Source organism: Quercus lobata, chromosome 4, assembly GCF_001633185.2.
Source record: "Quercus lobata isolate SW786 chromosome 4, ValleyOak3.0 Primary Assembly, whole genome shotgun sequence".
Taxonomy (NCBI): domain Eukaryota; kingdom Viridiplantae; phylum Streptophyta; class Magnoliopsida; order Fagales; family Fagaceae; genus Quercus; species Quercus lobata.
Window position 1 is genome coordinate 43,488,650 of NC_044907.1, and position 144,179 is coordinate 43,632,828.

General features: G+C 35.5%; 6 protein-coding genes, 2 long non-coding RNA genes and 1 pseudogene across 8 annotated transcripts; 5 read left to right on the forward strand and 4 right to left on the reverse strand.

Moving 5' to 3' along the window:
* The first annotated feature begins 18,332 nt into the window (after positions 1-18,332).
* LOC115985255 lies at positions 18,333-19,539 on the forward strand. The gene is made up of 2 exons (XM_031108219.1): positions 18,333-18,681; positions 18,782-19,539. Exons 1-2 carry the CDS (start codon positions 18,333-18,335, stop codon positions 19,537-19,539), a joined length of 1,107 nt encoding a protein of 368 aa, XP_030964079.1.
* A 7,518-nt stretch (positions 19,540-27,057) lies between these two features.
* On the forward strand, positions 27,058-31,663 carry LOC115985256. Its single transcript, XM_031108221.1, has 2 exons — positions 27,058-27,426; positions 31,055-31,663. The coding sequence occupies exons 1-2, from the start codon at positions 27,058-27,060 to the stop codon at positions 31,661-31,663; spliced, it is 978 nt and encodes a 325-aa protein (XP_030964081.1).
* Positions 31,664-32,835: 1,172 nt separating this feature from the next.
* On the forward strand, positions 32,836-45,223 carry LOC115985257 (annotated as a pseudogene).
* A 12,806-nt stretch (positions 45,224-58,029) lies between these two features.
* LOC115983826 (organelle RRM domain-containing protein 1, chloroplastic-like) lies at positions 58,030-64,740 on the reverse strand. The gene is made up of 10 exons (XM_031106651.1): positions 64,559-64,740; positions 63,803-64,042; positions 63,599-63,696; positions 63,210-63,450; positions 62,972-63,069; positions 62,822-62,887; positions 59,192-59,281; positions 58,802-58,870; positions 58,613-58,719; positions 58,030-58,447 (listed from the first exon to the last, which is right to left on the reverse strand). Exons 1-10 carry the CDS (start codon positions 64,666-64,668, stop codon positions 58,370-58,372), a joined length of 1,197 nt encoding a protein of 398 aa, XP_030962511.1. The 5' UTR covers positions 64,669-64,740; the 3' UTR covers positions 58,030-58,369.
* A 5,330-nt stretch (positions 64,741-70,070) lies between these two features.
* On the reverse strand, positions 70,071-70,645 carry LOC115987505. The gene is made up of 3 exons (XR_004091108.1): positions 70,595-70,645; positions 70,265-70,318; positions 70,071-70,155 (listed from the first exon to the last, which is right to left on the reverse strand). It is a non-coding gene; the product is annotated as an uncharacterized LOC115987505 (long non-coding RNA).
* A 2-nt stretch (positions 70,646-70,647) lies between these two features.
* Positions 70,648-82,272, reverse strand: LOC115985258 (hippocampus abundant transcript-like protein 1). The gene is made up of 7 exons (XM_031108222.1): positions 82,104-82,272; positions 80,683-80,795; positions 80,486-80,608; positions 80,214-80,386; positions 79,970-80,045; positions 78,984-79,070; positions 70,648-70,797 (listed from the first exon to the last, which is right to left on the reverse strand). The coding sequence occupies exons 1-7, from the start codon at positions 82,270-82,272 to the stop codon at positions 70,648-70,650; spliced, it is 891 nt and encodes a 296-aa protein (XP_030964082.1).
* A 20,745-nt stretch (positions 82,273-103,017) lies between these two features.
* On the forward strand, positions 103,018-104,693 carry LOC115983753. Its single transcript, XR_004090188.1, has 4 exons — positions 103,018-103,121; positions 103,228-104,029; positions 104,434-104,556; positions 104,675-104,693. It is a non-coding gene; the product is annotated as an uncharacterized LOC115983753 (long non-coding RNA).
* Positions 104,694-105,857: 1,164 nt separating this feature from the next.
* Positions 105,858-106,696, forward strand: LOC115983752 (protein transport protein SEC31 homolog B-like). Its single transcript, XM_031106514.1, has 2 exons — positions 105,858-106,241; positions 106,334-106,696. Exons 1-2 carry the CDS (start codon positions 105,969-105,971, stop codon positions 106,427-106,429), a joined length of 369 nt encoding a protein of 122 aa, XP_030962374.1. The 5' UTR covers positions 105,858-105,968; the 3' UTR covers positions 106,430-106,696.
* A 1,456-nt stretch (positions 106,697-108,152) lies between these two features.
* On the reverse strand, positions 108,153-110,660 carry LOC115985259. The gene is made up of 3 exons (XM_031108223.1): positions 109,326-110,660; positions 109,179-109,231; positions 108,153-109,131 (listed from the first exon to the last, which is right to left on the reverse strand). The coding sequence occupies exons 1-3, from the start codon at positions 110,658-110,660 to the stop codon at positions 108,153-108,155; spliced, it is 2,367 nt and encodes a 788-aa protein (XP_030964083.1).
* Positions 110,661-144,179: the final 33,519 nt, after the last annotated feature.

Below are 144,179 nucleotides of genomic sequence, written 5' to 3' on the forward strand. Positions count from 1 at the left end.
AAGGATTAGTCAATTACATAGAAAATATGACTCTAACAGCTTTCTTCTTCAAGAGAGCTACTGTAGCAACTCTAAAAAAAATTAGAGTTTAGAGAGGCTATTGGAGGGTGTTTTTTGTGTGTTTCCTCTCCAAAGATAGTTTCTAAGAGCCTATTGGAGATGCTCTAAGATCTAAAAATAAATTCCCACTATAGCTGATTTAGTTATTTTCTTCACTTATTTTATTCACCCCTCTCTCTCTCTCTCTCTCCTTTGAAAAACTCAAACTTCCTTCACACTCTCTCTCCTATCACCAACTTAGTGGGTCGTCTTTGTAGATGAGACGACATTGAAGTTAGGCGATCAACTGTGGGTTGCATGGTGGTTGATTTGAGAGTTTTGGATTTGGTTGTGGTGGCCATTATGATTGTACCAGGTAGTTGATGTTGCTACTGGTAGGTTTGGCATTGGGTTTTCATAGCTAGGTTTGGCCATAATCGATGGTGGTTGTCACTGGGTGTAATGTTGGCTGGGTTTGGGTCGTTTGGCCACTTGTGGTGTTGACCATTAGTGTTGTATGGGTTTAATATTATTTTAATGGATGAGAGGTAAAGTAAAAAATGGAAGGAAGGGTTTATTGTCAAGTAAGAATATAAAAATAAAGTAAAATGCTAAAGTTACAAACTATTTTAGCTTTTTTTTTTTTTTTTTTTTTGTATAAACTGTTGATGTGATGGGCAATTATTAGAAAGTAAAAATATGATGTTAAAGTTGGTCTCGTGAATTTGTAATTTTTTAGCAATGAAACTTGATGGGCCTCATATATACCAATGCTTTGAGCTAATCTAGTTGGAAAGAACTAGTTGATTTTGTATTAAATATAATTGTTTTACGTTCTCTGGGGAAATCTAGTGATCATGTTTGTTTGTATTTTTGGTTTTTAGTAATTCTTTATTGATTAAAATAAAATTTAATGATTTTAATATAAAAAAATATTTAAAAAAAAGTTTTTAACATTGTGGAGAACAAAGAGAAGTGAAATAGGAGATCCTCGCACTCTTAGTCTCACTGTTTTAATCACTAAAAAAGGGAAAAAAAAAGGAAAAAAAAAAGAAAAAGAAAAAGATGCAATAGCATGACACACCATCACAGAGGAGAATTTTGTGCTTATAGTTTTAAATAAATTAAGGTTAAAACAATGGATACCCTGAGAGCATTAGTTTAGAAAATACTTTTAATAACTTATTATGAAAAAAGAATCATTAACAAATGTTTTAAGGGCATCTGTTAATTATACCCATAAATTAAATCCGAGAAAGATAGTATTATAAACATTAATGCAATTCATGGATATGCGCTACAAATTTTTTGTTCTATTGTTTGTGTTTTACTTTATACTCTACCAATCATAATATATATATATATATATATATATATATATATATATATATATATAAAGTGATAAATTCCTGTCTCACTTTTTGTGTTCTAATTGATACTATATCTTCTCTAATCGCGCTGTATATATATTCTGGTTGAATTCAGGCACAACCCCTGTGCAAATAATATTATTCGTTTAGTCAATGCTGAAATCTAAATGAAAAGAATAATCATCTAGGAACTGCAATTAGATGTTCCAAATATTTTGACTTCTATAGTAAAAGTACTAAAAACTTGGCAGGGATGGAGAACGATGAGAACGGTCGTTTCAGTCAGTATGTATCCCTCGAAAAACATATCCGCGAAGGTGAATGGGATGCTGCTAATCAGTTCATTATCTCCAATCCGAGGGTAGTGATAGCAAAAATTTCAATTACTGGAAGCACGGCTCTACACATTGCTATCTTTGAAGGACATATGAATATTGTGGAGGAGTTGGTAAAGATAATGTCGGAAGAAAACTTAAAATTTAAAAATAGAGGTGGTTATACTGTTCTAGGTTATTGTGCTATTGCTGGAAACATCCAGATGGCAAAATGTATAATTGGGAAGAGCCGGACCTTACTTAGCATTGGAAATGGAAGAGATGACCTCATTCCAGTCGTGCTAGCTCTTACGTATAACCCCCATGGAACAGAAATGGCGCGCTATCTCTATTCTCAAACTCTAGAAGATCTAATGCCTAGAAATGGCTTCAACGGTGCTATGTTTATTACCCGGGCTATTTATTCCAAAGCTATTGGTAAGAAGTTCAGATTCAAATATATTTTCGTATTCATTTCTATGCTTTGAAACTCTAGGCATGATTCCCTTTCAATTAATTGCTTATGTTTGCAACTCAATAGATATGGCTTTGGATTTACTTGAACGTCACCCTGAGTTGGCTATCGCTCCGGATTGCAACGGGCGGTCTCCAGTGAAAGTATTGGCTGGCATGTCTTTTGCATATCGGAGTGGAAATCGGCTCGTATATTGGAAAGAGTGGATCTACAACAGTGAGTATCACTCTCTTTTCTCGATCAGTCTATTAAATTATATGCTATTTTGCTCACACCTTGGAGAGTTAATTTATGAATGTTGGTTTTATATATAGTTATTTTAAAACCTCGTTTATTTATTTATTTATTATTTTATATATATATATTTATATATATATAAATACAATTATACTTTCACCGAACTGTTTTTTTTAGGCAAAAGATAGAAATTATATTGATAACTGAAAGTATACAAAGTAAAAACTCTGAGCATAAAGCCAAAGAGGGGAAAGACAACGGCTGTAGCAGTAGGAAGAAACTGCAAAAAAACAAAATGGGGGAAACATAGTACAATTAAAACCTGAGCAGATGAAAGTCACAAACAAAATCAAGAGCTTGGGTGTGCAGCCACAAGCCTGTGATGACTGATACTCATCCAAGAAACCAAGGGCTCCATTTAAAATGGATTTGGGGTGGGCTTGAAATTTTCGAAATAAAGATTATTCCGAGCATTCCAAATTGCCCAAGACATCACCGCCCAACATTCCACATCAAATTGAGGAAGTCTGTCCACCATCAACCTAAATAAGTGAAGAAATCTTGGATAGCATTGAAACATTTTTGAATCTGCCCCTTACACAAAGCCAAACGTTCCTTGCAAATGGACATTCCCATAGTAGGTGGCCTACAATTCAGGTTGCTGGAAGCATAGATCACACCGTATGTAGATACCATATTTTTTCCATCTTTGATTTGCGTTTTAGATCTGGAAAATTCTAAAAATATTCACTTTTCTCCATGGGGCCGTGGAAACACCTAGATTGACATGGCGCAATCCATTTGGGCACCGGAGCACTCAAAGTGCCATTTTAAGTCCAATTGACCAAAATGCCCCTAGTCAAACCTTGGGTTGACCGAAAGTCAAAGTTGGTCAAAATAATCCCAAAACAACATTTTTCATATTTCTATATCAAACCTGAGTTACTTAGATATTTTTGTTAACTTTGACAAAGTTTGACCAAGTTTGACCTGATGTTGACTCTCGAAGGCACCAAAAACTCTAATTTTGATCCATCCATTAGAACGGGTTGGGGCCAGTGCCATTGTAAAAATTATTGAATTCTATTTCCAACTATTATTCATGGATCAAAATCGGAGTTAAAACGGTTGAGATATCTCGAAAACCGGGCGGAGAGCGTCAACACACTTCTTGAGGTCAAAACTTTTGATCCGACCGTTGGAATTTCAACTTCTTTAATGTTTTAGAAACTAGACATCCAAATCTTTCTAGGGACACCAAGATCAACTTAATTGGAGTTTGGAAACCCTTCAAATATTCATCAAAAGTTGAATCAATTGACCCTAGATAATTAATTCAATTATTCAAATTGATTACTTAGATCAAATTACATGCAATATTATGGAGGCACAAACAAATCGCCAATCTAAACTAGAGTGCAGCTGAAATAAAATTTGACACGATGATTTGATTACGAATGAAGAAAATCTTCACAAGGAAAAAACCCCACCGAGTGAATTTCAGGTTACCGCTCCCGAAGAATTCACTAATAAAAAACAAGTGGTTACAAGTATATAATTTAAACTATATACTAGTGGAATCTTACAACTATATATTGACATACAGTTGAACCTTTACTTTAATCCCCAATTGGACTTGATCTTGTAGAAGCCTTCTCCTTTGCATGAATCTTAATATGTGACTGACTTCTTTGCAGAAATCTCACTACATGATTGACTTTTTTGCACGAATCCCACTACATGACTGACTTCTTTGAATGAATCCCAATACGTGACTGACTCCACAGCAACTCTTTTGATTGTTGTAGTCAATTTGTAGCAACTTCACATAAAAACACTAATATGATCTTCAATTGTTAGTGCCAAAGACCTTGCTTGGCACAAAACCCAAAGACAAACATGTGTCGCAACAAGATCTCTTTCTTCTGTTTTCTGAACTCACAGGTTCAAAAGGCGAAGGCTAGAGCTAAGAAAACTTTATGAATCATTAGGGCTAGGGTTTTATTTCTCTACCACCTTATATAAATAGGAGCTTAATGGGTCTTTTAAATGGGCTCTCTTATTCCTATTAGGTTTACACATTCCTATAAACAAATAGCTAATTAGAATAAAATGTTGCAGGATGAATTCTGAAATCCTGTATCTTAATATATCAAGAGGTATCGAGCTTCATTAAATCTTGATAGATCGAAGGTGTTGAGCTAGGTATTGGTACCTACAAATTAAGCTTTTCTTGAGCAGTTTCTTAAGTATTTTTCATATCTTCAATATTACCACTTGTTATACTTCTTCAAAGTACTTCATGATAATCTTGAAACCACTTAGAACTACCCAATTACAACTAAAGTGCATTTTGTCGTAGGATATTCCAATTAAATAAAGATATCCCTAATGATCTCCCCCTTTAGCAATCCATGATAAAACCCCTAAGAATAAAATGAATGTTCTAGAATACATTATACTAATGATCACACAGAAAATAAGTCTACTCTAATACTTGAACTCTTGAAAAACTTTGCAAGAAGAGAGATCAATATATGAATATGACTTTGCAACCTGTCATTAACTGAAACACTAAACAAGATACATCAAGGCATCATGTGTGAAATATAAGACAAGTTATATAAATGCAATCCACGTGCAAGAGATAAGAAAAGAAAAGCACATGTGATACAATAAGAGAACATAAATTAAAGTATATGTCAAATCAGCTCAAATGTATATGAAAGGTTTACAAAAACTAAAAGTACATGAGGTAATTCCTCACTACCTCCCTCAAAGCACTCTTCCCTTAACAACTAACCTATCCACTCTCAAAACTACTCCCCCATTTTGTCATGATAGACAAAGGTGGATCACTGTGAGGTAGTCATCTCATCATTAGAGGAAGTGGAAGAAGCTTTATCATCATCTCCACTAGCAGAAGAGGCAACCCGATATACATTCTCTGGAGCAGGAACAAAACCACCTAGTCTAGACTGGAGGCATGCAATGCGTCCTATGCGAGGGTTCATCTGAGATATCTTATCAGTAAGATGTGTCAAACAATCATCATGAGAGGTCTGAAGTTTTCGAATTGCACCAATGTCACCTTTAACTAGCTGTAACTGATCAAGAATGGTAGCAAGAGTCCCCTCCGAAAGAAGAAGATGGAGCACATGAAGATGATGGTCGGGATGTGAAGGCAGTATCCTTAGCAGTTCTAAACTCAATCTCTTCCTAGTAAGCAGGAGTCAGATTATCTCTAGACCTTTTGGCCTAGGCCGACAGATGTGAAGAGTTTCTAGATAAAGTCACCTTCCTTAAAGCACCCATGACATAGAAAGGAGAAGAAGAAGGGAAAGAAACACAAAAATGAGTGAGGAGCCAAGTGATAGCAAAGGGGAAAATGAGCTTTCCATGGTTTGTAGTATCAAGATACGTATCCGTAATGGATAATATCATTTGCAAAGGAAAGTCTATGGATAGACCTTTAGTAGTGAATAAAGAAAGCGAGCACGAGTTTCGATGATTGTGTTATAATGAGATTGAAGAGTGCATATGAATGTCATGATCATGTTTAAAATCCTAGGGTTTTGAGCAAAATCACGTGTCGCCATACTGAGGGTTCCACCCCAAGTAGATGGACATTCACAAAAACTAGAGGCCAGTGCATCTCGAGAGATAGAAGAGAGCACCAGTGACCTAGGGTAGTCAAGTTTTTCTACCCAGGAACTTAGAGTACATCAACGATAAGCTTTAGTGTAATAGTGATACCTATACCTTAAACATAAGTAACGAACATGGGTACAGAGGTATTGGTGATGTATATGTTGGAGTAAACTCGTGTATAAATATACTGGGATAGGTAACTAGTCGTTCACATAGGAACTCCCATCTATAAGACTTAAACATATTGGGTACCATTGTTTGTAAGCTCAGACAAGAGTATTTATCATTCTAAAAGAATAGAACGTAGAGAAAATTCCTCCTTAAAAGCCACACGGTTTTTGGTATCATAGAACCGATCTTAAGGAGGAATAGAAGAAGAAGGAGTAGAACATTTAGAATGGGAAAAAGGATTACATTTGGGAACGTGCTTTTTGGGTGCCATGGGAAGATAAACTTTTGAGGGAGAGATAGAATCAAGAGATTTAGACACATGTAGGTGTAAGAATTGAAGAACAATGCATGAATGTGCATGAGCATGTGACATGAACAAATATCTTCCACAAATAGGGCATAAACTCATTTCAAACTACAACACTTAAACATAATCAAATACACAATTCTAGAAAATGTATGAGCATACTCCAAAATGCTAATGGACTACAATGCATGACAATACTATAGTTAATCAACTAACTCCAAGGCCCAAACATGCGAAAATTTTCAAAATCCCCAAAATTTCAAAAACCTAGTCAAAGATGCATGAAATGTATGAAAAATAAGAAAAGAGATAGATTTAGACCACATACCAGCAAATTGATGAAGTTGAAAGGCCAAAAATGAAATTGGAGACTTGATTTTGGTGGTTTGGGTCAAAAGGAATCGAGAGTGGTCAAAGAGAAATCTAAGAGAGAGTGCTTAAAATGAACCAAGTTGTCCCACAAATATATATAGAAATCACAGTCTCGATAGATCAAGGAGGTATCGAGTTTTAAAATTCAATGGGTCGAGAGGTATCGACAGCTAAATGTCTCGATGGATCAACCAGGTGTCGAGGAGGTATTGGCCAGACAGAATGTTGAGAATTTGGTCTCGATGGATTGAAGAGGTGTCGAAGAGGTATCTAGAAAAGTCTAGAAATTGTCTTTGAAGTTCGATGGATCGATTAGGTATTAAGGATGAACTCGATGTACCGAGGAGGTATCGAAATGCATAAAAATGTGAATTTTCAAGGTGAAAAAGCATGAAGTGTATGCAATCAAGACATGATCAAAACCATGCACCTACCCTAAGCAATCAATACTAAAGAAAAATTTCAAACATCACTCTCAAACAGGCATTGGACTCTTAATCATAAAGCACTAAACAGTTTATCCAATTTTAATTCTAAAATCAAGTTAAAACAGTTTAGTAAGCTTTTAATAACACTTGCATCACTTGTTATGGCCAAATCACACAACTCATGTACAATGTAACAAGAATAGAAGAGGTTTGCGTGAAGTGTGTGAAAACATTTGCATACAAGCATATGTTGCACAAATATGTTTGAAATTTTTATGAGAGAATCATAAATACTCACATCACAATCATATCCTTTTGATGGGAACCATCACCTTTGAGGTACATCCTATAACTCCCACATCTCCTAGAAACATGTTTGCAATCATATTTTAAAGCTTTTTGATTCCTTTTGCTTTAGTTTTTCTTTTGGCATATTTTTCTCTTTGCATAGGTTTCTTTTATGCATATTATACATGGGTATATATAAGAGAGAATAGAAAATACCCATTAATTTTATTTGAACACCCTTTTTCTTACTGTGCAAGTGCTACACCTTGTCATAGCACGACTTTTATAAGTTGCCCACAAGTGTTCATAATTGACAAGTTTTAGTGGTGAGATAGTTATTTATGCATTTCTCTTAGGATTTTTTAGTACTACTAGTCAAAATGAGTGATATAGTTATGAATTTTCTTATACCACTTGTTGGATTATAGATTGACCCCGGTTAATTAATTCAATTACCCATATTGATTAATTAGATCAAATTACATGCAATATTATGGAGGCACAAACAAATCATCAATCTAAACTAGTGCTCAGCTGAAATTAAATTTGACAAGGTGATTTGTTTAGGAATTAAGAAAATCTTCATAAGGAAAAAATCCTACCAGGTGAATTTCAAATCACCACTCTCGAAAAATCCACTAATCAAGATCAAGCAGTTACAAGTATAAGGAATTTTACAACTACTTGGCCTATTCCAAAATACCAACCTACGGTTGAACCATTATTCCAATTCCCAATTGGACTTGATCTTGTAGAAGTCTTCTTCTTTGCACGAATCCTAGTATGTGACTAACTTCTTTACACGAATCCCTCTACGTGACTAACTCTACAGCAACCCTTTTGATTGTTGTAGTTGATTTGCAGCAGCTTCACATAAAAACACCAATAAGATCTTTAATTGTTGGTGCCAAAGACTTTGCTTGATATAGAATCCAAAGGCACACAAGAGTCACAATAAGATCTCTTTCTTCTATTTTCTAAAACTCACATGTTCATGACATGAAGGCTAAGGTTTAAATAAATTTAAAAATAATAATAAAAAAAACCTTATGAAGCATTAGGGTTAGGGTTTTCTTTCTCTACCACCTTAGTTAAATATGAGCTTAATGTTCCTTTTAAATGGGCTCTCCTATTCCTATTAGGTTTACATAAACCCATAAACAAATAGCCAATTAGAATAAAACGTTACAAGCTAGATTATGAAGTCTAGTATCTCGATAGATCGAGAGGTATCGAGACAGGTATCGAGCTTCATTAAGTCTCGATAGATCAAAGGTGTCAAGCTAGGTATCGGGACTTTTAGATTTAGATTTTCTTGAGTAGTTTCTTGAGTATTCTTCATGTCTTCAATACTACCACTTGTTATACTTCTTCAAAGTGCTTTATGATGATCTTGAAACCACTTAGAACTACCCAATTATAAGTAAAGTGCATTTTGTCATAGGATATGTCAATTACATAAAAACATTACCCCAACATACTTGTTAACATTCAGACTTGCAAGTATCACATTCTTATAGATTTGCATACCTAATGGATTGCTTGGATGGAGAGGGGGGAGAGGAGAGTAAATGGGAGGGGTATGATTTAATGAACCTTGCTTAAATGTTTTTTAAGAGGGGAAGGGGAGGGATTTTAAGGGATTTGGAGGGGTATCTTATCCCTCCTAACCCCTCTTTTTTAATTCCTCCAAATTGGAGAGATTTGGAGGGGGAGTGGAGTGGAGGGGATTAAAAAACTTCCTCTAATATGTCAATTTATATTTATTTCTTTAAAAATTGATAAAATAAGGTCATTATTGTCAATTTATATGAAATTCTCCTCCCTTATCACTCCCTACTTAATTTTTAAAACATCCAAATAAGGTGAAGAGGTAATCATTCTCCTTTACTCTCATTTACTCCTCCCACTCCTTACTCTCTACTCCCCTTTCCCTCCAAACTTCCAAACAAAGTGTAAGAGTAATATGATTCGTAGAATGAAAAGCCATATTAGAGTTATTAAAAGTACTTTAATGAATCAATTTGACCTTTATACTGTGTTTGGAAGTTTGGAGGAAGATGAGAGTAGTGGGTAAGGAAGGGAAGGAGAGGAGACTAAATGAAAGTAGAAGGGAATGGTTACCCTTTCACATTGTTTGGATGTTTTAAATCCCTCCCCTTTATGTGAATGTTTAAAAATGAAATAGTAAGAGGAGAGTGGAGGAGAACTTAAAGGAAAAATTGGCATTTCAATTTTTTTTAATCCCTTATGTACTCCCTTCCCTTGCCAAATCTCTCTAATTTGGGAGAAATAAAAGAAAAATAATTTGTCCGCAACATTTTTACAACAAATTTTAAGTAACAGGCTATTACTGGTTGTTAAAATTGGGGCAAAAAAGTAATGTTAGTGTTAGGTTCAAATTTGAATCAATAATAACTAACTACCTATGATTTGTTGTGAAAATATTGTAAAAATGTTATGGACGTAGCACCTATCGAAATAAAATGTGAGGTTACAAGGGGTAAGATACCCCTCCAAATCCCTTCAAACGTCTCGCCCCCTCCCCCTCTTAAAACATCCAAGTAAGGTTCATTATACTATATCACTCTCATTTACTCTACTCTTCTCTCCTCTCTCTCCATTCAAACAAATTGTTAAGGAGCTCGTTCTTTTATATATAAGCATAAACAAAATATATCACAAATATGTTGTTTGTAGCCTTAAAAAATATAATTGAGATAAACATGCTATTAGTAACTAATTTGTAATCTAAAAATAATACTAATAATAATAATAATAATTTGTAATCTCATGCATAAATTGCTCCATTTTTAAAGAAATACGAAGGTGATTTGTTTACCTATTTACATACTTTTTAATTTCTGACAATTTTTTTTTAAATTGTGATATAATCAATTTTTTAAAAATTCAATATTTATAAATAAACTTAAAATTTAGTTAGTATGAACATATATTGAAAATCATAGTTATAGTACTTTAGAATATGGTAAACTTCTCATTGATGTTTATACTTGAGTTAGTAGTAAGTTTTGGTAAGAGATTTTGTATTAGTTTCAAATTAATTTGAAGTAATTATATTAGTTTCAAATTAATTTGTAGTTTTGAACGGGCTTGAACTAGATTCAAATTAATTGGAAGTAGTTTTGAATGGGAGGAAATTATTTTTAAATATATACTAGAAATTGCAAAAAGTTAGAGAGGATTGTAAATTAAATTTGGTGTATCTAACATGAAAGAGTGGATTAACATTTTTTTTTTTTTTTCGCTTCTACTTTAATTGAATATCAAGCTTGTAAAAATTGCATTCACATAAACACATTTAAGAATAATCACAATTAGATACATATGAAACTTTCTATCTAAATCTAACACTACCAATATTTGTTTTTAAATTTTTTGCTGATCCTTAAAAAATCATGTAAGGATATTATACGATAGAGTATGTTAGTTGGTAATTCTTGATTACCCTATTATGGTAAGAAATAATAAGGTAGTTTACTTTCTACTTCTTAATTTAATTCATATTAGTGTGCTATACAATTTTGTTCAATCACAAAAATATTTATTAAAAAAAAAAACAATTAGTTTTTTTTTTCTAAACATTATATATATATATATATATATATATTAGAATCAATAGTTCATAGTGGAAGGATTTAAACCCTAAATGTCTTCATTGAAAATACAAAGAAGTGTCAACTAGTTGAGTTATAAGGTTCTTGAAGGTTTGAAATAAACTGTGTGCTTGAGCTAGTACAAAACAACTAGTTGTAAAGTTTATATTTTTAGGTTGGCAACCATGAACAAATGTAACACTTTAGAACTTAGTTTGTCTAGTTGATTAGTGTTGAAATTATCTTTCGAAGAAGACAAATGAAGTTTAGAACAAATGAAGACTCAAGTAATCAGAAAAGTGGACTATTGAAGACTGCTTTTCAATTGCAGGCTTGACTAATCAAGACCCACTTATCTCGACTAACTGAGATTTGTGCAGATTGTGGATCTGGTTTTCTACTCAGCTATTTAATCTAGGGTTTTGATGGATCTTAATCATATATAAATACAAACCCTAGAGCACATTTTTGCACATTCAAGAATGCAGTGTTCTCTACACAAATTTGGAGATTTTCCATACCCTTTTGGAGCTATAGCTAAAGACCTTGTGCAAACAATAAATCCAATGATAAAGCAAGGTTGTTGCATCCAATCAGCCACAGTTGCTGATCTAAATCTTTGAGTGAAGATCTCAAAGTCACAAACTGAAGAGTTTGTGTGCAACAATTTCACAGTAGAACAGTCTATGGATTCAAAGTTACATTTGGTCACAATTGATAAGTAATATTAGAGGTCGCAGTAGATTTAGGGTTAAGTCTATCGTACAAACATCAATTCTATTAGTGAAATGTTGCCTTGAGGATTGTTTAGGTTTAATCCTCCTCATATGTTTTTTACTATGAAACCACAATTTCATAATCTTCCCTGGGTCATTGTTCTTTATGTTCATGTGATCTATGTTTGTTTGATGTTTTAATCATTTTAATCAATAACATAATTAATTAATTGGTTAAAAGTTGATTAATTTGGTGATAACTGGGGTCTAAAACCCTAACACTAGTGTTAAATTGGATGGACACTTAATACTACAAAATTCAGGTGAATTTGATATCTAATTTGGGAAATTTTGCAATAATTGGCTTAATTAAAAATTTTAATTTATTAATACTTAGTGTTTTTTTTTTTTTTTTTTAAAGAAGAAAATTAGCATACATTATTGAAAAACAGAAACAAGACTAGCCAAAGACGGCTAAGAGAATAGAATTGATGTGTGGTGGAACATCCTCTATCCACACCATTAGACCACTAACATGTCTAGCATGTCTAGCAAGGTTACGAGCAACTGAATTACTTTGTCTGTGAATATGAGAAACACAAAAAGAATAAAAGGAAACTGTAGAAAGTTTTGCCTCCGCGATAAGGTGACCATTGGAAGAGAATGATTCATCTTCGCTACAAAGAGTTTTGATGTTAATCTTTGAATCAACTTCTATAATAATCAAAGGAAGGCTGAGGTCTTGAGCAAAATTGACAAATCTCACAGCAACCATGGCTTCTACATCAGTAACGGACTGTGGAAGTAGGATCTTTTATGACATTGACGCTAAAACCAGTCTTTGAGAGTCACGAACCACAGCCCCAATACCTACCTCTCTTAAATCTTTAAAAACAGCACCATCAAAATTGACTTTAACCATAGGAGAAACTGGAGGGTACCAACGAACACAATCTCTTTGAACAACTAAGTAAGTGATGTCCCTGGGTTGACTTACAACAAATCAGTATGGATCTATCCGGCCATCATGATAATATCCATGAGAGGGAAGGGTTTATCTTCAACCTAAAGTCCATTTCTGCGAAACCACAGTGTCCAGATAAACATAGCAAATTGATCTAAATCTTTATCCTCATCAATAATTTATTGGACCAGATCCAAAAACATAGGAAAGTGTTTTGTCCGGTGAAAATTCCAAGTCGGGTCGAACTCCTACACACCAAAAATTTCAGAACAAAGCCAAATTGCATGAATCATGTCCCCAGGTAATTGTTTACATTGCTCACATGTGTCTTCAGCTAGAACATTCCGATGAACCAGGTTGAGTTTCACAGGAAGAACATTTTTATAGGCCATCTAGAGAGAACTCTTAACCTTATTCAGAACTTTGCAACTCTAGACATGTTTCCAAACCTCCTGATATTGGCTCGGATTGGAAGAAGTTTGTGACTCAGATGCTCTATGTTTTGAAAGAAAGTTGTATCCTGACTTTACTATATAAACACCCGAAGAAACATGGGGCCAGACAAGCTTGTCCTCTGAAAGTCCTTGCCCGAGTGGGATTTTCTTTGTCAATTCAACCTCCCGATTTGAAAACAGTTGATGCAATAGGTCCACATTCCAAGTATTATGAATAGGTGAAAATAGAGAGTTTACTGAAGCTTTATAAAATAAATCCACTACAAGAGATTGGATCTTAGGATGCTCCAAAGATGGGAGCCATGCATCCTTCCATATACTAACCTTGGCCCCATTCCCTATCCTCCACCGTGCCCCCCTCAGTAGAACATCCCTACCCTTTAAATTGCTTTTCCATGCATAGGATCCGAAATTTGACTCAGCCGCTTCCATAATAGAACAATTTGGAAAAAAATCTAGCTTTGAAGATGCGATAACAAAGAGACTGTTTATTGTGGAGGAGTCCCCAAACTTGTTTAGCTGGGAGGGCATTATTAAATAGGCTAAGGTCTTTAAATCCCATACCTCCATCTAATTTCGGTTTTCAAAGAGTATCCTATTTCATCCAATGAATCTTGCGACGATCTCCTCGCTATCCCCACCAAAACTTTCTGATTAAACATTCAATTTCATTACAGAGATCCAATGGTAATTTAAAGCAGCTCATAGTGTAAGTTAGAATAGCTTGGAATGCGGCTTTAATTAAAACTCTCTTCCTTTGATATGAGAGCTTTTCTTCCCAGCCTTGAAGTTTATGCCAGACTCGCTCTTTTATGAATTCAAAACTAGCTTTTTTCTTTCTCCTTATCAAGGATGGCAAGCCTGATACTTCTCATACTGTCTAATCTCTAGGACTCCCAGTGCTGTCTTGATAAGTCGTTTGATACTATCTAAAGTAGATTTACTAAAGAAGATAGCCGTCTTGCTTTTGTTTATCTGTTGCGTAGAACAATTACCATAGGTCTCCAGAACTTCAAGAACTTTTTGACACTCTTGCTAATTAACATTGCAAAAAAGAAGACTATTGTCTACAAATAAAAGATGAGTTAATCTAGGGCCATTCTACAAAGAGAAAAACCCCTCAAGTTACCCAAAGTAGCCTCTTGGGATGTCAAACCATGTAGCCCTTTTGTGCACAGTAAAAAAAGAAAGGGAGAGAAGGGATCTCCCAAACGAATACCTCGAGTTGGATTGATCAAGCCTTTTGGCTCCCCATTAACCAGGATGGAATAGGTTAGAGTCTTGACACAAACCATCATCAACTTAATCCACTACTCCCCAAAACCCATTTTTTTCATCATAGCTTCAAGATAAGACCACTCCACCCTATCATAGGCCTTACTCATATGCAGTTTAATAGCCATATAATCATCCTTCCCTTTATGTTTCCGCATGCTATGTAAGTCTCAAAAGCAACCAAAATATTATCATAAATAAGTTTACTTTTAGTAAAAGCACTCTGATGTTTTGTTATAATATTTGGTAGAACATTTTTTTAGCCTATTAGCTAAAACCTTAGAAAAGATTTTATACAAAACATTGCAAAGACTAATAGGTATATATTTAGAGATACGTTCGAGGCCTTTTACTTTTGGGATAAGGGCCACATATGTATAATTCAAATGAGATGGAAGTGTTGCAGTATTTAAAAAAAATTGAGAATGGATTGAGTTACATCATTACCAACTAGCTGCCAATAATTTTGGTAGAAAAGAGGAGGCATACCGTCAAGACTTGGGGCCTTCAGGGAAGCCATTTGCTTGATCGCTGCCCCTACCTCCCAATTCATGTAATCAGCAAATAATTGAGCGTTCATGTCATCACTTATTATGCTTGGAATGGAATCAATAGTGCTCCCTGCTTGAACCGGGCTTGATGATGAAAAGAGAGCCTAGTAATAATCAACTATAGAAGCTGCCACCTCCTCTTGAGACAAGCACCAAACACCATCACAGTTTCGTATCGAGGTAATGAAAGTCTTTCAACTTTGTTAAGTTGCTCTACTATGGAAATATTTAGAATTTTTATCCCTCTATGTTGTCCAATGAGCTTTTGATCTTTGAAACCACATGCATGTCTCTTTATCTATAAGGTCTTTAATTTTGTATTTTATTGATAAAACCCAAAAGTTCAAACCAGTAATCATAGCCTCCCATTAGGCTTCTTTGAGCAAATCTCTCTTCACTCTCATTTCACACTTGACATTGCAAAAAAATTTCTGACTCCATCACTTCAATTTTTTTCCACACTTGTCTACCTTATGCATTGTTAGAATAAATGGGTCTAAAGATACTTGTGAAGACCAAACTACTTCCACAGTGTCTGTACACCTTGTGTCAGAGAGCCACATCTCCTTGAAATGAAATGATTTTTGGAATCTGGGAGGTTCCATACTAGCTGGCACTATCCAAATAGGGCTATGATCCGAAGAGTCAGAGTGCAAGTGATGTGCCCTAGTCCCACCGAAATTCATAAGCCAATCATTATTGGCAAGCCCTTGGTCTAGCCGTTCCCAAATTGAGTGTCCATCAGCAAAGTGCTTTTGCCAAGTGAATTTCAACCCAACAAACCCAAGATGTAAGAAACCACATTCATCAATTGTATCCCGAAAGAGCTGCATTTGGTTTTGGTTTTTGTTTGCCCCACCAAGTTTCTCTGAATGACCAACCAACTCAATGTAATCATTGGAGCACAGCTAAAGGAGAGACATATGATTATTTAAATCACATAATAAACTCCAAGATTCATGCCTCAATTGTGTAATTGGTTCCCCATAAAAACAAATAAAACACCATGCATCATCGCTCCCTTTATTCACTACAGCCCACCACTCCTGTTATTTCCTGGAACAAAAAACATATTATCAAAATCCAAAATTTTCTTTATTTTTTTAGCCTTGTTTCATCTGCCCATATCTTGGCAATGAACACGATAGAAGGATCTTTTGTCTAGACTAATTCACCAAGCTCTTTTCTCTGTTCGTAGGTTCCCAAGCCCACGACAATTCCAAACTAGGCAATTCATTGTATTTGAAGGGGTTGATTGTCAGCTTCCACCAATTCAAAAAAGGCCCTGCCATCCTCCTTAGAAACCTGTAATTTTTTACTACGCAACTTTGGTTGATCTTCATCCATTTTGTCTCCCACACGTTTCCCTAACACAGTAGCATGCATAGTAAAATCATTTGAGTTATTTTTTCGAGCCATTTTTTTCCATTTGTGTGGAACTTAATTCCCATCCAAGAGAGTATGTATGCTGGACTCAGAAGGAATACTACAATCAGGATTCTCTGGTTTAACCTCATTAATGCTACCTGAATTTTCACCGTCAAAAGAATTAGCCAAATGGGGAATAGATCCCGAAAATAACTCACCAGGGAAGGAAAGCAGTGGGGAGTCAAATTTTTGTAAGCCCGAATCAATCTCCTCTATTTGAATTTCGAAAGTGTCCTTCATGGGGGGGGGGGGGGGGGGGGGGGGAGGAAACCGTAGACTTAGGGATATTTGAAATATCTTTAGGTTAGCAAATATTCTCTGTATGGGAAATATGCAGGATATTGCCCTTTTCCACCACTATAACCATATTTGTAACCTGGGAAAAGTCAGAGCTTAATGCACCACCGTGAGCACTGGAAGTGCCACCATCGGGAGGTGGGCAACTTGTACCACCCCAAGACCTAGCACTCGACTTCCCTTTCTTCTCCTTCTTCCTAGCTTCGTAGTAACCAAGTACTATGACCACATTTTTGCTGAACATGGGGTTTGAAGGTGCACAAATTCATGGCCCATACTCCTTGTTCTCTGAGGAAAGAGTTCCATTGCTCTCTATCCAAAGATCACAATCTTTATCGATGTGGTTTAAGCACCCATACCAGTAGCAGATATTAGGCAGGCGTTTGTATTTAAAAGAGACTCAATGCTTGGACCCTTCCTCTTGAGAGATCACCTGACCCCAGCACTAAGGGAGATTAAGTTAATTAAATTTTTATTCTAGGTTGCACGGACACGCCATTTTTGGTATCGTGTCCGTGTTCGACACATGTCGGACACCGGAACGGGGACAACGCGCTAGATTCCAGTGTCCGGCGGTGTCCCTTTTTTTTTTTTTTGCTTCTCCGACACGGCACTGACGCGGTTCCGACGCGTCCGACACGCCAGTAGTAAAAAAAAAAAAAATAAATAAAGCATAGATTTTGACAAGTGGACTTACCATTACCGTTGATCTTGTGATAACCCTAAAACAATAAAGCTTTTTTAGAGTCTGAAAATTGAAAGTTCAAACCACATATCTCAAAACTCTCAAGTTCTTCTCTATCGCTGAAACCCACCCTCCCTCTGTCGCTGCCGCTGCCCTCTGTCCCTCACCAGAGTTAGATCGGGCCAGTCGGCCTGAAAGTTGAAACCACATATCTCAAAACTCTCAAGGTCTTCTCTGTCTCTGAAACCCACCCTCCCTTTGTCACTGTCGCTGCCCTCTGTTCCTTGCCGGAGTTAGATTGGGCCGATCGGCAAGCTCTGATGTCGATGTCGTTCCCTCTATCCCTTCTGATCTCTATCTCTCTCGGTGTGGACAACAGGTCCGATTCTCTTCTCTGTTCTCTCTCTGTTTTTTTTCTTTCTTTCTTTCTTTCAGATGTTAATTTTGGTGTGGGTGGGTGTACTGTTAACTGTTAAGCACTTATTTATAACACGTTTTGTTTTTTTTGTTTTTTTTTTTTAACTGCTACTGTGGTCTCACTGGCTTGTGCGTGCCCCGTGTCCTCTATCGTATTTATTTATTTTTTTTTATATATATCAGTTATAACTTATAATTTATAAATTTGTTTTTGTGTGTCCTGCTATAGTTTTATTTATTTATTGAAGTTAAATACTGTAGGTGATTTTACTAAAATGAATACTGAAAATGAAAGTGAGAAATCATCAGCTGAGACAGCTACTGCTCCTCTATGGAAATATGTTACTAGGTTAGAAAAAGCAAGTGGTGGTGGTGGGAATGTTTCTTTCAAATGTAACTATTGTGAAAAAACTTTCAAGGGGTCTTATTCAAGGGTGAAGGCACACTTGTTAAAACTGCCTAAGTTTGGAATACAAGCATGTGCCAAGGTTGGAGATGAGTATCAGAATGAAATGCAGAAATTAGAAGATGCGTTTGAGGAATCTTCGCATAGATCGAAGAAGCCTAAGCTAGTGTCTTTACCAACTGATTCTCCTACTAGTCCTAATTTGGATAGTAGGGAGAGTAGTACAACTACAAGTCATCCATTTTTCCAAAAAAAAAAAAAGGGTTGGGAATTCTCCTTTGGAGAGGGCTTTTAACAATCAATGTCGAGAGCAATTAGATTCTCTTATTGCTAGGACATTTTATTCTGCTGGTTTACCCTTTCACTTTGCTAAGAACCCGTATTGGATTGAGATGATCAAGTTTGCAGCTAATAATAATTTAGTGGGCTATATTCCTCTGGGTTACAATAAATTGAGAACAACTTTGTTGCAAAAAGAGAGGGCACATATTGAGAAGTTGTTGAGGGCAATTAAAGACACTTGGAAAGAAAAGGGTTTAAGCATTGTAAGTGATGGGTGGACAGATGTACAAAAAAGGCCACTTATCAATTTTATGGCTACATCACAGAAAGGGCCAATTTTTATCAAATCCATTGATGGTACCAAAGAGTACAAAGACAAGCACTTCATTGCTGACTTGTTTCTAAAGGTCATTGGTGAGGTTGGGCATCAACATGTTGTCCAAATTATTACTGATAATGCGTCTGTTATGAAGGCTGCAGGATCTATTGTTGAAGCTGAATATCCTCATATATTTTGGTCACCTTGTGTTGTGCATACTCTCAATTTGGCTTTGAAGAATATATGTGCACCTAAGTACTCTTTGCAGAATGAGGTTGCATATAATGAATGTAACTGGATTGCACAAGTTTCAGATGAGGCAACTTTCATTCGTATTTTCATCACAAATCATTCTATAAGATTAGCAATTTTTAATTCATATTCCCCTTTGAAGTTACTTGCTGTTACTGAAACACGATTTGCTTCAATAATTATCATGCTTAAAAGATTGTTTCAAGTAAAACAAAATCTTTGAAATATGGTCATTAGTGAGGAATGGATGTCATATAGAGAAGATGATGTAGGAAAAGCTCAAACTGTGAGGGATTATGTTTTGAATGATTTGTGGTGGGACAAGGTTGCATATATTCTGAGATTCACAGAACCTATTCTCCATAAGGTGTATGAAATGTGGGATTCCATGATAGAAAATGTGAAGAAAGAAATATACCAGCATGAAGGCAAGGAAGACTATGAGGAGTCTCATTCTATGATGTGGTAAACAATATACTCATTGAACGGTGGACTAAAAATTGCACACCACTTCATTGCCTAGCCCACTCCTTGAATCCGAAGTAATTTTTCTATCTCTTTAATCTTTTTGTTTATATTCTTTAGGCATTTCCAAAAAAAATAAACAAAACTCATTAGTTGTACTTATTTATTTGCTTTTAACTAGGTATTATACTAGTAAATGGATTGAGGAAGTCAGTGGTCGTGTTGCGCCACATAAGGATGCTAAAATTTCAGTGGAGAGAAACAAGTGCCTCAAAAGGATCTTTCCTGATCCTGATGATAGGCAGAAAGTTAATGCGGAGTTTGGTTTGTTTAACGCATTTAAGACTTATTATGAGGATAACATGGAGGATAGGTGGAACTACGATCCAACGCTTTGGTGGTCAACTTATGGGTCTACTTTACCACTGCTTCAAACTTTAGCTCTAAAGCTTCTTGAACAGCCTTGCTCATCATAATGTGCTGAGAGGAATTGGAGTACATATGGCTTCATCCATAGTATGAGGAGGAATAGAATTACTCCTAAACATGCTGAAGATTTAGTGTTTGTTCATTCTAATCTTCGACTTCTTTCAAGGAGGAGGCCCGAGTACACTACTGGAGAATCTAAGAAGTGGGACATTGGTGGAGATAATTAGGATGAACCATTTGGAGGACCTGGGTTGCTTGAGATTGCTTATCTCACACTAGATGAGCCAGAGATGGAGACAAGTATTGTTGAGAATAATAACTATGTTGATGATAATGATGTTGTTGTTCTGTGATAATCTTGAAAGTTTAAAACTTGTTATCCTTTTGTGCTTTTAATTTGATGTTGAACTTGTTATCTTTTTATGGTTTGTACTCTAAACATTTTATGTGTATTATTGTACTACTTTGGGTGTTAGTTTACTTATTTGTAGTTCTTACATAATTTGAATTCTAGACATAAATGTATTTTATGTCTAAAAATATTAAAAAATGTGCCTAAATATAAAATTTAATTAATTATTTAACCGCCGTGTCTTCGCCGTGTCGTGTCTTTATTTTTCAAAAATTGCCATATCCCCGTGTCCGTGTCCGTGTCCGTACAACTTAGTTTTTATTTATGAATACTTAGAGTGGAAAACTTAATCCTCTATTGAACTTCTAGTTTTTTTTTTTTTTTCCTCCAAAAAAAAAGTTTTATTATATTTTTATAAATAATATAAACTAGTTGTTAACTTGTGCATTGCATGAAAAAACTAAGAAACATAAATATTATATATGATAAATAATAAGCATTAACAAATGAAATTTCAAAGAAAATGTGTATAAAAAAACCATATGAAATTTAATTAGTTTGTTTAAAGTTTGATTAGCACAATTTATTCAAAATTTATTTAATATTCATTTGTCTAAATCTAGTGAAACAATGAGTTTTGGTTGTTTTCAACTTTAATATAAAAATTTAGCACTTGTTATAACTCTAAAATTTAAAATCTAATAAAAATAAATATTATATTTTTAACATAAATGAATGTGAGCTTCTAAAAACTTATTTAATAACTAACCTTGTCACACGTGCTTCGCGAGTGCGTCGAGGCTTTTTTTTTTTCTTTTTTTAGTGTCATAATTTTTCATTCATTTTAATTTGAGGTTTACTTATGCATTTAGAACTATGAATACAACCAGGAATGTCACGAGGCTAGATTCAAAAAATGAACAAATATTAAATGTTTATTTTGTAGCAAAAAAAAAAAAAAAAAAAAAATTTGTTTGTATTTAGATATATAATTTTTATTTTGTTAATCTAATCGATAAGTGGATAAATCAATTTGAAAATCAACAGAAGAGTGACCCTATTTTTTAGGCAATGTTTTAATGGGAGTCAGAGTTGTATTTTTACTAAATTGTCCTTTAGTTTTGTCTCTACTTAATCATAGGGAAATATGGGCATTTTTGAACCAAAAAAATGAGGATACCAAACAGAGAAAGTCCCTTAAATAGTACCCCCTCCGTCCCAAATTGTTTGGCCTATATTCCATTTTGTAATGTCCCAAAATTATGTCCTATTTGAAAAGTCAAACATCATTAATTTATTAACATTCCCTTTATGCCTTAGTTGATTTGTGGGAGCATTTTTTTAATAAAAAAAAATTAAAAACCAAAATTTTGAAATCCACTATATGTACCATCTCTTATTCAAATTAAAAAAAAAAAAAAAAAAAAAAAAAAAAAAAAAACCTTCAAAGATAAGGTAGTTAATGATAAATTTGTTTAAGGGTAATTTTGGAAATTTTAACTTTTTTTTTTTTTTTAAAAAAGAGATAAGACAATTAATAATGTTTCCCTAAATAATTGGGTTTTTCTAACTAGGCCAAACAATTTGGGACGAAGGGAGCAATATAGATATTAGAAAATTATAAAAAAAAAAAAAAAAATGAAGTCTTACAATTTTATTTTTCTTCATCATCATTTTTTCTTTTTGCATTTTACATGAGATTAATTGGCCACTTCTGCTACAAGGTATATGCAATCCACTAGCTGATGTCACCAACCAAATCCCTATAAGCATCCAAAATTCAGAGATGGAAATATATGGTCAAGCAAGAAATATCAAATCAGGTAAATTGTTGTCAATATATATATATATATATATATATATATTTGTTCAATAGGAATTTTGGTCTGTCACAGTAAAAAAATATTTTGGAAAACTTTAATTTTTCTCACCTAATAAATAGTAATAGCATTATTTTATATTAAAAATATCGATACAACAACAAAGCATTAATCTTAAAATTTGAGGGTCAACTATAGATTCTCAACAGATTAAATTGGGTCAGCCACATTAATTCTATTCCTCCAGTCTATTCTATCTAAAATCATGCTCTCCATTACTTTCTTAATTGACATATCCATTTTTGTTACTTCTTACCATCCCTTCGTCTTTGTTCCTACTTTTACTAAAGTTATATTTCATGTACTTTGTTTTAGTTCTACTTAAACAATATGTAGATCAAAATTATTTTCAGCTTGTAACTATCCCACAAAGTAAGGGAGGGGGTGGTTATGTGTAGGATTTAACTTCTCCATCTTCCATACAATGTGGCAAAGGTCTTCTTGTTTATTATCTTCTTGACAAGTGTCTTACACATGACATTTGTTCCCAAGACATATGCCATGGTTATGAAACCTCCACATGTTATGCCTACCAAGTCACATATGTCATTCTTTCCACTAATATATGTGGCTTTATGCCAACTAATAATTATAGATTAAATTAACAACCATATCTTGGTCTTAAATTTTTTTTTTTTTTTTTTTTTATGGTATAAACACTATCATCGTTCAAGAACCTTCCAACTCCATGCGTAATGTCTTGTTCCACTCATTGTTTTTAAACCTAGATTGGACCGACCGATCCAACCAGGTTAACCAAGAATCGGTCCTTAGACTGGTTCTATAAGAACCCAGTGGTAAAAATTGATGAAAATATGCTACTAGCAGGACTTGAACCTGCTCTCAGTAAGTGAAATAACATGTTCAGCATGCAAACCATTGGGTCATGCACATCTTGTTGGTCAGGAATGAAAAATTAATAAATATAAACCAATTTAAGTATGAAATATATTTAAAAATTGGGTAATTTCATTAACTACTCCTGAGGTTTGGGGAAATACCAAGAACATTAACCATTCTTGACTCTCTCTCCTTTGTCACTTCTCTTGCTCCTCTCTCATTTTATCTCAGACAAAAAAACAAAATCCACCATAGCCCACAGATCTACTAGTTGAGACCACAACCACCACCTCACTACCATCGTTCAGAACCAAACCCACACTCACAGCCACCCAAATCAAACCAATCCAATCACCCACAACTAAACCAAACCACACTAAATCAATTCCAACCCCCCAAACCACCTATCCATGCAGATCTAAAAGGACACCCAACATAAACAACATCCAAGTTGAAGAGAGATTAGGTTTGAATTCATATCTACAAACAATTGTTCACATAAACAGGAAATACACAGCACCCAAACAACACACACCATTCAAAAACCCACACCTAGAAACACTAGATATTTCATCAAAATGTAACTCTTCTCAAATCTAAACCCATCATCAGTGAGACCCCCAAACAGAAAACCACCAAATCAAACCAACCTATAGAGAAATAACAAATCAAACCCAGCAAACCTAACAAATACCCATGCTGATCCTCAACCATAGAGTAGAGAAACCAAGATTCAACAAAGATCGTGGTGGCCATGGGGTCACGCCGACTGGTGGCTATGGGTCACACCGACTGAGTTTCGTGGTCATGGTGATTTGAGAGGAGAAGTCTGAGAAGGGAGAGGGACACAAGATAAAAATAAAAAAAAAAATAAAAAAATAAAAAGAGAGAGAGAGAGAGAGAGAGAGAGAGAGAGAGAGAGAGAGAACATGCCAAATTAATTATTTTGGCACCAAGAATATGACAACAACAAGAAGATCTGTGGGTATCTATGGGTTGTGGAGGGTATTTTTTGGTCTAAGATCCATGAGAGAGGGACAGTAGATAAGAAAGGAGAGGGAAAAGAGAGTTAGAGAGTGTGAGTAAAGTCTTTGACACTGTTTAATGACTAAATTGTGCCTAGGGACTAAATTGGTTTGTTTTAAAAGGTTTGGATTTTCTTGGTATTTGCCTAAACCTCAGGGTAGTTAATGAAATATACCCTAAAAAATTAAATGATACATCACGGTTTGACCTTGGTTGAACCTTGGCCCGATCTTAAAAACCTTGAACCTCTCCCTTTCCCGGTTCATTAAACGGTCAGGGTTTCAAAACCATGGTTCCACTACCAGAGACAATGCTAAGGGTGAAAGAGTAACATTGATTAGAGTTTGAAGTGCTTTATCTCTTGCCTTCCTTTTTTGATAGAGTGGATTCTTGCCTTTTAGAGTTGTACCACTCTTATCTAGGAGATAATTTTCAGGATTTAGCTGTGTACCATCAATAAAATCGAGCAAGGAGTATGATCAAAGAATGGAAGGTATTATTTGATACTTCCAAAGCACATAGTTAGAGCTATCAGCTTGATATAAATAAGATTTGAAATGTGGGATAGAAATAAATTTGGTGTTTGTAATTATGGTTGAGAACTTGTGGAATTGAAGTTATTTGTAGCTGATTAGCAAGGCTAGTTGAATACAATTTGAGACCTTAAATGAAAACTTTAGTTAATTTAGTTAATATTATGCATTATAATTTTTTTTTTCATTTAAATGCATTATTCTTACTTTTTTTTTTTTTTAATAACTAATTCACTTGAACAATGTTAGTGATATAACAAATTTTGTCACGTAGGCATTACAAACTAAACAATAAATAAAAAAATTGTTTCAACCAATCATTTATTATGTTGTTTAAGTGGTACCAAACTACCAGTCACGTCATTTTTTAAGTATTTTTTAGTAGAATTTGTAGCAGTTTTAGCAGTTTTAATTACTTAATGCTGATTTGTTGGATTTCTATTAATCTTCTTTTTCTTTTTTCTTTTTTTGGTGAGAAAATGCTAAAACTACTACAACCTTTATTACAAAAATATTACAAAATGACGTGGAAAAGAATGTATTTGGTAGCATTTCAACAAAATAATAAATGAATATATAAATTAGTTCTTATAATTGGCAGTACAATAATTTGTAAGACCCATGCAATAAAATTTGTAGTATTTTCAACATTAATCATTTTTTTTTTTTTTTTGGCATTCTTAAAAGGAAAAAAAATCAAGAATTGTTTGGGTCATATTTTATGAATTGGTATATCATATCACAAAATGCACTTTACTTATAATTATGTAGTTCTAAGTGGTTTTAAGAACAATACGAAGTACTTCAAAGAAGTATAACAAGTGGTATTATTGAAGATATGAAGATTACTCAAGAAACAATACAAGTTGTCTGGATACCTAGCTCGACACCTCCAATCTATCAAGCTTTAATGAATTGCGATACATACCTCATCACCTCTCAATCTATCAATGTATGTAGATTCTAAATTTTTAGATTTGTTTTTTGGCACATGATGACAAGACTTTTCTAGGGTTTCATGCTCTAGGTCTCCAAAGGATATAAAAGCAAAAAAAAAAAATTTATAGCTGTCATCATAGACACAGAGACTACTATTGAGATACATGCTTTCGTGAAGTTGCTGCAACATCTTGTGCATCTTTGGGTTATGTTACAAGCTTTTTTCAGATCTATAAATGTGAATTGAAGAACTTTGCATCAAACAACAACAATCAAGTTGTTGTGCAGTTAGTTATGGATTGAGATTCGTGCAAAGGAGAAGTTTCTACATGATCAAGTCTAATTGGAGATTAGCATAAGGGTTAAACTGTAAATTGGTATTTTGGGATAGGTTGGATAGTGGTAAGATTCCTTATACTTATAACCAGTTATTCTTAATTAGTGGGTTCTTCAAGAGTGATGACCTAAAATTTACCCAGTGGGGTTTTTATCTGTGAAGGTTTCACATTCATCAACAAATCATTGTGTCAATTTATTTTCCACTGCACTCTAGTTTAAATTGGTGATTTGTTTGTGTCTCCACGATATTGCATGTAATTTGGATAATTAATCAATTTGGATAATTGAATTAATAAACCGAGGTTAATCTATTTTTAACCCAACAAAATTGAACAACTTACTTTTTTTTTTTAATAAAAAAGTACTTATTTGCCCTAGCATTTGGGGGCAACTTATTCGCCAAAGTTGCCTAGGTCTAGGGTCGACTAGTGATAAGTTGAAGAAATGGAAACAATTTTTGGTTCTTTCAAGGCAATGGAGATTTGATTCTCTACTCTGCATGGATTTTACAATTCTATGTATACTATTAAACATGTCGATAGCTTCCTCTAGGATCTAACAAACTTCTAACTACTCGAATAAATACATTACAAATCTGCATCAGCAAAACTAATCTTGGTAGCAAATGTGTAACCTACTAATAGCAACCCTAACTAACTATTCTCTATTCTTTTTAAGTAATCGTATTTGATTTTGTTTTTTCTTTTTTCACTTCGCAGCTCGAGGATCTATTTGGAATCTCCATAAATTCCTAGGTATGATACATTTAGTCAATTAATTTCATATCTTACTCATTGATCATTGCGGTCAACTTCTTTTTCTTCATTTTTTTTCCTCTCAATTAGTTGACTAAACATTGTTTGTTTATTGACTTAGAAATCGATCAAATATATGAATTGAAGCTTCTTCACCACCAATCCAAAAAACTTTTACTTCGCATGTGCGAAGTATTACCGGGTTTGAATTTTCAACAACTAGAAAATGGTAAGGTTATTGAAGCCATGATCAAAGCTGTCAAGCAAGGGAGAGTTGAGTTTGTTACCGAAATGCTGAAAGCATGTCCTAACCTTGTATGGTGTCGTGAAAACTCCACGGATCGAGACTTATTTAAGTTGGCCGTTCTTCATCGTCAGGATGAAGTATTTCGCCTCCTATGCAGATCTCCTGCAAAGAACCCAAAATTTCCTTTAGTAGATCGCGATAAAAATACCATATTACATATAGCAGCAGTGTTCGAACCTTCCGCTAGACGTAATACGGTTCTAGGAGCAGCTTTTCTTATGCAAAGAGAAGTACAATGGTACAAGGTATAATATATATCCCTCACTTTATTTATTTATATATTTTTAATATAATTTCAATGATGAGTTGTTTTCAGTTCTCTTATGATTAATTATCTGACACTCTTTGGAAACTCTATTCTAAACTACAATGTGAGAATGCGTGAGTGAATAGGTGACTAAGGATCCACGTAAATGTCAGAATGTGTGAGGATAACTACGACTTCAATATCCCACCAATAAGATAAAGAAAATGAACGGAAATGAGATAATTAAAAGGGGGGGGGGGGTGGAGAATCATAAGCTGACAAATACGAAATGGAAGTGAAATGAAATAGAGTAAAAGGTTGGGTGCTTTCATATTCTAATTCCTATAAATAAATAAAAAAAGTCATTAAATTGTTAAATTAAAATAATAGTATAATTTAATCTACAAAATATAATAATTGGTTATCTTTTACAATATTTAAACTATCTATAACAATGTTTTTATTGATTTGATATATTAACTCTTGTTTTCTATATAATTTTTAAAATTTTGAAAATTTTATATAAAAGATAATTACTAATCTTTTATCAATTTGATATTTTGCTAGCAAAGAGATATTATGTGTTTTCATTAATTCAATTGTGAATTTATCAAAAAAATGATTAAAAAAGTTATTAAAGTGCGTAACAAGTAATTAACAAGAGTTCCACTCCATTAAGTTCAAAAGATAAATCTATTTAATAGAATCAACTAATATAAATTAGATGAAGTTATATTAAAAGGTGTACAATTTATACCTATTTAATATTATTAGGTCTTAAATTTATAAAATTGTTTCGATTTAAGGTTTTTGTCCATCTCTATTATTTTGAACAGCAACATGACAGATTAAAACATAAAACAAGTGTTTAAGCTCTACATTTCACTTAAGATTTGTTCATAAGTCAATTTTGCAATTATTGATCAATAGAAAGCTTGCACTACAAGAAATCTGGGTTTAGCCGACGTTTGTAAAACGTCACTAAAAACCCAAAAAACGTCGCTATAGACACAAATGGCCTATAGTGACGTTTTTTTTTTGTGACGTTCGAAAACGTCACAATAGAGCAGTCGCTATAGGTCTATTGCGACGTTTTGAAAAACGTCACTATATGGTACTCTTTATTGGCGTTCAGAAACTTTTAGTGACGTTTTATAAAACGTCACTAAATAATATAACATTTTCGTATGTAATGTAAGAAAATATATTTAGCGACGTTTATAAAACGCCACAAATAATCACACCAATAGCGACGTTTCAAAAACGTCACAAAAGCATTTGTGCTTTTGCTTTTTAGTGAGGTTTTTAAAATGTCACAAAACCTACTCATTATTTAAAAAAAATATATATTAAAAATGCTATATAAAACTACTAAAAATTCAACAATAACTAACATATGCTTGCAATAAGCTTGTAATAGAGCAAATAGACCTATCATCATTATTCCACAATATCAAATGTCCAATGTTAATGAATCATGGTGCTTGAAAATTTAGTAACAATAAATATATATATATATATATATATATACACACATATAAAGAGCATTTAGTTGAGATTATTTACACATTAGTGGGTAGTGAGCTTTTTTTAAAAATTAATTTCAAGCTAGCTAAACCACAAAACTAATAACAAAAAAAATTCAAAATCTACATACTACAGAAAAATTGTAGGAAAAAAAAAAAAAACCAAGATTTACAAACTTGTACATAAACTTACAATGATTTAGCCTTTGATGCTTAGGACTTTTTGCTCAAAAATCCAAACTTGAATAAGAGTTTTCTGTACCAAAGTCCAACCAAAACAAGCAAACAAAAAAAATTAGCACAAAAGTTCCATGACCTATTAAAGAAAAACTAAATCAAAGCAAATTCATAAGCCAAAATACAAAGACTCCATGACCCATTAAAGAAAAATCAAATCAAAGCAAACCCATAAGCCAAAACACAAAGACTTACACTTTAAAGAAACTTGAACACCAAAAAAGAGGGAAAAAAGAATGGTAGTGACAGTAGGTGGTGGCTAGAGAGGGAAGAACTCATACATGAATGGGTTGGCGGTGAAGAAGTGATAAGGGTGGGAGGGGGGAGAATATGGAAGTGGGAAGGGAAGTTTGTTTGAGAAAGAAAAAGAATGATAAGAAAGAAAAAGGACTGAAAAAACGTGTAAGGAAAGGAGACCAAAAAAAAAAGGGACAAAATGGGGGGAACTTTCCCACTTAGTGAAATTTTGAATGGGAAACATATAGCGACATTTTGAAAACGTCGCTATATCTTTATCCAAAACGTCGCTATATGTTTATCCAAAACAAAAAGAAGAAACGGTGGGAACTTTCCCACTCAGTGAAATTTTGAACAGGAAGAGGATAAAAATTTTGGAGGCACATATAGCGACGTTTTTGAAAACGTCGCTATATGTTTCCCCAAAATTTTTTTCAAAATATGGTGGGAGTTCTTTAAAAACTATAGCGACGTTTTTAGAAAACGTCACTATAAACAAAAAATACGCCGCTAAAACAGCACTTTTGCGGCGTTTTAAGAAACGCTGCTATTGTTTTGAGTTACAACGACATTTTTAGAAAAACGTCGCGAAAGGATCACTCTTTAGCGGCGTTTTTTAAAAACGTCACAATTTACTACTTATAGTGGCGAATTTAAAAACGCCGTTAAAAAAAAGGCCGCCTAAACCCAGATTTCTTGTAGTGTTGGAGAGAAAACTACATAGAGAGAGAGTCAAAAAATCAAAATTGATTCCTTAGTAAAATAAAAATTTTATAAATGCCGGCGTCCTTTTTTCTGTACTCTATTAGTGTCCAAAATTACATTAATGAATAAAATATATGAATACAGACTTCAAATTTAAATGATTTCACAAGTTTATGACTTTAATTAACAAAATTAAAAACTTGAGAGACCTAATCTAAAAAAGTGTATAAACTCTAGTACTTTTTATGTAATTTCACCTATGAATTACAATAGATAAAACATATAGAGTGCCATATTATTATAGTTTATCCTATTTACTAGGCCTCTCTCTCCAAAAAGTTAAAATAAAAAATAAAAATGCCTGGATACTAGGCCAAATAGGCCTAGGAGCCCAAGGCCCAGTCGTAACTGTCATGATTCAGAGTATCAATACTCTTTTTCACTACACTTTATTATCCTTACATTACAATGTTCTACCTGTATATACTTGCATATCTAGGTATTTTTGTATTTTTGTATTTTTGCATTATTTAGTGTGCCTATATAAAAGAGAAAAGTATTCTTTCACACTCATTCACATCCACTATTTTATATGTATATCCATAATTGATGTAAAAATTTCCACATTTTAACATATAAAAGTGAATGTATAAAAAAAAAAAAAAAAAAAAAAAGATGTGAAATAGTGCATGTGTGCAAATCAAAAACCATATAAAAGTAACCCATATACTATACACAAAACTCAACATGCTAACTTTTAGGCATTCAATCTTTCTCACTTTTTAATCCTATAAACTTTTCATTTATAATAGATAGAATCATTCTTAGAAAAAGGAAAAAGATGCAAAGTTACTAAGTATTTAATATTTTTTTTTATATCTTAAGTAATAGTCTTTATGAGATTTTGTTTAATAAACGCAGGAGGTGGAGAGCATTGTCCCTCCTTCCAAATTAGAATGTACAAACACAAATGGTAAAAGACCTCGAGAATTGTTTACAGAAAGCCATAAAGTGTTGGTGAAAGAAGGAGAAGAATGGATGAAGGGGACAACATCTTCTTGTACAGTTGTAGCTACTCTGATTGTTACCATTATGTTTGTAGCAGCAATTACTATTCTAGGTGGCAACAAAGAAGAAACAGGCTTGCCAACCTTCTTAAATGAGAAAGTTTTTATGGTCTTTATAATATCTGATGCTTTGTCTCTACTTTCTGCCTCAACTTCACTGTTGATGTTTCTTGGCATCCTCACATCATGTTATGCAGAGGAAGATTTCCTTAATTCCTTACCTAAAAAGATGATAGTAGGCCTTTCCACCCTTATCCTCTCCACAGCAACCATGATGATAACCTTTTGTGCTTCTCTTTCCATTATTCTACCAGGAAAATCACGAGTGGTCATTCCTGTCGTTTGCCTTGCTAGTGTTCCAGTTACCCTATTCACATGCATGCAATTTCACCTTCTTATTGACATGGTCATTTCAACATATGGATCAAGGATCATAAACAAGAAAGCGAAGTATGGGTCATAAGTTATTTGTGATGTAGGATGATGTTAGAAATTATTATTTTTACTTTGTTTTGAAAGATATCTAATGAACTTTCCTCTTGTGATGGATATTGCGTGTTATTTTTATCTTTATTTTTTCATTTTAAACCCTTTTATTTTAAATCAAATAAATCATAACTCCATTATATATTTTCACTCTTTATATTATCTATTCAGTTTCTAATTTAGTTATTTATTTTGAACAAGGATAGCATGATTCCTAATCTGTTAAGTCTCATTTGTGATAATTTGAATGTAGATCTTTACCTTTTGAAGTAAAGGTAGTCTAATTAAGATACAAAAGTATCAGTATCCATCACTAGATAATAAGAAAACTAATTGATAATGTAAGGGACAATCTATTCTATACCATATTAATTCATGTCTGAATTCAAAGTTATGGTGACATTCAGCAATTTATTCTATGTATAAAAGTGAAGAAAGTAATTGCCTTTTTTTGATAAACAAGGGAGTGAACATCTTCTGTCCCACACCTATACCACTTTGTGTTTCACAAATAAAAACCTGACATGTGTCCACTTATTTAAGCAAATCCAAAATTTATGCTTATTCTTATTTTAATTACCTAAAATAAATATATAGCCAGCACATCCTATTGTCGCCCCACTAACAGCAGTAGTAGAGGTTAGCGACAGCAACAACTCTGCCTTTCATGGCCGTCCATCACCTCCAAGGTTTTGAGCATATCGGGAAAGGGAGAGTCAGGAAGCAGTGGATCTAACACAATATTTGGACAAATGGTACAAGGAAAATCCCAACATATCCCCACCACCACCTCCACCAACCTTCTTTGGAGTCAACGCCATCAAAGCAGCCATTTACAGCCATCCAACCATCAGCGCTACCAAGGATCTAAAGCCCATCACGTGAATACCTCAACTCAAACTACTGGGCTTTTCTTCTAGAGATCCTTTTGGTTTTGAATAGCCTTTACGTTGGATTTGTTTATGTTTTACTCTCCACCTTTTATTGTTGATTTTGTTTCTTAATAGACAGTGAAGAAATGAGAAATAAAGTCAGATTTGTTGGTCTTTTTGGTGGAGTGAGGGTAATTGGTGGGATTGGCTTGGATCTCCTGTGGTGGTGTAGATCGGGCGATTGTGGCTGCCGTGACAGGTGACGTTCAAGGCGGAGATGGCTGGCACCGGCCAAGGTTGGTGGTGGTTGTGTGTTTGGTTTTTTAATTTATTTTGGGTAATTAATTAAGAAAAGGCATAACGAGAGAATTTAATTAAATAAGAAGAGAAGTGACAAATTCTTATCAGTGGAGCATAGAGTGATACAGAAAATGTGGGAAATAAGATTTTGATTCCAATCGAGGGTGTTCAGATTTTTTTGCAAAAATAATCCTATGGAATAGTATCAAGATACTAACAAGAGATTTCAAATCCAAAATCTCATAATAGATTCATAGTCTATTTTAGACCTTAAAAATAATTTAAAATATATACCATTTTAGTTCTCTTCCTTTATATGGATTGCTTATATATATGCCTGTATTTTTTTTTTTTTTTTTGGTGTGGTATGGATTGCTTATATATATGCCTGTATTTTTTTTTTTTTTTTTGGTGTGGGTAAATAACAAAGTTTTTTTTTTTTTTTTTGAGAAACAAACACACACACAAAACAGAGGGAAAGGGATTTTAACACAAAGGCACACCATGGTAAACCACAAAATTAGTCCTTATCATTTACATCATATGTCAATTTTAGTCCCTAACTTTTCAATAATGTCAATTTGATCCCTAACATTTTTAGTACAGTGTCAATTTAATCCTTACTGTAATCTCTTGGATTAAAAAAAATTGATGTATCAAACAAAATAAATAAAAAATATATATTTTCATACTACAGCAACTGTCAACTATACCGCCACATCAGATTTTTAAAAATCCAAATTAAAATGTTTGTCGTGAGTCTAAAATCCCATAACTCCCTTAAAATTTCTAGCCATTCTACATAAATTACAACGTTGGATCCAAACTAATGGTCATTAACACTCAAGTAACAGTATGTATTACATTATTAAAAAAAAAAAAAAAAAAAAAAAATACATCAACCCACTACCTAAAATCGTCTTATGCTAAGAATATCAAAATCATCACAATTCACAACCAATCCCTATTACACTATTTGGTTGCCAGAAAAATACCCAAACAACAACAACAATCAAATCAAAATAACACCCACTCTTCTAATCCAAATGCAAAAACCCATAAAAAAATAAAAATAAAATCAAACTGAGTGAACAAACACTTTCTTTCCTTTTCCTTGATTTTCTCGGCAACCAAACAGACCCATAAGCATCATAAGAATCAGTTTTAAAAAAAAAAGGATTATAGAGAGATGGGTTTTGGGGAGGCCAACCCAGGTGAGGTTTTTGGATTTGGATCTTTGCAGAGACGATTAGTAGAGACATCCCTTGCATGACTTTCATTTGGATTCTTTGTTGTTGTTGTTCTTATAAGAGTTAGGATTCTGATTTTGGAATCCTCCTTCTGTGTCTTCTTTGTCCTCTGCCATTATTTAGTATTTACTATGCAAAATATGAACTCTCTTCTATGCCTAAGCCTAACGTGAACACCGGATTCAAACATTTTAATTTTTTTTTTTTTTTTTTAAATCTGACATAGTGGAACAATTGGAAGTTGACGTGGCATGAAAAATAATTTTTTATTATTTCATTTGACACGTCAGTTTTTTCTATTTAAGAGATAACGACAAAAACTAAATTGATGTGGCACTGAAAATGTGAGGGAATCAAATTAACACAATTGAAAGGTTAATGACCAAATTGACATATAGTATAATAGATAGGGACCAATTTTGTAATTTATCCTCTTTTCTTATGTGCAAAATATGCATGTGTTTCCTAAATTTTGGTTTAGATTCTATTTTAATCCATGAAATTTATTTTTATTTTTCTTATAATCCTCATAAAATATATATAAGAGACATACCTTTTTTTTTGACAAAAAGAAAAAGTCGTACCTAATTTATCTTTTTCGTTCCCTTCCCATTATCACATGGCTAACGGAGTGGTGATATAACCTCTTTTTTACTTGGTTTTGACCATAAACGGTTAGGCAAAACGCGGCCAAACAATTTTCATGTGTTACACTTGGATCCCACGAAAAAGACTCTTAAAAAAAGACCCAAAAAAGAAAAAAGAAAGATGAACACAATATTCTTCTATGGGTCTGTTTGGATAGAACTTATTTTGCTGAAACTTAAAACTGAAAACACTGTAGCAAAATAATTTTTAAATGTGTGAATAGTGCTGTGGGACCCATTTTTAATGAAAAAGTTGATAAAAAGTGTAATTTGTGGGTCCGTGAACAGTGCATATGTGCACTGTTCACTGCAGAAAGTCAACAATTACGGTTACTGTTCATTGAACAGTAACCGCAATACTCCAAATGAAAACGCGTAAAAAAAAAAAAAAAAAAAAAAAAACAGAAACTCATCGCAAACGCAAAAAGCTGGATCCAAACCCAGCCTATATATTTCCAAATAAAACATAAACATAAAAATTTAAAATTTAAAAGGCAATTAATAATTGGTTGAGAAAACAAACAATTAGAGGAAATTTTGATCTCCAACAACAATCACTCTTTCTCTCTCTGTCTTAGGTTGAGCGAGAGAGATGATTGTAGGATCGAATTTTGTAAGGAAGTAATATAATGAAAAAAAAAAAAAAGACTAACTCGAGCACTAAAATATTTTAGGAATTAAAATCACATAAGCAAGCATAAAAATAAAATATTTTAGGAATAAAATAATTTTTTTTTACATTTTTTTAAATACGGTACGTGTTTTATTTTATTTTATATATATATATATATATATATATATATATATATAAAGTTCTATCCTCATACTTGAAATTTCACTTTCGTTGATGTCTCTAAATAAAATATATATTTTAGGGGTGAAAATAGAACCTAAAGGTCTAAACTATTATTTAGGGAACAAAAGGATATAGTTAGGTTTTATTTCTATCTCAAAATATCATTGAACTTTTGTATATATCCCTGAAACTTAACAAGAGTGGACAAAAGGACCAAATGTATAACATTTGTCGACTACGGATTTTCTAGGACAAACCGCACCATCGTTCTGGGGCCTTAGCAACATGTGTTTTGATGAATGTGAGACTTGCGATGATGCGTGTGCAAGAGCGAGGCGCTTTATTTTATTTTTCCATTTTAGAAGTAGTCGTCAATCATTGAATTCTGAGTGTAATTGGTCACCTTGTGCTGCACATCAAGAATTCATAGAGAAATACATCAATGGTAATTTCAGAAAATTTCTTCTAGTTGATGATGAACCTTTGGATATAATGGGCAAGGGTGATATTTGAATCATACTATTGAGTCGAGCTCTATGGAAGATGCAAAATGTTAGGACAGACCTAGATTTGAAGAGAAATTTGATTTTTGTTGGATAGCTTAATAGGATATGCAAGTACTTTTGTGGGTGGTAAATAGAAAGTCACCAAATAAAACATGGTCATGGCTCGTGAAAAGATGCGCACTCTCAATATGATGACCAAAAATAAGGAGATTCAAGTATGTGCATATATAGTAGGATTATAATCATGTGAGTAAGAAAGAGATGAAGATATTCTTGTTAAAGAGAAACATACTAGGTAAAGATTTTGAGAGGATTTAATGTCTTGGATGTGCGTGGGAGTGGATGGGTCAAATATCATGAGGAAGGATGAAGTGTTAACATGACAAGCAAAATAAAGTATGTTATTTTGATTTCTAGGACTATAACGTAGTTTAATTTTAGTCTTATAAAACATGTTTGGCGGTAATATAAGTTATTACATTATTATGAAATATGTTTGAAAGCGATTAGGAAGTAAACTAAAAATTGAAATAGATCTGATTCAAAAAAAAAATAGATCATGATGGTGTCAAGAGGCTATTCTCTCCTTGCTCCAATTAGCTACCCTTTATTAAAGACTTTAATAAATTATATAATTTTCTTTACTCGGAATGTTTTTTTTTTTTTTTTTTTTTTTTTTTTTTTTTTTTTTACTTATTAGAATACGCATGAAAATAATAATGCTAGTATTTTAAACCAGGTTTATAATACATTATATAACCAAAGTACAACTACAAAAGGGCCTAATTTTTGTAATTATAGATTGAGGTTATAAATAGCAAACACTAGACACACATAACCAATGTAAGATAAACATCCCTATATATTTTTTTAAGTAAACAGTAAAATTTATTAAAACACATGCTAAGGAGACAAGGAGTCCTTGATTTGGATTGAGGGAAATTCTTTCTTTTATCCTCTCCATTGTAGACTCTGATTCTTTATAAATACATTTTATTGTTTTAAATTTTTAAAAATAAATCTTCAATTTTTAAAAATTTTAATTAATGCCATGAACTTTTCCAATCATTTTAATTCACGGCCCTTAAGTGCCACAATTAACTAAAAGTAACCAAAAATCGCATGAATTGTGGCTAAAAGCCTAAAATCCACACATTTATATTTGATGTGCAATTATAAGAACTATAGTACACCATATGATAAGTGTGAACTTATATAATAATCAGTAATTTATTTATTCTCACCTAAATATTTATAATAAATATAAATATTAAATTTTTTTTTGTTGAGTAAATATTAAAATGATTAATATATTTTACGTTAAGATACAGAAGTATTTTATATATAAAAAAATACTATTCTAAACTAAAAAATAAAGATTTAAAAAAAAAAAAAAATTACTACTTAAATAAAATTGGTTTTTTTTTTTTTTTTTTTGGTTTTGAGAACTGGTTTTTTCTTCTTTGGCCAATAAGTAAACTAAAAAGGTTCTTACTTTTATTTCATAAGAATCTACGCCACACTAAAAATTAGTTAAAACTTCTTTTTTAACAGTCCAAAATACTTTAAAAAGTTAAAGGATTTTTATAATGTACATCTTCTAGAGCATATATTAAATATAATTAATATTAGAAAATTTTTATCAACAAAACAAAAAAAAATAACTGTACTGTTTTGAACATATTTATCAAATTTTTATAAAAAAACCTTTCTACGGTACACCGGACCCAAAGGTTAAAAGTAAAAACTTTTCCAATCATTTGCAATTAAAATGTGAAAAGACTTGAGAGCCGAGGCAGCTATTCTATTTCTACATCATAATTATGATCTAAGTTGTGTAATTTTTACGATTAAACGCTCTTTGTCTCAACGTGCAAGAAGTCCGGACTTGCATTGCACCTACTTGTTGGTTCTCTCTCTGTTTCAGAAATTTCATTTTCATTATCAAAACGCAAAGCACCGGAGAGAAAGTAAAGCTTGAATTTCTGGTCTGTAACTGTAATTTTCTGTTTATCGGAGTCTTCTATTCCGACCTGTAAAGCTTACCTGTTATCGCTTCTTGAACAACATCACTATCATCATAGAAACAAATTCTGAGAATTGGGTTTTTCACTTTTGTACTTATTGAACCAGATTTCAGGGTTTGATTGCAAATTTGCTTTCGAATAAAAAAATCTGGAATTGTAAATGGCTTATCATAAATATATGAAGCAATGAAATTTGAGTACTGGGCTATTTTATTTTATTTTATTTTTGATTGATTTGAAGTTGAATTGTTTATTTTATTTTACTTTCAAGTTTGGTTATATTTTGAAGTATCAGAAATATTAATAGAAAATCTGAGGTGTTGCTGAGTATTGGGTTTTTGGTTGCAAGTTCTAAGGGTGTGGATAAGTTGCTTATCTGAGAACTCAAGTTGTAGAATTGCTAGCCAACCAAAGACAAAGTCGAAGGGAGGAGTGGGGCAAAGATGCGGAGGATCCGGAGCAAGCAAAGCTTAGGGCTGGCCTTGATTCTGTGATAATCAGGGAGAAACCAAACGTGAAGTGGAGTGACATGGCCGGGCTTGAGAGTGCCAAACAGGCATTGCAAGAGGCTGTAATACTGCCTGTGAAGTTTGCCTAGTTTTTTACTGGTTAGTTCCTCAATCATTATTTTTAAGTTTTGGGTTATTTGCTTTTAGTTTTCTTGTTGAATCTTAGCATGCTTGCAATATGAATAAGCTTGATTTGGTTTATGGTGACACTTGATAACTTATGAATTTTCAAAAATATGCCATTGGTACAATAAATTCAAGTTTATCAGTTGCGGAGATTGTATGCTCCAATTGTATTACTCAGAATTTCTGACTTTCAAACTCTGCTTTTGTAATGGAAACTGTACAAATAAATCCCACCAGAAACAACTGAAAATATGTATGGAGAAGACATGTTGTAGTACAGTTGTACAATAAACAGCTCTTGTCAAACACCAAAGCAAAATTCTTATGGTTAATTGGGCTTATGTTCTGTCAGTTGAATTCAAAAAGGCTCAAATATTGGACTTTGATGGCCCAGAGCATTAGCCTAATTCTGAACATGAAAGAATCAGCTGAGTTTAGAGAAGGTAGAAAGGATATTTTAAGAGTTATTGTTGCCATTGCTTCACTGATTTTTTAGATTTTGGATGGTGTATCTTCCAATTGTAAAGATACATATCAAGTAATAATATCAACTATAATAAGTCTTAAGACCCATTTGAAAACCTTTTGCATATCAAGTTTCATTCTAAAGTTTGAGGGGTTTACATTGCTTCAATAGGTGAGGCACACTACTTAGCCATGAGCTCAGACTCAGACCATCCCTTGCACTTGGCTGTGAAATTTGCATCAAGAACTTGATTTTCCATTCCTAATAAACGGTGGGATTTGAACTGTCTACATTAAGAAGAGTCAAAAAGACATTATCATTAAATGCTTAAATTTAAAGATTCATGAACTGGCGACATACTTCCAGGCCATTTTCTGCAGTATTTCCTTCTGGAGCCACTAAAATAAATATCTTGTCACATATGGTACATCTTGATAATAAAAGAATCATTTGATCTCTTTTTCAGGGAAGAGAAAACCGTGGAGGGCTTTTCTATTATATGGTATGCCTGGAACGGGGAAGTCCTATTTAGCAAAGGCAGTGGCAACAGAAGCAGATTCAACTTTCTTTAGGTAAAAATTTGACCAATAAATAGCAAGTAACTAGACTACAATAACAGATAAAACAACTATGGATGGCAAGTTATTGGACTACAATAGCAAATTTTACAACTAAGGCTATATTTGTTGCCAATGACACATAATTGTGAGTTGTATATTTGAAATCTATGTGATCATCTATCTTAGTTCTTCTCCTTCTTTGAGTTTTGCCGCATAACTTTTTTTTTTTTTTAATATATATCTAAGAACCATTTGATCTCCTATGCTTATTTTTTAATAATATTTTACAATATCAGTTTCATAGTTTAAATTGTGCAATGCACTGAAATGTAAGCGATGAATGTTTGGAAGTAGAATAACTGAAAAGGAACCTGGTTTTACAGCCCTTGACAGGCAAATATTCATGATGACTTTACGAGAGAGTTGCAAGATCCGCACTAGTTAATTGGAAGCCTTTAGATTTCCAAGAAAATGATATCCTTCCATTATGTTAGATTACATTTGGATACACGAATCAATTCCTTTAAATGGTGTAGTCATTAGTTTATTTTACGATAATAAATGAGTTCACCTTAATTACTATGAAATATTTTAGGAAAACTCCAATATGCTCATTCAAATGCTATGGACACAATATCTTTTTTGTTTACCAAACTATAGGTCTGGATACTAAATTTTGATGGTATTGAGAGGATGCTGGATATATAGGTTTCTTATTGATGAAAGATTACCATAATACACTACTAGTCTACTACACTTTTTTTTTTTTTTGATAAGTAACAAAAATTTTATTAAAATAAGAAAACAGCCAGCTCGAGTACATTGGGAATGTACTACGGGGGCACAAATCAAGAACCAAAATTACAACGATCAAGTAAAACAATAAGAGAAGAACAAGAAAGATGACAATAAACCACACTCCAATCAAGGAGAGTGTGCAAAAAAAAAAAAGACTTAACCTCTAGTGTAGAACGTTCACATCTCTCAAAACTTCTAGCATTCCTTTCACGCCAAATACACCATATTAAGCAATGAGGCACAAGTCTCCAAAAATTTATGTTATGATGTCGTCCAAACATACCCTACCAAGACTTAAACAACTCAATAACCTTGTGAGGCATAACTCAGTGGATTACAAACAAATAGAACACCAACGACCACAACTCACAAGCTATGGAGCAATGAAGTAGAAGATGATCCACTGACTCCCCACAACTCTTACACATATAGCACCAATCAAGAACTAGCACACCACAATCCAGGATATCTAAAATATGGAACACCTTTGTTCTAATATGCAAATTTTCACAATCCAAAAGTTTCCTCCTTTTTTTCTCCCTTTTCTTTTTGAAAGAGGATAGTTTTAAGTAAAACGAAAATCCTATATGCTTTATAGAGTTTTTGGAGAGAACCAGGCTAAAAATTATAAGGGTTTAACTTGAGGACAGCTTTGTTGTATTGTAACTTCTAATGAAACAAGATGTGTGTTGAGTATAAGTGTAACCTCATCATTCCATGTTCTGGGGTAGGTCATGTAATGTGTTCCTATACATCTTCTATGTTCTAGTATGATCATTTTTCTAGGTAACTTAGTCTAAATGTTTAGATTATATGAGAGATTGCTATATTACTTACTTAGAAATATGATCTTGCAAGTATTGTAATATTGTTGCTTCTTAGGAGGATGTCAACCTTTTCCCCCTAGCAGCTGATCAACCATTTTATTGTTGAATTTCTATACTAGTTCCCATTTTTCCATTTGGTCTTCTATGAAGGGGGAAAAAACATTGAAGGAAATGTATTAAGCTTGGAGATTTCGTTTCTCTTGCAAAGAAATTTGACAAGTAATGTTATTTATGAATAAATAAATAAAATGCAAGAAGCCTACAAACTTGGTTAGGTTTCATTTGTGCATGGTCAACATGTCATTCTTATTCTCATCCATTTTCTGTTGATAAGTTTCGTTTGTGCGCTAATGCCCATATCTTAGTGATGATCTTTGCTTTCTATGCTTTCATTAGTGAGCCATAGTTAAACAGGGGCTTGGTTAGGCTTATTTGTGAAGCAGGAAATTTGAATTTCTGTTCCAAATGAGCATATTAGAATGGAGGATTTTGAAGAACTTTGTTAGGGGAGCATGATGCGATCTCCACTGAAATTTGCAAGATGCACACAAAGTCACAAACCATGCAAGAATGTGTAATGTATACCTTGGACTGTGAATGTAAGCATATGAGGATGCTCTCTTCATATCTTGTTCCTTTTTCCCAGTCTTTTTAATGACTTGGTAGAAAGGCAGCAAAGATGTTTGCAATCAATGCCAATTACCTCAAATAGTCTCATAAGAACATTGTTAAAAGGCAACAAGTCGGAATACTGATGTCCACTAAGTGAGATGACAGGAAAAAAAAATTATGAAATGTGGATTTAATGGATCAAAAATTCTTGCTTATACCTAACTTAAGATATTTGAGTTTCAGTATGCTTGCAGTTCTTAATAAATTTTTCGTTATATAGTTTTTTTCGTCTACTTCATATATGGCTGGGGCTGACTGCTTCTCATGATTTTTATTGTAATTGTCACGTCATTCAAGTAAATTTGAATTTCCAAATGCATGTATGATTTAACACTTCCAGTTGTATGCCCATGGATGTAGAATTTTTTATTTATTTTTTTTATTTTATTATTTATTTTTTTATGTCTTTATATTAATGGAATGTTGCCAACACATGACGAGTGCTAGATGCTGTCAATACATAGTGTTTCGTCCTCAGATCTTGTTTCAAAATGGATGGGTGAAAGCGAAGCTAGTCTCAAATCTTTTCCAAATGGCTCGTGATAATGCTCCTTCCATTATATTCATTGATGAAATTGATTCCTTATGTGGCCAGCGAGGTGAAGGCAATGAGAGTGAAGCATCTTGACGTATCAAAACAGAACTTCTTGTACAGATGCAGGTATTTTGTGTTCACTGGAAGTGGATAAGAGCTTTGTTCCAAGCTTATCTTATACTAATACAACTGACATCCTTTTACTTTAGTACGTGATATGCAATATTAAAAGCTTCCCTATCATCAACTTTTTTTGTTCTGCATTTTCTTTTTCTCTTTTACTTTCCATAAGTGGTCCAGTTATTGTTTCAGTTGCTAAGCTATCTGTCTGTTACTTTAGGGAAAGATTATAGAAGTCATATAATTTATATATGTATATGCATTCTGCTTCCTGCCAATACCATTATGTATAGCGTTTAGACTTGATTTTTGGAGCTTAAAATTCTTAGGCCTTTCCTTTTGTCCATGAACAAAATTTTTGTTAGAATAATGGTTAAATGATTAAATTCACAATTTTCTAATAGTTTTAGCTTTTGTGACAAAAAGTGGTCTTGAGTTCAAGCCTTGTCTCCAATCTACCTCCCAAAAACAGGGGGAAAAAAAAGGTTACAATCATATGTGTTAAATTTGTTACAAGGACAGAATACCGGTTCTTCTACTTTAGAGATTGGTGCATGGGCCTTATTGGAATGTAGTTAATTTTGTTACAAAGGCAGGCTGTACCTATGTCAGTTGACTATCAAGCATTCTCCTAGTTATTGCCGAGTCTCTTAGGCCATGGCCCATATGAAAAGCAAGTTCCATTTCACATTCTCCTCATGCTCACTCAAATTCTGGCCATAGGATCTCTTCCCTGTTCTCTCACTAATCCATCTTATGGTAGTGAAATATGCAAACTGTTGCAATGGCTAGTGATCAAACTACCACCTGATAATTCTCCAATTTGAACTCTTAATAGCCGAGTCTGGAGTGTATAGTCTGACCTGGATTGAAGACATAGATCCCTTCCTACTCCATCTTTAGCCCACATCTCTTTTGTCTTATTCCCTACTACAATTATCTTTAACCTGCATTAGTTCTTAACTACATTAAACAGTGGTTGTTGCCTTTGGTTTTTCTACTGTTAATCTTCAAATGGAAATTTTCTTTAACACATTTTAGGGAGTAGGCAGCGATGAGCAGAAAGTTCTGGTTCTTGCCGCTACGAATACTCCATATGCTTTGGATCAGGTAAGAAAACTCTGATCCATTGGACCTAAGTTATAGAGTTTTATGACCTTCATTGCTTTGGGGTTGAGACTAAGGAAAATTAAATACAGGCCATCCGTAGGCGTTTTGATAAGCGAATTTACATCCCTCTCCCAGATTTGAAGGCAAGGCAGCACATGTTTAAGGTACTGTGGTTTTGGTAGAGCCATAGTAATTGATTCTTTTGGAGCTTATGATTTGCTTAATATCCTCAATAGGTTTTTAATTTAATCAGGTCCATCTTGGAGACACTCCTCATAACTTAACTGAAAGTGATTTTGAGCATTTAGCTCACAAAACAGAAGGATTTTCAGGTTCAGACATAGCTGTTTGTGTAAGTGTCCAGTTTACATTAGTTTCTGGTGTCCCTTTTGAGATATTATATGGCTGAAAGCTGTTAGCTACCTCCTCTCTTTTGATAGGTTAAAGGCATTCTATTTGAACCTGTTCGTCAAACCCGTGATGCGAAATTCTTCAAAAAGAACTCTAGCGACATGTGGGTCCCTTGCAAACCTACTGAACGAGGAGCTTTTCAGGTTACCTTGTAGGACCTTGATGCACAAGGCCTAGCTTCAAAGGTAAGTATTGGGTAGGAAACTGTTTTATTTATTATTATTATTAATGGACACTACATAAAGCTCTAAACCAGAAATCATTGCCAAAATTAGCACTATAATCATATTTAGTGCTAGGTATCAATAACTTAAATAGAATTATTAAAGACTTATTCAATGTTGTGACTTATGTAGTTAGTCAATTTCAGAAAAGTAGGAATGAAGAAAAAAGTGGAAAAGAGAAGGGGGGATGGGGGTAGGGGAGAGATTTAACAAGAGCATGCCTCTATCTTATGTGCCTCATTCAATTTCATTAATGCACATTCAATGATGATTTTCTCTTCCATCAAAATTACACAATTCTTTGGAGGAAGGTCAATTTGTGGTATTTCTTTTCTAGCCTCGTTCATCCACTTCTTTTAATTTATATAATGACTTGAATGTAACTGGCTCTGGGAATGTATGACTTGCAGATCCAGCCACCACCAATCACAAAAGCAGATTTTGATAAAGTATTTGCAAGACAGAAGCCAACTGTAAGTAAAGCCGATCTTGAGGTGCATGAGAGATTCACGGAGGAGTTTGGGGAAGAAGGCTGATTGCTTGAGTTTGAACACAAGGGATGATTTACTATTAGAACAGGTAAAACCACTAGTATAGGTAAATGAAATATGTATATAGTCATCAATATAGCTTGTAATAGAAAGTTCAGCGTCTTTTTAAGAGAACACCGTGCCATATTGTTTCAATCTCTGTCTGTCTCACCAGAAAGCTCTTAATTGATGTATAGTGTTACTGGTCATAGTCTCCATATTCAATAATGATGATTGATAATCTTACCAATTTTTTCCCATCTGGGTATGATCTCCTACCTGTTTGCCACTGGATGTTCATTGGAAACAATATCCTAGCTGCTGCTGGAACCAAATTTGTAATTAACCAATGATGAACATCTAAAATAGACATAGAAAACAAGTTGCTATATGATTGATATTGTTAATGAAAATTAGCAAATGATGACAGCTAAAAAATTTAGCGTTACGAGAGAACTACTGTGATACTATCTTATTGAGTATGCCCCAGGGCGCCGCCATTAAAAGCAAGGTAGCCTAAGGATAAAACTCTTATGTTTGGAATGGAGGGAGAGAAGGAAGAAGGTGTTCTGGAGTCATGGAGTTCACCTCGTGTATAATAAAAGTAGCGTCAATAATGAATCTATGTGAAAAAATAAAATAAAATAAAAAATTTGTCAAATAACACATTGTAACCTTAACATGTGGAAGATGTTATCGCAGATAGCACCCCTAGCATAGTCTAGAAAGGTAAAGTTAAAAAATATAAATAAAAAAATAAAAACCATAAAGCTTAACATAAGGATACTAATTGTGTGCGTCAATAAAAATACACTCATGAAGGTTGGTGCTAAGTAGATAACTTACACAAATAATTAATAAGAACTAAAGGGTAAAAATTCCACAATAAGAGATCTAAATAATTGATTTCAAAGCAACAAGTAGCAAAATAGTTGTTTATTGATATGAAAACTGTTTTTCTGAGGTACATAGGTTGGATTGAAAGCTATAAAACTCAGTCTTATTCTACTTCTCTCTCTCTCTCTCTCTCTCTATTTCTTCTTTGAGTCTTCTCTCTCTATTTTTCTGAACCCCTTTCCTACTGCACATCCCCCCTTTTTTAGGCACCTTTCCCTTCCTTATCTCTCCAGCTGGCTTGCCTCTAGCTAGATTTAGGGGATGCTTGTCCCATCACCCCTCTGCTATGCCATTGTTTCATCATGTAACAGGAATTTTGAGGGTGTATTTACTGTTCAGGCTTGTTTATAAGCATTTAATGTGGAAGGGGTTAGGTAGAGAACATCTCATTAATGCAGAGATGACTAGCTCCGTGATCTTTATCTCTTTGTGGAGTTTCCCAAGGCAATTTTGATGACGTGTGCTGATTAATGGAAATCTAAAGAATAAGCACACATTATCTCTCCACCTTCCAATCAATTTCAGCCTCCAAAGCAATGACAAGGTATTGAATCATCTATCTTCAAATCAGCTCTAGAAGTTCCAAAAACACAAGCCTTGAAGGAAAGAGTTTCAAATGGCAGCCAAACTTTAGCTTTGTCCACAGAGACCTGAATATGTGCTTTCGTTTCTTCATCATCGTCTTCTTGTGTGTATGTGTGTGTGTGTGTGTGTGCAGGCGGTTCAACCACAGTTTGAGCAGTTCCATGCTTTTTTCTCACATAAAGGTTCTTAGGGTTAAAAAAACCGCAATGGTGAGAGGTTTACGGTTAACCGGTCGGACCATATAGTCTGGTCCGGGTATGAGAACCATGGTAGAAAATGGCAGTAACTAGTTAGATGATAGAACCAATCTTCGAAGAATCCGCGGGATCAATAATAACAAGTGACACAATCATATTCCGTAAGTACGACTCTTATTATTTAATGATTTCAACTAACTAAAGTACATAATTGTTTTTTTTTTAAATATTTTTTAACGAATTTTTTTAAGGGGTAATTAACTAATTATACTCCCCTCCCTTGATGTTTGAAGAAAATAAAACTCCCCCCTTTTGTTTATATTAGTAAATATTTTAAATTTCTATGAAATTTTCTTTACCAAAGTTTAACCATTATTCGTAAAAACATAATGAAATTTGTTGATAATAATGCAAAATTTATCAAGCACCAAAATACTTGCAACGGCAAATCTCTCCACAACCCGATGACAAACTAAAAAATAAAAAAGTCATACTAATTTTAAAATACTCTTTAATGAAAATTTTAAATCAATGGATTTTAATTCTGAAATAGAGGAAAATTTTGGAAACATACCCTTAAGAAAATGATATGTTAGTACACAACATTGTTAATTTAATAGAGTTTGATTAAATGGATGTCAACAGGGGAAAATGTTTTTTCCCTTAAAGTTTAAGGTGAAATGTTGTTTGACTCATTTTTCCCAACACCTTACGCGGGGGGGGGGGGGGGGGGGGGGTGGTGGAGGAGTGTAATTACCTCTAGTTTTTATTATACACATATTGAGTTACAAAATATTTCATTTGCATCTTGTTTTGTTTTTAAAGTATTTTGGTTTCAATTCTACAATATATGATAAGCAAATGGTATAAACAAAAAGAAGAAAAAAAAAAAAAAATCAAACTTTACTATCACACATTTTTTATTCCCACCCCCCCTTCACCCCTTCCACACACAAATTCTTAACTCTGTCACTAATGTGGATATCAAAAAAATGTGGACATCATGCATGAAATTATGGACATTGTGTGTATAGAGTATATATTAATAAGTATGACGGAAGAAGAGTTGTACTTTTACCAATTTTTTTAAAAGCAAAACAAAGCCATGAAAATGAGCTACTCCAAATGAATCTTATATTATATGTCACTTTTTTTACTGTCAAAATTCTAGATGAAGATGGCACATTAATTTCAAGGCAATAAAAATCAAGAGATGTTATTCGTCATATGCCTTTTCTCTTGCTAATGGCCAACCTATGATTGGCACTCCCTGGCTTAGGCTATCAATCACTAAATTCCACCAACAATGGCTAAGAAATGCTCTAGTCGCTTTGTGTGGCAGAATTTCTAACTGGGGTGCCTAGTTATTTACTAGCAAGCCCCATTTGTTTTTTCTTATTGGTTTTCAAATACTTTTGATAACCAATATGCTCGAAATTCACCATTTATGTCAAAACCAGTAGGTGGCCTAATGACCCAAATGTATGGCATTACACTCTCTTCCAAAGCAATAGCAAGTTCCATCATTTGGGAAAGCACCAATTGTATTTTCAGAACCGAAACCTCAAGAAATTATAAAGTCCTCATAATGGACAAATGACGTGGTCCACCATTCCACTAAAAGACTCCCACCTATTTAAAATTGCTGAGATAAAAAAAATTTTAAACAAAAACTGATTACTGACTCAGCAATTTTAAACAATTGGAAATCTTTTAGTGGAATGGTAGACCACGTTACTTGTCCACCAAAGGACTGTATAATTTCTCCGAAACCTCCTGGTGCTAGTTCAGCCATTCTATGCATTGCTCTACCGAAGACCCAGCTTGTTTTCCGATTCTTTGGCCGATAACACGTGTATCAGAGATTCAGAGGAAGATGAAATCATGGCTTGAGGGAGTACAAGACCAATAGCCCAAACTGCCAGGTTTATATATTTTCTCAAAACTTCCAATCTTGGAGATTCAAGTTCTTCTATTGTATTACAAAATCACCCATAAGAACCAAAAGAAAATGATAAGTGATAACTGTGATTGAACAAACCTTAGTGGAATTAATTTAGCCAAGGTTAATTGGCTAAAATGATAACTACAAGATTAACCATAATTGTCTTTAATGCCCATAGGCTTGATTGTAATTTCATTTCTAAATTAAATTATAGATTTTAGTGGAAAATATTAAAATGATTATATAATTAATAAATTAATTTGTAAAAATCCTAATAAAGTCTAATAGATTTTTTTTTTTTTTTAAATTTTATATCTTTTCTAAGGTTTGTATTTGTAAAAATAAAAATATGTTTATGAGTATAATACTATTTTTTTTGTTTATGTTTATACTTTGGCAGTGCTAGCTCTATGGTATAAGCAATTGATATGGTCGCCTAAGACCCCAAGTAAAAAAAAAACGCCCCAAAATTTTAACTAATAGAGTTATTTATTTCATTGTAATAGTATTAAGCCCAAATATTAGTCAATAAATAAAATAATATTTTTTGTCAAATGAAAAACAAACAAAATAAAAAAGAGAAATGTTACGTCTACAACATTTGTCATAACACTTTTATAACAAATCCTAAGTAGCAGGTTGTTACAAGCTGTTATTGATAGCAAAAAAATAATTTTAGTAATGAGTTTAAATTAGAACCACTAACAACTTAACACTTAGTATTTGTTGTAAAAAAAATTGTGAATGTAACTGTGGGGCCCGAAATCTGAGGTCCCAGCCCACTTTGTATTAAGGGCCCAAAGCCCAAGCCGAGAAGCCCTACTGTCAAGGACGCGGAATGGAAACTCCTTGAAGGCCCGAGAATGTGGCCAAGGACGACTTTACGTCCAATATCCCACAGAAACGCTGGAAGAAAAGGACAGATTCAGCACAGGAACAGCACAAGGGAGAAGGCTGCCAGCACCTTAATGTGGAGCCCAGCGCTTGACAAACCCATACTCATACCCTGCTAGCCAGCTTTCCCCAACCACTCTGACATGAGGATTGATAAGACAAGTAACCACCCTGAACAAGAAGAAACGGACACGTAGGTGAAGGAGGGGAAGGAAGTATTAGTATAAAAGGGAAGCTCGTTGCATTGATAAAGGAGGGCTCCCAGAGACCAGAGAAAAGAGGGAGGACGAACTCATAAGAAAGAAGGAAGGCGAGGACGGAACGCTCCTCGGACTAGTTCTGAGGAGACAGATCTTCACACCACATCCGTGTAAGGCTTATCCATACAGGCCAATCCTGCCTTCGCAGGGGGTTCCATGAAAATCCCGACTAAACTGTTGCCCAACGACCAAGGTCCAGCCTTTTCCAAGCCCACTCTCTACAAATTGTATTGTTCGGGCCCCTTTTACATACGAGCCCATCCTTAGGTCGTTAAAAATCGTGTCCCTACAATTGGCGCCGTCTGTGGGAAGGCTTGCACGTTGGCACCGGTGGCGGTGAAGTTAACTCTCTAGCAAGCAGAGATTCGTGGGGTTTCCTCCGTCTCTGGCGACATGCAGCTGTTGTTCCGACATAAACTTCTACTAGGGGCTACGCCTTGCAGTGCCAATGGCGCGGGCAGCTCTAGGGGCTTTTGGCCTCAAGCCAGCTCTCCCAGCCCTAGTCTAGGGGCTTACGTTCGAAACATAAATAAACAAAAAAAAAAAAAGAAGTATTACAAGTTTTGGACAGAACCAAGGCCTTGCATGGTCCTCGGACTCAAGCCTATGGGGAAACCAAGTACAGAAGAAAAATCAAAAGTTTTGGACAGAACCAATGCCTTGTATGGTCCTCGGACTCAAGCCTATGGGGAAACCAAGTACAAAAAAGAGATCTTACAAGTTTTGGACAGATCCAAGGCCTTGCATGGTCCTCGGACTCAAGCCTATGGGGAAACCAAGTACAGAGAAAAAAAAAATCAAAAGTTTTGGACAGAACCAAGGCCTTGCATGGTCCTCGGACTCAAGCCTATGGGGAAACCAAGTACAGAAGAAAAATCAAAAGTTTTGGACAGAACCAAGGCCTTGTATGGTCCTCGGACTCAAGCCTATGGGGAAACCAAGTACAAAAAAGAGATCTTACAAGTTTTGGACAGAACCAAGGCATTGCATGGTCCTCGGACTCAAGCCTATGGAGAAACCAAGTACAGAGAAAAAAAAAAATCAAAAGTTTTGGACAGAACCAAGGCCTTGCATGGTCCTCGGACTCAAGCCTATGGGGAAACCAAGTACAGAAGAAAAATCAAAAGTTTTGGACAGAACTAAGGCCTTGCATGGTCCTCGGACTCAAGCCTATGGGGAAACCAAGTACACAAAGAAAAAACTTACAAGTTTTGGACAGAACCAAGGCCTTGCATGGTCCTCGGACTCAAGCCTATGGGGAAACCAAGTACAAAAAAGAGATCTTACAAGTTTTGGACAGAACCAAGGCCTTGCATGGTCCTCGAACTCAAGCCTATGGGGAAACCAAGTACAGGAAAAAAAAAAAAAATCAAAAGTTTTGGACAGAACCAAGGCCTTGCATGGTCCTCGGACTCAAGCCTATGGGGAAACCAAGTACAGAAGAAAAATCAAAAGTTTTGGACAGAACCAAGGCCTTGTGTGGTTCTCGGACCCAAGCCTGTGGGGAAACCTACCTAAATGAAAAAATGTTACATGAACCTTAAAATCCATCCGAGGAGAACTCCCCATTAACGGTTGGGTTAATCCCTACACTGAATGGATCCCCCAGTCTACCCTCGGATCCTCAGCACCAAAGGGATTGATGCAGTTTAGAGCAATATGCTACCAATAAACACAATTGAGGTCCCTCATTGCTCGGTTACCCTCTCGGATGAATTATTTAGAGTTTACCGTTCTCGGACATTGGTCTAGCATGCATCGCGCAGCGCTCAGCCGCTATCCCGGTTAGTTCCAAGAGTTTAATTTATTTAGAATTACCGTTGTTACACTTGATAATGTCCGTAAGTTTAAACTAGTAGAAATCTGTGTTAAGACATTTTTTCTGCTCCGAGTATCATTAAAGGCAAGCTTATATTCAATATTCATGCACAAAGTAATTGTTGCAGAAAAGAAAAGCATTTAGAAAGAAATAAACTCATCTTTTATTAAGATAAAGGAGTAGTACAGTGTACAATAAAAGCTGAAATAGGCTTACATTAAAGCTAACTACGTAAGTAAAAAGAAAAAATACAAGAGGGAAAAGATAGAGCCGAAGGAGAAGCACAGAGGAGAGGTTGGTTGCAGTGCCAAGATGTTGAGTAAGGGTACCATTCCTCAATACTTTTACATGCCCATAGCTCAGGCAGCAAAAGAACCCGACGAGGGGCCTGCAGTGTTGAAGAAAAGGTGCAAAGAGCACCTGGCTTCGGGCTGGCGCCGCGGAAGAAAAGGTGCAGGGAACCCAACTTGAGGCCTACACCATTGAAGAAAAGGTGTAGGGAGCTGGAAGTTGAGGAGCCCCCGCAAAAATTTGCCTGCAACAAGGCAGACGGTGCTTATGGCGGAAATTCTTTCTTCTGACATGCCAAAAATCTGGCATGACCAGAACCTGCTTCGGATTTTGACTAAAAGAGGGAGGAATGCCATATTCCCCCTGTCAAAATGGGGGACTGGCTTGAATCTGTGCCATCCTTGTCTGTACCATATCACCTTGAGGATTCGGTGCCTCTGAAGCGTGCGGAGACCTTTCATCCCCATCGACGCCTCAAACATCTTGCTTTGAGGCAAAGTGGCACTAGAAATGGAGGTCATGAATATGAAAGAAGAAGAATGATTCTGAAGGGAACAGGAGAGTTCATATGCAGGTGGAGTGACCCCCTACCCTATTTATACACAGAAGTAAACCAGTGCCATTTAATTCATGCAAATTACCAAGGAATGCTACGGACAAAGCAGACTCGGCTCAACTTCCAATCTCATCCTCAGCCGTAGGATCTGAAGATCCTCGTGAAAGCGCGTCTCGAGTACCGAAATGTCAGAGGACCCCGCGTGAGCGAAAAATGAAGGAGTGGCCCTTATCTTGACACGCCTCCCATGTAAATGAAAAAATACAAATAATAGTGGAATACTGGATTTGAGCGAGCCATAATGTGGGCCTAACTAAAAGTCGGGCAGCAGGATTTTGAGGGGCTATTGTGGGGCCCGAAATCTGAGGTCCCAGCCCACTTTGTATTAAGGGCCCAAAGCCTAAGCCGAGGAGCCCTACTGTCAAGGACGCGGAATGGAAACTCCTTGAAGGCCTGAGAATGTGGCCGAGGACGACTTTACGTCCAATATCCCACAGAAACGCTGGAAGAAAAGGACAGATTCAGCACAGGAACAGCACAAGGGAGAAGGCTACCAGCACCTTAATGTGGAGCCCAGCGCCTGACAAACCCATACTCATACCCTGCTAGCCAGCTTTCCCCAACCACTCTGATGTGAGGATTGATAAGACAAGTAACCACCTTGAACAAAGAGAAACGGACACGTAGGTGAAGAAGGGGAAGGAAATATTAGTATAAAAGGGAAGCTCGTTGCATTAACAAAGGAGGGCTCCCAGAGACCAGAGAAAAGAGGGAGGACGAACTCATAAGAAAGAAGGAAGGCGAGGACGGAACGCTCCTCGGACTAGTTCCGAGGAGACAGATCTTCACACCACATCCGTGTAAGGCTTATCCATACAGGCCAATCCTGCCTTCGCAGGGGGTTCCATGAAAATCCCGACTAAACCGTTGCCCAACGACCAAGGTCCAGCCTTTTCCAAACCCACTCTTTACAAATTGTATTGTTCGGGCCCCTTTTACATACGAGCCCATCCTTGGGTCGTTAAAAATCGTGTCCCTACAGTAACACTTCTAAAAAAAAAGATTAATACTCAAAAAAATTCACAACATTTTTCACAATAGTTCAATTAGCAAACTTTTACTAGTTCTCATATAAGTTCACCACTAACATTACTCTTTTACTTACCACTATCAATCTGACACATCAGTAGGTGTGAAAAGTTTTGTCCAATTTTTTGTCTATAAACATTCTAAAAAAATAAATATATGTGGTTCACATTAATTAATAGTAATTTTGCATCTAAAACAAGATAATCAATTTTCGCCTTAGAACCCTAAATGCATCAAGCTACCCCTGTATTTTGGGAATTCAATCTATGATGTTAAGCATCTACTTCGTCTGTTCTATATGAACATGTACCCTTTACTTTGGGGAATGATACATAATTCATAATCCAAATAACTCAATGCCTTGTGCCATGCACCATGTATGTTATTTATCTCTTTTAGATTTTACAATGTGTTGATTTTTTTTATTGTTAGATTGTCAATGTATCATAAATTTCATGTTACTAAGGTCTAATGCTAACTGTGACCCATTTCATTATCTTGCTTTTTTTTCACCTAAGTTGGGTTATCTACGGTTGGGGAAAGGACACATTTAATGCTTGTAATTCGGTTATTTTTAATAGGGTAAAATAATAATTTTCCTTCTAGTAGTTTAGACTTTGGAAGAATATTGTATGTTTTTATGTATTCAGAATTTGCATTCTTCTTACCCTTATTTTATTTTTTTAAGGATTAATTTCCATTCAAATCATTTTGGAAAACTCTCATATCAATCCATCAACTAAGGAAGATCTTCAATGCAGGAGTACTAATGTCTTATATTTCATAGGCATTAGGAGCTTCGTACATTTCCTATCAAAACCAAGTACCATTTTTCTTCTTCTTGTTAGTGTAAATTTCACTTTTAAACCCTATAGAGTTTTGGGGCAGTCCAAATAAAAACCCTATAATGTCAAAAATACCAAGTTAAAACTTAAATTTTTAAACATAAAATTTCACTTTTAAATCCTATAGTCAATGGTCCCAATAACATTTTTAGATTGTTTTTAATTATCTATGGAAAGAGTAGTTGTTGAAGTTGAAACCAAAACAAAGGAGAACATGAATTGAATCAACTCAAATGGACTTTACTTAGCTCCTAATGGCTCCAAAAGTGGCTTTGGAAGCATCTTGTATGTATATGTGTGTGTGTGTATATATATTTAATAAATTAATTTGTAAAAAGCCTAATAAATGTACATATAGATGGAATTATAATTATTTTATTTATTTATTTTCTAAGGTATGTATTTGTAGAAAGAAAAATATGTTTATGAGGAAACAACCTTTTTTTTTTTTTTTTTTTTTGTTTATGTTTATGTTATTGCTGGTTTTATTTAATGTTATATTTAGGAAAAAGTTCTAGATGTTATACACCTAGAATACTTTTAGTTTTTTTGAATTATATAAAGAAAGAACAGTAGTTGTTGAATTTAAAACTGAAACAAGGGAACACATAATTTTTTGAATCATATAAGGAAAGAACATAAGTTGTTAAATTTAAAACCAAAACAAGGAAAAATATAATTTAATTAACTCAAATGGACTTTACTCAGCCTCTAATGGATCTAAAATTGGCAGCAGAGGTTGGCCAGCTACAAAGTGAAATATTAGAACTAAACCAACTGAAGGGTGGGCTAAGAACTAAATATAAAATACTAAAATTAAACAAACTTTAGAACATACGCCATAGTTTTAAAAACCGGACTAGACCGGCTGGTTTGACTGATTCAACCGGGAACCGGACTCTAATCCGGTCCGGTTATGGGTAAAAAACGGAAATGACTTAAAAACTAGGAAAAATCAGAAACCGACCGGTTCAACCAGAGAACCGGGAATTTGCATGATCGAACTGGTTAATGACCGGTTGGGATTTTTTGACTTTTATTAACCTAAAACTACGTCGTTTTGACCCTAAAAACTAACCTTAAAGGACCTAAACACTCTCACACACTCTCACAGTCTCACGCTCACACCTCCCTCATCTCAGACTCCCTGCCTCACTCTCATCTCATCTCACTCACCTCACTCAAGTTTCAACTCAACTCAAGGAAACGCACGCACGCCTCTTTGCCAGCCTCCCGCATCTCAAAAATTTTTTTTTCCTTCTCATCCTCACAAGTCACGAGGTCTGAAGCTCTGCGCCTCTGCCCTTCTCGGTTGGGTTTTTTTTTTTTTTTTTTTTTTTTTTCTTTTTCTTGCCCTCGCCCTCTACCCTTCTGGAGATTGGAGCTGGAGTAGTGGTGGTGGTTCGATCTTTTTGGGTGTGCAGAGAAGAAGAAGAAGAAGAAGAAGATGATGATGATGATGATGTTGATGATAATGACAATAAAAGGAGAACCTGGACTTGAGACATGTACGGTGAGAAGAGAGTATAGCGATTAGAGTCAAAAGACAGAAAAATAAAGTAACAATGGGAGTTGGTGATGATATTAATGATATAGGGGACTTTTCACTTGGGTGGGTTGGGAAATGAGAAAAAATGGGCAGCTAAAACCTTCTCAGAAGGTTACTTTAATATTTTTAATTACAGCATTGTCTAAAATTTGAGTTTTTTTTAATAATAAATAAATACATTATAATAATAATAATCTTACTTTCTTATATAAAAAATTATTAATTATTTATATAATTTAAATAAATAATAATTAAATTATTTATAACGTCACTGGTTCGACTATCGGTCAGACCTCGGTCCGACCATAAAACCGGTAATTAGCACCTTTTTTGGTTCTTTCACTGTACCGGTTTTTAAAACCATGACAATGCCTTAAAAGGAAAAAAGAGGGAACTTGTGATGTGCATAGTATTATTAATACAACCATTCAGCTACCCAACAGATTCTTAATCCATTTTAATAATGCATTTAAAATATCCCAAAATCCCCTAAAAGTTAATCCAATATATTTAAACATGCATGATTTGGCAAATATTATATATATATATATATATATATGTATGTATATATGTATGTATATAATGTCCAATAAATTTAAATATTGATAGAATTATTTTTGGGGTAATTACACTTGTAAGGACCCAAAGAACAGCCCAAGCCCACTTAGAATAGTGGCACCCAGTACTACAAGCCCAATACAATAAATTTTTAAGAGAGCGGGAATTTCCAAGTCAATTGCAATGCAAAGTAAATCACAAACTTGAGGATAAAAGGACAAAAGCAATTAATATGAACGAATGAAGCAGTGATTTAGTGTGAAGTCTTCCTTGGACAGGTCTGAGGATGGATTGTTCATTAATAGTCAAAATTGAGTTCTTATAGTAAGATCTTTAGTTCTCTTTCTCTCAATTCATAAAATGTCCATCCCTTCTTCTAGGGGTTCCTTTCCTTATATAGTATTTTCTGTTGCATCTCAGCCTTCCACATGTATGTCTAAGGGGAATAACTGGGATGCTTGTCCCATCAAGACCCCTCTAGAGGTGGTAAAGAGAGCTATGAGCTGTGGAGTCACTGTTCAGGTGTCTTTTCCTCATAAATGTGGTCAGCTCAGTTGGTGCAGAGCATTAAATGTGGGAGTAATGGCCACCTTCCCAAATATTTCCATTTTCCGTTGCTTGCACGACTCTAGTGCCCTCCATAGTGCTCTACTTTCTGGTGTAGGGAACTGAGTATGGTACTCTCGAGGTGCATTTGCTCCTCGGGTTCCTCGGATGATGGTCTTGCTTGCCTCCTTTCCTCGAACCTCTTATTCTAAGTTTAATCCAGACTTGAGTGGTCTTAACGTCTTCCCTCTTCGGTCTTAACCCACATGTCAAACTTGGGTTGACGCATGAGTGGACCTTTCATCATCCTCAAGCAGGGCCCATGGGCCTTAGAATGTCCTTGGATTACTTGCTCCCACAACACTCTTCCCTTCAGGTTTGAAGAAATTAATACTCAATTTTATGTATATTAGTAACAAAATATTTTAAATTTTCATAAGAATTTTTTTACAAAAGTTTAACCATGGTTAGTAAAAAATATAATTGGTAAATTTAAAATAAAAATGCAATATTTATCAAGTACCAAAACACCTGCAATGGCAAATCTCTCCATAATCCATTAAAAAAAAAAAGGCGCAGAAGTCATACTTAAAATTTTATAAACTTTAAAACAAAGAATTTTAGTTTTTAAATGGAGGATAATTTTGGAGACATAGCCTTAAGCAAAAAAATGAGTTAGTACACAACATTTTTAATATTAATTTAACAAAATTTGATCAAACGGATATGAAAAGGGGAAGTGTTTTTTCTTTTCAAGTTTGGGGTGGAGGGTCATCTCCCCAAACTCAAGGGAAGGGAGTAAAATTACCCCTATTTTTAATTATGTATGTTTTTAAATATTTTTCCCTTCAATTTTGGTGTGGAATGTCATCTCTCCAAACTTCAATGTCGCAAGGATTAAAAAAAAGATTTACTTCAATGCTTTAGTAAAAATCAAACTAAATTATATATTGAATAATTGAATAGGCTACATGTAATTAATGTCTTCAAAATTATAGTATTTAATGTACTAAAGAAAAAGATAACAAATGCATCATATAATGCTGACATGAAACTTTTGCGTATAGAGCATTTCATTTCCCCCTTCAAAGAGCATTCAAAATAATAGACGTTCACAGGCTACATATATATGTATATATATACACACACACGCACATAATATATTAATGACTAAAAATTCAATGTGAACGACTAGTGCTTCACTTGAAGATCTAGAGCTGATAAAGGCTCTTGTCTCTTGCAGGTACTCATCGAACAAAATTTAGGTTGCAGAATGAGAATAGTCCAACACCTTGAGAGTAGTAGCCTGATTATCTTGCTTGACCTTGAAGACGGTGGATCAGTAATCGTTCTCTTGTCAAAATTCCTATCTGGGGCGACCCCTGCTGTATCTTGGTGGATTAGTCTTGGCAACATCAACAACTATCATCCAGCCATTAATAATCTGCAAGAACCATGAACAAAATAGAGAGATTACCCTTTCCCTTACTCAGAGTGTTATATTTGTTTTATCTACAATTATGAACCAAAGCTTAAGGAAAACAAACCCGCGCTTGAACATTAATCACAAGAAAAATACAAGGAAGATTCATAATGGAAGAAAACTTACCTTGCCATTCATCTCTTTGAGTGCTGCACTAGCAGCCTCCTCTGTAGTGTACTCTATAAATGCGTAACCTTTGGACCTTTTGGAAATTTTGTCCAATATAATTTTAACTGTTGAGGAAGCAGTGCGTCAGCACCGGTATACCCTTACTAATGAAACATGCCATTTATGAGCAATGAAAGGCAAACATACCTTCAACAAGCTGACCAAAGCCTTCAAATGCAGCACGTAAGGTTTTCTCTGATGTGTAAAATGACAGCCCTGTTTTTAAATCAAGATTGCAAATCACTGTCATTTGTGAATAAAAAAACGAGGGAGAAATAAAGTTTGCTGGACTGGTGAACTTTTGGATTTCAGAATGGAAACTACAAGGAATACATTATGATCTCATAAGAGGAAACCATGGCATGGTCCAGGGAATCTCCAAATACTAAATAGAACCAAATGTTAATCAGGTAAAACTCAAAAAAGCATAATTAGACAACCATTATAGTAGAACAAGCATGCACATTTCAAAAAACAGGTCTTCAAAAATATGACATTTACAAGCAAAGAATTCAAACTCACAGTCTTGCAACATACCTGTAACGAATAGTTTCTTTGTTTTTATAGGGGTTGTTTGACTTGCTTCTGAAGGATCTGGCAGATCTGTGGAACTCTGTAGATTATTACCTGAAAATACAGCTTGTTTACTCTACGATGGAAAGAATTGTTGCAATGGTAAACTAAATATATAATCTGAATGACATTGAAATGATTCATTGGGAATTGGCCTCATATTAAAAACAAATCAAGATTAATAATTTCAATAGTTTATTCTAACCCCATATACAACAATAGTGATCCAGATATAAAATCATCATTTGCATATTTTCCACTGTGAAAACATTGAAGAGTAAGCCTTATCAAAAAAAAAATTGAAGAGTAAGACTTATTAAAAAAAACTTGAAGAGTAATGACATATTCCACTTCACATTAGAAGATTTCCTCTCCATAATAATAAAACATGCTTAAGCTAACTAACAGAACCATGATAAAAACATAAATAAACAAGTACTCTAGCACCTGGTAAACATGGCATCAATCAGTCGCTCTATTGAGGAAGGTTTCAGAATTTACTCTAATAGTTAAAAGATAATGTCTATTCTGCCAGCAGTCAAGTTCTATCAAATACTCGACCAATCCTCTAACCAGCTGTTTACACTACGTGATAACATGTCATTAAAATCCTGAACTGAAAAAGTTAATGGTTTCTGTAGGACTAGGTCCTTAACAAAAAATATAACCTAATGTGCTTGGTATGTTCACCTCACTGGTGAATGTATCAGAGCAGGTGAAAACAGTGTGATATGAGCCAGGCAGCAAGCAATGTCACAAGGTTGGCTGCAAGTTTTGCATGGTACCGAAATAGATTAGATAAATTAAATTTGTTTTGCCAAGTTTTGCTGTGGTTTTATCAAATAATAATGAAGAGTAGTTCCTTAGACTTGGGAGATAAAGTAGAAAATAGATTGGTTATCATTCCTATTAGTCTTTTCAATGAGGTAGGAGAGGTGTTGGCTATTTATGTAGGTTTTGTATTCGATAAAGGAATCTCAGAATAATTCTGACTCAAATGTCTCCCCACCCCCTCCCTCTTATTTTAGGAGGCTGGCCAGCCTCAAAGTAGATTGTTTCGCCTACTGTTCTTATAGCACTTGATAGAACCGGAGTCCATCACACTGTATGAGGTTTTTTTTAGAAATTCCAAAATGTTCAAAATTTGTAAAAATGATAAAAAAAAAAAAAAATGATGTTTGATAGGTTATACTATAAAATTTCTTAATCATGTAATGGAAAATATTATATTAAATGGGATTGCTTAGAGTGTAATATCACCTAAATACCTACCCTCAAGCATTGTCCACCGATAAAGATCAGTATATTATCACAGAGCACAAAATACAGGCTTTCAATAAATTATATATTTTTGCTTTTGTTGGGGTGGCTGATGTCAGTCACTCCCTCATACAGACTTAACTAGCACCAAATATGCCTCGCATTAACCATTGAAGGTTTCTGTCCCACACAACCAAATCATCTTGACAGTCTCACTTACATCATCTGATCATCATTAACCAAGTTGGACTAGCCAGTAATCCATCTTGGCTAAGGCATGTTTCAGAGCAATTGGATTAAGAATTAAAAAAACTATTGTTAATTATTATGCTATTTAAAGAGAGCGTTAGAATTATGGTTAAGTGATTAAATTCACAATTTCCTAATAGGTTAAACTTTTAGGAGAATCGGTAATTTAACAGAGAGGTTGGGCCTTAGTGCAATAGCAAATGCCTTCCACCCAAAGTGACAAGTTGCAGATTGAGTCTAGGAATCAGGCTCTCCAAAATAAAATTGGGTGTAAGGCACTAAGGTTGCCTACCAATCACCTCTCCTAGACTCCACAAAAGTAGGAGTTTTGTGCACTAGGTATGTCAATTTTATTGTGTTATTGTAATATCTTCACCAATTCCAGCATTGTATACCTCCTCCTCATTTGCTTGAGTAACCAATAGCAGAGTTTCTTAAAACTTCATGGTCATACCCAGTGCACAAAGCTCCCACTATTGTGGAGTCTAGGAGAGGTCATGGTAGGTAGGCAGCCTTACCCCCTTTTTCTTAAAACTTCAAGCATGTTGTAAAATATATGCCAAAACCACCTTTTATACATGAACTTCAATTTAAAGATGAGCCTTAATCAATACACAAGAACCAGACCTGAAGCCATTTTCTGACATAAACTGTTGTTATCAAAGTTAATAGCGAGTAATAGAGAAATGCACCACCATACATGTCACTATAACGATAAACATCAATTTTTGGGGTCTATGGAATATAATTTCTTTTCCCATGGCTTTCCAAAATAGTTTTCCAAGAACAAGGAGTAAGCAATTTACTTTCCTCAGTAGCATTTGAATCTTCTAACCCATTTAAAGTTATCACCTACACCTTAACTCCAACCAGTTGGATGAATTCCATTTAAGAATATAATAAGTTGGACCCCACCTTTTTCAGTCTCACCCCTCACATAGATACATTGGGAATCTCTCTTTCTCAATGCATCTGATTCTTTTCTCCTCGCTCAAGACTTCTAGCAACTTTGTATAACAGTTTTTGTGACAAGATTGGCTATACTTACCTCTTTCTTACTCCAGCATCAGATACCTTCCTAATCTGCTCATTTTGTTAAACCTTCTGCAAGCCATATGGTTAAAGTTTCATGGGTATACTTCTCATGGCCATAGTTAATACTTCATATATTGTACAATTCTACTAACTACTGCATGTCTCAGTATATCTGACATAAAACTTCCCTTTAAATGACCAATTCCATCAGCAACATTCTCATTGAGCTTGACAATAAAATATGATCAGGAATTACTTCCTTGAGCTTTCCCTTGTGCTAAAGCTCACTTAGCAACCTTCACAGGCAGTACCAAACTCTGTCCACTTTTATAAGTCATTAATTGACATTGTGTGCTTTCTGTTGCAAAGCCATGCTCTGCCACAAACTCTAGAATCACAACTGCTATACACTACAAAGCGTTCCCAAGCCCAACACATGATTCTAACCAAGGAAAAGACTCATCTCTGCCACAAAGAACTGCAGCCACTATAAAGCCTATTTTTCTACTCAATACAAAGTCTTCCACTTTCAAGGAAAAGACACATGGCTGCTACTGGACTATACAACTTTCCTTTAGCTGCTTCAAAGACTGGCCATCTACAATGACATAGAATTTACCCCTCCACTAAAATCCAGCTCAAATTAATAAAACATCTAAAGTTAATTGCTTTATTTACATAACTAAATTAATTGAGAGATCATCTCATACGGTGAAATCACATAAACATTCTGGTTTATTAAGGATTAGAATCTCTAAAACATGTATTTGTTATGACACTGACACAAATATACTAGCATAAGTTACATGGTGCTGCTGCTATATACTTTCTTGACACAGAGGCCTTTCAAATAGAAATTATTAAAAGAAGAAAAGAAAAGAAAGAAACAGTCAAAGTTAATAATTTGCAATATATCTCTGAGATCAAGATATCACTGAATACAATGCTTGAAGAGAAGCGAAGTTGCAAGGTAGAAAAGATGTGGAGCATGTTATATCTAATCAAACATTAAAAAAACACACAAAGATATTATCTGAAAAACGTACAAACCTCCATAATTCTTATTCTCTGACTCAAAATTCTTATCTAGCTGAACAGATAATACACCTGGTACACCTACACCATCTGGAAGCATTTGTCTTCAAGCTGCAAAATACATATCACAACCATGGAAAAGAGAAACCAAATGCAAATACTAACTAGCTAGTTCCCGTGCACATTCATCGTCAAGTTCACAACAGAACCCAAAGTTGGACTGCCAAGAAACATGATAAATACACATTTGTGCGTCTTTCTCACTACAAAAAGTATTATTCCACTTTCAGGGTGAAGAGAAAAAAAGCAATCAAAGGAAGAATATTGCATTGATGCACTATTAGAGACGTTACAATAAAATGGAACAGAAACATAATAACAAGCTCAAATGTTATTTACTTACTTCCCCAAAACCTTGGTCAATATTTGAGCATAATAATCAACCATTTGAGCCTTTGTAACAACTCCAATCCCCGGCTTGTCCATTCGAACAAGCCAGTGTTTGGTACTCCCCACGGGAAACAACAGATTACTTCCAATTTGTGAGCTTGACAAATAACTGGATTGAATATTTGAAGAACTATAATCCTTTTTCACAGAACCATAATCTGGGTCAGGCCCAACTGATAAAATGCCGGGTAATCCTAAAACATATTCATTACACATCAATATTAATGAAACTATGAAAGTGCCTCTCACAATTTTAGTTTCTCCACAAACATGAAAGCAACAGTATGGTACAGAATTGAAGTACATCGGATGACTCAGACTTTTTCTGCTATAGAAACTTACCGGCAAGTTCACGGGAGATTTCTTTATCAATGTCACAGCAAAAGCCGAAGTGGGTATCCCAAGAAGCATCATATATACACATCTGAGCATCCTTCTCACTGTTATTCAAAAAATCAGAACCAAAGCAGGATTTCAGACCAAAAGCTAAGAAACATTTGCAACATGCCAACATGACAAGAAAAGAATATTTTGAAACATACCCACCTGCCTAAAACTCTTTCCAATGTCTTAACGTAATATTCAATAACTTGTGGATTGGAATTGACCCCATGTGGAGGTGCCTCCATGAGCACCATCCAATGGTGGTTGTCACTACTGGGAGTGGAAGTTAGTGAAGTTAATGTTGGTGGTGGTGTTGTTGACGTGGCACTTGTTTTATTAGAGAAACATAGACAAGAAGAAGAAAAAGAAGAAAGATTAAGGGGGTTGTTTTTCTTTGGAGAAATGGGAATTTTTTTTCTAAATAACAATAAATATTAAAAAATTTAGTTAATTATCACGTTTCAAAACAATGTTGAAAACTAGCATCTCAAGTGTCTAAAACTCGAGTTCCAAGATAAAACTCGAGTTTTTTAGTCTCGACTTTTAAAAAAATCAAGCTGAAAATCGAGTTTTAAAGACTCGAATTCCATAAATTGAATAAAAACGCCGCTATAGGTCTATAAAACGTCACTATAGGCCTTAAAAACGCCACTATAGGACTTCTTAAACCTGTACTTAAAATTTTTTTTGCAGGAAAACGTCGGTATAGGGATTTAAAACGTCACTGTAAGACTTAAAAACGCCACTATAGGTTAAATTTTTTTGCATAAAACTCGAGTTTTAAAGACTTGAGATCTATTTTAGACTGGAGTTCTAATATGGATCTCGAGGATGCTACTTTCCTTTATTGTTTCAAACGTTGCCTAACTTACTATTTTGAATGGCTGAAGACATCTGTTATGCACAATACCTCGAGAAATGGAGAATTTGAGGTTTATGGTTGGAGTTTGGAGGTGGGTTTTGGGAGGTTTGAGTGGAAATATTTGTGTTGTAGAGATTATGGTTGAGGAAGAGAGAACTTGTTCCATGGCTGCTTTTTTTAAGGTTTCATGGCAAACTATAAGCTCTCTCAAAGTCTCAACTATTGAAATTTGCTATTAGTTTATCTCATCTGTTTGTGTTGTGTTTCTGATATTTTTGGGCGCTTAGAAATTAGAACTGTGTCCGTGAAAGACTGAAAGGGCAAACCGGTTACGGGCGGGTTGGTGTTTGGGTCGATTCAATTACGGGTTCATACAACTTTTTATTTTTGGTTTTTGATTTTCTAATTTTGGAAATATATTAAACGTGAATCAGAATCAAACTAATTTTAACTTAATTGAGATTTGAGCATAGTAACAATCTGTTTGGGAACAACTTATTTTGCTAAAACTAAATTTTTTTTGATGAAATTACTATAGATAAAGGTAAAAGTTAGCTGAATAGTACAACGGGACTCATGAATAGTACCAAAAAAGGCAATGAGGCCTACGAATAGTAGCAAAAATAAGCTGAATAGTAACATAAGCTGGCTTTTTAATTTTTACCAAACACACACTAAGCATGATATTTGAATGTTAAATTTGAAAACCAAAGCCATTTCATGACATTATAACTCAAATTTCTACCTATTATCTTTTTTTTTTTTTTTTTTTGGTTGTTGATAATTAGGAGAAAGAAGATTTAAACTTTGGTTGTCTTAGTCATGGTTTTAGAACTCGGACCGTTCAAAGAACCGAAGAGGAGAGAGGTTCAAAATTTCTGAGATCAGACCGAAATTCAACGAAGGACAAACTGTGATGTATCATTTAATTTTTTAATATATTTGGTACTTAAATTTATCTTTATAATAAATAATGTTTCATTCCTGACTAACAAGCTCTGTTTGGCCCAGTAGTTTAATTTTATTGAACCGTGACATATAAAATTAAATTTTACCAAAATACTGAAATTATTGAATCGTGACATATAATATTAAATTTTACCAAAATACTGAAATTATTAAATCGTAACATATAAAACCAGCCCAAGACTTGGTTTTCAGTTAACCCAGTCAGGCCTCTCGATCTAGTCTGAATTTCAAAACAGTGTGTCTTAGTTGAAAACACTTGAAAGGTATTGTCGAGGATTCTTTTTACGTTTCTCTTTCTAAGAAGGAAGTTGGGCCTGGTGCTCCGCGGAATGGGCTCCAAAGTACCATTCTGCCACTGCCAGTTTGTGCGCAAACGTTGAGTCCAAGTCTAAGGGAAGACACTGCAAAGTGGGCTTATCCCCTATTTCTGCCGCAAAAGGAACTTTTCTCCAATTTCTGTCACAGGTCTAACTTTTCTGCTATTCAGCAAAACTTTCTACTATGCAGTAAAACCATCTGCTGTGCAGTAAAACTTTCTGCTGTGCAGTAAAGCCTTATGCTGTGTAGTAAAGCTATCTACTGTGCATTAAAGCATTCTGCCGTGTAGTAAAGCCTTTTGCAATGTGAATGACTACTCTTCATTTTTTACTGCAAAAATACTTCTCTACTTCCTGCACATAAACAAATCTAAAACCCAAAGAAAATACCAATCAAGCGAATGTTAGCTTATATGGGTTAGCATATTGTCAAATATATACATACATATATTTGTAAATATACTTATACCTATTTACATATACATCTATAAAATATATTTTGCAAAACATGAGAAACAAGATATATGTATATATATACTTATGGTAGGATAATGATTAGTTCCTGTCAAAAGTAAAACACGTAATAACAAAGAAATAAGAAAGTTTCAGCAGAAAAGGCTTAGCTAGTATAATAGCTAACACAGTAAATATAATAAAAAGTGCTACAGCAGAATAACTAGTACAACAAGTAAAGATACCACAGTAGGACAACTAATACAGCAAACGTGATAAAAACGTGCTACAGCAAAATGACTAAATACAGTAGATATAATTTATAATGAGAGAAATCAAATATATTTGCAAACAAAATCAAGTATTGAATCTTCCCATAGAATAAGTAAGCCAAGAAGAAACCCAAACCCCAACTTGAACAATCTTGTCATAGGCTTCTGTGATCAAAGTTGTGCATTTTGGAGAATAGGCCTAAATGGCTACTAGCTATTGGAGACTTCAAAGAGTGGATTTGCTAAGAGGAAGGGAAAAGATGGTCTATTGATGCATGCCCCTATTCCTGCCATGTTTTCTCTCTTCTTTTTACCACTTTCTTTCTTTCTTTCTCTCCATTCTTTTTACTCTTAGTTTCTTATTACTCTCTTGCCGTGGGTTGTTCCCCCTTTTGATCTTTCCTTTTTTTGGATCCCTCTCTCTGGGTGCTTACTACTCTTTTACCATGTGTTTCCCCCTTTAGGTGCTTCCTCCTCCTCTTCATCCATGGTTACCTCCTCCTTTTATAGCGAATTGATTCAATGGGATTTCTCCCTTTTACCCCTAAGACTTCACTAACTATTTTTGGCTTGTTGTGGGCATTCCTTTAGGACTACCCACCAACCCATTGGTTGCCTGGCCACTACCTCTGCTCAGAATACGTTTGCTGCACCATTATTCACTTCATGACAAAATTCCATTTTGTTTGTTCTTGCTGTATACCTCTACCTCTAGGTTCAAATTGATAAGGATTGGGCTACCTCACTACCTAGTTCTATGGCATGCATCAGATGGTCTCAACCATCCATTACTTCTTTTGGATAAGATACCATCCCAACAAGGTATATTCCCAAAAGAAGTCACGGCTGGAAACCAAATATAGACCCCTTTTCCCCCTACCACCAAACCATACCCTCTGAATCCACTTGACCGTGGGCCCACCTCCCTTGTATTGGCTGGGTACAGGTTGGTGGTGCTCCGGCCCTTGTGTGCTTGCTCTACTATCTTCTATTTTTGTCTTCTTTTGTTCCCACGCCATTTCTGTTGTAGCAGATTAGCTTTATTTTGTTCAGCTGCGTGTCTCTGTCTTATTTCTTCACGCGTTCCCTACTGTGTTTGTCATTTCCTTTAGTTTGACTTTTCTTTCCTTCACGCGTTTCATGTTGTTCCTTGTTCCTTTTCATCATGCTTTTTCATATTAGTTTTCACGCCTATCTTTCTTGTACAAAAGGATTTGGGCCTTTGTGGGCCAAATAATGTTGACTGGATCAAAAGGGTCTTGGGCTCAATTTGTCTTTATCTACCGAAGCCATTCTGCTGAAGAACTGTATTCTGCGGCAAATCTATATTCTACTGCAGATTTGTAATCTACTGCAGATCTACGTCTTGCTGTAGATTGCTTTCCCTTACACTTCTTTCTTTGGACCTTTCTTGCTCTTCGATCTTCTTGGTGGGTCTTTGGGCCTTGCTTTTCATTGGGCTTTCCTTTGTATGGGCTTTTGCGTCTTGCAACTTAATGGGCTTTCTTCCTCATGGGCTTTTGGGTACGGATTTGCAAAAATGGGCATCAACAGGTATCAATTGGAAATACATCTACAAGATTCTTGCAAAATTTCTTCATACATCAGTGATAAGTCTTGAACTTGGGAGTATTTAAGATCATAAAAACATTTTTCTTGTAATGATTTATACTCTAAACTATATGTTTTTCACTTATAATTTGGAGGTAGTTTTGAATCAAATAAGTTTTAATTTAAACTATGAATTTTCTAAATCTTTTCAAATCTGTCTCTAATGAGTTACTGCTAATTTAAAAAAGTAACAAATTCACATAAACTGTAATTAAAACTTGACATCAAAATCCTTTGATAATTTCATGTGAATTGCATATTGTATTTTCACACTAAAATTACTTTAAAACAACATAAAAATTCTAATAGACAAAATACAATTTAATAGAAGTGCTATTATTTTGTGAATTAGTTTGTACTAACATTCCACTTGATATTTACATGACAATCTCTGAACGAATAAATTTGTATAAATTTTAAATTTTGAGTTTTAATTGAGACTTTTTAAAATCTATGATTTAATTTATATATATATATATATATATGTATCTATGAATGTGCTTTTAGGGATGCCAAATATGACATCACCACCTATAAAAGCTATTACAAAACACTTGGTAAATACAACAATGAACTATATCACTTGGAGGTGAAGCTTCAATGTCATCTTTTGCAGCTCAGGGATGCTTAAAGTTTAAAGGAACTTTCTAAGGGATAAACACATTGGAAGCTTATTAGCTCTAATACAATTACAACATTGCTCTATGCAAGGGACCCCAAATATTTATATCAGCTTGGGACAAACAATCAACTCTCACTTAGCAATGGTGATTCAATGTTAAGGTGAAGCTTTAATGTCATCTTCTACAGCTCAGGGGTGCATAAAGTTTAAAGGAACTTTTTAAGGGATAAACTCATTGCAGGCTTGTTTGCTCTTATACAATTACAACATTGCTCTATGCAAGGGACCCCAAATATTTATATCAACTCGGGACAAACAATCAACTCTCACTTAGCAATGGTGATTCAATGTCATCCTCTAAATTATTGCTTGAAGGTGCCCCAGGTTCAAGCAGGCAAGCAAAACATAAGGAAATCATCTAAGGAGATTAGGATTCAGAGTTAGTTAAGAGAGAGAGAGAGAGAGAGAAGGGGGGGTATGTGCTTACCCTGCATACAGATGCGCATATAATACGGAAACCTTTGCAGTTGAAAGGAGCACTGCTAGATAAGAACCATGCTGAAACAACAATTTAACTTGTTAGCAATAAATATGAATTGATTCTAACACTCAACTAAACAAGAGATGAGTTAGTCCACTCACAAGTCAATGGACTCATTACAAGTGGTGATAGCAAACTTGATAATGATTCCAGCAAACTTGATAATGATTCCACACCAGCCACAAATCCTTGTGCTTTTCCTTGCACAAAGAATTGAGCATGCATGTCAATGGAGTGACCATGGTTCAAGAGCTTTGTAATTTATTTAGCTCAAGAAGTAACTCAACACAAAACAAGCTATTTTGATATGGGAGAACCCCATATCTACTTTTATTTCTTTTTCTTTACAAATTCTCTATCAGTCAAGTGAATGCAACAATTTCATTCGATAACGATAGATAAAAAATCGAAAGAGAAAAATAATTGGACCAATTTGCCAAGAAAGCTGCCACTTTAAACTCAAAACTCACTACTATGTCATGCTGATCTGATTCGTACTAAACACATGTTGATGAATCTACCTGATTTTTCCCAACTGAGTTCAAAGTTCAATCTAAAGAAGTAGAAAACATCTAGGTCTAGATGAGTAGTGTGACATATGAGATGATAGCATTAGCTTTTCTCAAACAACGTTATCTAATTAAACAACCTCACTCTACGTATGACAATACCAAGAATACAGAAAACAGGTCTTTCTTTATATTGGCAGTAAGAGGAGAAGATTTTTTTTTTTTTTTTTTGGTGGAAATCATAATTTTCCAGAAAGCATATCAAGAACTATGGAATGCAAAACTGTAGGTAATGGGATCATAGGTATTTTCCAAACCTGGTCGTTTGAGCTTGATGCTCTTGAAATAATGGCATAAGTCTACATGTAATTTGACAGGAAAAATTGAAAGACCATTAGAATTAAAAGGTGAACTGAATAACCACATTTAATATTATTTTATGAAAGAATTGATGATTCCAATACTTACAGCAGGTCTTACAAGGACAACTACCACTTTAAATGTGGCACACATGAATGGTACCTGCATTGTGGCAATGTTACATTGTTATTGACTGAGAAATGTGTCCACAGTTGAAAATAATAAAAAGAACTAGGAAAATTTTTGTTTTTACTTTCACAAACTCTTGATTAACACATGATTGATTTTATAACTCCAAAAGGAGGAATAGAAACTCTAAAATTCAAAATAGCCTAAAGAAAAATCAAATAAAGAAAAGATTCTGCTCAAGTGTTTCTGTGTCAGAAATTTTTCCTTTAGAATAGAGTTAAATAAAACATTCATCAAGTGTGTACATACCCATGGCGCCCATGCAAGGCCATTGAATAATGCCTGCACAGCAAAAAGAACCATTAGTTTTTCTTTTCTTTTGTAATTTGTGCTGGGGGTATTATTGTATTAAAAGTAAAAATTATAAGTGACTTACATAAGCTTGCAAGTATTCCTATGCACAATATCACCTTCTCTCCAACCAATGGATTTATTAGTGGAAGCACCAACATCTGGAAGCAAACCACAAACCGAACATATTATAGGAAGAGCATTTCTTGAGGATTTTAAATTTTTCATAAAGGAAAACAACATGCTTAACATGAACATCATACGGAATATTTTGGACAAAAGAGAATTCATGTATGCCAGTCGTATGACAGTACTCTCAATTCCAGAACTCATAAAATAAACTTCTTAATTATAAAAATTTTCAAATATGAAAAATATTGTGCTCATTAAGAGGGAAAACAATAAAACAGAATACAACCCTAAGAATTGTTTCATTTTTGTTAGGACATATGTGTTTCACATGTTAAGAACATATGTCATGATGTTATGTAATTGGCTTATCCTTTGACAAAATGCACTTTATTTGTATTTGGGTAGATTTAGGATGTGTTTAAATACTTCAAGAAACCATGTTTCAAGATCAAGTATTGAAGCCTTCAAGTCTGTTCAAGAAAACAAGTTGATAGTGTAAATTCATTAAAGCTCGACAGCTGGCTCGATAGCTGCATCTATCGAGGTTAAGAAAGCTGTTCAAAGTTCAGTGTGCTCGACAGCCGCTCGACACCTCCTATCCGTCGAGGTTTAAGAATTTCAAAATTCTAATATGATTTTCTTGGGATCCGTGAATGTGTCTTTGGGTTTTCTTTTCTCCTAACCCTAGACATATAAAATGATTCTTTTAAGGGCCGTCAAACAGTTCACAAGTTGCACAAGCTTTGAGCAAACTCTGTTCAAGCAAATTGTGACCAGAGACTAAGTTCTTGCCCTAGTTCATCTCTTTCTCTTGAAGAAGTTGCTGTGTATGTGCACCGTAGGGTTTTGTGACCAAGCATCTTCTTGATCTTCATCGTGTGGATGAACTGAAGAACTTTGCAACCAACAACCTTCTTAGATGGTGATTAAAGTGGCGTACTAGGATCCGTGCAATTGATTAGTCACGTACTTGGGAGTCGTGCATCTGAAAGGTGAACTGTCACTACAGAACAAGTCCAATTGGGTATTGGGGTAAGGGTTCAACTGTAGGTTGGTAAGGTACTTGAGATTCCTTTACTTGTAACCGCTTGTTGTGATAATAGTGGAGTTTCGGGAGTGGTGACCTGAAAATCACCCGGTGGGGTTTTTGCCGTTAGGTTTTCCCCATTCGTAAAAAAATCACCGTATTATTTATTTTCCGCTGCATTATTAGTTTATTGGTGATTTGTTTGTGCTACCACGCGTTTGTATGATAAATTGATTAATTAATAACTTGGCTAATTAATTAATTAATTTCTATCACAAGGGGTCATTCAGTTTGTGGCCTATCAAGTGGTATCAGAGAAGGCATACTCTGATTAGGGTTTAATATTTGCTGTGTTGATCCATTAACCCCTGTTTGTCATGGATAGAGGACAGTCTTTAATCATACCTTCTTTATTTGATGGCACTAACTATGCATACTGGAAAGTACGCATGAGAGCTTTCTTGCAGTCTCTAGATGAGAAAGTGTGGCAAGCTGTGGAGATAGACTGGACTAAGCCTACAGAAGCGCCAGTCGACTGGGATGATGCCAAGATTAAGGCGGCAAACTTCAATAGCAGAGCATTGAATGCATTGTTCAGTGCAGTCACCAATGAGGAGTTCAAGAAGATATCCTCAACTGAAACTGCCAAGAAGGCTTGGACCATCCTCCAGACAACCTATGAGGGTACAAAGGCTGTAAAAGATTCAAAACTTCAAAGGCTCACTACAAGCCTTGAAGAGATAAAAATGGAAGAGGATGAGTCTTTCGATGAGTTCTATGCCAAGCTAAAGGATATAGTGAACTCAGCCTTCAATCTTGGGGAAACCATTCTTGAACCCAAGATTGTAAGAAAGGTGCTCAGATCTCTACCTGAGAGATTTCATGCCAAGATCATGGCTATAGAGGAATCAAAGGATATTGATAAGATTCCTTTGATTGAGCTAGTTGGAAACTTGCAAACCTACGAGCTAAGGTTAACAAGGATTGGCAAGACAAGTAAAGGCAAGAGCATGGCATTGAAGGCCAAGAGTAGTGAGACAGATAAGTCTTCTGATGATGAAGATTCCAAGATGAAGTCCTACATCACGAGGCAGTTCAAGAAGTTTATAAAGAACGCCAATGGGAAGGGTTTCGACAAGGATCGCAAGCAATCCAGTTCTTCTCAGTTTAAAGGACAAGACAAAGGGAAGAAGGATGCTAAGGAAGGTGGTCAATACACTATTCCCGCAGGACCTAAGTGCTTTGGTTGTCAAGGCCTCAGTCACATGAAAAATGAGTGTCCTACATATCTCAAGAGCATTAGGAAGAGCAAGGCACTTGCTGTTACCCTGAGTGACACCGAGCCTGAGGAAGATTCCGACAATAAGGATGACGGAATCTTAAATGCCTTCACGGCCATTGTTGATCCTACTGATGGGATTGTTGAAGATGTGGTTGAAGAGGAGGAATTGGTGGAATCCAAATTTGAGAAGATGGATGATCAAGTTGACATCCATACAGCCTATGAGAAGTTGTACAAGCTTTCTGAGAAGCATGAGAAACTATATAGGCTAACCATCAAGAAGCTCAGTGATGTGGAACTTGATCGTAAGGAGCTTTCCACAAAGTTTGATGAAGCGAATCAAACTATTGGAGCACTGAGGTTCGAGAACAATTTCTTGGCTAAGAAGACCAAGAAGCTTGAAGCGGAGCTTTTTCAAGTCAGAACTCAATTGGAGAGGACTTCAAGTGCAAAGCTTGATGATATGCTCAGCATTCAGAAATCTGCTTCAGATCGAACAGGTTTAGGGTATGATCTTTCTTCCTCTAATACTGCTTCTACTAGTACTACTATTTTTGTTCCTCCTACTAGTAATGTTAAAATTGAGAACAATGAGATTAAGACTGAATTAGCTAGTGAGAACATAGACAAGGGTAAATCTATCCTAGGAGCACCCCCTGAGCTTGAGAAGAAAGATGTTAAAAACCCTAGGGCTAAGAAGGCTAACTCTCAAAAGCCTAAACAAAAGAAGTAACATCTCTGTCATCATTGTGGAGCTGCCGGTCACACTCGACCAAATTGCTACAAGTGGCTTGCCACTCAACAGAGCAACGACATGATAGCATCTGGGAACCAGAATCAGCTTCAATCCTCTCTTGCTCCCCTTGGAGATCTTCTCAAAGCCCTCATGTTCCTTTCGAACTTGAACGGTTTTTCCCCCTCACCGCCGGTTCAAGGGTTTAATCAAAGGAAAGGTTCTTCTAGGGTGTGGAAGGAAAATGGCTCCAAGTGATTCTGTCACTTTTCTCTCTCTCTCTCTCTTTTTGTTTTTGTGTGTGCATTACTTTTGTGTTTTGCTTTCAAGTTTTAAGTCAGTCTAGTTTTTATGATTTGGTTGTTTAACATGTTTTTTTTTTTTTTTTTTTTTTTTTTTTTTTTTTTTTTTTCAGTTTTGCTTTGTTTTGTTTTTCATATAAAAAAAAAAATTTGAAAAATCAGAAAAATACAAAAACAGTGTGTGTTTTGTGTACATTGGTACTTGTGTACCTTGGATGACCATTGAAACAAAGTCTTCTAAATCTTGTATCATTTGTAACTTAGATGAGTATCTCTATGCACAACTAAGCAAGTGAGTTTTGTGGCTCGTGTTTGTGATGAGTAAGATTAAGTTGTCTCTTATACTTCACACTCATATCACTCTTTTTGACGGGAAGGACTAGAAAATCCTAAGAGAGGCATAAATAACCATCTCACCACTGTTGCTCGTCAATCATAATATGACACCTGTATGCTTCGGCATAGCAAAAGTGCAGTGTCAATGACATTTGTGTGCTTAGGCATAGCTAAATTGGAATGTCAAATATCATTGGGTATTTCTTTTCTCTCTCTAATATGCCCTTGCATGATATGCTTAAAAGAAAAATATGCAAAGAAAAATTAAAAGCAAAAATATAAAAAATGCTTTAAAAATGATTGTAAGCGTGTATTCTAAGAGATGTGGGAGTTATAGGATGTACCTCGAAGGTGATAGTCCCCATCAAGCAGTTATGATTGTGTGTGAGTTAAAGTTATTTTCTCATATCTCAAATCGTCATAACATGTATACACTTATGCAATCTTGCGATGTTTTTCACACACAACACGCAATATTCTTTGCTATTCTTGATACATGTCCAAGTACAATGTGATTTGGCCATCACAAGGTTTTACATGTGTTAATGTATGCTCACTAAACTGTCTTGACTTGTTTTTGAAATATAAAATTGGTTAGACTTGTTTAGTGTATGTGTGCTTCTTTTTGAAGATCCATGTGCTTAAAATTTTTATTGAGAGATGATTTTGAGAGCTTAATATGTTGATTGGATCATTGGTTGAGTTGCATGTTGGATTGCATTCATGTCTGTGTTTTTCTCATCTCGAAAAATTGGTTTTAAATGCTGGCTCAACACCTCCTTGATACCTCCTTGATACCTTGCTGACTGTCGAGCTTCTTCAACTTTTTCTAATTGCAATCCCGACAGCTTCCCGATACCTGGTGGATTGATCAAGAATGGCTCTGCATCCTTGATAGCTTCTCGACACCTGGTGGATCGATTGAGCTTCTGTTCTTGGTTCTGTTGTTCCTTGACACCTTCTCGATACCTCAACTGTCGACGACCATTTTTCTTGACACCTCCTCGACAGATATCTCGATACCTCTTGATACCTGCATCTGTCGAGATTTACTGCAGGCACTATTTAAGCTCCCTGTGCGATCTAGAACTCATTTCACTCGATCTCTCTCTCGATACGTCTCTAATTTCTCTCCCAAACTCTCTCATCTCACTCCCTTAACTGTTCCTCAAGGTTTCTTCAAGCTTTTTCAAGTTTTTCTTCACTTGGTAAGCTTCTAATCCTTTCATATTCATGCATTTCATGTTTTGAAACCTAGGTTTTGGGGATTTTGGAAACTTTTGGGGTTTTTCAAAATTGATGAGTTATTTTTGAAATTTTAGGATGTGTTTTCACTTAAATGATTTTAAAACCTCATACATTGCATCACATTAGCATTATAATGGTATTGTCATGCATTTAGATGTGTGCTATCTGTTTGTGTGCTGATAGGTTTAGATTGGGCTGAGCCCATGATGCAATTTCTTTTGCATGTCACATGTTCATGCATTTCCCATGCATACTTACTATTTTTCCAATATAATTGTTATATTTGAAATTGCTTGGGACTTTTCTGATTGTCTTTCTTTTCTCTCCCTCTCTTTTTGTTTACATTAGTCGTGTCTATGGTACCTAAGCGTAAATCCTCTCCAACCCGAAACCCTCTTCATTCTGGTGCTTCTTCATCATCTGATCCTACATTATATCACATTCGGTTCCGTGATGATGATGCCTTCATGGCATTTTCGGAGAACTTTTCTAGACGAGGCATTCATTCGGAACGCCAAGTCGTTCTATCAGACTTTGCCAACACCGACCTTCCCTTTGTTATTCACAGTAGGGGATGGGAGTCACTATGTGACATCCAGGTCACCTGTCCTCTCGTGCTTATCCAGGAGTTTTACTCCAACATGCACGGGATTGATCGGTCAGTACCTCTTTTCTTCACTCGCGTTCGAGGTACACGCATTCCTATCACACCGCAACTTGTTGCGGATGTGCTTCGAGTCCCTAGGATAGAGTTTCCTAACTATCCTAGTTGTGAGCGTCTGAGGACTGTGTCCAGGGATCAGCTCATGTCTGCTTTCTGTGAGTGCCTTTCTGCTTGGGATGAACGTTTGTTTACACCATGTCGACCTTTTGCTAAAGGTCCTTGATTCATGAACATGGTGATGACCTTGTTTTACATCCACTCTCTCACTATAACTCCATTACAGAGCCTCGTGCTCGATTTTTGTTATCTCTTCTTGAGCATCTTACTATAGATTTCCCTTCTCATTTCATTCTATCTATCATAGATGTTCATCTAGATTCGGCGTCCCGTGATAAGCTCATCTTTCCTTCCGCTATCACGAGGATCTTATGCTATTTTTCCGTTCCTTTTCCCTCTTCCGACTATTTCACCGTTATGTGTGCCATAGATTACGCTACTATTAAACGTAGCGAGGCCCAGCTTCGGTCACGGCAGTCGGATTCAGCAGCTCCTCCCTCCCGTTCAGGTCCATCCCGTTCTGCTCCATCCACATCCGCTCCTCCCTCTACTTCGAGCGATGTGACTTTAGGAGACATCATGGCACAACTGCAACGCATGGATGCTCGCCTAGATACACTCTCTACGAAGTTGTATCAGGTGAACGTTCATGTCAGTCGTATAGCACGACGACAGGCGTCCATGGGTGGTTTTGCTCCTGAGGCTATTCCTTCACCCCCTTCTCCCGTGGCTTCTGCTTCTGAGGATGAGGATGATGATGATGATGATGGTGATGACGATGATGCTGATGGAGATGCTAGCTCTACCGATGAGATGTCTACTTGACACTTTTACCCTTTGTCACTCGTGACAAAAAGGGGGAGTAGTTTTGGATTTGAGAGTAGTCATTCTTAGGGGGAGAGTTAGTATAGGACCATTTTGTTAGGGGGAGTGTTGATGTTTTGAGGGATGCAATGAGGATAGTATGTATCTTTTCTTTTCTTTCTTTTTAGGATACATTACTCTTGATGTATGTTTTTCTTTCACCTACCCCTTCATGTGTTGTTTCTTTTCTCCCTTAATACACATGTTTCTTATACTTGTATGCAATCTATTATTTCTGCTTCACACAAGATGCCTCGATGAGTTTTGTTTAAAGTGTTTCAGAAATACAGGTTGTCAAAGTCTACTTGCCATAAACTCTCTTCTTGCAAAGTTTTTCAAGAATTTGTGTTAGGATAGATTTTATTGTATTCAACAAGTGAATATGAGTTGAGTGTTTTATGACTTCTCTCATATGTTCATTTGTTTGTTATGGTTTTGTCACAGATTGCCAAAAGGGGAGATTGTTAGGACATATGTGTTTCACATGTTAAGAACATATGTCATGATGTTATGTAATTGACTTATCCTTTGACAAAACGCACTTTACTTGTATTTGAGTAGATTTAGGATGTGTTTAAATACTTCAAGAAATCATGTTTCAAGATCAAGTATTGAAGCCTTCAAGTATATTAAAAAAAACAAGTTGATAGTGCAAATTCATTAAAGCTCAACAGCTGGCTCGATAGCTGCATCTATTGAGCTTAAGAAAGCTGTTCAAAGTTTGGTGTGCTCGACACCTACTCGATAGCCGCTCGACACCTCCTATCTGTCAAGGTTTAAGAATTTCAGAATTCTAATCTGATTTTCTTGGGATCCGTGAATGTGTTTTTGGGCTTTCTTTTCTCCTAACCCTAGACATATAAAATGATTGTTTTAAGGGCCGTCAAACAATTCACAAGTTGCACAAGTTTTGAGCAAACTCTGTTCAAGCAAATTGTGTATGTGCACCGTAGGGTCTTGTGACCAAGTATCTTCTTGATCTTCATCGTGTGGATGAACTGAAGAACTTTGCAACCAACAGCCTTCTTAGTTGGTGATTGAAGTCGTGTACTGGGATCCGCGCAATTAGTTAGTCACGTACTTGGGAGTCGTGCATCTGAAAGGGAAACTGTCACTACAGAACAAGTCCAATTGGGTATTGGGATAATGGTTCAACTGTAGGTTGGTAAGGTACTTAGGATTCCTTTACTTGTAACCGCTTGTTGTGATAATAGTGGAATTTCGGGAGTGATGACCTGAAAATCACCCGGTGGGGTTTTTGTCGTTAGGTTTTTCTCATTCGTAAACAAATCACCGTGTTATTTATTTTCCGCTGCATTATTAGTTTATTGTTGATTTGTTTGTGCTACCACGCGTTTGCATGATAAATTGATTAATTAATAACTTGGTTAATTAATTAATTTCTATCACAAGGGGTCATTCAGTTTGTGGCCTATCGATTTTTATAACCACGATGCCTTAGCATTGTTTTCTATCCAGAAGACAAATTAACAACCATTACAACACCAACTAGAAGAATTCTTATTTTGATAACTTCAAAGCAACCAAGCAGAGGATTTAGAGAAAAACTCTGGCATATGCCGAGCAGATATTGATATGCTACCTTGACTGGTGGCTAAAGAATAATTCAAATCTTCAGTATAAGGGAATATCAATCTCTTAAGTAAATAAAAGGAAACTTTTGCTCTATAATACACTTCACCTGTGAAATAATTGAACCGAATCCTACAAGCATCAGAATTTCTGAGAACTCATTTTTGTCAAAACCAAAAGCTGCCTTCAGATAGTACTGCACAGGTAGTAGCATAACCATCATGTCATTGAATCAAAAAGAAAACATTGTTTCACGAACTATCATTACTCAACGTCATGGATTGGTTAAATTACAATTATCTTATGAGCAGATAAATCTAGCACTATCTTATCCTAAACTATTGATTAATAAGAAAGCCATTGGCTTTGTAGTCCCTAGCAAGTCTGAAGCTTCAAACCTTTTCTTTTTCTGCACGGATTTCAGCGCAAAAGTTCTCAAATTACTTTGGTGGGTTCAGGACATATGCTTGTGACAACTGTTAAGCAACCAAGTCATGACTCCTCTGATTCAAATTCCCCTGAATAAAGCTCTCTAGTGTCTCCTGCTTCATGTCTTAAGTCTCTACCAATTTCTCTTTCTTCTAGTCCTTCCACATTCTATTTCTATAAGTTCTATGAAATATTTCCTTTAAAACTGGACATCTTTAGCTTTATATTATAATCAAAATTATTTTTATCTATTTTTGGTGTAAGCACATTGCAAACAAATCCTACTCCTACAAGGTACATTTACAGGGCATTTCCCCTTTCTCCCTTTTCTTTGATTTCTCCTCCGCTTTTCAACCCCAACTCACACCATGTGCCAATTACTGATTTATAATGACAATTGGATTTTGGCCAAATTTAGATTGGTGGCAACAACAAGCCTCACAAAAGCTTTCTGTTGCATACAAGGTTTTTTTCAAAATAATTGCTTTAAAGATTCTGACTGAAACTACTCTAGAATGGCTGAATGAATATGTCGTTTATCAAAAAGTAAAAAAAAAGTTATATATATTTTTGAAATATCTGATGTTATATGATGGTACTAAGAGGAAATTGCAGCATGCAACCATCCATTTGCTTGTTAAAATGACAAACTAATAGGAAACATACCATTAAGACATAGTTGATGCCAGACTTTCCCAACTCAAAGAAGAAAGAAACCAGAGAAATGCCCCTTAATGTCGGACTGTAAAAGAGAAATGAGGCACTTTTAGCCAGACAAAGACAATTTACATATAATGTTTTGCAGCTATAAAGGTTTGGTTGCAAAGACTGCCTAAGAGATTTCAGATATGGTATTTACGTAATGCAAGATGAGAATATTTTAAGCTGTCTCGATTATAGACAAAATTACCTGCTCATAACTATAGTAGCAGCATCTTTCATTGATTTGTATCGTTTCTGGATAATTTTAATTGGCGTAGTCAAGCAAGCTGAATTTTGGTCCCTCTTTAGAGCCAGCTTAACCGTCTCAACCAGAAAGAGTTGCATATAAACTGGACAAAAGATCAAGAGAGCTATTGAAACCTGAAACAAAAGGCTGAAATGGTAAAATGATTTGACAAGAGGAAAATTTGACAGAATTAAGGCCGTGTGGCTAATGCTGAGTTTAAAGCAGCAACATACAGGAAAAATGTACTTTTCTGGGAGAAAAAGTGCCAGAAGATTTCCCAAGACATGCGAAGCAGCACAAAGGCCTGTTATCCAACTAAAAGCTGCTGCCCTCTTATTCTCTTCAACAACATCCGCCTACAAAAGATGGGAAAATGAGACCCCCAATATTCCCTATTCATGATTATCAATCACTGAGGAATAACTTTTACCAAATAAGCAATAGCAATGCAGAAAATACTCCCTTGACTTAGAATAAAAGATATTGTACGAAGCACATAGTAAGCATATACAAATACTGTAGACTGATTCCAGGCAAGTATAGCTGAAAAAAGAATACAGAAAAATTAAATTTGTAAATTCACTTTGATGATCTTGACAATATCATTAATGTACTGCTAATAGCATCGTACAGAGAAAGCATTAATGTCATTCACAACTTTGAAAGGTAATCATGTATAGTTGTAATTGAAATTTCCCTTTTTTTTTTCTTTTATATTTGTTCTTTCAACGTGTATGGTCGAACTATAATTACATTTAACTCTTCTTTGTCTCTTATTTTTCATACATCATGTAGGGTGCTTATCTTACTCTAGATCAGTTTCAGATGAATGACGTAGTCAGTAGCCATTCATTCAATCAGAATCAGTAGGAATTCAAAAATTTTCATGTGTTTGTCAGATATATAATCCACCAAAAACAAAAAAAATCACCTTACCCTTCAATAATTAAAAAGTTCTTGGGCAGACTATCTGTCAGATTTGTTTAGCTTGAAGCCAAATTCATGTCCTAGAAATGGTTTCTTGGTTTGAATGCCAAATCATCAATCTTTTGACATGCACATGATCTATGGTTTCCCATCCACTGTCTTCAATAGCATTTGTGACTTCTTCTTTTTTTAAAGGAAAAGCATTTGTAACTTCAATAGTACTGAATCACATTAAATTTTAAAAAGAATAATAATTGAAAAAAAAAAAAAAAAACATGATAGTGAAACAGTTGGGACAAACACATAATATTAATGCAACACATAATAGGGGTTTCATATCCATATATAATTCTCATAGTTCAGAAGGAAATATATAACAGCATTGTACATGTAACTTCACAGAATCATGAAAGTTGTTCAGACGAAACATACCAAATGGGAAAATAGAAGTGGATATAGTAAGAAGGAGCAGTGGTTTATGCCCATGTTCATCTGCAAGCTAACCTAAAAGTGGAAGCACCACCATCTTGAAAATTCCAATCACCTGCATGCATTTAACAAGAAATTGCTTTCTGAGTCGCTCAATGCAATCATATGATTAAAATCAAATTGAGCAGCATAAAGTAAAATAAGTATCTTTTGAACAATGTTAGATACACAATATTTTTCACAATAAATTTCAGAATTGTTGAGTTATCAAGTTGTTATTTATTTATTTGTTTTTTTAAATTTGAAACCACTACTAATATCACTTTATTATCTATACTTGGAAAAATGACTCTTAAAGTTATGGTATAACAGCATGCATCTTATAAAGTTAAGTTGAGTCGAGAACAGTTTAAAGTACCATAAGTTGGTCATCTCAAGTGTGTTGATAAGTTTGCCGCTTGTCTATATATCAAAAGCCAAATTACAAAGACATACTAATGTGAGACTGAGAGGGAAAGAGGAAAGCTAGAAGGTGAGCTCTAGCAAGTCTAGAGTTTATTTCTCCCCTAATGTCTCTATTAATCTCAGATCCTCTCTCTGTGATGTCCTTGGCTTCCATTCTACCCCCAACTTCGGTAAATATCTTGGCTTCCCTCTGAAACATGTGGGTTCCTCATCCCAGGACTATAGCTCCATTATTGAGAGAGTTCATGCTAAGTTGGCTGGCTGGAAAGCAAACTTGTTATCTTTTGCTGGCAGAGTTGTTCATTCTCAAGCCACCAATATTTCTGCCATTCCTGCTTATATTAGCTCTTTTAGCCAAGCAAAGATGGAGACTTTTCCATGAAAAAGAGTCCCCTTGAATCTTGCTTTGATACAAGGTCCACAATAAAATAAAAAAGGGCAATACTATCTTTTCTAAATGCACCAGATGGCAAATTGGGTGTAACTCTTGCAACTAAAATTATGGTATGACAAGTGGTGTCCTCTTGGTATTGTGAAAAACCTCATTAATGGTCCTCTGACATTGATGGAGGAAAAACTCTTAGTTAAAGATGTAATCTCTAATGGGCTTTGTAATGGAACTTCCACTGCATCTCTCCTTTCTTTGTTATCTCTTCCCAAACTTATCAACTCATCAAGGCCATTCCCATCAGGTTCTATCTCTGGTAGAAATACTGAATGAATGTATTGTATTTCACACTTAATAAAATATACATGAGTGCTTTTATATAGGAGGCAAAGTCTGTAGTAAAAATATGTGTGCTATACAAGTAAACAATGTAGGCAAAGTGTGTAGTAAAAATATGTGTGATATACAAGTAAACAAGGTGGGCCTAAAGCCTACAAACTATTACATGTTAACAGCCCCCCTCAAACTCAAGATGGGTGTGAGACCAACTTGAGGTTGTCAACTAAAGCATGAAGGCGTCCCTTAGGATGTGACTTGGTGAAGATACTTACAAGTTGATCTTTAGAGGAGACTGAGAACAACTTGAGAGTACTACGGACAAGATGATAATGGATAAAATGACAATCGATCTTGATGTGTTTAGTCCATTCATGGAAGACATCATTGTAAGTATTATGAATGGCACTATAGCTGTCACAACAAAGAGGAGTAGCAGAGGATGTGGACACACCTAAGTCCTTAAGAAGCCATCGTAGCCAAATGAGCTCAAATGTGGTATCAGCAAGGGTACAATATTCTGCTTCAGTATCAGTAAGGTTTCCCAACTGCAACAACAAAATATAACCCACACCCAACAACAAATAATACCCAACTGCAATGACAATAAAATCCAAACCCTTACCTGAGATGTAAATTTGTTGAGAGGGAGGAGCAGTGACAGAGAGAGGCAATGTGGTGTGAGATCAGAGGCAATGTGGTGTGAGAAGTGTGAGTGTTATGGGTGAGTGAGGCAGTGAGTTATTGAGGAGTGTTAGAGGCTAGGAGTGTTATGGGTGAGAGAGTGTTCAGTGAGTTACTGAGGAGCGTCTCTGTGTTAAGTAAATTTTGCCCGACAAAAATCGAGTCTATAAGACTCGAGATCCATGTATTTTAATTGAATTTCCTGACAAAAATCGAGTCTTAAAGACTCAGTTTTGTTTTGTAGAACTCGAGTCTATAAGACTCGAGATCTATGTGGCATAATAGTTCCAACTCAGCAAATGAGAATCGAGTCTTTAAACCTTGAGTTTTATATGAAACTCGAGTCTATAAAACTTGAGATGCTAATTTACAAAATTCTTTCAAACGCATGTTAACTTTTTATATTGTTTCCTCTCACTATGCTAGCCTGCAAATTATCTCCTTATAAAGGAGTCCAAATCTTCTATCCCACTCTTCTTACTTCACTATATACTCTACAAATAAAAAAAATACCACATGTCCATCTAGTTTATTAAATGCTAAATTTATGTCTTCTATTATTTCAATTTTCTAAAATAAATAAATAAATAACCCATTATAAAGAGCATTCACTTGCCATGCATACATTTATCTTACCCTTGAGAAGGTCACTTACAAAGAGCATCCTCCATCGCATGATTGAAGATACACCATTCTGGCATGCTGTAAGAACCACAATTAATGGACACGGTATTTTTAAAAAGTCAATGATCTTAAAAAATTCTATGTAAATCACACAAAAAATCAAATAAATGCCAAATGTAGTCTTTATTTTGAAATTGATTAATTTAATGATTTAGATTAAATATTACAAATTTAAAATTTATCCAATGTTAGTTCATTTAAAATTTTAAATAATATGATATTCTGTACACTATCAAATTTATAAAATAAATTTTAACCGTGAAATAGGTTCGCTTGATTTCTAAACAGGAGTTGTGCGTTGATAGTAGTTTGTTACAGTGGTTAGCGTTGGCTGCTGAACTGGCATTGTATTGAGCTTGACAGTTAGAATAAATTAGTTAGTTAATACTTGTTGTAACAGATTGTATTTGGGAAGGAAATTGTAAGGTAAGAAGCTCTAGCTCATTGCAAAGAGGCGTATCAGAAATTTTAAGAAAATTGCTCTCCTCCTCTTCTATCTCTTAGTTTCTCTTTCTCTGTTCTTACATCTTGATTCTAAGGAGGCCTAGTTCCCTCGAAGATCTACTTCAATTTCATAAGAATCTCTGTATTCTTATTATCCCTCCATTTTAATGTATATATATATATAACTCTTCCACGTTGCACTTTTTTGCGATATGGTTCATCAATGTCAATGAAGATATAGAAAAGAAAGAAAATGACTGGTGGCAATTATGACGTAATGGTGGTAATTTTAATTTTAATTTTTTTTTTTTATGGGAAACTTAAAACTTTATTCAAAAAAATCAAGACAGAACATCATGGGAAAGAGCTTGCTCAAGAAAGCAAGGATTCTCTTCCATCCATACATGGAAATCATCTATGCCGATGGTATATTTTGCTAATAAGTGAGCTGGTCTATTGCCCATTCTCTTGACATGAGAAAATTCAATCCTCCTAAACTCCTTACACACATCCATCATCCCCAATACAATCGAAGCTATTGATGAAGGAGGTGGTGAAGTTTCACAAAGGGCATTATAAATAATCAATGAGTCACCCTCTAAAATAATATCTTGGATACCAATGTCTCTTGCAAGGAGAAAACCTGCTTCGAATGCTTTTGCCTTAGCCTCCAACGCACCCAAAGGGACCCACACCTTCTTGCTTAACGCAGCTTCCACTCTCCCTCTATCATCCCTTATTATAACACCCAATCTCGTTGCCTTCTGAGATGCAAACACAGCCCCACCCACATTGATTTTAAACCAGTTCGCCCGAGGAGGAAGCTAAAAGCTCGAAATGTGTGAAAACACAAGAGCTTGTTTAGACCCCCAAATCAAATTACGGCTTGATTGATTTTACACTAACTTAATACTAAGTGCGGAATAGTGTAAACGCAAGCAAACAAGCAAGAGAGCTACTCTAATTCATATTTAAAGAAACACAGCAGGAAAATGAAATGAACAAGAGTAGGGAAGAGAGATGCAAACACAGATAACACCGAGACGTGTTATCGAAGAGGAAATCGAAGAACTGGGCGAAAAACCTCTCCGCCGCCCTCCAAACGGTAATCGATCCACTAGAGAATAAGTTGGAGCACACGAATAACAAAAAGCCCTTCAAGCCTACTCTACCCCATGTACTTGAGCCCTCCAAGCTCCTGCTACCAACTGACTTCGCCGAGCCTTGTCTTCTTTAGTTCTCCGGATCCCGCAACAAGCTCTATGTTGCATCTGCCATCCTTGGCTTCTTCCAATATTTCCCAGCAGCACCAAACCTCACTGGACACTCTTAAAAGGTGTGGTAAGTGTTTGGGCTATTGACCTCTTAATGGTATGGAAATTGAGAGGTAGGAGATGAGGAAATTCCATAAACAAAATGTGTAGAGAATTGTTGGTATAATAATTTCTAACTCTCAAGTGTTTTTGCTAGGGTTTTCTCTCAGAAGCTCTCTCTTACATTTGTGGGTAATATGGGTATATATAATGAGGATACAGAAAGTGTGCATCAGGCAGTACAGACTGGCAGAACAGAATGTCTTGCGGGTGTCTCGCGGGAAGGCCTTACCCGCGAGATACTCACGAGACACAGCTGTCTCCATCTGTACAGACTCTTCGCATTCCAGTCATGTGCAGGGCACATGCATCTTTTCGGGGGATGCTTAGTCGTGAGAAACCCACGAAAACCTTCCTTGCTTCAATAGCTTGAGTCTTCACACTCTCTCTCACTATCACACAACCCTTACAATAAATTCCCATAACAGATACAGGGTACAAACGATTGAATATAATTACAATCAAATTTGGCACGGAATAAAAGCCAACAAAATACATATTTGTAAATCACAACTTTACAATTTCCCCCTTTGGCTATTCCGTGACAAAACCCTTAAAACAGACTCTAGACTTAAACGTGAGTTTGGGAATAATGGTAAAACTCACTCACACCTAATCTAGAAACTGTGAAGCACTTGCAGTTTATACCTGTAACCTGAAACACTTGCACACAAACAAAACTTTCATTAAGCTTATGACAAGTTGAACACAAGGTATGAGCAAGAGCAAGCATAATGCGATCAAGTATGTAAACAATAGATATCATGCAAACAAACACTTGATCAAACAAGGGCAGTCATTAAAGAATGACTCCAATGAACATATAACAAGTAAATGTTCATCCGGACATATACAACGAAGCAATCACTTATGATTACTTGCATGTCCAATCACACAACCAATGCAACATACACGGAGTATATGCATCTAGGAACAATTCTACTAAGGGCACAAGTGTGAAGTACTCAAGACATTATAGCAATATCTAAAAGTACACAGAGAATGCTACACAAGCATTGAGAAAGTCACAAACACAATATACTGAATAAACACTGAAATTAACTAAAAATATGTGCTGAGTTTTTAAACAAAAGCAGTAAAAGCATAAACATAAACCAGTAGTTGAAGAAGCTAAATATACACACACGTATACCGATAACCACTAAACCAATGTATCTAAGTCTGAACCTATGCTCCCCCTAACACTGTACAAGTTCCCCCTCAAAAATTTTCTCCCCCTTTTTGACCGGAATGGCCAAAGGGCTAGAACTGGTCGGACTCGGAGTCTGAACCATGGCCGATAGATAAGTCATCGATCTGAGATGATAAAGCTGTGATTTGACCCTGGACATAAGCAAACTGGTCCGCTGTGTGCCGTATATGGGAATCTAACATAGTGTACATCTGCTCTACTCTGTCAAGAAGATGGTCGAGTCTATCTGGTCCTCGTGCTGGTGCTGAGGATGATGGCTGAGCTGATGGCTCTGTGGCAGAAGTGAATCTATCAATCTCCTCCTCCGTATCTTCACCCTTGTCCACAACACGACCTTGTGGTATCGTATGCACATTTGTCTTGGAACCTTTGATGTGGGCTGTGCTTCTGGTGACTATGTGTGCACCAATGGGATAGTCCCTCGGAACCACAGTGAGGCCACTCGGGAATTTGAGCTTTGTCTTCGCAATTAAGCCCATAATCAGTGATGGAAAAGGCATAACTGTTTTGGAATGCTGCTTCTCAATGCTTTTCTTCAACAGATGAAAGATGTGACCACATATATCAATCTCTTGGTGAGTAAAGAGATCGTACAAAAACTTTGTCCTTCCAGCTGACAGTGTAGTGAGGTTGGTGACAGGGTAAAGGTTATGGATCATTACATATGCCAAAGCCCTCATCTCTAGTGAAAAAGGAATTGTATTCATGGATGACTTCTTTGATGTTCCACCAAGACTTTTCACCATGTTCGCAGTAGATCCCAATCTGTCTTCATATTGGACTGAGATAGGCTGAGAGGGAGGACGAATCTCCAAATATTCTTGAATGCTGTCTCTTGTAATCACAAATTCCTTGTGTCTCACCCAGCACTCTATACGATCTTCGTTCACAACAGCATTGGAGAAAAACTCCTTTATGATCTCTGAATAGACAACCCCAACCGGGTTCAACAATTTGGTCCAAGTTCTTTCTTTGAACACCTCAGGGATGAAAGTGTCCTCAAGTGATTCCAGGTGCACTACCCTTTCCATGATAATGGTTGCGCCCTTGTAGCAATCATTGTATTTCATATCTGCTTCTGCTGACCTGAAGTTGTCGGAATCAGTTGGTGCACGTTTGGATGATTTCTTGGTGGCTGCATGCTTAGTAGGAGCCATCTGTGTAAAGTAACACAATCACAGAAAAGAACCAAGAACAACACCACAAAACAGAGCAAAATTTGATTAAATTCATGTTAGATCAAACAAAAATGAAGACATCTCAAAACAGAGAATATCACGCTCAAAATAGAGCAAACAGACATAACCAACATGCTAAAAATGTTAGAGCATGTAAGTATAATCAGAATGCATGAATAGAGTGAGTGTGTCTGTGTGTGCATAGGCTGTGCATGTGCTTGTGCATGTATGTGCATCTTGAGATGCATGGGGGGTGCCTAGAGAGGCCCTAGAGAGTGCCTAGTGAGTGCAATGCATGGCATTGTAGCACAAAGCGAGTTAAACACATCCAAAACATGTGAAACAAGGTCAAGCAAAGTAGACTCAAGTAAAGGAACTCATTTGATTCCAACACAACCAAAGAATGTCACTTGAACATTCTGTCAAGCACCTAGCTTGCAACAATGCACCACAATGATGAAAAATGCATGACCATAGTAAAAATATGCCTCAATACAAGTTAGAACTGCCACAAGGGGCCAACACAGATGCACAAACACCAAATGGGACTAAGCCCAATCAAGAGATTGAAAAAATTTTCACAAAAATTAGAATCCCAACCCAATTTTCGAAAATCCCCAATTTTCAAAGCCTTAAGCACAAATACCTCATAATCCGTGAATAAAAGATGAAAAAGGTGTTAGAAACACATACCTTGAAAGGATTTTGCAGAGATTTTGCTTGAAAATAATGAGGTTTGAGTGAAATAGTGATTTGGGTTGAAAGGGGTTCGAGAGATTTATGCGAGGGAAGTGAAAAGTGTTTGAAAAACTATCACATCTACTACATAAAAACTGTAAACACGCGATTTTCGCGAGTTAGGCAGTGGCGTCGCAGTCGTGAGACAGTCGCGAGAAGGGCCACTGAAGCTCAAGACCTTTCGCGAGAAGCTTTAAGTCGCGAGACAATAGCAAGACAGTCGCGATAGCTTCTGTGTGATTTTGAGAAAAATTTAGTTTTTGCCTAAAAATCATTTCGCGAGAAGAGGGTAGTCGCGAAATACCCGCGAGGAAGTAGCGAGAGTTTCTATATGAAAAATATGACTTTGGATTTCCCTCAAGCATATTTCACGGGAAGCTCTAAGTCGCAAGCTTCCCGCGAAACAACCTCTGAACTAGTTTTTTGAAGAAAAACACAAAAATGCATTTTGAACAAAAACTAAAAACACGAAAGTATAAAATCACTTTCAAAAACAAATAAAACACTCAAAAATCTTTTTGGGTTTGATCATCAAGTACTTGAGCATACACATCACATTTGAACATGTACAATCACACAAATGAGATAAGCATTCATTGAATCAAAGTCTTGTGTGTTGTGGGTGAGTATCAAGTGTGAAATAGTCCTTAGACCAGAGTAAAGCTTCAATGATCAATTCAATCAAGTCATACACAACTAGTACTAAGTCAAGTGATCAATCTCAATTATAGAAATGAACATATATGACCTCCCACAAATTGATTACACAACTTAGAAGCTTTTCATTTGGCTTCTGCATAAAACACGACATTTGATCCTTTTTGGATAAATACATCTCTTTTTGAGGTTGGTGCTTGAAATTTTTGATATTTCAACATTGAGGATTAGCCTTTGGCTTTTTGAGCACCATACATTTCAATATAAAAGTCGCTTTCCCTTTTTCCTAGTCAAATACTAGTATGTGCGACAGGTTTTTGCAGCTCAATATCTCTTTTTCACTTTGAGATTTACATTTGGAGAGCTCAATTGCAAAAACATAAAAAAATAACGTGGGAAGAGATATAGGCACAAGTCTATGCAAGTATCAAGACCATCAAGACAATTGACCAATCATTCATGACAAGCTTGAAGATCTATTTACAACAATCACGCATAGTTTTCAAGATTTCTTCCATACAGATAAATGTGCATATAGAAACAAGCTAAGCTCGTAAATGCACTACGTTATTAGTACGAAGGTACTAGGCCAAACTCACATGTGATATACACAAAGACAAGCGATCAAACTTTTTGAAGATTTTTCAATTTTTATGGGTTTTTGAATTTTGAACACACTCAAAAGCAGAGCAAGAATTGAAAGAACACAAAACAAATTTGTAAAAGAAGACATGCTATACCTAGAAAACAATGCATGAACCTATGATCCTAAGCATTGGAAATATTGATGCATGGACATGGGAGATAATCATCCATGAGTACCCCTCTTCACCCACACATCACGTGCATTTAGGGTGATATCCCTGTAGGATTGGGTACGTGAATTGTGACCTTCAAACCTGCTGTTGAAGTTCGCCAAACATGTGGTAAATGCCTCAATCATCGTCATTACATCCACCACACAGGAATCTTCATTTTGACTTCGTGGTTGCCCAACAGTCAAATTCCTCCTGTCATCCCTTGGTCCTCTTGACCTTTGGTCCCTAGCATTATTCAATGCTCTCAGCTTATGACAATTGGGTCTAGTGTGCCCTTGTATTCCACAATAATGGCATACATGGTTTGCTCTCGGACCTCTTTGTGATTTTGGAAGTGATCTCCCTTTGGCTTCAAACTTGACCGTTGATTGGTTGCGAGGCTTGTTCAACACCCTTTGCTTAGCCATATTCTTCTTCTTCTCCACATTGGCTTTCTCAACAATTGGGACAACTGCAATCGGCTCTTTGGCCTTCACAAACTTCACTTCTTTGGAGATGTTCACAGTTGAACTACTTCCTCTGGTGTATCCTAATCCGGTTTTGTCAGAGAAGGTCTTCTGAGATGAAAGGACATCATCAAGCTTCTTTGTGGAGACTCGCTTTACCTTGGCATTCGCTTGAACTACCTCAAGCTCAAGGAATTTCACCTTGGTGTAAGCTTGGGTTAGTTCGCCATTTAGCGTTTCTATCTCACATTTGGCCTCCTTATATCTCACTAAGAGACTTCTATAGTCTTCCTCAACTTTCTTCATCTTTTTCACAGCTGCCTTAGCCACCTTTGCATATTCTCCCGACTTCTCAAGGAGAGAATTATAATTTTCTTGAAGACCGACTATATCTTCATCTACCTCAGCATTCGATTCTTCTACAATTCCCATGGATTCCTCATCACTATGCTCCCTAAGTTCTTGTACGAGCAAGTTCAAATCCTCTGAAGATTCTACATGAGCAATAGTCATAAATGCTGAGTAGTTTCCTTCTTCATCGCAGCTGCCCTCCTAATCTAGGTCGGAAGACTCCGAATCACTGAGAGTTGTGGCATATGCCTTGCCCTTCATTCTCAAATAATTAGGACATTCTCTCTTGACATGACCATGTCCATTGCACTCGAAGCAAGTGATTCCTTGAGTGGATTGAGAGTCCTTTCCATCTTTCTTCCTGAATTCCTTCCTATCACCCTTGGGAGATGAAAACTTTCCTCTGTTGAAAAGCTTTCCACTGTTGTTCATCTTTAGAAATTTTCAGAAGTTCTTTGCAAGGAAAACTACTTCCTTCTCCACATCATCCTCTTCGGAGGGGTTGTCCATCCTCTCGGTGATGGTTTTAAGAGCAAGGGATTTGCTCAATTTATGAGAAGGCAGTCCTAGCTCATATGTTTGAAGAGATCCAATTAGCTCTTGGATTTTGATCTCATCCAAGTCTTTACTCTCTTCTATAGCTGTAACTTTTGCTTAGAAACTCTCCGGTAAAGACCTCAAAATTTTTCTCACCACCTTAAAGTCTTCAATTTTCTCTCCAAGATTGAGTTTGGCAATTACAATCTCATTGAGCTTTCCATAGAAAGAATCAAAAGCCTCATCATCTCCCATCTTAAGTTCTTCAAATCTGGTGGTAAGCATTTGTAGCTTCGTATCCTTGACTTTCTTGGTACCCTCGTAGGTTGTTTCAAGGATCGTCCAAGCTTCCTTAGCTGTCTCCACGTGCGATATCTTGTGAAACTCATCAGGGGACACACCACAGAATATAGCATTAATGGCCTTACTATTCGCATTAGCTAATGCAAGAGCTGCCTTGTCCCATTCGGACTTGGCAGTAGTGGGTTTAACATACTCATTCTCTACGGAATCCCACACGGACTCATCTATAGCACACAAGAAAGCCCTTATTCGGACCTTCCAAAAAGCATTGTTGCCTCCATCAAAGAATGGTGGGGCATTAAGAGATTGTGACCGGTCCATCACAAAGGGTCAAGGATCACACTCTGGTTTTTAAACCACAGCGAGTGTACCAGCTCTGCTACCAATTGAAAGCTCGAAATGTGTGAAAACACAAGAGCTTGTTTAGACTCCCAAATTAAATTACGGCTTGATTGATTTTACACTAACTTAATACTAAGTGCGGAATAGTGTAAACGCAAGCAAACAAGCAAGAGAGCTACTCTAATTCATATTTAAAGAAACATAGCAGTAAAATGAAATGAACAAGAGTAGGGAAGAGAGATGCAAACACAGATAACACCGAGACTTGTTATTGAAGAGGAAACCGAAGAACTCGGCGAAAAACCTCTCCGCCGCCCTTCAAGCGGTAATCGATCCACTAGAGAATAAGTTGGAGTATACGAATAACAAAAGCCCTCCAAGCCTAGTCTACCCCATGTACTTGAGCCCTCCAAGCTCCTGCTACCAACTGACTTCGCCGAGCCTTGTCTTCTCCAGTTCTCCGGATCCCGCAACAAGCTCCATGTTGCATCTGCCATCCTTGGCTTCTTCCAATGTTTCCCAGCAACACCAAAACCTCACTAGACACTCTCAAAAGGTGTGGTAAGTGTTTGGGCTATTGACCTCTCAATGGTATGGAAATGGAGAGGTAGGAGATGAGGAAATTCCACAAAAAAAATGTGTAGAGAATTGTTGGTATAACAATTTCTAACTCTCAAGTGTTTTTGCCAGGGTTTTCTCTCAGAAGCTCTCTTTTACATTTGTGGGTAATATGGGTATATATAATGAGGGTACAGAAAGTGTGTATCAGGCAGTACAGACTGGCAGAACAGAATGTCTCGCGGGAAGGCCGTACCTGCGAGATACTCGCGAGACACAACTGTCTCCATCTGTACAGACTCTTCGCATTCCAATCATGTGCAGGACACATGCATCTTTTTGGGGGATGCTTAGTCGCGAGATACCCGCAAAAACCTTCCTTGCTTCAATAGCTTGAGTCTTCACACTCTCTCTCACTATCACACAACCCTTACAATAAATTCTCACAACAAATACAAGGTACAAACAATTGAATATAATTACAATCAAATTTGGCACGGAATAAAAGCCAACAAAATACATATTTGTAAATCACAACTTTATAGAAGCCAAGTCACAGCCCTCGCACTCTCCACTTGTGCAGGCTACTCCATTTCAATTGATTTTAATTGATTTACCATTTTAACTTTATTTATTTATTTATTTATTTTGACGTCAAAGATAGAAATATATTAAAAGAAGAAAAGTGAAACAGTACACAGCAAAAGGCTTGGCTGAGGAGCTGAAAACAAAAGCCTTTCTTTTTTTCTTTTTCCTTTTTTTAATTTTTTTTAGGGCATAAGAATAGATTAATTAAATTGAGGATATTTTTGGAAGTAAAAAATGTAATAATTAACTTTCTGAATTCTCTTAATATATAGATATATATATATATATATATATATTTCTATTTACTAAATTTATTTCATTCTTCTCCAGTTTTTTAAGAAAATGGGTAGGAGAAATCAAGTTTTTACAATTGAGACATTCTGAATTTAAATCTCTATACTCCAACTATTTGCTGAATTATCAAAAGATTTTATTTATTTTATTTTTTTATTTTTTTATTTTTTTATTTTTTTTGGTGGTACTCAGCAAAAATGCAGTAACACACTAGGACCAGCCAGACAAGTAATAATTGCTAAATAATAAACATGGAGGATTTATACAAAGCAGCAAAAGTATTGTTAAATATTTGCCCATAAAATCCATGTGCACTGTGTCAAAAAATTATAATAAAAAATTATACGTAACATTGCTCAAGGAAGACCCTATCCGGAATTCCGGATGTGACCAGCAACATAACCATCAAAACATCATCCTATATTTTTATACCCCATGAGGACCGACTTTCATTTTCAGGATTTGTTTACTTTTGCCGAGATCTCTATAACATGCTTTCTCACTTGCCATGCAGCTAAGGACACAACGTTGTGAAGGCCTTTCTAAATTACTGTTGTCAACTTGAAGTTTGTCGTTTAGATCCTTAAACAAATAATTAAATCTATATCACGCGAGGCTGAATGGGGAAATGAAGTTAGTTTATTGGATGTCTAGCTACCCAACAAAATATATAAGCTGGCGTTTTGATTCTAATTTCGTTGCCACAGTAATATTGCTTTATTCGCTCAAGTCTTTGTCAACTTAAAACTTAGGTATTTGATTATTATCATCAATACAGAACATTTCGAACGAAATTGCAATTTAACCAAGTTTGGCTAACTATCTAGTTAGTAGGCGTGGTTACCAAAGTATTTTACTTACTAACATCTCGAGTCTCAAAGACTCGATTTTGGGACTATAAATCGAGTCTTTGAGGCTCGGTTTGTATGCAAACATCAGATCTGATGTGGCTTAATTGCCACTTGGCATTCACATAGAAATATTGCCACTTGGCATTCACATAGAAATCGAGTCTGTAAGATTCGATTTCCACGTTTTGCCAATGTGGATGATTGACGTGGAAGCCCCTGGAAATCGAGTCTTAGAGACTCGGTTTCCAATAGGGCTTTTTCATCTTTTCTGTCTCTATTCTCTCACTCTCACTCCCACTCTCACTCTCACACAAACCAGAGCACTCTCAGTCTCTCACACAAAGTTTCATTTCTCTCATTTTCTCTCTATCTCTCACACGGCCTCTCACATTCACATGCGCACACACACACACAACCCCGCCGGTGTCGACGAGCAGAGCCCAGCCCAGCCCAGCGACGATGCCGACGAGGCAGAGCCCAGCCCAGCGACGACGCCGACGAGGCTAAGCCCAGCCATCGACTCCTCTCCTTCTTGATCTCTCTCTCCCTCACTAGAAGATCCTTTCTCCTTTTCTCCCTCTCTCTCATTACCACCCCCATACCCATTCATTTTGCTTGGTAAGTTATTTATTTGATTTTTTGTTTTGATTATTGTGAAATTTTGGGTTTGGATTTGGATACTTAACATTTAGGTTATTTACTTAATTTTCAGTTCTGATTTTTGTGAAATTTGGGTTTGGATTTTGTGGTGTAATATGTAGATACTTTATTTAATTTTTATTTTATGATTTTTATGAAATTTGGGTTTGGATTTGGTGAAGTAATTTAATTTCTCTTCCTTTCTGCAATAAAATTTTGGGTTTGGATTTGGATACTTAACATTTAGGTTATTTATTTGATTTTCAATTCTGATTTTTGTGAAATTTGGGTTTGGATTTTGTGGTGAAATATGTAGATACTTTATTTAATTTTTATTTTATGATTTTTATGAAATTTGGGTTTGGATTTGGTGAAGTAATTTAATTTCTCTTCCTTTCTGCAATAATTTGAAATTACATGTAATTTGCTTTGTATAGGAAGGTGGACGGTGGACCCTCCAATTCAGTGCAGATGACATTCAACTCTCTTTGGCTGAAGTCAAACTTGCTTGGATAGTGCATATTATTGCTGCCATTCAATTCAGGTTAAATTTTTATTGCTGATTAGGATTATAGCTTTTAGGAGAGAATTGTATATCTCATTAGGCCCATTTGCTTGTCTATTCCAGTGGAGAATTGGAAGAAGTATTTGATGCAAAACTTTCAGCTCGTGTTTGGCAGTTGATAACTGTGAAAAATAGTGGGTGGGTTTCACAGTCAGGTATGTCATTAAACCAAGTTGGCTATTTTTTTTATGCATTCAGATTTTTTCAGTACAACTTGAAAATGCAATATTTATGGTGTGAAATTGTTGCATTTTATATCCATTTTTTCCTTCTTAAACATGTCTTTATAAACGTTCGGATTATGTTTATGGGTTTCTGGGTTTGTTTATATTTTGGGTTTGTTTAGGGTTTAGGGTATTGAGTTTTGGATTTAGATGGTTATTTAGATGTTAGGTATTGAGTTTCTTATGAGCAATATACAACTTCTTTGTAGAATTTTGAAATGTTGATTACTAGCTTATGATTAGGCTTAATTCTTGACATGTCTATGAGTAATAATGGTTGTTTTGATGCCTCCTCCCCACCCCATCTTTGATTTGTCTATTGATCTGTTTCATTGAGCAAAACGTTTATGGTTGGGGTGTGCTTGGAATTTTATTGAATGTGCATGACATAAATTTGATATGCATTGATTTGTTCGTAGTAAATTCCCCACAATGGGTGAGAGTTATGATTATTGGTAGAGCTAATTTTAACAAAGGTTGATTTTGAAATGGGCAAGACCAATCTAGTGTTTGTAATACATGGAAATGTTTCCTAATACATGAAAACAATGTTTGCTTCATTAATACTAACTAGCTTTTAACCCGCACTATGTGCGGGAACCTTTTTATTTACATTTATTAGAAATAATTTTTTTTAATAATATTTAAATATACTTCTACTACATGCAAATGTTCTTTTTAAAGTGTCATGATTGGCTGACCTCTTCCTCAACATGGATTAAAAAGGTAAGTATAAGATACAAATTCATCTTGGATTTCAATTGTAACCTAAAAGGAAATAAGATGGAACTAATATTCCTTCACATTTTGGGTTGGGCTTGAGATTAAGATCACATCTTCCTATCTCTTTCTTCTATAATTGTATAATAGTGATGATGATGATGCATCATCACACTAAGAAATTCAAACATGCAACACTGTTCGTGAGATTCGAGTGCTAAGGATCCAAACTTGCAAGATAAATAGCTTATTACTTCCTAGAATACTGTTAGTTTGGTTTCTTGAGTTCAAAATAGGAACATATGAATGGTTTCTTGTGAACATTGAACATTCCTCCAATATTTTCTGACCTCTGGTGGTATATATAGGTTTTTCTTGAGTGAGATTAATTGTTTCTCTAGTACCTAAATCAAGTTTTGAAGGAGTTTGGTTATCGAGCTATGAGCGCTCTTCAACTTTTGATCACAACTACACTGTTAGCATTCAGCCAAAAAAAAATAAAAATAAAACACTCTGTTTGCACTCGTTTCATTTGTTCCTGCTACCTTCTAATCAGCCAAATTTTTTTTCCGTACTTTTTTTTGCCTGTCATGTCCCTGTCGTGAGGAATGAATATAGACCTTTGTAGATTTCGCTCAACCCAACATTTATATACTACACAAAGTAAATGTATCTTAGAAGCTTTATAAGAAACTAAAAAAAAAAAATCATAAATGCATGTAGACCACAAAGTTTGATAAGAAACTATGTTTTGTTTAAGCTACTTTAGGACACAAATTTTCTCAGCCTCATTAATTTAAGACACATTCTCCATACCCTATCCATTCAATAGATGGTTAATTCAATTTCACAACTCCTACTAAACCATACTAATTAAAAAAGAAAAAAAAATCCTATTGAAGTCTAAACATATATATATATATGCATTTTTTTGACACATAACATACATACCAACCAAAAAACTACACACAACATATTGTTTATAAACCAAATTATTAGCTGTATAATAGTGGATAAAGAGAATGCTAATTAAATGTCGTCTAAATTTTTAAGCAAATTCTGTATAATTTACGTCAAGGGCCATTCATCTCTCAAAGAATACATGAAATTAGAACCATAAGAAGAATATAAAAGTATGAAACTTTATATCCAACTAAACTGAAAAATCCTCAAAGAATACAAAATTAAAACGCAGAAGAAAAATATCAAAATTCTAGGGAATACCTCTAGATTTTTCTTTGCCTTTTGGTTTCTTAAACTACTTCAACATTAATGTTGGCAATGGAAAAGAATACTGAATTCACCAGATTATGCAATTCCACAAAAACCAATTCTAAACAGAATAGAAGAAGAAGATTAAGAAAGAAAATGTCAAGCACATAGGTAAAGAGAAACTGCCTAAACTCTAATAAAATATATATATATATATATATATATATAAAGAAATGAAAGAATCAATGGTAATTTATGAAAAGCATACTTACTTGGTTATGAACTCTTATCACAGAAAAGAATATTCCACTGTCTAGACCAGTTACTATTTTTTATATATATACTGAGTAACTATCAAATTTTAACCAGCTATTTTTTTGTTTTTTATAATGAGAGGTTTTAAACGGTTGGTAGAACCAATCTAATTAGCGCTTTTTAATTTATAGATGGCAGAATTTTAAGGGATCATTTTTCTTAACGTGGCAACACCTCCTTAAAGGCTTCTGCTATTATATATAGTATTCGATAAGTAATAGGAAATTATTATTTCTATTAAGTGAATAGTTACAATCATGACTGTGAAGACTGACTGTTGCTTGAAAGTTGGCTGTTGTAAATAGACAGAAAAAAGCTATTGATATCTCCAACTACTACTACTACTATTAAGAGAAGCATAACTTGACCCACCTTGAGTCAATTCAGTCACAACAAGGCAACTAATTTCAGCCTAGGTTGGGTTGGGTGAGGGCTAAAAGTTTCACATATTCAGCTGTGCTCATTAGGGATGAAAAGATCAAACCATGTTGACAAAAATCAAGTCACAAACTACTACTAATACATTAATACATACATTCACATTCAATTGCAAATTTCATCATCAAATTGAATAAAATAATACTAAATATGATCAAAAGCATATATTAAATGTTAATTAGTGGCGTACCTACTGTTACCAAATCTAACAGTGTCTTTTTCTATAAGTTCATAATAGCATTGAGGTTCAACGGCATTATCCTGCAAACACAAGAGAACATGTTACACAAAATTGCTATAACAGCCGAGCAAATTTCAATTAGTTAACACTATTTACACCCAAAAAGCCAAGAAACAATATATATATATATATATATATATATATAAAGAAATGGAAACAAGATACCAATATAAGCAACTTACATTAATATAAGTTTTATTTGTGCTTCCAAGGTCCATTAAGTAAGGGAGGGAATGGACAGAGTAGTTGTGTGATGGGCAACTATGTAGTAAGTTAGGCAACGTTTCAAAGTTTTAAGAAAAATAGCATCTCGAGTTTTAGAAACTCGAGATCCATATTAAAACCCGAGTCCCAAAAACTCGCTTTGCGAGTATTTGGCTGGACTATTTGGACTGAAAATGCCACATAGATCTCGAGTCTTTAAGACTCGAGTTCCATGCAAAAAAAATTTCCCCTATAGTGGCGTTTTTAAGCCCTATAGCGGCGTTTTCCTGCAATATTTTTTTATAAGTGTGATTACCACATACCAGGTTTTGGGAGTCCTATAGTGGCGTTATAAAGCCCTATAGCAGCGTTTTTCTGCAATTTATAGAAATCGAGTCTTTAAAACTCGATTTTCACATGGATTTTTTTACACATCAGACCCATTCGCTTACAAATCGAGAGTTAAAAACTTGAGTTTTATCTTGGAACTCGAGTTTTAGACACTCGAGATGCTAGTTTTCAGCATTGTTTTGAAACGTGACAATAAACTAAATTTTTGGATATTTATTGTTATTTGGAAAGGGTGTTCTTAAGTAAGGCCTGCCATGGTTAAAACAAAAAAGGCCCTCCCCTATTAGATCGAAGATATTCTGATTACGAAAAAAAAATCTCTATCCACTGATATGAAGTAATCACAAATCAGTTTTCAGTTTTAGTCTTACCTTACTTGCTTTGATACTGTACCATCAGGTTGCTCCTTTTCCACTTGTCTGACAATTTAGGGGCCAAAAGTTAAAACAGTTTTCAAAAATGCTGATTAAAATTATGAAACTGCTGAATATGAATATACCTTAATTGAATAACAGCATGCCCCTTGCTGCAGGATGGGTGGTCTGTTGGAATGTCTGCCACCCTTCGTTCCCTCCCAAAAAAGGTAACAACTTTGACGATGTATATAAAGGGGTTCTGTTGAAGATATGTACTTCTTAGAGCGCATAAATATTACAACGAACCCCCTCAACTTTTTTTGATCATTAAGAAAATTTATCACAAACATAAATTAATAATGCAAGAAGAATGAAAGGACTTATTACATCATCAAACACAAAGTTGTCATTGAAAAGAAAACGGAATATGAATTTAATCCTTTAAGGCTAGGAGAAACTAAAATTGACCAGTCATATAACTATCTTCGTGGGGAAAAGGTTTTTTTTTTTTTTAGTTACAATTATAAATAATGAAGTTTAACCCCATTTCACAGATGTTAGTTGTAAAAGATACATACATGTGCTTTCCATTTATAAAAAGATAATAAAAAAAGGTAATGTTCAATATAGATATTCCCTTAATTATAAGAATATAATTATAAAAAATTATAGTGATTGCTAATTATGTCTCATCCACAAGAAGGACATTTTTAATTTTTAATTTTTTATGACAAGGAACCCCCTCAAGGTATGGGCCAGTGGGACCACCCTTGAGGGGCAAACCCCAGATGCCTACACACCCCCACCGAGCAGGCATTGGGTAAATTGCAAAATGCCTCAGTTAGGAGTTGAATTAGAGACTTCTGGGTTTACAGTTAGTCCAGGAACTCTATCTTACCACTGAATCACCCCGAGTGGGGGCAGGAAGGACATTTTATAATATTTTGAGAGAATCTTCAAACCTTGATAACTTTAAGGAAAATTCTTAGATACTCTTGGAGCACAGATAAATGGATTTTTTCTTCAATTTATTGTTGCTTTTTACTTGAAAACAAGTGAAACCAATTAGCACATAATCCAATTTGCTAAACTGGGTTCATTGGGTTTTATTTGTTAGGCTCAGTGATTTCTGTGGAGTTTATTTGGTATTGAATTTAAGTGGTCCAATATTTTTGTTCACTTGAAAACATGTGAAACATTTTTACTTCCATATCCAGCTATACTAGGTTCAGTTGGGTTTAGGGACTTAGGCTCAAAGTAAAGGAATTTATTTGGTGTTGACAATTTGAGAAATTGACCTTCTTCTTTTGGATTTGGGCTGGGATTGTTGGTGGAGTAGTTGGGTTGGTGTCGAAGCATCAATACGTTCATGGTCTAGCAATTATTTGTGCTACTTATGCTACTAATCTGGCCATTGTTACCGGTTGCTGTTGCGGTAATAAAAATCTCTGCTTCTTAAAACTTTCTGTCATGTCATTGCGTTCAAGTTTCAGTCCCTCACTTTGTTTGTTTAGTTTTTTTATTTTTTTTTCTTCATTCATTAAGGCTATTTTGAAATCCTGTCAAATTTCAATTGCTACATACAATTGTCTTCCACTTAGAGTTTAGTGTCATTATATTACATGGGAATCATCATCTTATACATTACAAATTAAAATGAAGTCATTTCATATGTGCCATACAACTCCTACATCATTAATTGAGATGGACTTCACCATTTTCTTCAATGGTTTGATGCAAGCATGAACTGTTTGGTATTGCTACTGCTGACGTTTTGTCCCTTGATGAGTTCACATTGTCAAAAGCATTGCATCTTGCATTTCAAGCAGAGATAAATGGTGTTTTTGTCAGTTTGGAGGTGGTGAAATGCATATTGTCCCACTTCAATGTGTTTTATTAGATTTACCCAACAACTAGTTAATGCCTAAAACCTCATCTCTGCAGCTGCTGGGTGGTCTTTTTTTTTTTGTAAACCAACTTTATGATTTTGAGTTTCTTTTGAAGCGAATGAGAATTCTAGAATATCTTTTAATATAAAATATGGGGATATCATAACAATGACTTCTATGATAGATTAAATGGAAACAAAATTATAGGGCTGTAATTGGTAGTTGTGTATGTAAATCTATAGTTGATTTTGTGATACCTTACACCTTTGATTGTAAGATCTTGGAAGCTTCTCCTTCAGAGCTTCCATTTTTTAAAATAGAAATTCTTATTTTTTTAAACTAAAATAAAATAGAGCATGTATAGCTTTCCTTGTGTTAAGAGCATAATGTAGACATCATGTTGAAGCCAATTCCTAGGCTTATATGCTAAGAATAGCATGTGGCTGCCTATTTGGCTGTGAAACATCACTTCTCTTTGAGTCTTCAATCAAAATATAAAGTTTTTAGTGGACATAGAATCTAAGAACTGCCTATATGTCTTCATTATCATTCCCCTAGAATCATTTATTTTGTTGACATCCTGTTCTCTCAATTGAGTTGTGGTTCAAAGTTTTTCTTCATTGCTTCCTTGTGAATTTCTAAGCAAGAAAATTGGACATGAATCAATCTAGTTTGATCATTAAGATGGAAAAAAATTGGCCTGAAAACAGGGATTCATGTATTCCAGAATAGTAAAATGAGTGATCATTAGAGTTTTGTTTTGATATAGACATATTGTATGAAAATATTAATAAAGTTTGACTTCTTTACGTTATATGACTTTGGATAGTAAGTTTTATTGTGAGCTTAGAGTTTTGTTATAAACTTGGATTGTAAGTTTTGAAAATAACGTAATGGCCAGATATAAGTTGTTTTTGGAGAATTTTTCTTAGATTGTTTTTGGTTTTTTTTTTTGGAATCCTATTTATTACGTGCTAATTGCTTATCATTCTTGTGCAGTATGGCTGCTGCAAATGCTGGACGGATTGACCATACGCAGCCTGGCCCTATTGACACGTCAGTGTTAAAGTTGCAGCCCACCCATCGGTCAGAAGCTATTTGGAATGGCCAGGTACAACACAGCAGTAAATATTTATGTCAAATGTACACGCATTTAATTCATACAATGTACATGCAGACGTTTGTCATATGTTAATCCAAGGATCCGTTTTGTGCAGGATCTAGGGGCCCTTACTTGCCGTGGCCGTACTGAAGAGTTCTCCAACCGAGAGCCAATGGTGGACGACCGAGTCGTTGACATCATTAAGGCATTGGGCTTGGAGGGACTGCTGAGGCAACCGGGTAGAGAGCTTGACCATGGCCTAATAACAGCCTTCGTGGAGCGATGGCGGCCTGAGACTCACACCTTCCACATGCCACATGGTGAGATCACCATCACATTGCAGGATGTGGAGGTGATTCTCGGGCTTCCTGTTGATGGTGATGCTATAACAGAGAGCACACAGAAAAATTGGATGCGTGTGTGTGAGGAGTTCCTTGGCTTTCAACCTATAACTCAAGAGCAGCATAAGTAACTTAATGGCCAAAGGATTCTCATCAAACGGCTTTTAGAGCAAGTTGCTAATCCATTGTCGCCTAATGCTGAAGAGGATGAGCTGCATAAGTACGCACGATGCTATATCCTAGCGCTATTGGGGGACACAATATTCATGGACAAATCCGGCGATAGGGTGCATCTAATGTGGGTACAACAGTTGGAAGACCTTCACAACCCATGAAGGTATAGTTGGGGAAGTGCTTGCCTTGCATGGTTGTACCGAGAGCTATGCAGGGCAAGCGATAAGGACACCAGTCAAATCGGTGGGTGCTTATTGTTGGTCCAGTATGCAGCCTAGTGTTCCCAGCAGTCCATATGGTGGAAATTATCAACCTCCCTCAAGTTCTCCTAATGGAGCATACGGAACTCCTGCTCCCTATCAGCCCCCAAATATATTCCTTCCATCACAGACACCTTCCTAGGTATTTTTTGTTATATGGTTCATCTAGTAGTATTGGTTTTTATTTGGTGTTTAGTATATAAAATTTCTTAGCAATGCTATAGACCTGCTAAATTATGCTTATTTGTAGTTTGTATCGTATTTATATGCTGCCCAACTATTAAATGGACCAATTATATCCTGTCTGTCCGAGCTGGTAGTAGTTCACTTATAAATCTTCTGAATCAAACTTAATCTCCCTTCCATCTGTGTTTTATAATCTATAAAGTTGTTCTGGGTTGTCATTTCTGGCATTTAACATAATGTTGGTCATGAAATTCTCACCATATTTTTTGTCTAGATTTTATTTTACAAATTTTTCCTGTCACTTGCTATAAATAATACTTTTAGACATGAGTTTTATGATCTTTTTTGTTACTCTTCTAGCCAAATTTTGCTGCACCTCCCGTTACTGCGCCTGTTGCGAGGCCCTTTATTCCCACAACTCCTGCTATGCTGAAAAATGCAGGGCAATATCAGCAGCCCACATTGGGTTCTCAGTTGTATCCTGTAAGTATATTCCCTTTTGATGCGTGTGCGTGTGTGAGATTTGTAGTTTGATGTCAAAATGCAAAATTGTAAGCAACTTGTGAGTGATATACCGAAAAATTCATTGTATATGTTTCAGGGAACTGCTAACCCTACTTGTAGTTTGTACCATCAGGGAATGTTCCAGCTGCCCCTATTACATCACAACCAGGCTCAGTTCCTGGCCATACAATGCCACATGTTGTAGCTCCCACCCCATCCCTGAAGGGATTTATGCCAGTTAATTCAGCGGTTGTTCAAAGATCTGGTATGGGTTCAATGCAACCACACAGTCCCACTCAGGCAGCATCAGTGCAACCCACCATTACACCTGCAGCTCCACCACCTACCCTACAGACAGTTGATACTTCAAATGTAGCAGGTATTTATTTTATATATTTATAAATTTTACTTGATTAATCCATTGATTCTTTGAATAATAAAATTTACTTTCACATAGCCCTGCTTGTTCAAAAACTAATATAATGAAAATATAAAAAGAATAGCCAGCATTACACACTATCCTGGAGATTCTGATGGCATTCGATGTCAACAGTAGGAACTCTTAAGGTAATGAGTGGTGACAGGTGGCAGTGGCAATCTTTTCTCTGTCTCAAGGTTTTGTGTTTAAAAATTCAGACAGTCTGGATAGTAATACAAACTAGTTTGTTAATTAATGGGATGCATGTCTCATGTTATCAATAGAGGTTTTTATGCATTTTTTATTTCTGCACATCTTTTGACATCTAAACAGATGTACCTGAGGGAAAAGCTGGATCTTGGATCTTGATAAACCATGCATGCAAGCAGAAAAAAGGCTTTTTCATGTTCTCTATTTTTTTTGGTCCAAGCAAAATGGTGGTTTAGAAAAACAAAAGTTGGATTGGTCCTGTGTGGTCAGAATTTATTCCATTCTGGTTCTGCTTCTCCTAGTAATTTTGGAATTTTCGGTCTCGGTGTGTTGTACTGATGATTTGTTATGCTAGGTTAGCTGGGTTTTATTGATTTCATAATTTTTTTTTACAGAATAGTGTTCTCATACATGGAACCAATCTTGGAAGTAGGCCATTTTGGTTGAAATAATTGTTGGTAACCAGTTTTGACATTTTGTCTCATATCATGCAAAAAAGAAAATAGTAAGTGAATAAGTAAAAAGAAGCTAAACAAGTATCTTATTACTCTTGCATGGTGTTTTGATTCTTTTGAAGTCCTTCCATGCTTCCACGCCTACTGACAATTGTTTACTATAATTTTTGGTTGAGTGGTCTATGGTTAACATCTTGAGTTAGTTTCAGCTAGGTAAATTTCTGAAAACTGAATATTTATCCTAATAAAAATTCGCTTCTGCTTTATTTGTTTTCCTCCTATGCTCTTATCATTCACTTCGCTATTTAATGCTGATGTTTGTTATTGCTAAACTTGCCCCAGTGCACCAAAAATCTGTCATTGCAACATTGACAAGACTTTTCAATGAGACATCAGAAGCACTGGGAGGTTCACGTGCAAATCCAGCAAAGAAGCGTGAAATAGAAGACAATTCAAGGAAATTGGGTGCCTTGTTTGCAAAACTCAACAGTGGGGACATATCGAAAAATGCTTCCGATAAGCTTGTTCAGCTCTGCCAGGCTTTGGATGGTGGCGATTTCAGTACTACTCTTCAAATCCAGGTACATTTCTTTAACATTCACACACTTCATTTAGGTTGCAAAACTTGAAATATTAAATTCTATTTGTTTGCTTTTGTTTCTGCCTGGTTCAGGTACTACTTCCGACTAGTGAGTGGGATGAGTGCAACTTCTGGCTAGCTACACTAAAGCGAATGATCAAGACAAGGCAGAATGTCAGAATAAATTAACAAAGGCACGGGGAATCGTTCTAAGATCTGTTTCCTGGATTGGAATTTTTTCACCTGTGTGGGTATCTTCTCGGAGAAATAATCTTTTCTTCAATGTACACAAGACTGGCTTCTATAGATTGCAGCTGCAGGAATTTAGTTCTTCACAATATATCGACTGGCTTTCAGTTAAAAGCTATTTTTGGAAGCTGTTAGTGGAGATAGTTTTCATTACATAATGGACTGTGGATGGTTGTTTTTTTTATTAATACTAGTAGTGTTGAGAAATAGTGTTTTTTTTTTTCTTGAATTTTAAAGTTCATAGATGGTTTACTTTCTCTTTTTGGCTGTTCAAAAGTCTTAGTGAGCTGCTTTAAGCTGTTTTCTGTTGTCACATTACTCAAATTTGTTTCTTTCTCTTTTGGCACTTAAACTGTACCAGCCTTGTGATTTTATCATGAATATGAACGCAAATATTTGAATAATATAGCATGATTCGTTGAGATGAGTGGCGTTTGAATTTTATTTTTATGCTTAGTACCTGTTTTTTAATGGTTACAATGTACCGTCTATCAAAGCCTTATATCAAAGCCTGTGTGATAAAGTAAACAAATTTCAGATTTGAGCTTTTAGACTTGGTGTGGTTCTCTTTAGTCTATAATTTCATTATTTTTTCCTTGCAATATATGGAGACAAATAACCTAATTCATTGAATTTGACTCTTGCAATTTCTGCATTGTAGTTAGTTTTATGCACAAAATAGAAAAGTTTTCTTAATTGTTATATTTCTCGTGACTTTTTAGATCTATACGTTTCTATTTAAAGCAATAAGTTATAAAAATATAAATTTTTACTTGCCTGTTGAAATTAGCTCTCAACTTGGGATTGAAAAAAAAAAAAAAAAAATTCGCAGTGGAACTCGACCATCTTATACTCGATTTCCATTTAAGGAAATCGAGTATTAGAGACTCGATTTTTATTTAAGGAAATTGAGTATAAAAGACTCGAGTTCCACTGGGTTTTTGTTTTTTTTTTTTTTTTTGGTAGCTACTCCTGCAGCAGTAAACCAGAATTGGTTTCCCTTCCCCTGCAGCAGTAAACTAGATCCATAACACATAACATGAGCAGCGGTAAACAAGTAGATACAAGCAGATGATACTGGTCAAGGGCTCGTACATCATATGCAAACAACCAGATTAAAACAATTACTATTCATGGGCATTATAGGTTCCCTGTTAACGCACAAAAACATTCAATACTAGCTATCATCGCTTCAAAGGAGGGCCCTGTGGTTGAATTTGCCAAAGTAGTAGCGACTAATTCCAAAGTAATATCATTGCTGGCATTATAGGCAAAAGTTGCACAACGCAACTAATGTAACGAGTACAATGGACAGCAAATAGTTCAATTACAACAACATTCAACAATAACCAAAATAACAACTAATAAATACAACATAGTCTACATATTCGCCTACCACTTGTCCATACTAAACCATACTGATACAACATACTCTACATAGTCACCAAGCACTTGTCCATACTGATACAACATACTCTACATAGTCACCTAGCATTTGTCCATACAGAAGATAACCACAAGTCCCACGTACAATGTCACTTAGCAAAATCGAGTCTCCGCTTGCCTGACAAAAATTAAAATACGGTCATTAGTTTCCAAATGCAAAGAACAATAACAAAATGAAATTCTGAATATATTATATGAAAACAGTGAGGGCACTTGCCTAGTTTATAGCACTACCACTTGTCGAAGCCCCACGGGAATTGGGACAGCTTCTACGATTATGCCCCTCTTGATGACACACTCCGCATCGTTGCCTCGGTTGAGTCTCCCTCAAGTCCGGATCTTCCCTCTGGCTTCCCCGTTCTCGTCGTACCCCATCCATTTCATTCCTTATTCTTGACTTCACAGGACGACCTATGCCCTGCAACAGCAGTGGGTCAGGCACCCATCGTGGTCCGGAAACGTCCCTCCACAATGACTCTGACTTTGGCACCATAAAATTATGTGAATATGTGAGAATGGCGTTGTTCAAACTGTAACATGGGTCAATATAGCTGGTCACATTGAGATGCAGACCTTGAAGAACTTTAATTGCATGTGAACAAGGGATCTTCAAGTTTTGCCACTTTCTGCAACCACATGTTCTAGCAAATATGCGCACTTCATGATTGTGGTTTCCCCCTCCACCTCTATAGTCATTGTATGGGGTAACCACTTGATATACACCCTCTGCATGATTAAAATTCCTCACAATGTGTCCTGCAATTTTCTGTCCATTTCTGCTATAGATCTCCATTGCATAATCACTCCACAGCTTACCTCGAGAGAGATCAGAAGTAATTTGTTTATGTCGATCGTGGAAATATGCAACAAGTTTACACCAAGTGAACTGAACCATTGCAGCAATGGGCAAACCGCGGGCACCTTTAAGTACCCCATTAAAGCACTCAGAGATATTAGTTGTTATTGCCCCGTAACGTCTTCCACCATCATGTGACTGGGTCCATTTCTCCACATCCTCACTCACTAGATATGTGTATGGCATATAACGTTCAATCCGACAATCAGTAGGATCTACACCCCTCAGTAAATTAATCTCGTCCTCCTTAATGGTTTGCATTATGGACTCAAATTTAGCTTCATGACTCGCATATCCAGGTTTCAAGGCCAATGCCTTTAGAGTCGGGTTATCAAAGTGTCTGTTGAAATTGCTAACAACATGTCAAAGGCAATATCGGTGATATACCTGTTCTCTTCCGTCCTCACGTCTAGGCCACTCTCGAATAGTGCATTTGATACCTTTATGTCGGTCAGAAATAATACAAATGTCATCGTTAGGTATGACATGCTCTATGGAAGTCCTGAGACACTCTAAAAACCACCCCCAACTAGCCTCTGACTCCTTGTCCACAACAGCAAAGGCGAGAGGTAAAATCTTTTGGTTAGCATCAGTTGCCATTGCAATCATCAATACCCCCTTGTATTTACCATACAGATGAGTCCCATCAATACTAATCACTGGCCTGCAATATTGGAATGCAGCAATGCATGGAGCGAATGCCCAATATACATAGCGTAGTAACGCAGTACCTTCGTATGGCCTAGGTATGGTGTGATAGCTGTACTGGGTACCTGAATCCTCATCCAAGTATGCCAACAACAACTTTCGCAACTTTTGGTAAGACTCCTCCCAATCCCCAAATATCTTAGCAATTGCCTTTTGTTTTGCGTCCCATACTTTATAGTAAGAAAACTCAAGATTATACTTAGTACGTATGATCTCCCATAGCTCATCAATACGTGCAGTGTGATTTTTTTGTAATTTTCCCACAATTTCTGATGCAACAAAATGCGAATCCATCATTTTACCGTCTCTTTTTAGGCTAAAGGGTATACAAGTGTGTGGACCCACATAAGACGTGACCATCCACAGACCATTGAATTTAGCCTTCATGAATGCCACAACATACCACTTGCAGTTGTCGTCAACACATGCGGCGCACAATTTTGTTTTGGTCGACCTCCGGATTATAAAATTTCTATTATCATTTGCTGCGTATATTATCAATGCACGCTTCACCGCCTCTTTATTTGCAAAAGTCAACCCTTTACAAAAATGCATCTCATCTTCCCAAGTAGAGACAAATGGTATCTGAAGACGTGAAGGATCAACCATATCTTCCCAAGTATTTGAGTAGAATGACTTGGCAGGAGGTCTGTAGCCAGTGGTCGTATTTCTATTATGCTGGACACCAATATCATCATCTGCATCACCTTCATCATGGTACTCCATATTTTCCTCTTCAAAATTGGGAACGACTTCATGGTCATCCACATCGTTCTCAAAGTCGCCTTGCTCAATCCTCTCTTCGTACTCATCCACAACCTCAACATTTTCACCATCATTCACAACATGATCTTCGTCTTCGTCTTCCTTCTCTAAATGTGTCTCTTGAGGATAGACGGTTTCACTAGTATTGGCAACATAATCTTGAGATGGGAGCGTATAACCTCCCATCGTATACCCTCCCATTGTATACCCTTCCATTGTAGTGCATCCATCATCTAGGGCTGTAAATTGTAAAGTCGTAGTTGTTTGTTGCACCACCTCAGTAGTGTTGTCTGCAAGCGCCTCCAAACTTACATACAACTCAGCAGCATTTACTTGGGGCATTTTCTGGATCCTATTAAACATCATCTTTACATGTTTATCTTCTTTGATCGCCATATACCTGTAATTTATCCGTTCATGAAGGACTTCTTATGGGTAACGATAAATAATCTTGATGTCATACCAAGCAGGATTCAATTTCAATTCGTCTATTATTTTCCTTTTCAAATCATTCAACGTCTTCAACTTACTACGTAATATCATGTAGTAGCATTCGATACCCTCCCCTCTAAATGGGAATCCGTCAATCCCTTCAGGATTGTGAAGGGGTCCACCGAAGTATACATTTATATCAATATTCTTCAAAAATTGTGAACCTATTAGAGAACCAAGGAAATTTATGTTAGTGACATATTTTATCTCTTTCATTTAACATCAATTACAAAACCTTTTCTATCTACTCAAAGTACAAAAATTACAAGGGATCCAAAAGTGTAACAATTGCATATACTCACCCCACATCACATACAAACACACTCAATCATTATAATTTCGTACTCAAACAAATAAAAAAACTAAAAACAAAACTCACCCCCATTACAAATTTTAAACTCAACTCTAACAAAAATATAAATAAAAATATCAAACCAAACAACAAAAGTCATTAGGATGTGCAAATGAATGAGTGCAATTATGTAACATCATCATTCCAGTGCTACGGAAATTAATGGCATACCCTATTACACTACTATTAATGAAATAACATAGAGTAGGGTTCATCAGACAAAAAAAAAAAAACACTAATGTGAATATGATCATGATCAATCAAATTAGACATATCATCTAATTTCAAAATCAAGGCATTAATATACAGTGAAATATACCAGATGTGATATACAAACTCAAATTTTGACTCTGAATCATAAAAAAATAAAATAAAAAATCCGTCATGACAGTAAATTTGTTTCGGATCTGCTAATATGTCATCAGCTTTATGTCATCTAGAAAATGGAAAAATGCCAGCTGCTTAATTAGGTGCAACTGGACCAGTGACCCAATTATTTTCATAGCTTTTACTGTATTCAATAATGTCTTTCTCATGGTTGGAATTTCAAAAAAGTTGGAGGTTGCACAATTCTTTGAACCTGTTTCTTTTTTGTTTCCTTATGTGTCTATTATTTATATATTTATATAAATATATAAATATTTAAATATATAGTTGTATAAATATATAAATATAAATATATATACATATTTAAACAACCAACTAATATACATAAGGAGCTCTGCCTGGGCTTCCAGGCCGGTTACTCAAAAAAAAAAAAAACTAATATACATAAGGAAACAAATATACATATTTAATACAAACAAATATCTTATCAGGAAACAAATATAAATATTTAATACAAACAAATATTTTATCAGGAAATGGCATAACAAATTCAATGCAAGCAACACTTTCTAAAGCCGCTATATACACTAAACAACCAACTAGAGAGTGAGGAAGAGACCCTTACCTAACATGAGGATGAGCAAATGTACTGCTGAGATTGTATGAGAGTGAGAGGAGCAATGTTTTGCTGCTGATGTATAAGAGTTTATGAGAGTTGTATGACGTTCTGTGAAAGTTGTTGAGAGAGGTTCTGTGAGAGTTGTTGAGGTTCTGTGATACAAGTTGCTGAAGGTGTGAGAGTTGTGTGAGGCAGTCAAAATATTCTCTGAGATTTGTGTGAGGTTGTGTGAGAGTTTTTTATTACGATTCAAATATTCTCTGCATACCCAAAACAGACGTGTGAGAGTTTTTTATTGCTACTCAAATAAACTCTGCATATCCAAAACAGACAAAAAGATGGACATGACCAATGCTTATCCAAAAACAAAAACATGGATATGACCAATGCATACCCAAAACAGACGTGCTGGTCAGATATTCTCTGCACACCCAAAACAGACAAAAACATGGACATGACCAAGACGTGACCAGGGCCCAATGTGAGGCTTTAAAAATCGAGTCTCTGAGACTCGGTTTTACTTTTAGTAAACCGAGTCTCATAGACTCGATTTTAGAGGCCTTATACGTGGCAAAATTCCATGTGGAGTACACATGGAACTCGAGTTTCACTCCACGTGGAACTCGAGTCTCAGAGACTCGATTTCCACGTGTACTCCACGTGGAATTTTGCCACATCAAACAACATAAACTGAGCCTAAAAGGCTCGATTTAGAGGCCCTAAATCGAGCCTCTAAGGCTCGAGTTGTTAATAACTCAAATAGTTTCCGAACCGGGCCAACTAACTGAATAGTTAGTTTTTTATTGCTAGTTACCCATTTTCTCCGAACATTTCTCAGGGTTCTATTAAATAAGCAAGTTGCTGAGAAAAAAAGAAAAAGAAAAAGAAGCAAGTTACTGTAATGAAATTAACTACAAGAAATTTGGTCTTTAGCGACGGCATATAGCCGTCGCTAATGATTTAAATATCGTCACTAATTATATTGGCGACGAAATATGTCGTCGCTAACTTTCGTTAAACGAAAATGGTAACAAAAAAGTTTTTTAGTGACGATGTTAATGTTGTCGCAAATACAATACTATTAACAATGACAAAGTCGTCGCAAATAGTGACAATTATCGTCATAAATAACTCAAGAACCCAAGACGAAATGTTGTCACTACTAGCTCATTAGTAGTGAGGAATTTTTTTGTCATCGCTAGTACATTATTATTAACGACGACATTTTTGTTGTCGCTAACATGTCATTACTAGCGACGATGCTTGCTTTCATCACAAATAATGATATATTAGTGACCACAAACATGTCATCACTAAAAATTGCATATTAGCGATAATATTGTTTGTCGTCACTAATGATATGATAAAATATTAGCGATGACATTGTCGTCGCTAATAATATTAAAAGTTTTTTTTCTTTAAAATTTACATTCTGAATTTTGCATGGGTACTTGACTAGAAACAACAAACTACAATCCTATACACATCACAAATTTTCAATCACAAATACTCTTATAAGCATAACAACTGCTCAATCAATAACTACTAATAAGGGAAAGTAATACCCAAGTTCAATATCATATACATAATATAAGTTCCAATCTATTCACTCAAATACTAATCAAATGATAATGAATTCCTCATGAAGATATGCAACTAAGCTGAAATTTGTTACAATGAAATATATCTCCCCTCAACATCATCTATAGCCCAAGGCATGTGACATTTTGACCTGAAATAAAGAGCATAAACCAATGTAAATGTTAACTAAAATAGATGACAAAAATGCTTACTAAATAGTTTTAACATCCAAGTAAAATTTTAACATTTATGTTTTTCAAAAATACCATAGCTAAGAAGATATGAAAGCTTTATATGTTTAAGAAAACTTAATCTGCATCAAGACTCATTCTCCAAAAGAAATAAGTCCAAATGAACAATTATTAGAATCATAACAAAGAACATATCAAAAGATATTTGTGTTCAAAATTATTAACATTTTAGTTTTAAGAAGATTTACCTCCCAACCATTTGTTTCATATAAATCACACCTTAATTGATATCTACTTGTATTAAAACTCTGTAATGCCTTGGCCAAATTTGAAGTAAAATTGCACCACAAGTAGAAAAGCTCAACATAAATTCCCCAGACCTACCATAAGTAGGTACCAACTAATTGAAAGCTTATTCAGTAGTGCACTCTCGGATTAGACCTGATCAGTATATATAAAATCAAATTGAGAATTGTATTCACCTCTTTTTTTTCTTTTCTTGTTTTATTTTTTTTCTTTTCTGTCAGGTTCCAACAAAAAGCCCTTTAGCTTGGGCTATAAAAGGAGGTCCTTATTCCTGGCTTATTTTCAAATTTTCAAAAAACATGATCTACCAATACTGTGAACACTTGGTAAAATCTAACATATTTGACAATGGGGGTTAAATTGAATGGAAAAAAGGATTACACACTCTTTGTCCCTAAACCTCATAATGTAATTTTGGATAAAGACAGTTGTATCATATCACAGGAACTTCTTTTTTTGGAATAAGTATACAGCTGTATCATATCACAGGAAAATAAGTACTGATATTGAGAATTTCCACAAGCATTTGATTTACCTAACAGTAATTAAGACTAGTATCTTTCCTGCGAAATATTTTTACAATAAACTTTCCACCTTCTCTAAGTACATGAGTAACAATCGTTAAACCCTACAAGAAAGATGGTCCATGTGGAATCAATCTAATTCTAAATTTCAAAAAAATTCACATATTATTGAAAGCAACTGCATCCTAAGCATTGAACATGAAATAGTCCCTTAAGAAAGCAAACTAAACATTGAACATGACTCACTCTCACAAAGATTGTTTTTGTAATGCTATAGCAAGTTAGGCGTTACAAAAAAAGTCTACTAATAAATCTAAGTTGATCTTTAAGTTTAAGGATGACTTTGTTCTCAAAAAAAACAAAAACAAGAACCCAAAAAAAAAAAAAAAATTTTGAGGAAGAGCTCAAGTGATGACTGAATTGGTTGGATTGGTGAGTTGAATTCACACCAATAATATTATAACATAGAAACATTATTTTAAGATATAAAATCAAAACAAAAATTATTCTAAGAGATATTCATATTTTCTACAAACTATTGTAATTTTTCTATGAAAGAATTCCCAACAAGGGCAACAACCACAAACAGGCCAGTAGCTTCAAAGTTTTTTTTAGTCATAATATATGACTTGACTAAAGAATGTTTCAACAAGTGTCAAACTAAATCTCTATTGTTTTTGTATTTTGTTTTTAAAAAACATTCTCTATCAATATATTGGCTATGAAAAAAAAAAAAAAAGTGGGTTTGTGATGAGCGTGGAATAGCAAAATCTGAGATGTGGGCCATTTAGCTGCCACTGGTATTGTTGGAGACGCACTATTGTCTAATAAGTGTGTATCCCACTTATATATGTATATATGAATGAATTTTCCTTTGTCACTATTGTTCACACAACACTAGCATGAGTGAGTCTCTCTCTGTAGGAGTTTGGACTACAAGTTTCAAAGGTCCAACCACCACCACCGTGGCTGTGTTCTTGTTAGAAGAGTTGAAAATGTCCTAAATTCAATTTCTATATGGCTAGGGGAGAAACCAAGTCGGCAAGTTCCAGCTCAATTTAAAAGCATCAATCTAACATTATTTATCTTTCTTTTCTATCCCTCCCGTTATAGTGGAAAACTGAGCATAGATTTCAACTTTTTAAGCTTTCAAATTTCCAAACCAAACCAACAACAACCATTAATAGTCAAGATGTTGAAAATAACAACTGCAATTTATGGACAATATTTCAGATTAAAATTTTGCAACGAATAACACATGCAAAAATTCACTGAGAACAACCATCAAACACCTTTAGTGCCATCTCAAACCCCTCACTTTCTAGCATCAACAAAACAAGATACCCATTTCACTGAACACTATAACTTTAAATCAAACAAAAGGGGAGAGAAAGAGAGATGGGTTACTTGTTCAGACTTGTGGTGGCTAGCGCAGTAGGTGGGAGCCGATTCAAAGAGAGTGGAAGGCGACGACGGTGGCGGTGTCAGTGGGTGGCAAAGGGTGGCGGTGGCAATGGGTGGCAGTGGGTGGCTAATGGGTCCGATGGAGAGATCAAAGATGAGTGAAGGGAGAAAGAGAGAGTATTGTGAGAGGGAGAGTGAGAATGAGAGGGAGAGAGCTCATGAAATCCTAACTGAAAAAGTGAGAGGGAAAAAAAATTTGGGGAAGTTTTGTGAGAGGGAAAGAGTGAGAGGGAAAAAACAGGCCATGGTGATTGCCTTCATATGGGAGAATCTCACACTTTCAGCTTTGTAACCGTTATGTGGGGACAGCTGTGCGCCTGTACCGCTTCTTTTCTTCCTGGGGCAGCCTGTTTTTTAGTTTTTACATTCAAAGTTCAAACAGGCCAGCATGTGCAAAGTAGACTTTATCACGTGCTCAAGTCTTGCAACCTCTGGAGCAGCATGGAGTCATGGACCAATCTCGAATTTACACAATAACCCTCAATAGTCAGCCTTTCTCAGAGGAAATCCAAGAGCATTAAAGTAATTCGTCGTTGGTGAAAATAATAATAATAATAATAATATTCAATAGAGTATTGCTCGGTATTACAGTACAACGTACAAACGGTTAGATTATACTAGCCTCTAAGCACGCGTTGGCTCTTCTATTTTTTGGATAAGGATTAATTTAGAGCATTTATTATAATTTGGGATTACTACATTTTCCAATCACAAAAAAAAACCTAGGGGTGTGATGAGTATTATGTGTGGTGAAATAATTTTTCATCACACCCCTAGGTTTTTTTGTGATTGAAAAATGTAGTAATCTCAAATTATAATAAATGCTCTAAATTAATCCTTACCCAAAAAATAGAAGAGCCTCTGAGCACGCGCTCACGCGCATGCTTAGAGGCTAGTTTTTTTTTTTTTAAGAATTTGAATTTCAGAACATATACATTTGTTGCATATTTTTAACTTCCTTAAGCTTTTTTAGTAGTAGTTATCCGAAAGTTTTGTTAAATATTTGAAAGTAGGGTTCTTTTTTGGGGATAAATTTGAAGGTGGTTTTTTTTTTGGATAGAAGTTGAACATGGGTTTGAATGTGGTATTTGAAAATTTTTGGATTTCTTTTGGGTATGATTGATTTCTACTTTTTAGTATTTTTTTCTTCAAAAAAAAAAAAAAAAAAAAAAAAAAAAAAAAAAAAAACCAAACCAAACCAAACCAAACCAAACATGAGATGAGTTTAAGGGAAAGCGGTTATTGAAAAAAAATTTTAAGTTTTTTTTTTTTTTTTTTTATGCAAAGAAAAAAAAACGTTAAGCCTTGATAATGGAAGAAAAAAAAAACTGAAGAAACTCCAAATCCAAATCTAAGCTTTATAACTCCATTGACATTATTGAATCCTTTATTCACAAACAACAAACTTCGACTCCCATTCTCATTCTTGGTACATGTTTCTTGGTTCTTCTTGTGCATTTTTTTTTACATATAAAGGGTATGCCAATTCCTTTCAAATTTCATCAAGTTCTTTTCATTTCAAGACTCTTTTTTCTTGCCCAACTGCCATTGAAAACTCTGGCACTTTCTCGGATAGCACATTTGTGTCAAATGAACTCATATCAACAAATAATTCACCTTCGCCAAATAACAAACTCTTTTCTTTTTTTTTTTTATGGTTGTTTCATCCATGCTGCATTAGTTGAGTACTTGACTACTTGGGTTCCCGTTGAACACAAAAGAGATAAGCCTATAATTTTTATGCAAAATTTTAATGAAATTTTCTACTAAGAATTTAAGAACATACCTTCAATGAATTGTTTGGGTCTTAAATTCCTTTGCATTTACTTCAACTCCACCTTTCTTCCCTATACAGAAAATAGAGAATCAACTTTGTTAGAAAATAGTTGCAAAATGCAAAGTTAAATGAGAAAGAAAAAAAAAATGTACCAACTACTCATGTGAGGATTCTATCAATGAATTTTCTGGTTCTTAAATTTTCTTAAATTCCTTTGCATTTACTTCAACTTCACCATCTCATCACTATATAGAAAATAGAGAATCAATTGTGTTAGAATATAATTGCAAAATACAAAGTAAAATGAGAAGGAAAAAAAAAAACCGACTGTTCATATGATGACTCTGTAAGCAATTGCTTTATACGTAAAGTTTGAAAGAGAAAAATGATACTGGGGAAGTTATCTTTAAAGATAAAATTATAAAATTATGGAGGAAACTGCTTCTAAATAATAGGCAAATTTTTAGGAATAAAAATATCCAAAACATTTTTTTTTGTAAATGTAAAACCGTGTTGGTCAGTAGGCTATTAGTAGAGGATTCTAAAATCCTAAAATTTAGGATTTATTTTGCTTGAAATTGTTAAAAAAAAATAAAAAATTTGTGGTCCTATTTTGTAGGCAATGTTTTAGTAAAAGTTAGAAGTATTTTTACTGAACTATCCTTTAATTTTGTTCCTACTTAAACCTAGGGAATAGGGGTATTTTGGAACCAAAAAAAAAATCTAGTCCAAACAGGTGCAGCCCCTTAAATAGTAGTATAGATTAACTATTCACACGATCGGTCCATTATTTTTTAACAAATTGGACTAAAAATTGATTCTTAAAAAAAAAAAAAAAAATATATATATATATATATATATAAATGTAGGGACACCATTATTAATGACCCAAGAATGACATTGGGCTCGTATGTAAAGGGCCCGAACAATATAATTTATAGAGTGTGGGCTTGAAAGGTTGGACCTTGGTCACCGGGCAGCAGTCTGGTCATGATTTTTATGGAAGTTTATACGAAGGTAGGCTTGGCTTGAATTGCTAAGCCTTACATCGATGCAGCTTGAAGGGTTTAAGTTCTCGGACTGCGTCCGAGGAGCATCATATCCTTCCCATTCTCCCTTTTGTAGGATTTTATCCTCCTTTTTCGGGATCCCCCTCCCCCTTGGCTCTCCTTTCCTTTTATACTAGTGTTTACTTCCCGTTTAGTGTCCACGTGTAAGTTTTGCTTTTTGGGGTACAGATCCGTCCTATCAATCCATACCTCGGAGCAGTTGGGGGTGGTTAGGAAAAGTTAAATAGCATGGTCTGGAGTATGGGCCTGTCAGATGCGGGGTTCCATACTACAATGTTGGCAGCTTTCTCCCTTGTACTGCCCCTGTACTGAATTTGTCCTTTTCTTCAGACGTTTTGTGAGGTGCCGAGCATAATATCGTCCTCGGTCATATTCTTAGGTCTTTTTTGGACTCTTACTAAGCGTCCTCGTAAATTGTTCTCCTTGGCTCGGATCTAGGGCCCCATCGTGAAGTGGGCCGGGACCACAAATTCTCTGGCCCCACAATAGCCCCTTAAAATCCTGCTGCCCAACCTCCTGGTTGGGGAGGAGGGTTTTGGTGATGTCGGGCTTAAATCATGGCTTGCCCAGTTTTGCACTTCATTAATGTCGGTGTTTCTCCATTTGCATGGGAGGTGCGCCGGATTATGTGGCATCCTTGTAGATTTACTCACGTGGCGTTCTCGACGTTTCAGTGTTCGAGGTGCGTTTTTAATATGTCCCCTTTACGAGGCTATTCAAACCTTACAGTTGCAGATGGTGTTGGAAATTGAACCAAGACCGTCTTGTCTGTGGCACTTCTTGGAAACCTGCATGGATTAAATGCCACCAATTTGCCCTCTATATAAGTAGGATAGGAGGTTACTCCCCTTACATACAAACCCTTCAGCCCCTTCAAATTCATAATCCCTCACCCATACTCACAGTCTCCATCTCCAGTGCAATCCACTCTTAGAGCAATATGTTTGAGGCACGGGTGGGGGTGAAGGATCTACACCCACTCCAGAGGCACCGGATCCTTCCGAGACTCAAGGTGGTGCGGTCTGGACAGGGGAGACACAGACTCAAGATAATCCTCTGTTTTGACAAGGTGGGGATGATATCTCTACCTCTTTCAGTCAAAATCCGAAGCAGGGACTGGTTGCATCAGATTCTTGGTGCGACAACAGTAAGGTTTTCCGTCATAAGCGCCATCTGCTTTATCGCGAGCGTGGCTAACATGGAGGCTCATCAACTTCCTACTCCCTGCACCTTTTCTTCAAAGGTGCTAGCCCCATGTTAGGTTCTTTTGTTGCCCGAGTTATGGGCATGTAAAAGTATTGAGGAATGGTTTCCGTAGACAACGTTTTGGAACTGCTGCGTCTCTCTTCTCTGCGCCTCTTCTTCTGTTTTTTCTTCATTTTCATGTATCTTTTTTTTTTTTTTTTTTTGGTAGTTAGTTTCTAGCATAAGCTTATTCAAGCTCTTTCATTGTACGTTGTACTCTTTCTTTGTCTTAATAAAAGATGAATCTGTTTCCTTCTAAATACTTTTCTTTTTCTGCAGCAATTACTTTGTGAATGGGTGTACTACATGTGTATTTTCCTTTAATGATACTTAGGGCAGGAAACCTTAAAACAAAAAGCTATTAATTTGAACTTATCGACATTATCAAATATAATAATGCTAACCCACAATAGATTAAACTTATGAGACTAACCGAGATAACAGCTGAGCACTCTGTAATGCGTGTAAGGCAGCCGTCCGAGAATGAGAAATTCAAAATAAACCATCCAAGAGGGTTGCCGAGTAGTGAGGGACTTTAGCCGTGTTTTAATAACACCTGACCCTATCACAATCGCATTAGTTCCCCAGGTATTTAGGATCCGAGGACAAACTGGGGATTCCATTCGGTCTAGGGATTAACCCAACTATTATTGGGTAACTCCTCTCCGGGGTAGAGTCAAAGGGCCATACAACGTCCAGGTTGTGTTATTTTTCGAAGATTAGCCCCTCGACCAAGGTGGGAAGAGTTAGCTTAATGTTGGAAGCCCCTAGAGCTGCCCGTGCCATTGGCACTGCGAGGCGTAGCTCCTAGCGAAAATTTATGTCGGAACAACAACAGCGTGTTGCTGGAAATGAAGGAACCTTCGCAGACCCTTGCTTGACAGAGGCTTGACTCCACTGCCACCTGTGCCAACGCGCAAGCCTTCCCATAGACGGCGCCAATTGTAGGGACACCATTATTAACGACCCAAGAATGACATTGGGCTCGTATGTAAAGGGCCCGAACAATATAATTTGTAGAGTGTGGGCTTGAAAGGCTGGACCTTGGTCACCGGACAACGGTCTGGTCATGATTTTTATGGAAGCTTATAAGAAGGTAGGCTTGGCTTGAATTGCTAAACCTTACATCGATGCAACTTGAAGGGTTTAAGTTCTTGGACTGCGTCCGAGGAGCATCATATCCTTCCCATTCTCCCTTTTGTAGGATTTTATCCTCCTTTTTTCGGGATCCCCCTCCCCCTTGGCTCTCCTTTCCTTTTATACTAGTGTTTACTTCCCGTTTAGTGTCTACGTGTAAGTTTTGCTTTTTGGGGTACAGATCTGTCCTATCAATCCATACCTCGGAGCGGTTGGGGGTGGTTAGGAAAAGTTAAATAGCATGGTCTGGAGTATGGGCCTGTCAGATGCGGGGTTCCATACTACAGTGTTGGCAGCTTTCTCCCTTGTACTGCCCCTGTACTGAATTTGTCCTTTTCTTCAGACGTTTTGTAAGGTGTCGAGCATAATATCGTCCTCGGCCATATTCTTAGGTCTTTTTTAGACTCTTACTAAGCGTCCTCGTAAATTGTTCTCCTCGGCTCGGATCTGGGGCCCCATCGTGAAGTGGGCCGGGACCACAAATTCTCTGGCCCCACAATAAACATTGAAGGATATAACCATCCATGCACTAATAACATGGGTCTTTTGTTTCAATAATTGTTTCCTACATCTGCCACTTGTATTATATTTATGATTTCCTTTCATAAATATGTGGGCATAAAACAATTTGAGATCCACATGTAAGGATGGAATTAAACTTTTTTTTATTTGGAAATCAAAGCATGAACAAAAAAAATTAAAAATATATTAAAATTTAGAATTAAATTGATATATAAAACTAGTATTTATTCAATATTAACAAAAGAAATATATATATATATATAATTATTTCTTAAAATATTTTTACTCAATAATTTTTTTATCTATCCAAATATAATAAGTTATCGATTCATTAGGCTCAAGACTAACCTGCTTGTATCATTTCCTCCCTATTTTCTCTTTAAAGTTTTCCATCCACTCTATTTTACCTCCAAACAAACACACCCTTACATCACCTACGTTGAAACACAATATTGTGACAACTATTATGCTTCGTCACAATAAGGTTTTTATTTTGCTATTAAATTTTATTGGTGGAGATATAATAATTTGTGCATTGACAAAATCGTTCATACTAATAAAATTGATTTTATTCATAAGAATGACCAAAATACTCATAAACCTTAAAAATGACTAAAATACCCTTAAACCTACAAAATGACCAAAATACTATTGAAACCTCTAAAATAACCAAAATACTCTCGAAATCTCTAAAATGAAAAAAAAAAAAAAAATACCCCTTAACTTGTAAAATGACCAAAATACCAAAAAAAAAAAAAAAAAAAACTCTAAGATAATTAATATACACTTCAAATAGCTAAAATGAAATGAAAAAAAAAAAAAAAAAAAAAAAACCCCTCAAATCCTTTAGAATTAGAAAAAAAAATACTCTGAAACCTCTAAAATGACAAAAATATCTCAAAAATTATAAAATGACCAAGATACCCATGAAACCTCTCAAATGACCAAAAATACTCTGAAAACTGTAAAATGACAAAAACAAATACCCCTATAACCTCTAGATTTAAAAAAAAAAAAAAAAAAAAATACTCCCAAAACTGTTGGATTTGAAGAATGTAATAAAAGGTTAATTCTAGTAAATTATGGTTACAATCAAACGATTGGATTTAGAGAAAGGCGCAATCAAAGTTTAGTTAAAGTTAGTCAAACTCGGTCAAATTTAATAGACGGTCCCAAGACCACTAGACTTGGTGAAATTCATATTCAAATCTTAATCATTGGGACTGAAGAGTATGGTGATATATTGGTGTTGGTGAAATTTGAGACCAATTGGATGGTCAAATTGAAAGAACATAGTCATACAAGTACACAAACACATGTCCATCACGCGCGTACTTAGATTTGAATTCTAACCGTTCGATTTGAAGAGTGTAATGAAAGGTTAATTATGGTAAAATATGGCCACAATTAAACGATTGAATTTAGAGAAAGACGCGGTCAAAGTTTAGTTAAAGTTGGTCAAACCTCCCAAGACCATTGAACTTGGTGATATTCATATTCAAATCTTGATAATTGGGATTGAAGAGTATGGTGATATATTGGTTTTAGTGAAATTTGAGACCAATTGGATGGTCAGATTGAGAGAACATAACCATATAGGTACACAACACATGTCTGTCACATGCCATACTTAAATCTAAAATCTAACCGTTGGATTCGAAGAGTGTAATGAAAGGTTAATTCTAATAAATTATGGTCACAATCAAACGGTTAGATTTAGAGAAAGGCATAGTCAAAGTTTAGTTAAAATTGGTCAAACCCAATCAAACTTAATAGATGAACCGAAGACCACTAGACTTGGTGAAATTCATATTCAAATCTTGATCATTGAGATTGAAGAGTATGGCGACATATTGGTGTTGGTGAAATTTGAGACCAATTGAATGATCAAATTGAGAGAACATAACCATATAGGTACACAACACATGTCCATCCATCACATGCCATACTTAGATTTGAAATCTAACCATTCGATTTGAAGAGTGTAATGAAATTTTAATTCTAGTAAATTATGGTCACAATCAAATGGTTGGATTTAGAGAAAGACGCGGTTAAAGTTTAGTTAAAATTGGTCAAACCCGGTCAAACTTAATAGATGGTCTTGAGACCATTGGACTTGGTGATATTCATATTCAAATCTTGATAATTGGGATTGAAGAGTATGGTAACATATTGGTGTTGGTGAAATTTGAGACCAATTGAATGGTCAGATTGAGGGAACATAACCATACAGGTACACAACACATGTCCATCCGTCACGCGCCATACTTAGATTTGAAATCTAACCATTGTATTCGAAGAGTGTAATGAAATGTCAATTCTAGTAAATTATGGTCACAATCAAATGGTTGGATTTAGAGAAAGGCACAGTCAAAATTTAGTTAAAGTTTGTCAAACCTGGTCAAACTTAGTAGATGGTCCCAAGACCACTGGACTTGGTAAAATTCATATTCAAATCTTGATCATTAAAATTGAAGAGTATTGTGACATATTGATGTTGGTGAAATTTGAGACCAATTAGGTGGTCAGATTGAGAGAACATAGCAATACAAGTACACCATCACACGCCATACTTAGATTTGAAATCTAACCGTTGGATTCGAAAAGTGTAATGAAGTGTTAATTCTAGTAAATTATGGTTACAATCAAACGGTTGGATTTAGAGAAAGGTGCAGTCAAAGTTTAGTTAAAGTTGGTCAAACTCGGTCAAACTTAATAGGTGGTTCCGAGACCACTAGACTTGGTTAAATTCATATTCATATCTAGATTATTGGGATTGAAGAGTATGGTGACATATTAGTGTTGGTGAAATTTGAGACCAATTGGATGGTTAAATTGAGAGAACATAGCCATACGGGTACACGACACATGTCCATCCATCACGTGTCATACTTAGATTTGAAATCTAACCGTTGGATTTGAAGAGTGTAATGAAAGGTTAATTCTAGTAAATTATGGTCACAATCAAACGGTTGGATTTAGAGAAAGATGCAATCAAAATTTAGTAAAAGTTGGTCAAATCCGGTCAAATGTAATAGATGGTCTCAAGACCACTAAACTTGGTGAAATTAGGTTCAGTGGGAAGGTTTTCAGTGGATTATTGGGTTTTGGAGTAGTTGTTAGAAAATGTTAATGAAGAAATAATTTTGAAAGATGATGACCATCATGTTAACACTGACTTGGATAAAGTTGATTAGGCAAAATTATGAAAAAAATTATTATTTTGGCTCATATATCTTGTATTATCATTTCTGATTTTAATTAATTTGAATATGTATGTTATAAATATATTTTAATTTGATTTATTTACTTACTTTTGGTTAATATTATTACATACTTGATGATTGAATTAGTTATTAGTTGAATATATTATGAATTTATAATGAATATGCCTTTCATATATTTATTATGAATTTATTAGTTTGGTAAATATTGACTAATACCTTTTTTATGACACATGATACCAAAAAAAAAAATGATTCACAATACGATTCACATTTTGATACTATGGGAATTAGTCAGTATTTTGAGTGAAATTTGAACTTTCTCAATTTTTGTTATTTTATTGTTTTCGAGTTTCAAAATGGGTAACATTATGATTTGAGAGTATTTTGAAGCAACAAGCCCTCCCTTGTCTCTTTTTTTTTTTTTTAATTAAAAAAAAATATAGATTTGAGAGTTTTAAATTACTTTGGTGGTTTCAAGGTTATTTTGTTCATTATATAAATTTGGGGGTATTTTGGTCACTTTGATGAGGTTAATGGTATTTTAATCATTTCAAATATTTTAAAGGAATTTATGTCATTTTAAATATTTTAAGAGGCATTTGGAGGATTTGATAAAAAAAAAAAAAAAATCATATTATATCAAAATTATTTTGGCCACATATTAGAGACGACAATCTTTGTCTTCATTAAAAGATCTCTTATAGTGACGACCTAATTCGTTGCTAATATATAATCTGCTTCCCTCCAATAATTCCCACCACTTTTTGAGAGTGAAAATTTTCCCCTCCATTATATTTAGGTAGATATATTTGCGACAACATGTTGTGTCATTGCTAAAAGATGATTATCAGAGACGATAAATTGTATCATCACTAATAGCCTTCTAATAGAGATGCAATGTGTCATCGCTGATAAATAAAGCATATATATAATATATGTACAAGATATTTTTGGCCACATATCTGTGACGAAACACAAGGTCGTCACTAAAGATGATTATTAGCGATGATAGATGTTGTCGTTAAAATAAACCCTCTTTTAGCGACGTAAATGTCATCGCTGCAAAATTTATTGTCATTGCTAAAAGTTTCTCTTCATTTTCCAAAAGTAAATAAAATTCCCTCTATGGCGTTAGCGACGACTTATTAGCGACTACCTTAGTGTCGTCGCTACTATACATTTATTAGTGGAGACCATATATTATCGTTGCTAATGTGTGCCTAATAGTGACGACTTTTTGGTCGTTGCTAAAACATTGGTCTCAAAAGACCAAAATTCTTGTAGTCACGAGGAGAAATGTTTAATAAATTATTTGCATTTTTTGTTTAATAAATTATTTGCATTTTTTGCTTCTCCGGAAGAAAGGTCTGAATGTTATCTGAAATTTTAACAAGATGTGAATTGATGTCATGAGGAGAAATAAATTGATGTCACTTATAAAATAAGACATCTGTAGTTACACTCTTGAGATAAATATTATCAAATTTCAATTTAAACCCCTAAAATATTAAATCTATAAGGTATATTGCTGTCTTAGTCTTGCTTTTATTTTCAGACATCCATGGCGAATAAAAATAGGAAACTGGAAAAAGAAAAAAAGAAAAAGAAATTGCTGCTTATTACAAACAAAGGCTACAAATTACTGAATTTTCCAGATGTACACAAACATTAATTTACCTGGGTTATTTTATCGTTCCTGTTAAACATAATCTACACAGGTTAATTTGTCTTTTTCTATCTCTATATAACCAATACCTAAGATTTCCATGATTTGTTTACTTTTGCCGAGATATATCTCTAACATGCTTTCTCACCATTCAGTCAAGTAAGCAACTTTGGACAATTACCTAAGACCGTTAGACGATGTGAAGCCCTTTCTTTAGTAAGTTTGGTTTATTTCCAGTACTTTTTTAACTAGAATCTCCTTTTGTTTTAATGAGAGATTGTCACGTCACCCACTAACTAAATAAAATGAGAAAATTAAAATACACTATCATTTGACATTGTATATTTAAAACAAAATGATATGTCCAATTAAAAAAGTAATAGAAATAAGTCAAACCTAGTCAACTTTTAAGTTTGTCGTTTAGATGCTTCAGTTACGCACATAAACAAATAATTAAAGCTATATCGCGTGAGGTTGAATGGAGAAATGAAGTTAGTTAATCGGATGTCTAGCGACAGTATTCCTTAATTCGCTCGAGTCTTCTTCAACTTAAAACCTTGGTAATTGATCATTATCATCAATGCATGAAATCTCTCAAGGTTCTATTAAATAAGCAAGTTGATGGAATTTAAAATAAATAAATAAAAAATAGAGAGCAATTGCTGTAATTTCAAAAGCGAGTCGTTCTTATACATAAGCAGTGTGGGTGTCTAATTATTTCATCAAGTGAGAGCTACCACGCGCACAGTGGCACTTACGGGCAGAAGTTTTGGAAGAAAGAACCCTTAACTTTTGTAAGTAATTACATTATTTTTGGATCACATTCTTCGTTTGCATGCACGCATGGCAGTGTGGTGAATTTATTTTTTATTTTATTTTTTTTAATGCCATCATTTGGTTTCAATAGAAAGTTATTTTTCACCCTCTGTCTTGTACACACGGATCAGACGCTAGTCGTGATGAGGTTTTCTGAAGAATCTATGAATATAAAGTCTGAGAGAAAGAAGAAAGGAACTCAAATCCACTATTTTTATGGTTCCTACTAAATTAGTTAGGACTACTAAAAAATTGTTAATCTCATTTTCACCAATATTTTTGAAAAACCCCAATCAAGCTACTGGAGTCGTGAGATCTTTCGAAAAATTGATGTGACACGTAGGTTTTTTTTTTTTTTTTTTTTTTTTTTTTTTTTTTTTTTTTAAGCCTCGTAGGTTGTTTATGCAGTGCATGGTTAAAATTAATAAAAGTATAAAGTAAATTTTAAACTATTATTTTGTAATTTATTTAATTTTTTGATAATGTAGTGAAATTTAAACCACTTATTATTAATAAATGGTTAAGATTTCCGTACTTTAACAATAGAGTTATCAAAAAATTTTACGATAGAGGTATCCTGTGAATTTTAGGTGAGAATCTCAGTCCCATGCCAAAACAATTTTTTGAGAACTATTACTAATCTTGGAACTTTTGATAGTAAATAAGACCGTAATGTTGTTTCTTTGAAATACATACTCCATCAAAATCTATATAATAACTAATAGCCGAAATATCTGACTTTTTTGTTGACCGCTCCTTATTGCGTCACATGGCGACATAAATTTTTGCCACATTTACTTAAAACAATATCGAACAATTGTGACTTTAGGTTTTTCCGTTTCAGTACATATATAAACATCAAAACAAAAAACTATCTGGAGAAAACATACGAATGGCGTAGGAAGAGAAAGAAAGAGAATGAGAAATCTAAGGGCGCTAATACCGTCAAGTAAGCACCCCCCGTTCAGGCCGACATCCCACAACCGCAACTGGTACAGGTATTCATTGATTGTACATATATACTATCAAGTCTCAATCCCTAAATCTTGATTTAGAAGAGAAAGATAGTGAAAAGGAAGAAGGATATCACCCTTCTATCTACTTGATGAAAGGGTCAGAAAATATTTTAAAACTACTGTACTTGATTATTCAAAACTCGAATTTAATCTGAAAATTAATTCAAACTCTTTGCATTTTGTGCTACTCTGTTGTAAGCGCAGAATGGATCACATTATGTCCAACCATGTCGAAAATTGAGTGAAAATATATAATTAGACTATAAAAAGGTTTTCTAGGCAGCCAACTTTAGTGCCTAACGGCTGTAGACAAAACTCTAGGCTTATTCTTTTTTTTTTTTTTTTGGAAGAGACTGTCTTTCAACTTCCAAATTTGAAACTAATCGTTTTTTCTATTTTTTTTTTTTTTCCTTTTTTCAAATGTTGAAGATTTACTTTAGAGGTTTGTGTTATCTGCTCCCTCTTAGTGTTCGTGGAAATGCCTAGGCAAAACTTTCTGTCATTTAGGAATTATAAGGGAAAAAATCTTATAGTTTTCTATCCTTTCTTGAAGTTGTTTTGTATCTAAACTACACTAAATCCACCAATGATATCTTAACTACAAAGTGAGTCCCAAGCATTGTTTATGTTAAATAGCAAATTGGAGTAGTTTGAATGACACTTTAGCATTGAATATGTTCAATTTATATTTTAACAATTTTTGTAGTCTTTGTTCCCTGTTTTGGCAATCTATCTAACAGTAGATATTCCTCTATACACTCTTATGCAGGGTAAGACATGAGTGCATTGTCATTATTAGTCCATGCTCTACTATTATGTCTTCTGGTGCAACCATGGATTTCTTTTCCGTGGAACATGTCACTTCTGAAACTAATTGGCTGATCTGCAATCAATGATTATCTTCTTCTTTTTTTCCTCTGTTTTGCAGTCATATTTTTTTTTTTTTTTTTGCTTAGTTTCAATAATTTCTTAGTTTGATTATTAAATTTTTTGGCCCTTTGGAAGTTCTAATATCTGAGATTTTAGTTTTCTTTTTTCTTTGTTTTTTTGGGTTTATTTTGGTGTTAAAAGTTAAATCTTTTGAAAAATTTGTAACCTACATGATTATCTAACTTATGATAAATCTTTTGAATTGTGGTTTATCTTCTCAATCTTGTGTTTTTTTGTTACAAATGCAAGATTGTCTGAAAATTTGTAGCTTGTAAGGTTGAATTTATTCAACCATCTTATTGGCTTTATTCCGTGCCAAATTTGCTTGTAATTCAGCATTTAGTAACCCTGTATTTAGGTGGGTTTGATGTAAGGGTAGTGAGTGAGATAGAGTGAAGTTTGCTCAAGAGTGTGTAAGAAAACAGAGTGTCGCGGCTGGGTCTCGCGGGTGACTCGCGGCTTCAAGCCGCCAGAAGCAACCTCACGTGCCAAGCATGCTGGAAGGTGAACAGTCTGCTAGCTGGAGCACTACAGGACAAAACAGGACAACTGGCCATACGGTTATCTCGCGACTGGATCTCGCGACTTAGTCAAGCCGCGAGGTCAAGCCGCGAGCCACCCCTGTTTTGTAGAATTCTGACGTTTCACATTCCTCTCCACTCCAGTATAAATACCCCTATTACCCACGATTGAAAGAGAGCTTCCAGAGAGAATTTTGAGAGAGAAACCCTAAAGAAAAACCAGATTGTTTCACCCACAATCTCTACCTTAGAATCTCTTCAAATTCCTCAACTCTCTTCCTCTCCATTGTCAAATCCTTGAGAGGCATTATACCAAACCAGGTTCTCACCATCATCATCATTGTGAGTCTGTTGTTTGGATTTCTGGGAAGCAGTTAGAAAGGAACCAATCTTCATTGGTTGATACTACGGTCTAGTAGCGGAATCCGGAAAGCTAGAAAAGAAAAAGGTTCGGCGCAACCTCGTTGGAGCAAGAAGCTTGGAGGGCTTAGGTGCACTGGGTAGATTAGGCTTGGAGGGTCTATTGCTGTCCTTGTATCCCAATTATATTTTCTAGTGGATTGATTACCGCTTCGAGGGCGGCGGAGAGGTTTTTCGCCGAGGACTTTGGTTTCCTCTTCGATAACACATCGCGTGTTGTCTTTGTGTTTGCATCTTCCTTCCTCTATCTTTGCCTTTAAATTATCTGCTGTGGATTTTATTTTGTTATGGCTTAGATAGTATTTAATCAATTTCGTATGATAGCATATGTTAAGTTTCCGCACACTAGTTGTTTGACATATTGCTTGAATTGATTAAGTTGTTATTTGGGGGTCTAAACGTTCAAAGGTGTTTTTACACGTTTTTGAACTTTAATTGGTATCAGAGCGGGTACACTGATATTGGTTTCATTACCATTGTGTGATCCTTGACTCCCTTTTGAGATGGATAGGTCTCAATCCCTAAATGCATCTCCATATTTTGATGGTAGTAATTATGCTTTTTGGAAGGTTCGAATGAGAGCTTTTCTGTGTTCTATTGATGAATCCGTTTGGGATGCTGTTGAGATTGGTTGGACCAAACCAGAGGCACCCAAATCCACATGGGATAAGGCAGCACTTGCTGCATCTAATGCTAACAGTAAAGCACTCAATGCTATTTTCTGTGGTGTGTCTCCAGATGAATTTCACAGGATTTCTCATATTACCGTGGCCAAGGAAGCATGGGAGATTTTGGAAACTACCTATGAAGGCACGAAGAAAGTGAAAGACACCAAGTTACAAATGCTGACCACTCGGTTTGAGGAGCTCAAAATGAGTGAGAATGAGTCTTTTGACTCTTTTTATGGGAAGTTAAATGAAGTGGTTGTCAGCAAGTTCAACTTGGGGGAGAAAACGGAGGACTCGAAGATTGTAAGGAAGATCCTTCGATCATTGCCGGAAAGCTTCCGAGCTAAAGTGACAGCAATTGAAGAGAGCAAGGACCTCGATGACATCAAAGTGCAAGAGCTGGTTGGTTTTCTGCAGACTTATGAGATGTCACTGCCCAATCAACGGAAGAGTAAATCTCTTGCTCTAAAGACCATTAATGAGAAGGTAGAAGATCAAGACTCTTCGGGAGAAGATGTGATTGACAAAGATGTTGCATACCTTGTCAAAAATTTCAAAAAGTTTTTGAAATTCAAAAATAATGGCAAATTTGATGATAAAAGAAAATTCCAAAGTTCTGGAAGGGAGAAAAGGGAATTCAAAAGGAAAGATGGAAAAGAATCCCAACCTACACAAGGTGTCACTTGTTTCGAATGTAATGGGCATGGACACTTCAAGTAGGAATGTCTGAATTATTTGAAATCGAAAGGTAAAGTGTATGCCACGACCTTGAGTGACTCGGATTCGTCTGACTCAGAGTCTGAAGAGAGCTGTGATGGAGAGGGGAACTATTCGGCTTTTATGACTATAGCTCATGTTGAGTCTTCAGATGAGCTGAACCTGCTTGTGTGAAACCTTGGAGAACATAGTGATGATGAATCACTAGGACTTATTGAAGAATCGGATGCTGAAGAAGATGGAAGTACAGCGAATCTTCAGGAGAAGTATAACTCACTCTTGGAGAAGTCCAGGGAATACACAAGGGTGGCCAAGACTGCTGTGAGAAAAATGAAGAAGGCTGAGGAGGACTACAAAAGTCTCCTAATCCGATATAAGGAGGCCAAATGTGAGATAGAAACTCTGAATGGAGAGTTGTCCGAAGCTTACACAAAAGTAAGATTTCTTGAGAGTGAGGTTGTGCAAGCAAATGCTAGAGTCGAGAGGGTCACCACCAAGAAGCTAGATGATGTAATCTCATCTCAAAAGAGCTTCTTAGACAAATCCAGATTGGGATATACCGGAGGAGGTAGTTCGTCTGGAAATGTTAGTAAAGGAGTGAAGTTTATAAAGGCTAAAGCTCCAGTTGTAGCTAACCTTACTGGTGAGAAGCTCGAGGTGGAGGAGAAGAAGAATTTGGTGAACCAACGGATGTTAAATCCTCGCAATCAGTTTGCAGACAGATCTGAATCTCGTGCCAAGTCACGTCCTCGACCACAAAGAGGTCCTAGAGGAACCTATGTGTGCCACTATTGCGGACTTCAAGGGCATACTCGACCGAATTGCCAAAAGTTGAGAGCAAAGAATAGTGCAACTCCTCAAAGGTCAGGAGGACCTAGAAATGATAGGAGAATTTGGGCTGGAGATCAATCTAGAGATCAGAATGGTGATCCCGGAATGATGAACGTGATGAAGATGATTGGTGCATTCACCAACTGCTTGGAGAGCTTCTCACGAAGGTTTGAAAGCCCTAACTCCCGTACCCAATCCTATAAGGAAATCACCCCAAACGCAAGTGACGTGAGGGTGAATAAGGGTACTCATGCATAAGCATTACAACATGTCCATGCATTAATACTTCCTATGCTTTGTGACTATGTTTGTTTGTTTTGCTTGCTATTTTTGCTGTTTTGATTGTTTGCTTGTCTACTTGTGAATTTGTTTAATTTTGTCATATCAATCTTTTTGTTTATTGTGTCAAAAATCCAAAAACCACATAAAAATTAGAAAATCAAAAAGCTTGATTGACTTTGTTGAGCTTTTGTCTCAAAACTTGTTTTGCCTTGTACCTTTGTGCTAATGGCTTTGTGCATTTTCGAACATTACTTGTTTTCATGCACATATATCTCTGTGGGAAAAATCTTGAAATCTTTGTGATTATTGTAAATAGATCTTCAAACTTGTCATGAATGATTAGTGAATGGTTTTGTTGATCTTGAGACTTGCATAGACTTGTGTCTATATATCTTCCCACTCTTTATTTTTGTTTTGTTAAAAAGAGCTCACCAAATGTAAATCTCCAAATGAAAAGAGATATTGAGCTGCAAAAGCCTGTCGCACATTCTAGTATTTGACTAGGAAAAAGGGTAAGCGATCTTATATTGAAATGAATGTTTATTCAAAAAGCCAAAGGCTTATTTCTTAAAGTGAAATATCATATATCACTCTCACAATGAGAGGTGATTGTCTCAAAAAGATCAAAAAGATCAATTGTTTTGATTGAAAGTGGAGTCAAATGTAAAGCTCCAAATCATGTTATCAAGTTTATGTGGGAGGTCATATATACATATTTCTATAATTGAGATGGGTCACATGATCTAGTGCTAATTGTGTATGCCTTGGTTGAATTGATCATTGAAGCTTCACATTAGACGAAGGACTATCTCATTGTTGATATCCACACACAACACACAAATTTATGTTGAATAAATGCCATATTCATTTGTGTGATTGTACTTGTTGAAATGTGTTTTCACATGCTCAATCTTTGTTAATTCAAGCACAAAAAGATTTTTGAGTGTTTTAGGTGTGTTTGGAAAGTATTTTGTTTGAAAAATCTGAAAATTTCAAAAATCCAGTTTTTGCCCTGTTTTGGCGGCTCTGTCGCGGGTATGTCAAGTCGCGAGCCTCAGTCGCACCTTCGCTGGTCATTTTTGGCGACTTGTTCGCGAGTGGAAGGTCCAGTCGCGAGGTTCACTCAGAGATTTTCGCGGCTCAGCTCGCGACTTACTCGCGGGTAGACCTTCCAGTCGCGAAAAACACTTAGAAAAATTTTTCAAAATTTTGTTCTTGAGTGCTTTGGCGGCTTGAGCTGGCGACTGTGTAGCGACTTAATCCAGTCGCGAAAATCACATGTTTGGCAGAAACAGGAGCAGTTTTAAAACTTGTTTCAGTTTTCCCTCGAACATTTGTAACTGTTCATCTTCTCTCTAAACTTCCTTCTTTCCAAAAACTCTGTGAATCCATTTTCAACCCCCATTGGTGCTTCATTTCTTATCCAAATCATCAAGAAAAGGTAAGGGTTTATGCTTTCTAAATCTCATCTTCTCTTTTCCTGGTGTTTCTTGCTGCTGTTTGGGTTGATATTGTGTACGAAATAATTCTCTCTTATGAAATGGGTATGGCGGGTCTTGTTTGATATTGTTCTCATCTGTTCTCATGTTGAACGGTCAAAATGTGATGTTCATTGTTCTGATATTTGCCTATTATTGAGTCTGAAAATCTTTTGTTAAATGGGTTTGGTGTCTATTTGACTTACTCATTTCACTTGCTTAAGCATTGTTTCTGATAATGATATTGGCTACTGAATCCTTTTTGGGTGTTTGTATCTCAACCTTGTTCTCTAGTATGGATTATTGGGTTCTTCATGTTGAAATATTTTTCCTTGCTCATATCTCTGGAGGAGTATTTTATGTTATCTGCTCTAAATGTTCGAATGCTGTATTTGTTTGCATATCATGGTCTTGATAACCTGTCTCAGCGACAAGTGTTAGTTGTTTTGTCCTTCTATGTCTTGGTGCACTATCACCATATTGCTGCACCTATCATTTTGTGCTCCTATGTATTGTTGGTAGTTTGATTGGGTCTGCACTATCTTCAATTTATGTTTGTATATTGATATTCTGTTTACACTGAATCATGTTGACATTGGTCTTGTGTGGTATTGGTGTTTGGTTCTTTGCTGTGGGAATGTTATCTTGCAGATGTCTCGTCGATCTTACAGGGGTAAAGACATTATTGCTGACGAATCAGCAACACCAGTTGCCAAAAAGACTCGATTATCATCTCAGGCTTCTCAAGACCCCAATGAGGATAGATTCAGACTCCCTCTTAACTCACACGTCTACTCAAACGTGTTTGACAAGTCGACCACTATAGTGGAACGAGTGGTAGAGTTTAATACCTTAGGGACCACTTTCATCCCTCGAATCTTTGAGAACCGAGATTGGGCAAACTTGTTCGGGAACTTTGATGACCCAATGGATGAGCTGGTCAAAGAATTCTTCTCCAATGCAACTGATCTTGGACCTGAACTCGTTTTCTGGGTCAGAGGAACAGAGTTCAGTGTTACCCCAAACTCCATCGCAGACCTTCTCAGCATCACCAGACCTCAGAATGTTAATATTACTCCTTACGATGAACGAAATCCGGAAGTTGGAGATATTTTGCAAATCCTAGGATACGATCATGAAGTATCCAGTGCAGGAACCTCCATCAGCACTGCAAAGTTTGCACCCGAGCTGACCACACTGAAGTTGATCATGTTCACCAATCTCTACCCATTGTCCAACACTACATTCATCAATCTTGGGAGAGCTCTATTTCTTTGTGACCTTATTACAGGAGCTCCCATTGACATATGTGCTCACATCTACTACATCTTGAGGAAGACCGCATGTCGATCTGCAGCACGAGGAGTTATTCCATTTTGCAGTCTCATCATGAAGCTCATTCTTCGTGAAGGCGTTACTCCTCTTGCAGATGGAAAAATGTTGACTCGTCAACGTCCCATTTCCTTGCTCACTCTTCAAGCTAGCAGAAGTCACTCCTCTAAATCACCAAGGAGTGCTCACATCTCTCCGGTCACTCCATCTGCCACTGACTCAGAGACACCAGCACATACCACATCTACATCACGTGCTGTTCCTGACGCTTCACCAGCTACTATTCCGCAAGCACCGACTGCTCCTCATACTGATAGAGCTGGCAGTATACTTGAGCATATTCAGAAACGCGTTGATGAGCTTGTGGCACTTCTCTACTCCACAAACAACCATGTTCAAATGCGTCTCGAGACTATGGAGAATCAGCTAGATGATATTCAACGAAAGTTAGACGAGAGCCTTTAGCTATTCATGACAAAAAGGGGGAGAGCTTTCAGTAAGGGGGAGAAAAGTCCAAAGGGAAGTGTGCATAGTGATAGGGGGAGTACACACATACACACATACTTTTGTCATACTTTTGTTTTTAGTCTTATCCTCTAAACTTATGTTTTTTTTTGGTGTATTGTTTCTAACTCTTAACTTATACTCTTGGTTTAAAGTTTAATATATTTTGATGATGTTATTCAGGATGTTTGGTTTTGTACCCATGTGCTTATGTAAGCTTTTAGGGTTTATGTCTTTTGCATAGTTTGTAGGCTTTATGGTTTGTACCTTGCCTAGTGCAGCCTTTATACTATGTTGAAATCAGTACTTTAATCTAAATGTTATGCATTTTGGTTTATGTACTGTCACTCTTGTGCCCTTGTAGGATTGTTCCTAGATGCATATGCCTTGTGTGATATGCATTGGTTGAGTGTTGTGCATACAAGTGTCTTGGCTTGTGCTTGTTAACTTGTATGTTCTTGTGTTCATTCCAAGTGTGAATGAGCACTGTGATCACTACCTTGTGGTGTTCACTTGGTTGATCAAGCCATGGTTTGTTTCATAACTCCATCTTTGCTTGATCACTTATTGCCTGTTTCATATGCATTTTATAATTTTCTGCTTACAATGATCATGGTGTATTGTTGTGTTTCAGGAGTATTATGTTCATATGATTCAAGTGCGTCACAACTTCTAGAGTTAGGTGTGAGTGAGTTTTGTTCAACTGTTCCCAACTCACATGTTAAGTCTAGAGTCTGTTTTAGGGTTTTGTCACGGAATAGCCAAAGGGGGAGATTGTAAGGTTGAATTTATTCAACCATCTTATTGGCTTTATTCCGTGCCAAATTTGCTTGTAATTCAGCATTTAGTAACCCTGTATTTAGGTGGGTTTGATGTAAGGGTAGTGAGTGAAATAGAGTGAAGTTTGCTCAAGAATGTGCAAGAAAACAGAGTGTCGCGGCTGGGTCTCGCGGGTGACTCGCGGCTTCAAGCCGCCAGAAGCAACCTCACGTGCCAAGCATGCTGGAAGGTGAACAGTCTGCTAGCTGGAGCACTACAGGACAAAACAGGACAACTGGCCATACGGTTATCTCGCGACTGGATCTCGCGACTTAGTCAAGCCGCGAGGTCAAGCCGCGAGCCACCCCTGTTTTGTAGAATTCTAACGTTTCACATTCCTCTCCACTCCAGTATAAATACCCCTATTACCCACGATTGAAAGAGAGCTTCCAGAGAGAATTTTGAGAGAGAAACCCTAAAGAAAAACCAGATTGTTTCACCCACAATCTCTACCTTAGAATCTCTTCAAATTCCTCAACTCTCTTCCTCTCCATTGTCAAATCCTTGAGAGGCATTATACCAAACCAGGTTCTCACCATCATCATCTTTGTGAGTCTGCTGTTTGGATTTCTGGGAAGCAGTTAGGAAGGAACCAATCTTCATTGGTTGATGCTACGGTCTAGTAGCGGAATCCGGGAAGCTAGAAAAGAAAAAAGGTTCGGCGTAACCTCGTTGGAGCAAGAAGCTTGGAGGGCTTAGGTGCACTGGGTAGATTAGGCTTGGAGGGTCTATTGCTGTCCTTGTATCCCAACTATATTTTCTAGTGGATTGATTACCGCTTGGAGGGCGGCGGAGAGGTTTTTCGCCGAGGACTTCGGTTTCCTCTTCGATAACACATCGTGTGTTGTCTTTGTGTTTGCATCTTCCTTCCTCTATCTTTGCCTTTAAATTATCTGCTGTGGATTTTATTTTGTTATGGCTTAGATAGTATTTAATCAATTTCGTATGATAGCATATGTTAAGTTTCCGCACACTAGTTGTTTGACATATTGCTTGAATTGATTAAGTTGTTATTTGGGGGTCTAAACGTTCAAAGGTGTTTTTACACGTTTTTGAACTTTCATAGCTTCAAACTCTGTTTGGTTATTTTGAAAATGGACAAAAAGGAGATGAATTTAATTTGATCCTATGTTTTATTTTTCTTTTTGCGGTCGTTTCCTTCATGGTATATAATCATTCATAATCAAATGTAGCAGATGGGTTATTTTGTCAGATTTATGCTGGTACATACATTTCATATTTGCTTTTGTTTATGGGTGTGTGAATTTTAGGCTATGGAAGCATTATTTACTTACTAATGGTTGTGAGGTCTTAATGGTATATTGTACGCTTCTTTCTTACTTTTGTTGTTAGTGGTATCTTAAGTGAATTTTAATTTGGATGTTTTTAATATGTGAGATGCACCTTCCTCATAATTAACATCTAGAACTTAGTTGCTCTTATGATGATCCATAACTTTGGATGTATAGATTCACACAATTGAAATTTAATTGTAAGGAGAGTAATTATTAAATTAACAACACTTTGTAGCTTTGTAAAGGGTGAATCTCTTTATTAATTTTGTAATTGAGTGAAAATCCATATCTTCATATGTATACATTCACACACAATTGGATTTGTTGGTCACGAGAATTTTTTAAATGAGATCAATGTTGCGTGACTTTTGTATAGGTTGAATCTATATTGAGGTGCAGTTTAAAGAAAATAGTTGATTACATTAGTTTAGGATTTTAGCCAGAATTTATGCGCTTCTCTTAAATTCTGAGCTATACGTCTGCTTGATGAACAATGAGTGTGGTATATGCATTTTCAAAGTTATCTATAGTGAATAGAACTTTTCTTTTTTAAATATTTTTGCTTCTATATTGATTACTCAACCTTACCTAATGCATGCTTATTATGATGGAGGATTCATTGTTGCTCAACAATGGACTACAATTTAAGGGCTGCAATATATGCTTTAGATAATCTTTAGAAAAATACACTTCATTTTATTAATGAAAACTTCAAATAATTAATTGATGCGCATACTATATGCTTTTAACAATGCTAATGCATAATTCTTCCATTGCATCTTTGTCATGCTTTGAGTTTTCTATTTTTTTTCCCTTCCAAATTAGGAAGAACAAATGGCTGTTTATCTTGATCAAATGTTACAACAAATGATTATATATGCTAGGTGTTAGATAAAAGGCCTAAATATGTATTTTGATTCCTTATACTCATCTAATCTTATCTTCTTTTGTTTCTATTTAGCTTAGAGGTTATATACCACATTTGGATGTTAAGATACATTAAGAAAGTAGACAAAATCAATCTTGATTAACTTCCAAAGTTTTTTGGGATGTAGTGAAATTTTCTCATTTTAGCAATTAAACAGATATTTTGAGGAAGAGTTAGGAAAAGATATTAGGTTTTATTCATGGTGTTTTCATGATCAAAGAAATTTGAATAAGTTCTACATTTTGAAATGAAATAATTAATTTTGAAAGCTTATATCCACTTGCAATTTTAGTTATTAATTTCTCAAAAGGTTAGAAAGAGAGAGATTTGTTTTTTCAAGATTCCAACTTTGTTTTTTCAAAAAAGCTTCTTCAAATGCAAAAACATAAAAACATTTTTTGTTATAATTTGTGAAAGCTTACAGGACGCCTCTCATTTCTCAAATTGGGATACAACCATCAGATTGAACTGAATGTTCCTCCAGTGAAGTGTACTAGGGTATAATGTAATTTACTGCAAAACATGAGTTTAATTATAGAATCTATAGAGAAGAAGAGTTTAGGCTGACATCTAGATGAATATCAAAATAGAAACTTCACAAGTTCCTTTATACACCCCAACGGTACTTAAAGCCCCTAAAAATTATTTTACCTTAAGGCTACAATTAACAATAGAAAAATGACAAGTATCATTGTCATGTATAATGCACATGACTTATTAAACCATACTTAAAATTATTTTTTGAGAAGACAAACCATACAATCATTTCAAGTGATTATAACCACACTTTGTTCACAGTATTTTGTATTCTAATTTCTTAATGCATATCTCCTCAATAGGTTCTATTGACAACCTGTAAAACTACAATGGAAAAGATTTATATATTCAATTGAAAAGAAAATAACCTAATGTTTCTTTAGATTTATGTTGAATAAGAAAATAATCCAATGTTTCTTTAGGTTTCATTATCAGTAATTTTACCGTGCATCGCACGGGTTAGCGACTAGTCAATAATATATTTAAACGTTGTAAGAAGTAATAAAAAGCCATTGATCTAAGATGGTGTTTGATTCGTGTGATATTAGATTGCAGTATAATGTTAGATACTTGAAATATTTTATATATATAATCAAATTACACCAATATAATGTTATCATGTTTAGTTTATTAGTTTCATTTCGTAAAATGGTATGTTAACAAATGTCATAAGGTTAGCAATTAATTGGGCCATTTCTTTTTCATGGGATTTTTTTTTTTTTTTTAGGAAAATTATTAACGTTACTAGCTTTGGAGGGAGGGGGAGGGGGGGGGGGGGGGGGAGGAGGATTGAGAGAGGATGAGTTCGTTAGACAGTGTGCCAAATTAAAAATTATTTGATATGCAATTCTGAAATATAAATTTTTTAATTTTAGATTTATTACTAATATTGAGTAGTTTTTTTATAAATTTTTTTAATTATTTATTTATTTATTTTCTATTTATTCAATATGTTATATTCTATCCTCAAAGTTTATGTATTTAGTTATGTTTATGAGCGATTTAATTTTCATTTTCCTATTTTTACACACACTATATATATAGAGAGAGAGAAAGAGAATTTTAATGTGTACACATTAAAATTCTAAACCATTTGGACTAAAGTTATGACATAAGTTAAGTGATAGCATCTTGAATGGATCAGACCCATAAAAGACTACAAATGTTTAAAAAGAAACACACAATTTTTGTTACCCCAATTCTAAACCTATACTTGATTGGATTATATTCTAACCGGATTTGATTGCCAAAGTTTACTCCGATCCTAACACCATGTAGGTGTATTGACAGAGTATATAAGATGGAAACAAGGACAACCTCAAGTGCAGCTGTAAGTGAAGTTCTTAATGTAAACAATTATTTGGTTTGGAAAGTTCAAGTGGGAACCTATTTAATTGCTCAAGATCTTTGGGACATTGTTGAAGCAACCGACAAATGTCCAAGACAAGAAGATGATGAAGCTGTAGGGAATTTAACCAAATTCCCAACCTGTGAGAAACAAAACAAATAGAGAAAACACACGTCAAAGAAAATAATCACACGCAGAAGACAATATTTACGTGGTTCGGCAATTTGCCTACGTCCACAGAGTTGCAGGGATTTCACTATTATCAGGAAAAATACAATAGTGCACAAGAACACTCTCAAGAAACCCAAATCCCAATTACACCCTAGCACTCTCTCACAGAAAAAAATAAGAATAGAAGCTGGCTGCCTCTCTTTTCTCTATTTTCTCTCATGCGGCTGCTAACTAGGTTAATTGGAATTACTCTCTATAATCTCACGGCTACACTACATCTTAAACATAATATATATATTTATATATATGTCAAAGTCGGCTGGAGCATTCCCTTTACAACTAGGATTCTATTAACTTACGTTGACTTGGGCTTGGCAATTCAAGTCACACACACGGCCCATTTCAACAAATCTCCACCTTGGCTTGAATTGATCAAGCTACACGAGCAAACTCCTCCATCAGCTCCACCTTAGCCCTTAAGGGCTCACAAGCTGCAAACATCAACCACAATCCTCCATAACACAGTCCCTCATCCCTGCAACTCATCCTCTTGTCCTCAAGCTAGAAGACCAATTGAAGCTGCGCACAGCTTCAACTTCTCAATAGTGACACCCTTAGTCAATATGTCTGCCGGGTTCTCAGATCCACAAATCTTCTCAAGCATTACCAGCTTATCTTCAACAAGGTAACGGATAAAGTGATATTTTGTCTGTATGTGCTTCGACTTTGAATGAAAAGCCGAATTTTTGGCAAGAAAGATTGCACTCTGACTGTCACTGTGTAGAATGCCCATCTCCTGCTTCTTACCCAATTCATCTAAGAAACTATATAGCCAAATCATCTCCTTTCCAGCTCAGTTGCCGCAACATACTCAGCTTCTGTAGTAGACAAAGTGACAATTTTTTGCAGATTTGAAGCCCATGATATAGCTGTACCACCCAGAGTAAAAACAAACCCAGTGGTACTCTTTCTACTATCAATATCACCAGCAAAATCAGCATCTACATAACCCTGCAGTTTCAAACTTGCACCTGTGAAGCAAAGACATGTATCTGATGAACCCTTCAGATATCTCAGAATCCACTTGACTGCCTCCCAATGCTGCTTTCCAGGCCTACTCATGAATCTGCTCACAACTCCCACTGCATGTGTAATGTCTGGCCTTGTACACACCATAGCATACATCAAGCTACCAATAGCTGAGGCATAGGGCACCTTGCTCATGTGGTCCCTTTCTTCTTCTGTCTTCGGTGATTGTTCTTTACTTAGTTTGAAATGACTACCCAAGGGTGTGCTCACTGGTTTAGCTTCATTCATGTTGAACTTGCTGAGAACTTTCTTCACATACTCTGACTGTGAAAGTTTCAATGTACCATTAGCCTTGTCTCTAATGATTCTCATACCAAGGATTTGCTTTGCAGCTCCCAAATCTTTCATTGCAAACTGTTTGGACAATTGCTTCTTCAGATTATTAATCTCCTCAATGCTAAACCCTGCAATAAGCATATCATCCACATACAACAGTAATATGATGTAAGAATTGTCAAAAGACTTAACATAGTAACAGTGATCAGCTTCACATCTCTTGAACCCAATTCTATGCATAAAACTGTCAAATTTCTTGTACCATTGTCTAGGAGCTTGTTTTAGGCCATACAAGCTCTTTCTCAGTTTGCAGACTAAATTCTCTTGTCCTTGAGTAATGAACCCTTCTGGCTGAATCATGTAAAGGTCTTCCTCCAAGTCACCATGAAGGAATGCTGTCTTCACATCTAACTGCTCAAGATGTAAGTCTTCTGCAGCCACCATTCCCAATACCAGTCTGATTGTTGACATCTTCACAACTGGAGAAAATATCTCTGTGTAGTCAATGCCTTCCTTCTGCTGGAACCCTTTAACAACTAATCTGGCCTTGTAACGTTTGCTACCATCATGCTCAATCTTTATTCTGTATACCCACTTGTTGTGCAAAGCCTTCTTTCCTACTGGCAATTCAGTCAGTTCCCATGTCTGATTCCCCAACAAGGAATCCATCTCATCCTTCATGGCTAACTCTCACTTGCTTGAATTCTCATCTTGCAAGGCTTCATCATAAGACTCTGGCTCACCACCATCAGTCAACAGGAGATAATTTAGAGTGGGTGAATAACGCTGTGGAGGTCTAATGTTCCTGGAAGATCTGCGGACTTCAGCTACAGGTGTACTCAGATCTACCTGTAAATTTACATTCTCTTTATCTTCTTCACCCCTTTTCTGGACAGTACCTTCAGTCAATTCATCTAAGTTGACAAACTCAGATTTCTTTTGATCTATCTCTGTAACATCTGACACTACAGTTGACCTGTCCTTGTACATAACCTGTTCATTAAATATCACATTTCTACTTCTGATGATTTTCCTATTTTGTTCATCCCAAAACCTATAGCCAAATTTCTCATCACCATAGCCAATGAAAAAACATATTTTAGACTTTGCATCAAGTTTACTACGAGCATTAGAATCAATATGATCATAAGAAACACAACCAAAAACTTTTAAGTATGAAAACTTTACCTTTTTACCGCTCCAAACCTCCTCAGGAAGTCTGAACTCCATGGGAACTGAAGGTCCTCGGTTTATCAGGTAAGCTGCAGTGCTAACAGCATCAGCCCAAAAAGTTTTTGGTAATCCAGCATGCAACCTCATACTCCTAGCACGCTCATTGAGAGTTCTGTTCATGCACTCAGCCACACCATTTTGCTGTGGTGTCCCAGGAATGGTCTTCTCCATCCTAATTCCTTGTGCAGCACAATACTCACTGAA

Bases quoted from the DNA above. Each gene is read 5' to 3' on its own strand.
- LOC115985255 (XM_031108219.1), top strand. From the start codon at position 18,333: ATGAATACTGAAAATGAAAGTGAGAAATCATCAGCTGAGACAGCTACT. The intron at 18,682-18,781 runs GTAGTACAACTA...GAGAGCAATTAG, and splicing joins TAATTTGGATAGTAGGGAGA to ATTCTCTTATTGCTAGGACA.
- LOC115985256 (XM_031108221.1), top strand. From the start codon at position 27,058: ATGTGCGAAGTATTACCGGGTTTGAATTTTCAACAACTAGAAAATGGT. The intron at 27,427-31,054 runs GTATAATATATA...TAATAAACGCAG, and splicing joins GAGAAGTACAATGGTACAAG to GAGGTGGAGAGCATTGTCCC.
- LOC115983826 (XM_031106651.1), bottom strand. From the start codon at position 64,668: ATGGAACAAGTTCTCTCTTCCTCAACCATAATCTCTACAACACAAATA. The intron at 59,282-62,821 runs GTTTGTACGTTT...CTGTATTTTCAG, and splicing joins AGAGAATAAGAATTATGGAG to GTAATAATCTACAGAGTTCC. The intron at 58,720-58,801 runs GTATGTTTGCCT...CTTCCTCAACAG, and splicing joins CTTTGGTCAGCTTGTTGAAG to TTAAAATTATATTGGACAAA.
- LOC115985258 (XM_031108222.1), bottom strand. From the start codon at position 82,272: ATGTTTCAGAGGGAAGCCAAGATATTTACCGAAGTTGGGGGTAGAATG. The intron at 80,609-80,682 runs GTAAAAGTTATT...CATCTTTTGTAG, and splicing joins GCATTGCTATTGCTTATTTG to GCGGATGTTGTTGAAGAGAA. The intron at 80,046-80,213 runs GTAATTTTGTCT...TCTCTTTTACAG, and splicing joins GCTACTATAGTTATGAGCAG to TCCGACATTAAGGGGCATTT.
- LOC115983752 (XM_031106514.1), top strand. From the start codon at position 105,969: ATGCTGATGTTTGTTATTGCTAAACTTGCCCCAGTGCACCAAAAATCT. The intron at 106,242-106,333 runs GTACATTTCTTT...TGCCTGGTTCAG, and splicing joins GTACTACTCTTCAAATCCAG to GTACTACTTCCGACTAGTGA.
- LOC115985259 (XM_031108223.1), bottom strand. From the start codon at position 110,660: ATGGCGATCAAAGAAGATAAACATGTAAAGATGATGTTTAATAGGATC. The intron at 109,232-109,325 runs GCTAGTTGGGGG...ACCGACATAAAG, and splicing joins TTGTGGACAAGGAGTCAGAG to GTATCAAATGCACTATTCGA. The intron at 109,132-109,178 runs GTATATCACCGA...CAATTTCAACAG, and splicing joins GTGAGGACGGAAGAGAACAG to ACACTTTGATAACCCGACTC.